Source organism: Phocoena phocoena, chromosome 18, assembly GCF_963924675.1.
Source record: "Phocoena phocoena chromosome 18, mPhoPho1.1, whole genome shotgun sequence".
Taxonomy (NCBI): Eukaryota; Metazoa; Chordata; class Mammalia; order Artiodactyla; family Phocoenidae; genus Phocoena; species Phocoena phocoena.
In genome coordinates this window covers 8,878,219-9,022,397 of record NC_089236.1, presented here as the reverse complement: position 1 = coordinate 9,022,397, position 144,179 = coordinate 8,878,219, and the positions used below count along the sequence as shown (strand labels likewise).

The 144,179-nt window shown below is 37.6% G+C and overlaps 1 protein-coding gene and 1 pseudogene across 6 annotated transcripts; both read left to right on the top strand.

Moving 5' to 3' along the window:
- The first annotated feature begins 15,707 nt into the window (after positions 1 to 15,707).
- Positions 15,708 to 16,454, top strand: LOC136137641 (small ribosomal subunit protein eS6-like; annotated as a pseudogene).
- A 64,208-nt stretch (positions 16,455 to 80,662) lies between these two features.
- N4BP2L2 (NEDD4 binding protein 2 like 2) lies at positions 80,663 to 141,428 on the top strand. Of its 6 annotated transcripts, XM_065895974.1 has the most exons (9): positions 80,663 to 80,780; positions 82,431 to 83,686; positions 89,537 to 89,661; positions 94,742 to 94,830; positions 95,216 to 95,292; positions 97,910 to 98,053; positions 135,529 to 137,288; positions 139,977 to 140,062; positions 141,405 to 141,428. In XM_065895974.1, the coding sequence occupies exons 2-9, from the start codon at positions 82,431 to 82,433 to the stop codon at positions 141,426 to 141,428; spliced, it is 3,561 nt and encodes a 1,186-aa protein (XP_065752046.1). In that variant the 5' UTR covers positions 80,663 to 80,780. The 6 variants fall into 6 exon arrangements, with proteins under 6 accessions (XP_065752046.1, XP_065752047.1, XP_065752050.1 ...); XM_065895975.1 differs by lacking the exons at positions 80,663 to 80,780; positions 82,431 to 83,686 and adding an exon at positions 81,610 to 81,629; XM_065895976.1 differs by lacking the exons at positions 80,663 to 80,780; positions 82,431 to 83,686 and having other exon boundaries at positions 89,545 to 89,611.
- Positions 141,429 to 144,179: the final 2,751 nt, after the last annotated feature.

Genomic DNA, 144,179 nt, shown 5'->3' with positions numbered 1-144,179 from the left:
CAAAGTTAATATAAATACACAACAGAAATACATTTTAAATTTTTAATTAGTACTGTCAATGAAACGTGGATATGTATGTATAATAAACGAAGTAAGCTTGTATGAAAAGTAGCAACAGTAAAACAAGAGAATTCTAGTGACTTGAGAGCATGATAGTCCAAACTGGAAGGGATGAGGGGAGAGAGAACTAAATATCACCAGAAGCAGTGAAGAGCCCAACAAGCAAAACTGAAAAAATTGAACATCCGTATCAATATAGTCTATATATTATGAAGGACCCAACTGATCCAGTAGAAAACTGTTATCATATTGCTGAACTCATACAAAGAAAAATATACAAGGACATTTCCACGCTCCAGCACTTCCATGCTCCCCACCTCTCCATCCCCATAAAAATAGAATGAGTTGAAACTTGGGCAGTAGGCAGTACACACATGGAGATGCAAGAGGGTAAATGTCCATATCAGCACTGTGCCAGTTATAAGGAGGAAAGCTGAACCTGAGAGTCATCCTTTAAGCATGAACCCTATAAAGTTCCCAGAATATAACAAATCCTGTATCTTAGCAGATACAAAAGCAAATCCTCTGTGGGCTTAAAAAAAACCTTCTCAATGTAGTCTCCCAAATTTCCCAAGTATTAAATAAGCTCAACAAAACTTGAGCCCTACTCAAGGATCACCAAACACATAAGCAAATGAACACCACATGTGAGATGCATGCACCACTGAATTCAGATATTAAAATTTAATCACCAGAAGGTAAGACATGGATGAAATATTGAAAAAGTTTTTTAAAATGAAATTACAAAATATGCTAGCAGGAAGAGGCTGCTGAGAATAACCAGAAAGACCGGGGGCGGTGGGGGGGGGGGGCGGAAAAACCAAAAAACTGTAATGAAAAGTAATGGCTGATTTCAAAATCTCACTGGACCACTTAAACAGATTAAAGATGGACAGTCATAAAAATTAGCAATTTGAAGAAACTACCTAAAATGCAGGGCTAAGAGACAAAGAGAAAACAAATTTAAAAGGAAATTAAGAGATACTGAAAGATACAAAGAGAACTGTGAAATCCTGGTAGGAGAAATTTTTTTTAAAAAAAGAAACTGTAGGGGAATTCCCTGGCAGTCCAGTGGTTAGGACTCTGAGCTTCCAATGCAGGGGGCACAGGTTCAATCCCTGGCTGGGGAACTAAGATTCCACAAGCCGTGCGGCACAGCCTAAATAAATAAACAGAAGCTTAAAATCACCTTTAACGAAAAAGAAAAAGAAAGAAGAAACTATAAACATGAAAGCAGAATACAAACAAGCACTGTACACAGTAACAAGTCTCATTTGACTAAAATGCTGGGCAACATTATCATGAAAGTTGGGGGGGTTATTGATCAAAGAGACTTCTTGTGTCATCTTTGAAAAAGGCTAAGGTATTCATCTTAAAATTAACTTTAAGTATGCAGAACAGAATTTCCAGGGTACCAATTTTTTATAAAAAGTGACTTCCATACGAATAAGAAATGGAGGGTGACATCAGCATCGTGGTGGCATGAGTCATTCCTCGTATCACTCCCCTTCTATTTACAACTAATCAGAACATCCATAACCCAAAAAAGCACCTCTGCACAGCACAGCAGGACACCCAAGAGATCCAAACATCTGTTCACCCAACAGTGAGTGGACCTTGCAGGAGGCTGGGAAGCAAGGGCAGTGGTGGCAGGTCCAGCAGAAGGTCAGCAAGACCTTTCTGGCAGAGAAAGTAAAGGTCTGCCCAGCCTCTGCAGCTGGAGGAACCCATTGTTCTGAGGGGAGACCATAGTGACTGGGGTAGGGACACAAAAGGGAAGGTGGCAAAGAAAACTGAGGGAAAGTGTATCCTGCTATCTGCCCTGAAATTCTCGCAAGATATTTGGACCCATGGACCTCTGAGCAACCCCCAACCCCTGCTACCCCAACTCCAGGATCACCCTACTGGGCTGTGGGCACCCTCAAAGCCCCAAGTGCTGAGCACACACCTCTTCCCACTCTGCTGCCACTCCTTTTCCTCCGCCAGCTTTTTTTATGCACAGGCTCCCAACCTTAGCCAAGAGTCAGTGATGAGAAAAAACAAAAACTTGTGCTATATAGTGCCACCTAGAAAACAAAAGACTGCTAATTACCAACCTACTGAACTGTTAGACTAAAAATAAACAAAGCCTTGCCTAAATAAGGTGTTCACTACTTCAAATGCAACAACAGAAACACTTGTCATCAAACACTATGAAAAAAACAAAGGAACACTGTATCACAAAAAGAGTGACAATCTTCCAGCAACAAATACAAATAGATGGAATAGAGTGATCTGACTGATAAAGAATTCAAAACAGCTATTATGGAGAAATTTGACAAGCTGTAAGAAAACGCAAAAAAATAAGCAATATAACAACTTGATGAATAAAACTGATGAACAGGAGTACATTACCAAAAAAGACTGAAATTCTAAAAAAAGAACCAAACAAGTTCTGGAGCTCAATAAATGAGATGAAGAATGCATTAGAAAGCAATGGAAATAAAGCAGATCAGATGAAGAGAGAATAAGTGACATTGAGGATAGGAACAGAGAATTCAGGTGAAGAGGAGAAGGAACTAAGATTTTTAAAAACTGAAGAAACCGTATGAGAACTATCAAACTCGATTAGGAGAAGCAATGTAAGATTAACGGGTATACCAGAAAAACAGAAGGAGAAGGTAATAGAAATTATGTTTGGAGAAATAATAGCTGAGAACTTCCCAAGCCTGGGGAAAGAACCGGATAAAAGAAGTCCATGAAACTAATACAACACCTTATTATCTCAATGCAAAAAGACCTTCTCCAGACACATTATGTTAAAATTCTCAAGTCAATGATAAAAAACTTTAAGGGCAGCCAGGGGAAAAAAAAAGACGGGAACCCCCTCTCTGACCCCAATTAAACAAACAGCAGATTTTTCAACAGAAACTACACAGGCCAGGAGAGAATGGAATGATAAAGTATTGAAACATTAAAACTGCCAGCTAAGAATAGTCTATCCAGCAAAATTACCTTTCAGATATGAAGAAGACATAAAAGCTTTCCCAGACAAACAAAAGTGAGTTCACCACCACCAGACCTGCCTTACGAGAAATGTTGGGATGAGCAATTTAAACTGAAACAAAAAGACAAAAGTACAGAAAACTCTAAGGTGATAAATAGAATTAGAAAATTTTTTTTACAAAAATATATAAAACTCTTGATTATAGCATCAAGGTTAAAGGAAAAGAACACGGAAAATAACTATAGCTACTACAACTTGGTAATGAAATCACAGTATGAAAAGATAATTTGTGACATCAAAATTATAAAGAAGGAAGAGTAAAAGGCTGAAACCTTTATAGGTGAGTGAAAATAAGTTGCTATCCACAGAAAAAGGACTATTTACTTATGAAGTGGGTTACGTAAACCTTATGGTAACCACCAAGCAAAAATCTAGAGCAGAGACACAAAACATAAAAGAAAGGGGGGGGGGGGTGACTGAGCAAATCGCCATGGAAAACCACTACATACAGGGGTAGACAAAAACAAAAAGTTAATGGAAGGACAAAATTACCAGAAGGCAAAACATAAAATGGAGATAGTAAATCTTTACATATCAATAATCACCCTAAACGTAAATGAACTGACCTCACCAACCAAAAGACACATAATAGCTGGATGGATAAAAAAACAAGACCCAGGGCTTCCCTGGTGGCGCAATGGTTGAGAGTCCGCCTGCCGATGCAGGGGACACGGGTTCATGCCCCGGTCCAGGAAGATCCCACATTCCGTGGAGCGGCTGGGCCCGTGAGCCATGGCCGCTGAGCCTGCGCATCCGGAGCCTGTGCTTCGCAACAGGAGAGGCCACGACAGTGAGAGGCCCGCGTACCGCAAAAAAAAAAAAAAAAAAATCTCCCGATACAGAAAACTCCAGAACCAGACATCTTCACTGAAGAATTAACACCAATCCTCCTCAAACTCTTCCAAAGTATTGAGGAGGGAAAATGTCCTAACTCATTCTATGAAGCCAGCATTACCTTGATACCAAAACCAGATAAGGATACCACAGGAAAAAAATATATAGACCAATATTCCTGATCAATATAGAGATGCAAAAATTCTCAACAATATATTAGCAACCAAATTCAAGAATACATGCAAAGGCGTGTTACACCATAAGCAAGTGGGATTTATCCCTGGTATGCAAAGAATGATTTAATGTATTTACATCAATAAGTGTAATACATCACATCAATAAAATAAAGGGCAAAAATCACATGATCATCTCAATATTTGCAGAAAAATTACTGACAAAATGCAAAATTCTTTCATGAGGAAAACCCCCAACATACTGGGTATGGAAGGACTATACCTCAACATAAAGGCCATATAATCAATGGAGAGAAATTGAAAGTGTTTCCCCTAAGATCCAGAACAAGACAAGGATGTCCACTCTCACCACTCCTAATCAGTGTATTACCAGAAGTACTAGCTAAAACAGTTGCACAAGACCAACAAATAAAAGGCATCCAAATTAGAAACAAAGTAAAACTGCTGCTATTTGCTGATATGATCTTACACATGGAATCCCAAAAAAACAAAAAAAAACATAAAAAAACTGTTGGAATTAGTCAACAATTTCAGTAAAGTGCAGAATACAAAATCAACATACAGAAATCAGTTGCAGTCCTTTACACTAATGATGGAGCATTTGAAAAAGAAAGGAAACTATCTAGGTTACCATAGCATCAAAAATAATAAAATATTTACAAATTAATTAAACCAAGGAAGTGAAAGGTCTGTATAATGAAAACCGCAAGACTGCTAAAAGAAATTAAAGACATAGATAAATCGAAAGATATCTCACACTCATGAAACAAAAGAACATCGTTAAAATGGCCACACTAACCAAAGCTATCTACAGTTTCAACACAATCCCCATCAAATAAAAGGTCATTCTTCATAGGAATAGAGGAAATAATCCTAAAATTTATGGGACCCACAAAAGATCCCAAACAGCCAAAGCAATTCTGAGAAAAAAAGAACAAAGCCAGAGATATCACACTTCCAGATTTCAAACTATACCACAAGCCATAGTAATAAAGACAGTATGATACAAGCACAAAAATAGACACATCAGCCAATGAATAAGGAGCCCAGAATTAAATCCCAGCACATAAGGTCAACAGATATTCACCAAGGGAGCTGAAAATACCCAATAGGGAAAGAACAGTCTCTTCAACAAATGATGGTGGGAAAACTGGAGAAATACATGAAGAACAAAGAAACTGGACCTCAATCTAACACCACTCACAAAAATTAACTCAAAGTGGATCAAAGACAAACACAAGACCTGATACCATTAAACTTCTAGAAGAAAATGTAGGGATGAAGCTCACCTGGTTTTGGCAATGAATTTTTAGACTTCACCAAAAACACAAACAGCAAAAGCAAAAATCAACAAATGGGACTACATCAAACTCAAAAGCTTCTGCACAGCAGAAGAAACAGCAAAATCAAAAAACGTACAGAGAGAAAATTTACCCAAACCGTATATTGGATAATGAGTTAATATACAAAATATAAAGAACTTAACAACAACAAAAAATCCAATTAAAAAATGGGCAGAAGAAATAGACATTTTCCCAAAAAGAACATCAAAATGGCCAACAGGCATATGAAGAGATGCTTGACATCACACTAATCACCAGGGAAATACAAATCAATACCACAATGAGATATCCCCTCACACATGTTAGAATGGCCATCACCAAGAAGACATGAGACAACAAGTGCTGGCGAAGATGTGGTGAAAATGGAACTCATAAATTGTTGGTGGGAATGTAAATTGGTCCAAGCACTATGGAAAACAACATGGTTGTTCAATAAAAACAACATGGCTGTTCCTCAAAAAAAAATAAAAATAGATCTACCATACAATCCAGCAATTACACTTCTCAGTATATACTCAAAGGAAATGAAAATAGGATTTTGATGAAATTCATGCACTTTCATGTTTATCACAGTATTATTCACAATAACCAGGATATTAAAAAACCCCAAAGGCCATCAATGGATAAAGGGATAAAATAGAGGTGGTATATATACACAAAGGAATATTATTCAACCATGAGAAAGGAGGTTATCCCGCCATTGCGACAACATGGATGGATATTGAGCACATTACGCTAAGTGAGGTAAATCAGGGAAAGACATGTTATCACTTATAAGTGGAATCCAAAAAGTTAAACATATAAAAAACACAGTAACATGGTGGTTGCCAGGGGATGCATGGGGTAGAAAGAATGGGGGATAAGACTAATGGTGTTCAGGGGTACAAACTTGTAACAAGTAGTAAATAAGCCATATAGATCTATGCACAGAATAATATAGACAATAACGTTGTACTATAATTATGCAATGTGATTAGTACCACTACTTCAGCAATCATATTACAGTATATGAATGTATCCAAGTAATATGCTATACACCTCAGACTTACACAATGTTACATATCAAGTTTATTCAATTAAAAGAAACTTTAATAAAAAAGAAAGAAAAAGAAATGGATTGTGGTAAAATGAAAATAAATCTTTAAAAAGAAATAAAAGCAAGCAAAGAAAAGGGAAAGGTTGGGCAAACAGAAAATGGAAACTACAAGAAAAAGAAAAGTGGGTACCTACATTATTATCAGACCAAACAGATTTTAAAACACAAAGAGTTATAAGACATCATCATAAAGAAGTCATCACAAAATAATTAAAATCGTGAAATCACCAGGAAGGTAATTTTAAATTTATATGAACTATCAAATGACATTAAAATACAGCAAAAATTGATAAAACCACAGGGATAAACGTATATATATCCATGAACAGAGTACAAAGAGTTTTAACACCTTTTCCACTACTGACATACACTAGAAAAATTAACAAAGATATAGAAAACTTAAGATAATTAACAAGCTTGACTTGTTGGTCATTTATAGAACCCTGCACCCTTACACATTCTTCTCAAGCGCAATACATAACACTTAGAAAAATTAAGCACGATCTGGCATACAACAAATTCAAAAGAATCCAAATCTCACCGACCACATCATTCTCACTAAAATGTCATCAATCAGTAGAAAACAAAAAGATAAATATGTCCATGTGTTAGGAAATGTAAAAACACACAAATAATAATTATAACAGAGATGTAAGAAAAAATAGATACAAAACTTGTAGTAATTAGGGAAAGTAGTATAGAAAGGAAAATTGAGAGCCTTTTATGTTTATACTGAAAAGAAAAAAACGGTTAAAATAAAGAAGTTAAGCATGAAACCTAAGGAGCCAGGAAAAGAAAATAAGAATAAAACAAAAATGAACCCAAAGCATAGAGGAAAAAAATAATAAAGAGCAGAAGTTAATTAGGAGAATACATCTAAACAGCCAAAAATTGGCATATTTCTGATAAGGCTGATCAAGAATAGAAACTTTTAAAATTAACATTAGGAATAAAAAAAGAATGTAACTACAGACATTAGTATGGGTATTAAAAGCATGATAAAGAATACTTTAAGCCAAGGATTGGCAAACTTTTTCTTAAAAGACTAGACAATAAATGCTTTTGGCTTATGGCTCATACCTTATTTCCTAACTGCACTTACATCACTAAAGCAATCACAGACAATGTGAATGGGTGTGGCTGTATTCCAATAAAACTTTATTTACAAAAAGAGGCAGGCAGCCCATGGGCAATAGTTTGCTGACCGCTGCTTTATGCCAATAAATCTGGCAACTCAGGTGATATAATTTCCTAGAAAAACAACATAAATAACAAAACCTTATTCTAGAAGAAATTTAAAAATCTAAATATACCAGTAATCATTAAAGAAACTGAAAACTGAAATCTTCCCACAAACGAAACATCAGGCTTAATGAGCTGTTACAAATTTTCAAAGAACAGAATGGTTCCATCTTATACAAAAGCTTCCAGAAAACAGACACAAAGAGAATATTTTCCATCTTTCTGTGAAACTAATAAAACTCTGACATGAAAATCAAAAAATACTACAAAGACTCATAAGCAAACATACATACATGGATTAACCACATAACTCCAGCAACGTATCTTAAAAGACAGCTATATCACAGCACTGCTCAACAGAACTTCCTGCAATGGAAACACTCTATAATTTGCACTGTCCAATATCATAGCCGCTAGCTACAATTAACACTTGAAATGCGGTTGGTACGCCTAAGAAACTGGATTTTAATTTTGCTTAATTCTCATTAAAATTAAACTGCCACATGGGGCTAGTGGCTTCTATATTGGACAGTGTAGCTATCTTATGACCAACTTGGGTTTATCCTAATAATGCAAGGTTGGTTTATAACCAGAAAAATCCATCAACATCATCTACCACATCAACACACTGAAGGAAGAAAGAAAACGATCTCAACACATGCAGAAATCAATGCCCATTTGCTAAATATACAAGAAAAGAAAATACGCTTACCTAAATAAAGGTTATCTACCAAAAACCAACAACGAACATCATTCTTAATGGTGAAACGTATCAAGTATTCCCTCTAAAGCCAAAAAATAATAATAATTCCACTACCACTACTGCTCTTTAATATTTACCAGAAGATTCTAGCTAGTACACTAAGAAAAGGAAATCAGTGTATAAGGATTAGAAAGAAACTACAGTCTCATTATTTGCAGGTGATATAATTTGCTATGTAGAAACTCATAAACAGCAAAATATTGGGAAACAAAAAGCTTAATAAGGTAGGCAGATTAGTATGCAAAAATCTACTGCATTTCCATACACCAGCCAAAGCAACTGAAAATGTAAAATAAAAAAAAAATTTCAAGGTACATTTTAAAGATCTAACCAAACATGGTTAAGACCTATATGATGAAAAACTGTAACACCTTACTAAAAAACATTATATAAAATCTAAATGCTTCTTACAAAGATATACTATGTTCATATCATAAAGATAGCAATTCTCCCCCAAAGTATCTTATAGATAAATAAGTCAACAGAGCACCTGAAAGACCTTAGCACCAGATTTTAAAATTATTCAGATGTGCAAAAAGCTAAAACACACATGAAAAATGAAGTGGGGAGGAATTTGCCCTAACAGAAAGCATAAGTTATTACAGTGAGGACAGACATATAGATCATGGAATAGAAATGAGTCTAAAAATAGACCTACACACATATGGTAACTTGATTGTGATAGAGTTAGTTTTGCAGATCAATGCAGAAAAGATGGACTCTTTAACAAAGGAATCTGAATATTCATAAAGGAAAAAATGGATTTCAATCCCTACCCCACTACTGATGAAAAAAACAAAAGCATCCCCAGTGAAATGAAATGAAAGACAAAGGTTTAAAACAAGAGACATTTTTTATTACCCAAGTATGGAAAGATTTCTTAAACCAAACTAAATATAAATAAAAAAATAAACAATGAAATAAAAGATTAATAACCTTTACTACATTAAACTTAATATCTCAATATGGGAGAAGGTATTTACAACTCAACTTTTTTTTAAAGTTAGTAATCAGAATATACACATGTACAAATAGGGAAGAAACACACAACCAAACAGAAAAAAAGTGTCACTATCAGGTGCATTACAAAAGACAAATAAATATCCATTAAACGTTTGACAAGTTGTCCCCTCTCTCCTTTGTAATGAGAAAAATAAAAATTAAGACCACAATAAGGAAGGATTTTCACACAATGAACTAGCAAAAATTGAAACAGGTAATAACACCATTATTAAACCAGATGCTAGCAAGGGAAATGAAACTGCCACAGTTGGTTTAAACTACTCTTATTTAACCCTTGTGGTTCACTAGGGACCAGCCTCCTCCCAAGCACATTTAACAAACCTGAGCTCCATTTGCAAGAAAGAAGCTAACCACACTGTTTGCCACATTGGTCCCTTCCTTTCAGATATTTATATCTCTTACTTATCTCATATTTTCACACTGTCAAGATACCCAAAACAATGTAGGTATGTGCCTGCCTCCCCTACAACCATTACACCCCTCTTTGATAATGGAGCTGCAATGAATTTAGGGTAGCAGTAATATCTAACTCCATTAAATAGGCCCTAACTGCCCTAGATAATCAGAATAACTCCATCTCCCTAAAGAGTAAATAAATACATGGTTTACAGTAAAACAGATTTAAGCTGATGGGGATATGCCAATTCTCCAAGCCAGAGGTACTGATACACAGGTGGTTCAACCATAGATCAGGAATTTGTTTTAGCTGAGACAAATAATAAATATGCACATGAGGGATTCCCTGGTGGCGCAGTGGTTGAGAGTCCGCCTGCCGATGCAGGCAACATGGGTTCGTGCCCCAGTCCGGGAAGATCCCACATGCTGCGGAGCGGCTAGGCCCATAAGCCATGGCCGCTGAGCCTGCGCGTCCGGAGCCTGTGCTCCCCAACGGGAGAGGCCACAGCAGTGGGAGGTTCGCGTACCGCGAAAAAAAAAAAATTCACATGATTTCACTTCTCACTAATGTATAATCTCTCTCTTGCAAATGAGTTCTCTCTGCAAAGACTCTCAACATCAGAGAATCTATTAATGAATGAATTATATTGACAGGCAAAAGAAAAAAAAAAGCACAAGATCATCTAAATTAAACTACTCCCTATTCCTGATTTATATAAATCTCTCTTAGAGCAAATCAGGAAAAGAGGAGAGATTCTTTAATATAATGAACAGTACCTTTCAGAAGTAAAGAGCAAATAATTAAACTTAGTTACAAAACACGAGAGCATTTCCACTTAGACAAGTGCAAAATAAGAGTGCTCACAGGGACTTCCCTAGTGGTGCAGTGGTTAAGAATCCGTCTGCCAATGCCCTGGTCTGGGAAGATCCCACATGCTGCAGAGCAACTAAGCCCTTGGGCGCCACTACTAATGAGCCCTCGCGCCACAACCACTGAAGCCTGTGTGCCTAGAGCCCGTGCTCCGCAACAAGAGAAGCCACCACAATGAGAAGCCCGTACACCTCAACGAAGAGTAGCCCCCGCTCGCCGCAACTAGAGAAAGCCTGCACGAAGCAACAAAGACCCAAGGCAGCCAAAAATTAATTAATTAATTAATTTTTTTAAAAAAAAGAGTACTCACAGTATCCATTTGGATTCGTGAAGTGTCAAGGAACAAAATTTCCTAGTCCAACTACATTCAACAACAAAAAAGAGTTTATTGTCTTGGGGAAATAAACAGTAATCCCAAAGTAGAGAAGGCTTTTGGTATGGTTCCATTACTGCTCTTGACTCTAATTCTACCCCAGGTCCTTGACTCTGTCTTCTCCACATGCCAGTTTGAACTCCAAGATACCAGGCAATGGCAACATGGGCTATATTTTTTTTTAATATATTTACATGCAGAGACGAGTGTGACAGAAAAGTATGTAAAATTACATGTCCTACAACAGTAAAGTTAAGCAATTTTTGGTATAAACATACAAAACTAAACGTGATGATGCAATTTATGTGCTGACCCATATCAAAGTCCAAAATACATCATTAAATTGAAAAGGCAAAACAATATATATAGCATGACCTCCATTTGTATTTTTCAAATATAAATTTTAAATAAAAAAAGTAATTGCCAGTTCTAGCTTAGCACTTTGAAATATTTCTAGAACTCAAGATGTAACTACTAAGGAAGTCTTTGGCTGCAGGCAAGTACATTATGAAAATAGTATTTTGAAAACAAAAGGCTACTTCTAGATTGCCAAATTATTGTATTTACTACATAGTAAATGAAAGAATAAAACTAACATTCATTGAGCATCCATCTATTTGCCAGGAACTACATAAATTACTTTTACGTATTCAATACTTCGTGTTACTCATCTTTCTAGCAACCCTGAAATACATGAGGTTCATGCTTATAAAGGATTAATAGAAGCAACATGTCCATAGCCCACAGGTCATAACTCTTGTAATTGACAAAGCTGGAATTCAATTCCAAATTTAATTCCAACAGAATATTATTCAGCCATTAAATGAAAGAAGGAAATCCTGCCATTTGCAACAACACAGATGGAACTGGAGGGCATTATGCTAAGTGAAATAAGTCAGAGAGAGAAAGACAAATACTATATGATCTCACTTATATGTGGAATCTAAACAAAACAAAAAACTGAATTCACAGATAGAGGGAACAAATTATATTGGTGGCTGCCAGAGCTGGAGGGTGAGGTGGGCAAAATGGGTGAACGTGGTCAAAAAGTACAAACTTCCAGTTATAAAATAAGTCATGGGGATGTAAGTGCAGCATGGTGACTGTAATTAATAATACTGCATTGTATATTTGAAATTTACTAAGAGAGTAAATCTTAAAATGTTCTTTCCAGGGCTTCCCTGGTGGCGCAGTGGTTGAGAGTCCGCCTGCCGATGCAGGGAACACGGGCTCATGCCCTGGTCCAGGAAGATCCCACATGCCGCGAGCAGCTGGGCCCGTGAGCCATGGCGGCTGAGCCTGTGTGTCCGGAGCCTGTGCTCTGCAACAGGAGAGGCCACAACAGTGAGAGGCCCGCGTACCACAAAAAAAAAAAAGTTATTTCCATAAAAAAAAAAAATGTGTAGGTGTGGTGATAGATGTTAACTATAACTAGACTTATTGTGGTGATCATTTCACAATATATACAAATACCAAATCATTATGTTGTACACCGGAAACTAATATGGTATATATCAATCATATCTCAATTTTTTAAACATTTTTTTAAAGATTTTTTTGATGTGGACCATTTTTAAAGTCTTTATTGAATTTGTTACAATATTGCTTCTGTTTTATGTTTTGTTCTTTTGGCTACAAGGTATGTGGGATCCTAGCTCCCTGACCAGGGATTGGACCTGCACCCCCTGCACTGTAAGGCGAAGTCCCAACCACTGGACCGCCAGGGAAGTCTCAATTTTTTAAACATTTTAACTTTACTAAGTAGCCCTTATCTTCCATTAATTCCCCATATATTTAACTTTCCACAGTTTGCCACCCTTAGAAACTCAATGTCCTTTTCCTTCGCCTTGTCAGTTCTCTAAAAATGCATTGATTGCTCTTTTGTCAGTCTAATTTGTAGGGTCCCAGCCAATGAATTTAGGATGGAAAGAGGAAACAGATTTTTTCCTCCTATACAAGAAATTAGCAAAAGACAGAGTTTTATTCATGTAGGTATGTAGAGGAGTTCACAGAAAAATGTGACTCAAGGAGACATTTAAAATCTGAGGCTTATATGGCATCTTAATAGGAGATGGGCATTGATAGGAAAACAAATGACTTTTTGAAAAGATAAACGGGCCCTGACAAGAACAAATGGGAGACAGGGAAGTTTTGTGACAATGTCTGTTTAGGTGTGGTGTGGAGACTTCTCATCTCCAGTGATAAGAGTCAGTCTTCCATGGCTGCTCCAGGAAGGGTATTTATGACAATTGAGTTCTTTGGGGAAGCTATGCTTTTAGGCAGATAAGAGATTTCAGGAACTCAAATGCCTTCTTCTCAAAATAATTTTTATGCCATGACAGCTTATTCTGGACCCCTTTAAGTGTCAAGACTATAGCAACAGAGGAGAGAGACTGGGCTCAACTCTGAATACAACAAGGATAAGTGGGGATTTATAACAAAAACAAAAAACGTTCACGCTTCAAAGGGTAACATCAAGACAGTGTAACAGCTACCAACAGAATGGGAGAAAATTTATATAAATCATATACGTATCTGCTAAGGGGCTTGTATCTAGAGTATACAAAGAACTATCACAACTCAATTTTAAAATGGACAAAGGATCTGAATAGTTTTCCAAAGATACACAATGGTTAATACATACATGAAAAGTTGCTCAACATCATTAACCATCAGGAAATGCAAATAAAAACCACAATGAGATACCAGCTCACACCCACTAGGATGGCTATAATCAAAAAGACAGACAGTAACAAGTGTGGGCAAGGATGTAGAGAAATTAAAACCTTCATACACTGATGGCAGGAATGTAAAATGGTGCTGTAGCTTTGGCTTTTCCTCAAACAGTTAAACCAAGTTAACATATGATCCAGCAGAAATAAAAACACGTCTGCACATAAACTTTTACACGAATGCTCATTATAGTATTACTCATTAATAGCTAAAGTGAAAACAACCCAAATACCCATCAACTAATGAATGGATAAAATATAGTCTAGCCATATAATGGAATATTTGGCAATAACAAGAAATGAAGTACTGACATATACCGCAACACAGATAAACTTTGACAACATTAAGTTAAAGACACCAATTACAAGGGACCAAATATTAAATGATTCCACTAATATGAAATGTACAGAATAGGCAGATCTATAGAGACAGAAAGCAGATTAGTGGTTGCAGAGGGGAAGGGAGATGAGACGTTAGGGGGTGTTGGCTAAAAGGTGTGGGTTTCTTTGCGGGATAATGAAATGTTCTAAAATTGACTGTGGTAACAGATGCACGACTCTAAATATACTAAACCACTGAGCTGTACACTAAAGTAGTGAACTGTATTGTATGTGAATTATATCCAAAAAAGGATGTTTAAAAACACCAATGGGGGGCTTCCCTGGTGGCGCAGGGGTTGAGAGTCCGCCTGCCTATGCAGGGGACATGGGTTCGTGCCCCGGTCTGGGAAGATCCCACATGTCGCGGAGCGGCTGGGCCCGTGAACCATGGCCGCTGAGCCTGCGCGTCCGGAGCCTGTGCTCCGCAACGGGAGAGGCCACAGCAGTGAGAGGCCCCCGTACCGCAAAAAAAAAAAAAAAAAAAAACAAAAACACCAATGGGATAAAAGCTATAATAAATCATATACCAATCCAGGGAAGAATCAGGAGTCTGAGGGTATGTAGTAGGGATAAGGAAACCTTCCCTGAAAAATCACACGAACTAAATCTTTAAAAAGATGTGCACTGGTTAAGAATCCGCCTGCCAATGCGGGGGACGCGGGTTCGGGCCCTGGTCCGGGAGGATCCCGCATGCCGCGGAGCGGCTGGGCCCGTGCGCCACAACTACTGAGCCTGTGCTCTAGAGCCTGTGTGCCACAACTACTGAGCCAGCATGCCACAACTACTGAAACCCATGTGCCTAGAGCCCATGCTCTGCAACAAGAGAAGCCACCGCAATGAGAAGCCCGCGCACTGCAGTGAAGACCCAACACAGCTAAAAATAAATAAATAAATTTATTTAAAAAAAAAAAAAAAAAAAAAAAGATGTGCAAAGTGTGCCAACAGAACAAACATACGCAGAGGATTTCACGTGAAATTAAAAGCACACGCAGATGCACAGACATGCAAGAGAATATAACAGTCCTAGATGGTTTCACACAGCAGAAGTCAGAAATTCTGTTGCAAAGTAACTAAAGATTCTGCTGGAGAGGGAAGCAGAGACAGATTCATCAAGAGCCCTGAACGCTCAAAACTTTATTTTTTCTTGCAAGCAATGTGAAGTTAACATTTTAACCAAACGAATAAAATGATCAAATGTTTTTTACATAAACTATCTTGACAGTCCTTGGAGAATGGATTGGGAAAAGGTAAGAACGGAGTTAAGAGACTGATTAGGAGGCTTCTAAACCAATTTAAGAAAAAAATGATGAGCTCTTTTTTTGCAGAACCTCAGAGCTGGTCAGCTGCTTCAGGATGAAACTGAACATCTCTTTCCTAGCCACTAGATGCCAGAAACTCACTGAAGTGGACGATGAATGCAAACTTTGTACCTTTTATGAGAAGCGTATGGCCACAGAAGTTGCTGCTAATGCTCTGGGTAAAGAATGGAAGTGTTATGCGGTCAGAATCATTGGTGGGAATGACAAACAAGGTTTCCCATGAATCAGGGTGTCTTCACCCATGGCTGTGTCCATCTGCTACTAAGGGGCAGTCCAGTTACAGACCAAGGAAGACTGGAGAAAGAAAGTGCAAATCTGTTCAGGGTTGCATTGTGGACACCAGTCTAAGTGCTTTCAACTTGGTCATTATTTAAAAAAAAAAAAAAAAAAAAGGGAGAGAAGGATATTCCTGAAGTCACTGATACTACTGCGCCTCGCTGACTTGGGACCAAAATCGCTAAAATTCACAAACTTTTCAATCTCTCTAGAGAAGATCATGTCCACCAGTGTGTTGTGAGAAAGCCCCTAAACAAAGAGGGTAAGTAACCTAAGACCAAGGCACACAAGATTCAGTGTTTGTTATTCCACGTGTCCTGCAACACAAACATCAGCATATTGCTCTGAAGGAACAGTGTACCAAGAAAAATAAAAGGCTGCAGAATATGCTAAACCTTTAGCCAAGAGAATGAAGGAGGCCAAAGAAAAATGCCAGGAAGAGACTACCAAGAAAGGGAGGCTGTCCTCTCTGAAAGCTTCTACCTCTGAGTCCAGTCAAAAATAAGATGTTCTAAGAGTAACAAATAAATAAGGTCAGATATAAAAAAAAAAAAAATGAGAAGAATTTGCACTAAACCAAAAGCAATAAGCATAAAGGAAAAGAGTGTGAGAGATAACAGAAATAGTAAATTTAATAACTAACTGGAGAATGAAAAACCAATTAAGGAATGAAACTCAGGAGTGAGGTCAAACTTCAGATGTTGATTTGAGAGTAACCAACATTAAACAGAAGCCACAGAAATGAATGACATCGTGCAAGAAAAGCTCAGAAAGGAGATGGAGAAAAAAACCAAAGTACCATGGAATAGCTTTTCCTCAAATTGAAGTGTCCCCATATAACCAATTCACATCAGTAAAATCCATAATTACTATATTAAGAAACTAACCATAAAGATTAATACTACTTCATGAAAAAATTAGATGGCTCTAAAAAGAAAAGGGTGATAACTTCAGCCTCATTTAATATTTTCAATAAGAAAGGCTTTTAAAGGTTTGGACTAAAGGCAGCATAGTGTAATAATAAGAAGAAAAGGAATAACATATAGAGTACCTACCTAGCCTGTGCTTGTAGTTCTAAACAATGTATATTAATTCATTTAATCCTCACCAACAATGGTGGGACGTAAGCAATCTCCTTTCCTAAAAAGTGAGGCACAAAGAGGTTAAGTAATGTGTCCAAGGCTGAAAGCCTAGTAAAGGTCTGGGACAAGGACTCAAACAGTTCCAGAGCCCCCATGTTTTACCACTGTACTGGCTCTCAAAGGCCAGTATTAGGTTTTCAAAGCAAAAACAAAGAACCTTGGCTCAACGTTGGGTCTACCACCAACCTTGGCATACTGGTAACTTAAGCAATTCAGTCTGTCTCCTCAGCTATAAGAAGGAAATAATGACAGCATCACAGGATTATTATGAGTATTTTAGTCATGAATATAGAACACCTAATCATTACAAGTAATAATAATAAACATTTACTGAGCACATATTGGCATATATTAAGGCACTACCAGAGACACTTTACACAGTTTATTTTACCTAATCTTCAAAATTGTCTCAAAAAGAATCGTCACTCTCCTAGCCATTTTTACAGGTTAGGAAACAGATTCAAAGGGATGAAGAGACTTGTGCATCATCATGTTGTATGGTAAAATGCTTATACAATGGCCCCAATTCTCCACCCCTCCTAGTATGCACACCCCTAGCAATGTGACACTGCAGCTCCTCCCATCAAGAGGTAGAGCTCATTTCCCCACATCTTGAATCTTGTCTGGCCTCATGACTTGCCTTGTACCAACAGAATGTGGCAGAAGTGATGTTGTGCCAGTTCCAAATGTAGACCTCAAGAGACCTTGCTTGTTTCTACTACCTCTCTAAGAATCCTGCCACCACCATGTGAAGAAGTCCAGACTTGCCTGATAAATGATGAGAGCCTCGGTCACCCTCCATCATCCAGCAGAGAGTCAGCCAACAGCCAGAAATGTGAGAAGCCACCATAGACTAGCCAGCTTCCCAACAATCTGCCAGGTGACCACCGATGTTATGAGCTATCCTAGATGAAATCTGCCAAATCTAGCCCAGGTGATCAGAACCATCCACGTGATCTACAGATTCATGAGTAATAACACACACTCATTTTAAGCCACTGAAATTGCGGGGGCGGTGGGGGAGGGGCTGTTGTTACAAAGACATAGTTAACAGAAATTCATGGTAAGCAGAAGAGCTGGAATTTAAAGCCAGGTGGTCTGACTCCAGGCTCACCCTCCTCCTAGTTTCAGAGTAGATATGACAAGCAATGTTACTGTAGTATTTTCATTTGTGAAAATGAAGTCATTTATGTTCACTCTTCTATATTCTTTAAAATTAACTTATAAAAACTCAAAATAGTAAATGTAATTCTTATTTCCTCCTTTAGGTAAATAAAAAATCCAAGAAGTATATCAGATCTAAATTCAAAACTTGGGACTTTACTGGCGGTCCAGTGGTTAAGACTCCACGCTTCCAATGCAGGGGGCGTAGGTTTGATCCCTGGTCGGGGAACTAAGATCCCACATGACGTGTGGCCAAAAAAACAAACAAAAAAACACACAGATTCAAACTCAACTGCTACCAACCACCTGCCCATTATTAAATATGGGATAATAAAAACGAAAAAACTATATGCACGTTCTGAATATATTTACACTTCTTTCAAAGTAAATATTTCATATAGGGTATCCTACTAACTCCACAAGTATCGTGAAGTGTACTATATTAATTTGTATTAACTCATTCTCACTCTAAACAGATTTACTTTGCTTCCCAATTCACTGACACATACAACACACCACATCACTTACCCACCTATATCCATCTATGCCCATATAGTCCCTTTGGAAGATCTTAGTTTCCACCAAGGGATGCAGAAACGATTCCATTAAGACTGCCACCCAGCCACTTTGGGTTATTCATGCCAATGAATCAACAGACAAAGAAGGGGGTTACAGAATCGACTAGGGTTCTCATCTCACAATCAAGGGGAAGTCAGGTTGCTACCACACAAGAGGGGCTAACAGAAACTATGTCTGGAATGCAGGATTTCCCCTAGGAGGCCACTTAGTATTTCCATGTACTGTGATTAAAGTCAGTGGAAACAATCCAGGCAGGACTGCTAATGACCCAGACCCTTAAGGAATGAAGATTTAGGTCACCCCATCAGGCAAGAAACCACAACCAGCTGAGGTATTGCCAAGAACAGAGGGACTGTGGAATGACAGCAGAAGATAATTATAGACAGCAACTACAACCACATGACTAGTTGCAGAAATAAAAATTCTAATGAGTACTTTTTCCTTTTATGATATAAAAAATTTGTATATATATTAACCAACTTATTTCTTATCTCCCTTTCTACAACCATCTGATAGTAGCTAATCTCATATCTCCATATTTAAGTTACAGGATATTAAGTAGAAAATGTGACATAGGTAGAAAAAAAATTGGTACCTAGACACAGGTAGAAAAAAAATTAACCCACCTATGGATAAAGGGATTTTGTATCCTCTCTTAAGGAGGGCATTTGTATGTTATCAGGTGAACAAAGGATAGCTGCATTATGTTCACCAAAAGTATACTTTTGTAATTGTCTTTATTTATAAGGTAAATATGATAAAAAAAGAGGTGTGCACTGGTGCCGTGGTGACAAGTGATGGTCTGTGATGGCTTTTTACCTTAGCCGGGTTGCAACTACACTTCCCCAAACACGATTCATTCCCTGCATGGTTGTGGGTTAGGGTTGATCTCAAAAAGAAAAAAAAAAAAAAATTCCCATGAGATTAGAAGACAAAAGTGAAGCAGCCACAAGGTTCAGAATGTAAACCTAAAGTCAGGTGTTACTGCAGTAATCACACAGTGTCATGGAACTTTGGGCTCATTGGCATGGGGCAGCAATTGAGCCTATAGCTCATTCAGCTCCTGTCAGATCTCCACCTTTGCTTTTCCAAATAATACTGGAGCAGGTTTGTGTGCAGCTCCACGGTGAGGTGCGCCACACCTACTGCAGATTACCTACATCATCAAGGTTGAAGGTTACCTACATCATCAAGGTTGCAGGTGTGGAAGCAGTGAGAGCCATGAAAGTTCAAGTTTGGGCTCATAGGTTCTAACTTATTGCTAAAAGTTCCAAAAGTTCTTTGCAGGTTCCAGTCTAACCTTCCTCCCCCTGCTTCACGTCCATGTTCCCTTTCCAACTACTAGCTCTGCTAACTTCAAGCCTAGCAGCAGATTCAGGTGTGTATAACTAGTTCCTACAATTGGTAAAAACCAATCACAACAATAATCTTACTTCTCTAATCAAACGCTAACTGACAAAGACATAAATGTTATTTAGAGTTAGACTACTGTAGAAAGGGCTAAAGGTATCCACATGCCTCTTATCTACTTCTTATAACACTAAAGATAAAAACTCAGGGGTTTCCCTGGTGGCGCAGCGGTTAAGAATCCGCCTGCCAATGCAGCAAACATGGGTTTGAGCCCTGGTCCAGGAAGATCCCACATGCTGCGGAGCAACTAAGGCCATATGCCACAACTACTGAGCTTGCGTTCTAGAGGCTTCGAGCCACAGCTACTGAAGCCCACGTACCTAGAGCCTGGGTTCCGCAACAAGAGAAGCCACTGCAATGAGAAGTCTGCGCACTGCAATGAAAAGTAGCCCCCACTCGCCGCAACTAGAGAAAGCCTGCACACAGCAACGAAGATCCAATGCAGCCAAAAATAAATAAGTTTATACAAGAAAAAAAAAGTCAAATAGCACATATTCGGGTTATAATATACCTCATTTACCTTCCATCAGCAAAAATATTTAAGGATTTACCTGAAGTATGTTAGGTTTGAACACACTTACTTTCTAAATTTATTTATTTTTATTGATTTGTTTTCTGCTGCGTTGGGTCTTCGTTGCTGTGCCCGGGCTTTCTCCGGTTGCTGTGAGTGGGGGCTATGTTGCAGTGTGCAGGCTTCTCATTGCAGTGGCTTCTCTTGTTGCAGAGCAGGGGCTCTAGGCGCAAAGACTTCAGTACTTGTGGCATGTGGGCTAAGTAGTTGTGGCTCGCAGGCTCTAGAGCACAGGCTCAGTAGTGTGGCACATGGGCTTAGTTGCTCCACAGCATGTGGGATCTTTCCGGACCAGGGCTCAAACCTGTGTCCCCTGCATTGGCAGGCGGATTCTGAACCACTGCACCCCCAGGGAAGCCCTGCACTTACTTTCTACAGAAGCCAGTACAAATTTTAAAATCTGTCTCTTACTAAATTATATTTACATTAAAACAACAAAATAACCTTGTTCAATTTCAAGAGAACAATTAAAAATCAACACATCTTAAAATATAGACTATATTAGACTATATTAATGTTAACCTTAGACTTATGCTAAGCGCACAAGACAATCAATTTATTAGATGTATGTGCCATCTTTACAATCAACGCATCCAGTTCCCTCTTGGACACACTTTCTTTTTAAATATATTTTGCTTAAAAGTCAGAGCCATAAAGTCAAATTTTTGTAGAATGATTCTCAAAGGTCCCCCGGATCAGAGCTCATCCTAGAGGACCACAGCTCGTCCTAGATAACCATTTAAACATAAACAGATGTCCAACAGGCCTATCATGAAAATGAATTTTGAGCCAGAAGCAGCTGAGACAAACATTTACATTTTACTACTTTTTTCCATAGAGTAGAAATACCAAGAAAAGTAAAAGTCAAAGACAGGTGAAAAACAACATTTTCTTCCAGTATTATCTGGTTGCATGTGTCTCACTGCTATCAGAGGCTGGCGCTAATAAAGGAGAAAAGAAATGGCAGTAGAAATATGGCTATCCCTTTCACCAATCTTTATAAGCATTCTTTAACTCTAGGCTTTTCACTAAATAATTACCTACTTAAATCAAATATATGTAATTGAATTAACAGGGAGTTTCTGGGGCCCTGAACAAAGATGGCGGAGTAGAAGGACATGCTCTCACTCCCTCTTGTGAGAACACCAGAATCACAACTAGCTGCTGGACAATCATCAACAGGAAGACACTGGAACTCATCAGAAAAGATATCTCACAACCAAAGACAAAGGAGAAGCCACAATGAGATGGCAGGGAGGGGCGCAATCACAGCAAAATCAAATCCCATAACTGCTGGGTGGGTGACTTACAGACTGGAGAACACTTATACCACAGAAGTCCACCCACTGGACTGAAGGTTCTGAGCCCCACGTCAGGCTTCCCAACCTGGAGGTCCAGCAACGGGAGGAGGAATTCCTAGTGAATCAGACTTTGAAGACTAGAGGGATGTGATTGCAGGACTTCGACAGAACTGGGGAAAACAGAGACTCCACTCTTGGAGGGCACACACAAAGTAGTGTGCACATCGGGACCCAGGGGAAGGAGCAGTGACCCCAGGGGAGACTGAACCAGACGTACCTGCATCTCCTGCAGAGGCGGGTGGTGGCTGTGGCTCACCATGGGGACAAGGACACTGGCAGCAGAAGTTCTGGGAAGTACTCCTTGGTGTGAGCCCTCCCAGAGTCTGCCATTAGCCCCACCAAACAGCCCAGCCCAGTGTTGGGCTGCCTCAGGCAAAACAACTGACAGGGAGGGAACCCAGCCCCACCCATCATCAGTCAATCAGATTAAAGTTTACTGAGCTCTGCCCACAAGAGCAACAGTCAGCTCTACCTACCAGGTCCGATGGAGAAATCAAAAGCTTTACAGACAAGCAAAAGCTAAGAGAATTCAGCACCACCAAACCAGCTCTACAGCAAATGCTAAAGGAACTTCTCTAAGTGGGAAACACAAGACAAGAAAAGGACCTACAAAAACAAATGCAAAACATTTAAGAAAATGGTCACAGGAACATACATATCGATAACTACCTTAAACATGAATGGATTAAATGTTCCAACCAAAAGACACAGGCTTGCTGAATGGATACAAAAACAAGACCCATAGATATGCTGTCTACAACAGACCCACTTCAGACCTAAGGACACATACAGACTGAAAGTGAGGGAATGGAAAAAGATATTCCATGCAAATGGAAATCAAAAGAAAGCTGGAGTAGCAATACAAACATCAGATAAAATAAACTTTAAAACGAAGAATGTTACAAGAGGCAAGGAAGGACACTACATAATGATCAAGGGATCAAATCAAGAAGAAGATATAACAATTATAAATATATATGCAACCAACATAGGAGCACCTCAATACATAAGGCACCTGCTAACAGCTATAAGAGAGGAAATCGAGAGTAACACAGTAATAGTGGGGGACTTTAATACCTCACTTACACCAATGGACAGATCATCCAAAATGAAAATAAATAAGGAAACAGAAGCTTTAAATGACACAATAGACCAAATAGATTTAACTGATATTCATAGGACATTCCACCCAAAAACAGCAGATTACACTTCCTTCTCAAGGGCGCATGGAACGTTCTCCAGGACAGATCACATCTTGGGTCACAAATCAAGCCTCAGTAAATTTAAGAAAATTGAAATCATATCAAGCATCTTTTCTGACCACAATGCTATGAGATTAGAATTGAATTACATGGGAAAAAACACAAAAAACACAAACAGATGGAGGCTAAACAATATGTTACTAAATAGCCAAGAGATCAGTAAAGAAATCAAAGAGGAAATCAAAAAATACCTGGAACAAATGACAATGAAAATATGACGATCCAAAACCTATGGGATGCAGCAAAGCAGTTCTAAAAGGGAAGTTTATAGCTATGCAAGCCCACCTCAAGAAACAAGAAAAATCTCCAATAAATAATCTAACCTTACACCTAAAGGAACTAGAGAAAGAAGAACAAACAAAACCCAAAGTTAGCAGAAGGAAAGAAGTCATAAAGACCAGGGCAGAAATAAATGAAATAGAAACAAAGAAAACAGTAGCAAAGATCAATAAAACTGAAAGCTGGTTCTTTGAAAAGATAAACAAAATTGATAAATCATTAGTCAGACTCATCAAGAAAGAGCGACTACTCAAACCAATAAATTAGAAATGAAAAAGGAGAAGTTACAACAGACACCACAGAAATACAAAGCATCCTAAGAGACTACTACAAGCAACTCTATGCCAATAAAATAGACAACCTGGAAGAAATGGACAAATTCGTAGAAAGGTATAACTTTCCAGGACTGAACCAGGAAGAAATAGAAAATATGAACAGACCAACCACAAGTAATGAAATTGAAACTGTGATTAAAAATCTTCCAACAAACAGAAGTCCAGGACCAGATGGCATCAGAGGTGAATTCTATCAAACATTTAGAGAAGAGCTAACACCCATCCTTCTCAAACTCTTTCAAAAAACTGTGGAGGAAGGAACACTCCCATATTCATTCTAGGAGGCCACCATCACCCTGATACCAAAACCAGACAAAAATACTACAAAAAAAGAAAATTACAGACCAATATCACTGATAAAAATAGATGCAAAAATCCTCAACAAAATACTAGCTAACAGAATCCAGCAACACATTAAAAGGATCATACACCATGATCAAGTAGGATTTATCCCAGGGATGCAAGGATTCTTCAATATGTGCAAATAAATCAACGTGACACACCATATTAACAAACTGAAGAATAAAAACCATATGACCTCAACAGATGCAGAAAAAGCTTTTGACAAAATTCAACACCCATTTATCATAAAAACTCTACAGAAAGTGGGCATAGAGGGAACCTACCTCAACATAATAAAGGCCATATACAACAAACCCACAGGAAACATCATTCTCAATGGTGAAAAACTGAAAGCATTTCCTCTAATATCAGGAGCAAGACAAGGATGTCCACTCTCACCACTATTATTCAACATAGTTTTGGAAGTCCTAGCCATGGCAATCAGAGAAGAAAAAGAAATAAAAGTAATACAAATTGGAAGAAGTGAAACTGTCACTGTTTGCAGATGACACGATACTACACATAGAGAATCCTAAAGAAGCCATCAGAAAACTACTAGAGTTAATCAATGAATTTGGTAAAGTTGCAGGATACAAAACTAATGCACAGAAATCTCTTGCATTCCTATACACTAATGATGAAAACTCTGAAAGAGAAACTAAGGAAACACTCCCATTTACCACTGCAAGAAGAATAAAATACCTAGGAATAAACCTAACCAAGGAGACAAAAGACCTGTATGCAGAAAACTATAAGACACTGATGAAAGAAATTAAAGATGATACCAACATCCATGTTCTTGGATCGGAAAAATCAATACTGTGAAAATGACTATACTACCCAAAGCAATCTACAGATTCAATGCAATCCCTATCAAATTACCAATGGCATTTTTTACAGAACTAGAACAAAAAATCTCAAAATTTGTATGGAGACACAGAAGACCCTGAATAGCCCAAGCAGTCTTGAGGGAAAAAAACGGAGCTGGAGGAATCAGACTCCCTGACTTCAGATTATACTACAAAGCTACAGAAATCAAGACAATATGGTACTGGCACAAAAACAGAAACACAGATCAATGGAACAAGATAGAAATCCCAGAGGTAAACCCACAAACCTAAGGTCAACTAATCTATTACAAAGAAGGCAAGGATATACAATGAAGAAAAGACAGTCTCTTCAATAAGTGGTGCTGGGAAAACTGTACAGCTACATGTAAAAGAATGAAATTAGAACACTCCCTAACACCATACACAGAAATAAACTCAATATGGATTCAAGACATAAACGTAAGACTGGACACTATAAAACTCTTAGAGGAAAACATAGGAAGAACACTCTTTGACATACATCACAGCAAGATCTTTTTAGATCCACCTCCTAGAGTAATGGAAATTAAAACAAAAATAAACAAATGGGACCTAATAAAACTTCAAAGCTTTTGCACAGCAAAGGAAACAATAATCAAGACGAAAAGACAACCCTCAGAATGGGAGAAAATATTTGCAAATGAATCAACAAAGGATTAATCTCCAAAATATATAAACAGCTCATGCAGCTCAATATTAAAAAATAAACAACCCAATCCAAAAATGGGCAGAAGATCTAAATAGACATTTCTCCAAAGAAGACATACAGATGGCCAAGAAGCACATGAAAAGTTGCTCAACATCACTAATTATTAGAGAAATGCAAATCAAAACTACAATGAGGTATCACTGCACACCAGTTAGAATGGCCATCATCAGAAAATCTACAAACAACAAATGCTGGAGAGAGTGTGGAGAAAAGGGAACCCTCTTGCACTGTTGGTGGGAATGTAAACTGATACAACCACTATGGAGAACAGTATGGAAATCCCTTAAAAAACTAAAAATAGAATTACCATATGATCCAGCAATCTTATTACTGGGCATATAACCAGAGAAAACCGTAACTCAAAAAGACACATGCACCCCAATGTTCACTGCAGCACTATTTACAATAGCCAGATCATGGAAGCAACCTAAACGCACATCGACAGATGAATGGATAAAGAAGTTGTAGTACATATATACAATGGAATATTACTCAGCCATAAAAAGGAACGGAACTGGGTCATTTGTTGAGAGTGGATGGATTTACAGACTGCCATACAGAGTGAAGTCAGAAAGAGAAAAACAAATATCATATATTAACGCATATATGTGAAACCTAGAAAAATGGTACAGATGAACCAGTTTGCAGGGCAGAAATTGAGACACAGATGTAAAGAACAAACGTATGGACACTAAGGGGGGAAAGCCGTGGGGGGGGGCCGGGGTGGTGGTGTTGTGAAGAATTGGGAGATTGGGATTGACCTGTATACATTGATGTGTACAAAATTGATGTCTAGGGCTTCCCTGGTGGCGCAGTGGTTGAGAGTCCGCCTGCCGATGCAGGGGACACGGGTTCGTGCCCCGGTCCGGGAAGATTCCACATGCCGCGGAGCAGCTGGGCCCATGAGCCATGGCCGCTGAGCCTCCACGTCCGGAACCTGTGCTCCTCAACGGGAGAGGCCACAACAGTGAGAGGCCCGCATACCGCAAAACTGATAGCTAACGAAACTGCTGTATAAAAACATAAATAAAATTCAAAAAATTTTAAAAAGAAAATACAGAGTTCTGTCTTATTCTAAAAATGTGTAAGCCTGACACAAGGTGTGTGTTAAGTTAGCAACTGTACTTAAAGGGCCAGTTTGAAATGAATGAAAATCAGCCTGAAGAGTTCTAATAATGGTGGAGTAGTTTTTGTCAACTCATTAAATTAATGCTTCCAGATAGCAATTATAAAAAACAAATAAAAGCTGTGGATAAAACACTTTTAAGAATGACTTGAAGGCAGAACAAACCATCAACAGCAGGAAGAAATTGGAAATTTGACCAGTGAAAGAAGGGAAGTACACTGGAAAAGGTTCAAATTTACACAGCTTTTCCCGAGGGCATTCCTAGTCTGCAATAGCATGGGCTACTAGAATTCAAGCAGAAAGTTGCAGTTTTATTAAGTTCGTGGCCACAAAGTGGCTAGAAATAGAGGACAAATTCAGGAAAGGAGTGAGTCACAGCAGCAGAAGCCTCTTTCAAAAACTAATATAAACTCCTTCAGATTCTTCACTGAGCCCTGAGGTGCATATGCTCAGGGAAGATTTCAAGGAGCTCAATGGAAAGCAACAACTGGAAATCTACAAGAACTCATCAGCAATCTCAGCTGCAGCCCACTGGAGAGGAGACAGGAGCCTGTCCAAGTTACAAGGGCTTAAAAAAACACCTCAGGCTTTCTACAGACCCATCTTAAAGACCAAGTCTCCACAAGTTCAAGGTGATCAACCAGTTATTTAACTATACTCATCAGAAGAAGATAAAGAGAATTTAGAGATATATCACCCATAATGTCCACTCTACAATTAAAATTTTCTAGACATGAAAAGCAGCAGGGAAGTGTGACCTACTGTCAAGGATGAAAATAAAACAGTAAATGGAAAAAAACAATGAAATACTTCAAAGGAAGAAATTAACAAGCAAAGACTTTAAAGAAGCTACTATAAATTTGTTCAAGGACTTAATGGGAAACATGGTCACAATGGGGAATCTCAGCAGATAAATGGAAATAGTTAAAAAATGAAATACTAGAACTGAAGAGTATGTTATTTCAAAGTGGGCTTAGAGATATCTGCACCACCATGTTTACTGCAACATTACTCACAACAGCCAAGACATGGAAACAACCTAAATATCCATCAATGGATGAATGAATAAACAAGATATAATATTCAAGAGAATATTCGCCACGATAAAGGAGATACTGTCATTTGCAACAACATGGATGAACCCTGAGGACATTATGCTAAGTGAAATAAATCAGAGAAAGATAAATGCTGTATGATCTCACTTATATATGGAATCTAAAAAGTTGAACTCATATAAACAGAGAGTGGACAAGGGCTGAGGGGGGTGGGGGAGAATGGGGAGATTTTTGTTAAAGAGCATAAACTTTCAGTTATAAGATAAATTAAGTTCTGGGACTCTAGTGTACAGCATGGTAACTATAGTTAACAATACTGTATTGTGTACTTAAAAGCTGCTAAGAGAGTAAATCTTAAATATTCTCACCACACACACAAAGTAATGTTAACTGTGTGAGATGACAGATGTGTTAACCCACCTTATTGCAGTAATCATTTAACAGTACATACATGTATCAGATCATCACACTATACACCTTAAACTTATACAATGTTGCTTATCAATTATATCTCAATGAAACTGGAAAATAAGTAAATAAATAAATGGGGGGGTGGGGAATGGGCTTGACAGCATATTAGAAGCAAAATAAAAAAGAATCAGTGACCTTGAAGACAAATCAGTAGAAATTATTCAATCTGAAGAACTGAGGGCAAAAGATTGAGAAAAAAATTAAAAATAACAAATTCACAGACCTATATTACATTTTTAAGGAAAAGAACAAGAATCTCAGAAGGAGAAGAGAGAATGGAGCAGAAAAAGCATTTTGAAAAATGGCTAAAAATTGGTGAAAAAACCAATCTGCAAATCCAATGAGCTCAACTATAAGCAGAATAACAAAAAAAAAGAAGAAAAAAGAACACATCAAAGTGCTGAAAATTAAAGACACAAAGGAGACCAGAAGACAATTAAGAACCTTTAAGTCAACCAGAATCTATGTCCAACAAAAATATTCTTGAAAAATAAGAGTAAGCATATATATACATAAATATATACACTTACTCTATCTGGGGGTGTGTGTGTGTGTGTGTGTATGTGTGTGTGTGTGTACACGTACACACGTAAGCTGAAGACTTTAATCACTAGACCGGGACATTACGCAATGTTAAAGGAAATTCAAGCTGAAGGGAAATGACATCAGGCGAAACTTATATCTACACAAACAAAGAAAATCCGAAACAACTATGTAGTTATATACAAAACACTCTCTTGTTTCTCTCCTTAAATTCTTTAAAAGGCAACTGACTATTTAAAGCAAAAACAGCATTGTGCTGAAGCAAAAATTAACACACCAATAGCAAAAAGATTAAATGTAATTATGCTTTTTAAGGTTCTTTCATTTTACATCAGGTGGCATAATGTTAATGCTAAATGAACTTTAAAAGTTAATCATGAATACTGTAATCCCCAGAGCAGCCACTTATACAAAGCAGTACAGTTTAAAAAGCCCATTAAAGATCTAAAATATTTTTCAAAATCTGACCAACATAAAAGAAGGCAATAAGAGAAGGAAGAGAGGAGACAAACTGACAAAACACAGAGCAAAATGGGAGAATTAAACTTATCCGTATAAATAACATTAAATGTAAAGTTAACAAATCCTCCACTCAGAGACAGAGTTTATTAGATATATTTACTATTAAAAGAAGGGCGGGAGGAAGGAAGGGAAGAAGGAAGGGAAGAAGGAGAGAAGGAAACCCATTAAATACATGCTGTCTATAAGAGACACACTTTAAAAACAAAGACACAATCACATTAAACATATAATAAAAAATTATACACCATAAATATAAATAGTAAACATAAGGGAACTGGTATAAGTAAACTAAAGTCAGAAAAAATTAACTTCAGTAAGAGAATTATCAAAGGTAAAAAGGTCAGCTCATCCAGAAGGCATAACAATCCTAAATGGGAATGCATCTAATATCAGAGCTTGAGGGGAAAACTACATGGAGGAAATACATGAAGCAAAAGCTGAAAAAGTTACAGGAAGAAATGAACAAATGCACAGGTATATTTGGAAACTTTAATACCCCTCTCTCAGCAACTGAAATGGATAAAAAGCAATCCACAGGCATATAAATCAGGGGTCAGCAAACTGCAGGACCTCTGCCCATCTTTGTAAATGAAGTTTTATTATAACACTGCCATGCCCATTCATTTACATATTGCCACGGCTGCTTTTTGCACTACAAGGGCAAAGTAGTTAAAACAGAAACAGTATAATTCACAAAACCTGAACTATTGTCTACACAGCCCTTTGCAGGACATTTTCTGACCTCAGATATAGGTGATTTAAAGAACACTACTAACCAACTTAATTGTACGAGACTATATACTACACCATACAATATGTCTCACATTTCAAAAGACAGAAATCTTACAGAGTATATTCTGTGACTACAGAAGAATTACATAAAAAATCAATTTCAATAAGCTATCCAGGAAAACCCAAAATATTTGAAAATTAAGCAACACACTTCTAAAATAATCCATGAGTCAAAGAAGAAATCACAAAGGAAATTAGAAAATATTTCGAACTGAAAATGAAAATACAACATATAAAAATGTGGGAGAAATTATAAATTTAAGTGCTTATATTTAAAAACAAAGTCTTAAATATCGAAATTCCCTAATTAAATACCTAAATTTCCAGCTTAAGAAGCCAGGGGATAAAAAGAACAAATTAAACCAACTGAAAATAAGAGTGAAGGAAATTATCAAGATAAGCACAAAAGTCAATTAAATTATTGAAACCAAAAGCTGTGGAAAGAAAACTGCTAAACCTGTAGCAAGAATGACCAAGGAAAGAAGAGTGTAAAGAGGGGTCACTACAGATCCTACAGACATAAAAATGATCACAAGGGAAAATTATACTCTTTCTGCCAAAAGGCTTGATAACTTAAATAGACAGATATACTGCTTGGGGGGAAAAAGACAAAACAGAAAATCCATATAACCATATATTTACCAAAGAAACAAAACCTGTTACGAAAAATCTTCCTGCACGCACAAAAAAACCTCCATGCCTAGATGGTTACCAAACGTTAAAGAAATTATATCAATCATATACAAACTATTTCTGAAAACAGAAGAGGAAACATTTCCTGGTTTCAGAAGGCTAGTCTAACCATGCTATTAGAAGGCATTACAAGAAATGGCAATCATAGACCAATATTCCCCCCGAACACAGACACTTAAATCCTCAACAAAATATTAGCTGACCAAATTCAGAAACAGATAAAAGGACAATACATCATGACCAAATGAGACTAACCCAAGATTGCAAAATTGGTTTAACTTCCAAAAATCAATAAATATAATTCACCATAATAACAGAATAAAGCATAAAATCCATAGTCGTCTCAATAAATACAAAAAGGGGGGGACATCTGGCAAAATTCAACACCCATCCATAATTTAAAAATTAAAATCTCACTAAACTGGGAATAGAAGGGAACACGCTCCATCTGATTTCTTTTAATCTACAAAAAAATCACTGCTGACATTCTACTTAACGTTTAAAGACTATGTTTTCCCCTTAAGATGTGGAATAAAACAAGAATGTCCATTCCCGCCATCTCTTCAACATTAAATTGAAAATGCTAGACAGTGCAATAAAGTAACACAAAGAAATAAAAAGCTTATAAAGATGGGAGAAAAAAGAACAAAACTGTCTTATTCACAGATATGATTGTTTTTGTAGAGAAAATCCTAAATCTACAAAAAAAACTATTGGAACTAAATGAATTTCAGCAAGGTCAAAGAATACACACACAATTTTTAAGACAACTACTGTATCTGGATATATTATCAGAAAAAAATAAAAAAATAAAATTTAGAAAATAGCATCAAAAAGAAAAATCTTTAGGAATAAATTAACTGCAAGATCTCTACGGAGAACATTAAAATGTTACTTTACATTGTATGTATATATGTTATGTTAACAAAATCATATTACATAATTGACATAGTAACATAACATTAATACGGAAAAACCTATTTCATTCAGCTGGCGTAAAGATCTTGCACAGATACATAGATACGTAAATATAAATTTGTTTATAGTACGTATCAAAAAAAAGATGACCTAAATAAAAGGAGAGGTAAACAACTGTACTAATAATCTACTGCTGTGTAATAAACTACTCCAAAACTTCAGCAGTTGAAAATAACATTTATTTTCTCACACAGTTTCTAAGGGTCAGGAATCCAGGAGCAGCTTACCTGGTGTGTCTGGCTCAAGGGTCTCTTATGAGGTTGCAAACTGTAGTTAGGTCTACACTCAACTGAAGGCCTGAGGATCTGCTTCCAAGTTCACTCAAGGCTACTAGCAGAAGGCCTCAATTCTTTGTCATGTGGATGTCTGGAGACAATATTCCACTGGTCTCTTGCATTTCTTTCTGCACATCTTGCAACTGAGGATCTCACTGCCCTTTGTTCCAGACTAACTTCCCAAAGGTGTTTATAAAGTGAACAGTTGTGGAAGATAAAGTCTCCTCCAGAGCAAAGAACAGGTACGCTTACCGCACATTAAAAAAATATCCGGGTTCCCTATGTTCGGAATTCCTCTCTTGTAATGCAAGCACTGCATGCGCAGTTGTCATCTGACCCTCTTCACATCAAGTGTGATTTGGAGCTTGAGGAACTGGTGCAAAAATGCTGAAAGTACCATGGCTACTACTACAGCTGTGACAATAACCTGTCTTTCGATGCAGACCCAAGAGTCTCATGTCTTCTATCAGCATCCATGAAACTGCAGTAGGCTAATTTGTTAGCTTGCAAGTAGGGTAAAATCTCAGCTCCTTCACAGGCTTGACAACGGGCCTCTCTACAACATGGCGGCTGTTTTCTCCTAGAGTGACTGATGAGAGAGAAAGACTAATACACAAGCCACTGTGCCTTTTACAACCTAATTTCAGAAGTGACTTCAACCATATTATATTGGTTACACAGACCAACCCTAATATAATGTGCAAGGTGACTACAAAAGTATACAAATACAACCAGGCAGAGATCAATGGGAAGCATGTTAAAGGCTGACTACCAAATTCCATATTGTTATAGGTCAGTTCTCCCTAAATATTTTATAGAGAAACACAATCCCAATCAAAATCCCAAAAGGTTTTTTTTTTTTTTTGTAGAAATTGACAAACTGATTTTAAAATTTATATGGAAACACAAAGGAACTAGACTGGCCAAACAATATTAGAGGATTCACACTATTTGATTCCAAGACTTAAGGTGACAGAGACAGTATGATACTAGCATAGAAGAAACAATTAGATCAAAGAAACAAGAAAGTCCAGAAACAGATCCATACATATATGTGTTCAAACATTCCTGGACAGGGCTTCCCTGGTGGCGCAGTGGTTGAGAATCTGCCTGCCAATGCAGGGGACACGGGTTCGAGCCCTGGTCTGGGAAGAACCCACATGGCGCGGAGCAACTAAGCCTGTGAGCCACAACTACTGAGCCTGGGTGTCTGGAGCTTGTGCTCCGCAATGAGAGGCCGCAACAGTGAGAGGCCCGCGCGCACCGTGATGAAGAGTGGCCCCCGCTCGCCGCAACTAGAGAAAGCCCACATACAGAAACAAAGACCCAACACAGCCAAAAATAAATAAATAAACAAATAAATAAAAACATTCCTGGACAAAAACACAAAGGCAGTTCAGTGCAGAAAAGAAAACAAAATTTTTCAAACAATGGTGTTGGGATTGGATAAATGCATTTGTAAAAATGAACCTCAATACCTATGAAACTTGTAAAAGAAAACAAGGGAAATTATTTCAAGACTTGGGAGCAAGCAAAAGCTTCTTAAAACTCAAATCTATTAAAGAAAAAAATTGATTAATTGAACTTCGTCAAAATTAAAAACTTTAGCTTATCGAAATACACTGTTAAGGAAAACAAAAACTTACAAACTGGGAGAAAATACTCTCAATGCATTGATGTGACAAAAAACATATCCAGATTATATTAAGAATTCTTACACATCAATAATAAAAAGATAACCAATTTTTTTTAATGTGCAAAAAACAAGGATATTCCACAAAAGAAAATACACTAATTATTGACAATTGTCAATAACCGTATGAAACATCATTAGGTCGCAAGGAAATCCAAAATAACACAAGATACCATTTCACTTCCACTAAATAGCTAAAATTTAACAAATGATTATCCAAATGCTGGCGAGGATGTAGAGCAACTAGAACTAACACAGAGTCACAGTGAGAGTATGTAAGAGAAAACTGAAAAACTACACAGCAGTTTTTTATATAGTAAAACACACATCTGCCTGTGAACCAGCAATTCCAATCCTAGGCATTTACTCAAGAGAAATGAAAACACATGTTTGCAAGAAGATCCCTGCAGGCCTTATTCTTAACAATAAGAAACTGGAAACAATTCAAATATCCATCAACAGAAGAAAAGATAAACTCTGGTATATTCATCTAACAAAATACTACTCAGCAATAAAAAGAACTCTGACACATCCAACCTCATAGATGCATCTGGAAATATATGTTAAGCAGAAGAAGCTAGATGCAAAAAAGCACACACTGTATGATGACCAAACAAAATAATCTACATTGTTAGAAATCACAGTGCTTGGGAGAGAGGAGAACGGAATGGAGAGGGCAACCATTAAACTTTCTGGGGTGATGAGAATGTTCTTTATCATCTTTTGGTTATCAGTTACACGGGTATAACTGTCACAACTAAAAGTGAACAGCTAAAATCTGTACGTTTTATTGTATTTAATTTACATCTCAATATAAATAAATAAAAACAAATTTTAAAAATAAATTTGAGCTCATAGTATTAATTTTCCATTTTTTCTTTGTCTTGGGTTGTCCACATATATATTTAGTGTGTGTATATATATATATATATATATATACACACACTTATGGGTTATCGGTAATTGTTACTCATCTACTATGTGCCAAACATGATGCTTGCTTACAAAATAACTGTTAAGTCCATGCCTCAAGAGGATAACAATCTAAAGCAAGGAAATACACAATAACACAATGTGAGGGTTTACATTATAAAGATATACACAGGGGGGACTTCCCTGGTGGCGCAGTGGTTAAGAATCCTCCTGCCAATGCAGGGGACACAGGTTCGAGCCCTGGTCCGAGAAGATCCCACATGCCACGGAGCAACTAAGCCCTTGAGCCACAACTACTGAACCTGTGCTCTAGAGCCCTCGAGCCACAACTACTGAGCCCGTGCCTAGAGCCCATGCTCCGCAACAAAGAGAAACCACCACAGAGAAGAGAAGCCCGTGCACCCCAACGAAGACCCAACACAGCCAAAAATAAAAATTAATTAATTAAAAAAAAAAGATATACACAGGGACTTGTGAGAAGGAGAAAAGGGCACCATACACTGCCTGAAAGAAGAGTTAGGTAACAGAAAAGCCTTTTCGTTAGGTGAAGGATGAAAAGCAGGACTTCGGACATGCAGACAAGCAGGAATGGATCATTATAAGCAGAGAAATACCACGTGCAAAGACACAGAGGCAAAGAGTCTAAAACAACAGGGAGCTAGGAGCAGTTCAGTGTTTTTGGAGTTTGGAGAACCTATGGAAAAAAAGGAAATGCCAGCAAGGTAGGTAGGTACCATTCTAATGTTAAGGCATTTGCATTATAGAGGCAGTGAAGAGCCACTGAACAGCTTTAAGCAAGGGAAGGACACATACAAATCTGCAACTACAAGTATCACTCTGCTAAGAGTGTGAGAGAAAGCCTAAAAGAGAGTGAAAAATGGAAGCAGAGCTACCTGTAAGAAGGCACCTGCAACAAGCAAGTCATATTTCCTTTTAGTAAACCAACCGCCGCACATGGACTAAAGAGAAATTCAAGAACCCCCAAAATGGACAGGAAAATGAGTGAAAATTAAAATCAGACTGTCCACAGAAAATAAAAAGAATGATCAAAACGGCCCAAACATATGAAAGGATACTCATCTTCACTCATAAGAGAAATGTAATGACATAAATCACAGCAAGATCCTTTTTGACCCACCTCCTAGAGAAATGGAAATAAAAGCAAAAATAAACAAATGGGACCTAATGAAACTTAAAAGCTTTTGCACAGCCAAGGAAACCATAAACAAGACCAAAAGACAACCCACAGAATGGGAGAAAATATTTGCAAATGAAGCAACTGACAAAGGACTAATCTCCAAAATTTACAAGCAGCTCATGCAGCTCAATAACAAAAAAACAAACAACCCAATCCAAAAATGGGCAGAAGACTTAAATAGACATTTCTCCAAAGAAGGTATACAGATTGCCAACAAACACATGAAAGGATGCTCAATATCACTAATCATTAGAGAAATGCAAATCAAAACTACAATGAGGTATCACCGCACACCGGTCAGAATGGCCATCATCAAAATGTCTACAAACAGTAAATGCTAGAGAGGGTGTGGAGAAAAGGAAACCCTCTAGCACTGTTGATGGGAATGTAAATTGATACAGCCACTATGGAGAACAGTATGGAGGTTCCTTAAAAAACTAAAAATAAAACTACCATATGATCCAGCAATCCCACTCCTGGGCATATACCCTGAGAAAACCATAATTCAAAAAGAGTCATGTACCACCATGTTCACTGAAGCACTATTTACAATAGCCAGGACATGGAAGCAACCTAAGTGTCCACTGACAGACGAATGGATAAAGAAGCTGTGGCCCATATATACAATGGAATACTACTCAACCATAAAAAGAAATGAAATTGAGTTATTTGTATTGAGGTGGATGGACCTAGAGTCTGTCCTGTCATACAGAGTGAAGTAAGTCAGAAAGAGAAAAACAAATAGCATATGCTAACATATATATGGAATCTAAAAAAAAAAATGGTTATGAAGAACCTAGGGACAGGACAGGAATAACGACGCAGATGTAGAGAATGGACTTTAGGACACGGGGAGGGGGAAGGGTAAGCTGGGAAGAAGTGAGAGAGTGGCACTGACATATATACACAACCAAATGTAAAATAGCTAGTGGGAAGCAGTCGCACAGGGAGATCAGCTCGGTGCTCTGTGACCACCTAGAAGGGTGGGATAGGGAGGGTGGGAGGGAGACGCAAGAGGGAGGGGATATGGGGATATATGTATATGTATAACTGATTCACTTTGCTAAACAGCAAAAACTAACACACCATTGTAAAGCAATTATACTCCAATAAAGATGTTTTTTAAAAAAAGAGAAATGTAAATTAAAACTACACTGAGGTACCATTTTTCACCTATCATATTGGCAAAAATCCAAAAAGTATCATTGTATACTGTTGCAGCAAGGCTATAGGAAAACAACTACTCTCGTGTATACATTACTGTGACAACCCTCACGAAGGACAACGGAACTATATCTATCAAAATTATATCCTACAACCTTCATGAAGGACAACTTAACAGTATCTATCAAAATTGTATCCGCTTTATTCTTTGACCCAACAATTCCACTTCTAGGAAGTTAATCTAGACACACTTGCATGTGTACAAGATGATATACTACAAGGTTGTTCATGCAGTATTTTTATAATAGCAAGAACTGGAAACAATTTAACTGTCCATCAGTGGGCTAGTTAAATTACGGTCCATAAATGAACACTCTGCAGCTGTTGAGAAAGAGAGCACACATACTAGCACTTTATATACTAATACAGAAAGATCTCCAGGGTATACTGTTAAGTGACATAAATAAATAAATAAAAGGCAAAGCAGTTAAAGTTTCCAACATTAGTGTAAAACATGTGTTGGGGTGAGGGGAGGCGTGGGGTGGGATACATATACTTGTACAGGGTTGTATTTTTTAAACCCCAGAAGGATATATAAAAAACCCAATAATACTAGTAAGCTATTGTAGAGGAGTCTGGGAATTTTACAGATGAGGAAGGGTATGGAAAAGAGACTTTTTTCTCTTTTTGGTTTTTTACTTTTGAAGTATTACTGTGCAGATAGTGTTAAAAAAAAAAAAACAACTTTGAACTACTGTATCAGAATCAACAGGATTTGTTAACTCATTTGATTTGAGAAGTAAAGGAGACAAGAGAGATCAAGATGACACCCAAGTTGTTGACTTGATGACAAACCTAGCCATTCAACTTAAAAAAAAAATTGTATTAACCAATGCAGATGTTAAAGGATAAAGGAAGGCAGCTCAGTTTTGGACATGTACTGGAAGTGTTGTGTCTGATGGCATATGAGAAAAAGATAGGAAATTGAGAAGAAACGTTAGGGATATGGCTGTTAGCAGAAGCCTTGGAGGAAAAAAAGGGAAAACATTTTATATGAGCCTAATTTACCTAGGAATTATTTATGCTGTAAACCCAATTAACCCAGAGAATAAAACTAAAAAGGCAACTAACTCAAAGTGACAGCATAAGGCCACATAATCATACCCTTTTCTCACAGACACCAGGCTCTCACTAAAAGCTTATTTATTTGTTACATTTAGATAACTTCCCAAGTTCACAACAGATTAGAAACATCAAAAAAGGATGCGGGTGAGAATTCCCCAGCGGTCCAGTGGTTAGGACTTGGTGCTTTCACTGCCGAGGGCCCGGGTTGGATCCCTGGTCCAGGAACTAAGGTCCCTCAAGCCTTGAGGTGTGGCAAAAAGTAAATAAATAATTTTTTTTTAAAAAGGGTGCAGGTGTAGCTACCAGAGGCAACCATTTGGCAGCAGCATGAGGCAGCAAAAAAAAAAAAAAAAAAAAAAGATGGGAATACCACCAATACCTCAAAAAAGCACAGCATTCTTCAAGGGCTCTTCACAGAGCCAGAGTACCATATTTTATCATCTAAGACTTGGCCAAAATGGTCCCTCCTTTAAGAAGTTTTTCATGGTTCCTACACTCTTAACCTAAGTAATTAATCTCCCTTTAACAAATTTCCAATTTCAAGTATGTTGTTTACACCTTCCCAAAAGCACTTTATTCTGCCTCGTTTTATAATTATTTTACAATTATAACTGGTATTTTGTGATACCAGTCTCCTTCTTCCCACTTGAATATAGATCTCTTAAATAAAGGTGTATCTTTCATCTTTATATCTCTGAGCACAATTTCCTTACATAGTATAGCACGCAAATATCCATTCAACAAATATCCATCTTTGCCTTCTCTAAAGTGTTGTGAATGGACCTGCCACAAAGAGAGTCTCCCTGCCCCAAGTTATAGTTTTCTATTAAGGACTTACGTACTTGTCACCAAAGGAAGCATCTGGCCTGCCTTATATCAAAAACTAATTTAAGGGGTGACTGGAAGTGACCGCTAATGGGTTTAGGGTTTCTTTTATAAGAGACAAAAATATTCTAAGAGCAGACTGTGGTGATGGTTGCACACACCTGCGAAGGTACTAGAAGTTGATGAGCTGCACAGTTTCAACAGGTGAACTGTATGGAATGTGAATTATATCTCAATAAAGCTGATTTTAAAAATGAGATACCTGCTATTATTCCCCACTTCACAGATTTAAGAAACTGAGGCTTGGCAATTAGGTAATTTATCCACGGTGACACAACTAGCTAGTGATGGAGGGAGGATAAAAACCCAAGCAGTCTTGACTCTATGTCTATACGCTTAACCGCCATGCTCTTCTGCTTTCCTCAGCAAAGGACTTCACTTATCAAGCATCATATTAAATGCCTAAATATGTTCCTACTGCTGTTCAAGTCTTCAATGCTAGTGACCTTCCAAACTCCACGTAGGACTGCAAAGCCTTGACCTAATTATGTTACACCATGAAGGGAGAGGAGAAGGAAAGCAAAACGCTGAAAAGAAAGGGACCAAAGAGACAGAGGAGGGGAAATATGTACTCAAGATCTATATTTCAAAGCTTTCCATTCTGAGCATAAGACTACATGAAACATTACTACTGCTTGACTGCTATCATCAAAGTTGGTGGGCAGGCCTAATTCACCTGAGCTGGGAGCTTCCTGGACTAGGTCTGCTGAATCCAGGGTTTCTTGGCAAAAGAGACATTTTAGGCCAGATAATTTTTTGTTGTGGAGGGCTGCCCCACACATTGTAGGATGTTTAGCAGCATCCCTGCCTCTACTCACTAGATACCAGTAGCACCACTCTTCCTGCCCCCCTCCCCCACCCCCAGTTGTGACAACCAAAATGTCTCCAGGCATTGCCAAAGGTCCTTGGGCGAGGAGCTGGGGAAGGAAGCGGTGTTCAAAATCACCCCCATTTGAGAGCCACTGGCCTAGACTAAAGGTAAAGTTGAAAAAGGGCCAGCCATTTGATATTAACTTGTGTATATAACTGGAGACAAAAACTTTTTTTTAACCAGCTTTACTGAGACATCTTTGACACATAAAAATGTAGATATTTAAGGTATACAGCTTGTCTTTTGATATATGTATGCACTGTGAAAAGATCACCACAATCAAGCTAATTAACACATCTCTACATACTTACCATTTGGGGGGGGGGGGGTTGGGATAGGTGGTAACAGACAAGAGCCTTTTAAATCAATTGCCTCCCAAGCCTACTAAGAAAAAAAACTTATTTCATAAAAAAAAAAATGTGAAGCTGGGGTGGGGGCAGCATGTAGGGATTAAATAGGAACAAAGCTCATGTAGTCATGCCAACTTCTGCACAGGTCAGCATGTAAGGCCCCTGAAACTAGCAGAATATCAACTATAAAGAGGGACTACTAAAGATCAGAAAATAGATCTAAAGAACATTAGAAATGAGAACTGCTCCCTTTGGTTTGAAGAAAAATCAGTTTCCCTTATAATAAAAACTAAGTGTTCCTCATCTCTGGAAGAACTGAAATATCAAAGTCAAGGTTGCCACCCCACCAGGGAAGAGGAGCAAGTCAAATAACAGTATAAATAAAAATGAAATGACAGTTGGGGCACAAGGGGGGAGTGGTGAGACAGGACAAGCAGACAGTAGGAGATAGAGCTTACCCTATATGAAATTACTTGCCCTGACTCTCAAATCTCCCTTCCTGCCTTTATATAATCTTCCATTAAGACCAAGTTAAGGGCTTTCAATACTTAACCTCTGGTTATTGTTCAAAGTCTAGCACTGCAGCCTCTCCATTCAGAGCACTGCTCCCCCTCAACGTGCCACGGGCTCTGAAACCTTATTTCTCTCTAAAAGTTCCATCTCCCTCAAACCATTTTAGATGGGGGGGGGAGGGGTGCACAGATAACTTAATCTACTCAATCTAAAGTGTGCGCTGCAAGTAACCTCTGCCCAATAAGCATACAAAAATGTTTTCCCCTCCTCATAATCAACAAAATGCAAACCCAAAACAAGATACAAACTTCACATATCAGATCAGCAAAAGGCATAAAGTTTAATAAAGCCCAATGTTGGCAAACATGTAACAGTCACAGTCATATACTGTCCGTTTGTGTAAGTAGTTACAACCTACATACCACTCAAAAGGAGTCAGAATAAATTGTGGTGACACATGCATATAATACTCTAATCATTGTTTAAATTATGTTGATCTATATGTGCCAATATGAGAAGAGCTACATGACATCAACTACAGAAAAAAGTAAATTTCAGGAAAAAAGTAAACAATATAGCTTTTAATAACAACAAAAAAAATGCAGTAAGTATAATACTATTTGCATAAATTTTTTGAAAAGTAAATTTTCTGAAAACTGTTAACAGTGGATTACCTTTTAGGGGGAAGAGATAAAGTAGCTTTTATTTTTATTTTCTGTACCACAAGAATTTCCTTATCATATACATGTATAACTTTTAACTTAAAATATACAATTCTTTAAAGTACTCTGTTCCCGCCAACCTTAACAACAACTCTCACTACCAACTCTCCATACACCCCCCAACCCCCATCCCAATATCTGAAGGTTAACTGAAATTGCCTGGCAGAATTTCAACTACTTAGGGATGCATTCTGTAAATACACTTTGGATATATATCTGGGACTTTTCTTTAAAAATCTCTTCCCTTACTTCTCTAAAACCACCTCTGAGATGAAAGGGAAAAAGAATCCCTACACTGCCCAGGGAACCACAAACTCTTGTTTCCTTTTGGGCCCCCTAACCATTCTCTCCAAGAGAGAGACAATGCTTCTGGTCATAATGTCCCCTCCTTCACTCTCCCACATAAAGAGCAACCTCAACTGTCACTGAAGAGGGAGGAAGGCCTGGCCCTGGTAGAATCTCTTAACAGCAGGGATCCTACTCTGGTTATTCTCAGCTCTCTTCACCTTGGTGCAAGTGGCAAAACCACCACTCGAAACTTCTATAGGGCAGAGAGTCTCTGTCCTGTTTATTACATCATCCATGGTACAGTATATATGTGAAGCTTAGTATTTGTTCATTTTAACTGAATCAGGTCAGAGCAATCTCTGTCAAAGGGAAGCAAGTTAGTGGAGTACTTCTAGATCATGGTCCTTTAAAGATGCCTCAAATTAGCTTCCCGCTTATCAGTCTTTCCTCCACTCCCCTTAGCTGACTTATAAGTTTTACACAGTTAAACCAAGTATTTCTAATCACTGCTTATTACTGATGTCTAATCATTAGAGCACAATAACTATCATGGATATTTTTAAACATCTCAGAGTAATGGCTTTAAGATTTAAACAACTAAATTTAACTAATCTGAGTTTAATCTTCACGATTTTCTCACTGAGCATGATCACCCCTATCAACTGAAACAATTACAGCAAACTTATCCTTAATTTTGAACTAATCAGTGAGAAAGAGTTATAAAACCTTTTTAAGTATTGGGGAAAATGGTTATAATCAGGTGGTTCATGACAGTACAGTGTGAGGAAGAGCTGACCTCTACACTCCAAGGAAGCACAATTTTGAACCATTTGGCAACTTCTTAAATGAACTTAAAAAGTAAATATGTTCTCAGAGAAATTACTGGGTTTATTGTTAGACTAAGTATTTTTGGAATTTTTAACATTTCCAAACAGGAATACTCAAACCAAATACAATTTTCTCCAAACACCTACTGTAACTAGAAGCAAATGACTTGTGTAGCAAATTGAGTTTAAAAGTAAAAAAAAAAGAAAGTAAAAACTAAAAAAATAACACATTCATGCACACATGCATCTTATAACAAAATAAAGTTCAACACTAACTTCCAAATTACCCTGGCTTACAAGTTTAACAAAGAATAAATAAATGCCTTGTCAAGTATTGTTACACAATGAAAGATCAAGCAACTCCAGGAGACAGAGACATGCAAGAGGTTATCTTCTGAGACAATTTAAGTGGACCGAATCCTGGATAGAAATTATTAAAACCAGACTCTGAAACAAATGGTTAACCTCGAAACTTTCTTGGTTGAATGAAAAAAAAGGGGGGAAAGGAGAAAGAGAATAATATGCTACCTGGCAATAATTTTAAATATTGCTTAAATCCTGAATAAAACAATACAGACCACGTGGATACTTCTAAGCCTCCAGGAGATGTAAGGGCTGCCTCAATTCCACAAGAATATGACTGTGACTTTGAATAAATCAATCAAGTTACAATCTGAACCTAATTTCTCATGCATATAATGAGTTGGAGATCATCTAAATTTCCTTACAGCTCTCTAACACTAATAAAGGAAATACAAATTTATCCTTTTCTAACATAGATTATATACAGTACTTGTCATCCAACCGAAATCAGTGAGCTCTCCTGTTAGTTCTAGGCACACACGATCAAAAGAAGTAGCACTGAAGAAGCCACAGGACAATCCTAATCTCCAAGAGGGAGAAGCAGAAAGAACACAATCTCCCAAAATACTCCCCTCTACACAAAGTTCTGGGTACCATTCAGTCTTTACCAGGGTAAGCCCTGTCTAATACAGCGTATCACTTTATTTTAGGCTTAACAAATTATTGACAAAGCCTGGTCCTCAAAACATGACTCTTTGTATCCATTAAAGTTGCAAACCATTTTAAAATAAATTTAGAAATTAAAACTTTTATCCAACAGCCAACTCAGTAGAACTACTTGTCAAATACGCTTAGTACAAAACATTCCACGACAGCAAGGATCACTATCTTCACCACGTTACCTCCTCTAATTCTTGGGAAAAGTGAGGAAAAAGGCATAACCAGACAAGAATGAAAGTGACAGGAAGAGTACAAAAGCCACTGTAAAAAAACAAAGTTAATACAAGGAGAATCAACCTCAACAAAAAAGGAGAAAATAAGAAAGAGCACAAAAGTTCTTTAAGAAAAAATAAAGGCCAATACAAACACTACCTTGTCATTTAAAATACTCACACATTCAAGTAAAACCCAGAGTATAATTTTTTAAACCATCAAAAAAGCACACACAAAAAATTACTATTTCAGTAATCAAAGAATATCTAATGTGCACGTTTTCTATATACATTCGTACATTTATTTTGAAAGAATAATGTTCTCATTTAAGGTTTTCTTTTAAAGAATAATGTTCTCAATTTTTTTTTTTACAGTTAAGGTTTTCAAAATAAATCTACCTTTCTATAAGAAGTTCCATGTTGAAACTGTCACCTACATATTCATCACTATAAATTTTAATTAGGTTTTCTGCTATCACCAGACGATAGCAGATTAATCGTTCCACAAACTGACCTGCACACACCAGAGGAATGCTCATCTTATTGTCTAAAATTGCTAACATCTCCGACATATGTACTGCATAAATCAGTGTCCTTTCTAGCCCATATTTTGCTTAATACCATTTTTGTGCTTTTAACTATGTTACTTGACTACTGCTTACGTAAGTATAGAAAATGCTCTATCTTGGAACTTCATCTACATGTGTTGAGAACAATGATTATACTGCCATTCAAGTTTTAAATAATTATGACTTACAGCTCGCCTCATATATAAACATACTTGAACTTTTATAAGTTATTAGGAAGACAGTAGAAGACCTCCAAAACTCACTCAAGACCGCAGACCAACCTTCGAACGTAAAGGCTACATCCAGTCTCCCAAACGGTTTAACAAACAGGGTTGGGTAGGGTCGTTCAGGACAGTACTGCCCATCCATCATTTCATAACAGAAGTGTGAGAAGAGCGTTCAAAGCACGTCCTTCAAAATCAAATAAAGGGTTCCCTTTCCCTTTCGGGGGTTGGTTAGGATGCCTAAACGTGTCAAGTAGGCAGGGACCTGCTCTTTCAAACCCTACCCCGAGTTTACACCGGCCGCGAAGGAACGCAGGAACAGGCAACTCTGAAGCCGACGAGGTGCAGCGTTTCAGGGTTCAGACTCATTCCCTCGAATAACTGTACCGCGGCTTAGCGTAGCTTTAACGTATATACCAAAAGGCAACAGCAGCAAGAAACCACAAACAAGCGTTTCCTCTCGACCAGAAACTTTTCAGGTGTCACTAAGATAAGAGACTGCAAAAATGTCAACTGTACAGCTGCACACCGTTTGCATGGTCGCTCCGACTCCGAGGCTTCCGAAAGGAAAGCTAGAACTCAGTGGTGGCCCGGGAGAAGCCACTCCAGCCCGTGCTGGACTCTTCCTCAACTAGGTCCTCGGGTGCCTCCAACACCAGCTCCAAGAGGCGCGGTAGGCGCGCTTTATCTCCCGCGACTGGCAAGTAACAGGATAAATATGTCACTCGGTCGGCCCGTTGTCGTCGCCCGGAGCGGAGGCTGCGCGGCGTGGGCGACCCAGCGGCGGGGGCTAGGGCGCCGAGGCCCGCACACCGCCCCGAGGTCAGCCCCGACCCGCGCTCCCCGCCCCTCGCCCGGAAAGGGGAAAACCCGCCCGCGGGAGGATTCAACAGGAGCGCCGCGCCGCCCGCCTGCCGCCCGGGAAACAGCCGCCGGGCTGCCGGGCGCTGGGGGAGGGGCGGCGGGGCGCGCGCGGCGGGGCGGCGGGGCGGCGGGCAGCCGGCGCGGACCCCCGGCCGCGCGCAAGGTCACCGCCCGCCGCCCGCCGCCCTCGTCGCCGCGGGCGCCCCAGCCCTGCCAGGGCGGCAAGTTTAATTTCCAGAGGCTGCGGCTGAGCCCGCGGCGTGGAGGGAGCGCGCCGGCCGTGGGGCCCTCCCCACCCCCACCGCGGAACCCGGCCCACGCCCCCGGCCCGCGCCCTACTCCTCCCGGCCCCGCCGCCGCCAGGCAGCCAGCGGCTGCAGCCCCCGATGCCGGGAGGCGAGTCTCGGCTGGCAGGCGGGCGGCGCTTGAGCCCCGCCACAGACTCAGCCGCGGTGGCGGGCGCTGAAAAATGGAGCGCGGCGACCAGAGGGAAGAGACATTTTCTTCCCGTTAACTGAATTGCTTCCTACCTCCGGGTGGCCGACTCGCTACTCCTCTCACTCCGCTGCTCTCCGGGATCCGCCGCCGCCGCCGCCGCATCCAATCGCCTCCTCCCCCCCCTCCCCTTCCGCAGCCAGCCCGGCCGTTCCTCCTCCTCTCCGCTTCAAAATGGCGCCAAGCGCTATTCGGCGGCTGCTCCAATCGAACCGCCGCGGACAGCACCCGGGGGCAGGCAGAGCGCCGCGTGGGTGCGCAGCGCCCCCTGCCGACCGGACAGCCTCGCGCGCGCGCGCGCGCGCGCTCGCCGGCCCCTCCGCCCAACTCCCTTCCGCCCCGCCCCGTGCGCGCGCGCGTGCCCGCCTCCGCTCCGCCCCGCCCCGCCCGTCGCGCGCGCACGCAGCCACACGGGCACGCCGCCGCTGTAGCTGCGGTGGCGGCGAGACCGGCAGCTGTCAATGCTTTCTCGCTTCCTTGACTTTTGCCGAAAACCACATAAATTGTTATATATCTCTAGCCTTACAGATAAAAGTTGGGAATTTTTTAAAACAGTGAAATTGAGTACTAATGTTGTGCGAAGTAAATAAAATTGGTGTTTACTTTGCTCCTTACTTGGGAACTCTGACCTAGTCACCTCAAAATGCCATAAAATAGCTTTTTTCTGCACTGTGTGTGTAATGTCTTTACTTAATCCCACAGCTTTCCCGTTTTCAGGTATTGTTTAGGTAGCGGGTGGAGGGACGTAGTAATTCCATCTGTAACAAAGCATTCCATTCATTCGTTTTATCACAGCTGTCCTTATCGGAGGAGAAACAATCTAAAGACCACAAGGACGCTTACCAGAAGGTGGGTTTTCTAACCCCCTTCACCTCCAGGAGTTGCCACTCCTCCCTGCTGCAGCTGTGACGGAATATGTTAAAAGTTATCTGGTGATTACTATTAGGATGGAGAGAGGCAAAAATCTTTAAGGCCTCAGTGAAGTATAGCTGCTAACCAAAGAAACTATGCTTCATGCAACAGCAAATGGATTTACAGAAATTAGTAATCTAAACCTTCATTTAAAGCAACAGTTTAGGAAAACTGGAATCTGAAGTTGGTAATAAAAGAAAAATAAATTTCTGTGTTTAGGGCTTTAAAAAACAACCAAATGTGGGGGCAGGGTGTACATGGGAAATCTCTGTACCCCTCTCTCAATTTTGCTGTAAACATAAAGCTGATCTAATAAAAGTAAAGTCCAAAAAATAACCAAGTTGTAATTCATCAGGAGCAGTATGTGGCACCCATCAGCCCACACTTCTACTGGCTTTACACTAACAAAAGATTATTTTCCTTTCCGTTGAGAGAGGCAGATGAAAGAGACAGGGATGAGAAAGGCACTAGGATTTCCAAACAGGGAGAATAGCAAGAAGGGAAAGGATGCCACAAAGGGAAATTAGGGTAAGGGTTCTGAGATGACCTTTGCCTACAACACAGCTCAATGCCAGAGCCAGCAAAGGCAGTTTCCTGCTGACTTTCTTTCTTTTTAAACATTGTTTTAGAGGTCTCATCTTGTTAAGCACATTTAGTTCCTTAAAGAGTTTTTGGACCATCTTCTTACCTACCTAATAACTAATGGTACTCCCGATCTTCTATGCAGACACTAGACTGAAATTCTTAACTTTTTTTATTCTGAAGAACTCTCTGGGATCTTTGGGGATATTGTGTGTATGTGTGTTATCGAAGATCATTTGGGTAAATATACAGACTTGTTAAAGTCTTCTTGGTTTCCTTGGAGTTATAACAAATAGCATAGGTCACCATTGTGACTGAGGTTCTGAGCTGCTGGCTGAGAATTCCTGAATGCACTGGGCAGAACAGCCAAAGCAAAGACTGTTCACTCTTATCCATGGTCAGCACTCAGCAGTGTGTGCAGTCCATGGGCCTGATCTTGGTTAACGGGAGGAAATTGCATTTAGTTACACTGTAAATCCACACTGTCCGAAAGAAATATGATGTGAACCAGGTATGCAACATAAAATCTTCCAATTTTAAAAAGTGAAAAGAAACCAGTGAAATTAATTTTAATAACATTTTATGTTATTAAACAGTATATCCAAAATATTGTCCTTTGCACATATCAATATAAAATTTTATTAATGACATAATTTACATTCTTTTGTTCATCTTGTGAATTTTATACTTAAAGCACATTTCAATTCCCATTAGTCACGTTTCAAGTGCTCAATAAGTACATGTGGCTAGGGGCTTCCTACAGTGAACAGCACAGCCAGTAGACTCTGGAATCAAAATGCTATTTTTTAACAACTTATAATAAATATCCAACATTGTTTCATAGTGTCTTCTTTGCAACTGTTGAAGTTTGTTAAGAATTATGCCAGTACCAGTTGAAGTGCATGTATTTAAATATATATGAAAAGAAATTAGGACAATTTGAGACCCCTGGGACAACATCAAGTGTACTACTACTCTCATTATATGGGTCCCAGAAGGAGAAGAGAAAGAGAAAGGGCCTGAGAATATATTTGAAGAATAATAGCTGAAAAATTCCCTAACCTGTGAAAGGAAACAGTCACCCAAGTCCAGGAAGCACAGAGTCCCATACAGAATTAACCCAAGGAGGAACACACCAACACATATTGTAATTAAAATGACAAAAATCAAATATATATACATATACTCACATAGCATTTTATATATATATATAGTATAGTATATATATTGTTATTTTATGCTCATGTTTTTATTTTGACATAGAACAATGACTTATTCTAAATTTCATATTTATATCAAGTATATCATTGGCTCAGATATGTAAGAAAGCAAATGAGAACTGATTTAAAGAGCATTATGGGGACTTCCCTGGTGGTCCAGTGGTTGGGATTCCACACTCCCAATCTGTGTTCGATCCCTGGTCAGGGAACTTGATCCCACATGCGTGCCTCAACTAAGAGTTCGCACACCGCAACTAGAAGCCCGCATATCGCAACTAAGGATCCCACATGCTGCAACTAAGGATCCCGCACACCGCAGCTAGGACCTGATTCAGCCAAATAAGTAAATATTTTAAAATAAATAAATAAATATTTTAAAATAAATAGCATTATGATTAGCCATTAGAATGAGCCATAATTCTCAGCAAGCAGTTTAACTTAATACCAGAAGCATATTTATAGTAATACATGAGCTTCTTTAAACACAGTTTCATCTAGAATAAAATTTCTTTATATGGTGTTAGAAGTCATGAGTAATAGAACAATCTGGCCAGATGACTGAATGGAATAAAAGTGAGGACTCTCTCCCTGACAGCCTATTTATATTTTGATTTTAATGAACTGTCTGGTATCCAGGGCAGATGCTGCTACTGTTGATTAGGTAGGTCTGAGGCTATGCAGCGGCCTACCCCTACTTATTCAACCAGACTCATTTACTTAACTTAGCCACTTTAATTTACTTCTCATTACTCCATAATTCTCCACTTCCCACAACCATGCTGCTTTGGCCCATGACTTCCTTTGCCTGTAGACTTACCCTTCATCTTAATTTTCTTTTCCTCTCCATAGTCTTACCGCCTATTTACAACTGTAGAAAATGTTTGCCTCACTATTTTTTTTTTTTTTTTTTTGCCTCACTATTTTTTAAAAGGGCAAAAAAGGAAACACTCTATATTCTTTTTTTTTTTTTTTTTTTTTTCTTGCACAGGCTCCGGACATGCAGGCTCAGCGGCCATGGCTCATGGGCCCAGCCGCTCCGCGGCATGTGGGATCATCCCGGACCGGGGCACGAACCCGTGTCCCATGCATCGGAAGGCAGACTCTCAACCACTGCGTCACCAGGGAAGCCCCACTCTATATTCTTTTCCAAAGATTTCAAATTTCTCCCCAAGCAGGGTATGGATACTATATTAATTCCATATGTATATGCATATTTTAAAAGTCTGCTCTTTATAAGTTCATATCACATCTATCCATTGTAGCGGGGAGAATTACTTTATATAGGTCAAACTAGGTGTGATTTCTTATACAAAATATACCTAAGAGTCCTTTAACTACTTGATAGTTGCTTTTTAAATTTTATTATCTGTTTCCTTATATATATATTATTGCATCAGAGCTGGTTAGGAAAGGGTGTCAGAAAGATGCCATGAAAATATTTTGAGAATTTTAGGGTTCATAGAGCATAGAAATGATCACCTCTTTCAATTCATTTTACATAAAAAAAACTGAGACAAATAGCTAAGTAATTTGTCCAGGGATCCATAGTCAGGGGAAATTTTTTAGTGAATCTCATCATCTTCCAATTAATTTAGAAAGTATGTAATTTTAAAATCCCATTTCATCTTACAATCATGTTTGAATCTCTTTTTAAATTAAGTCCCATGTAAATCACAAATAAATATGATAAATTTGTAGAAATACTAATTGACTTATGAGGAGACCAGAAAAATGGATCAGCTCGATGCTTTGTGATGACCTAGAGGGGTGGGATAGGGAGTGTGGGAGGGAAGCTCAAGAGGGACGGGATATGGGGATATATGTATACATACAGCTGATTCACTTTGCTGTACAGCAGAAACTAACACAACATTGTAAAGCAATGATACTCCAATAAAGATATTTTTTTAAAAGTATAGTGCATGCTTCAATATGTTCTCTCAAACTTGTTATACATATAAATATATAAAATATATATAAATATCACACATACAATATATATTTTTTAGACTTTACTTTTTTATCGTGGTAAAAAAAATCATAAATTTACCATTCTAACATTTTTAGGTGCCCAGTTCAGTAGTGTTAAGCATGTTTACATTGTTGTGAAACAGATCTCCAGAACTTCTTCATCTTGCAAAACTGAGACTCTATACCCATTAAGCAACAACTCCTTTTCTCCCCAGCCCATGGTAACTCCCATTCTACTTTCAGCTTCTATGAATCTGACTACTTTAGACACCTCATATAAGTGGGATCGTACAGTACTTGTCTTTTCATGAATGACTTATTTCACTCAGCGTAATGACAGATTTTACTTTTTAAGAGTTCCAAAGCTAGATGACTGAGAGACTTTTAAACAAAATATAATACCTCCTGTTACCATAAAAAGAGAAATTCATGTTAAGGAAAGCATTTATCATCAATTCAACTTCAGGAAATAATAAAGAGATATGGAAACAAGAGCAATTTCACTTCAAAATAATGAGAATGACATAGGACAGTTTAGACTGCAGCTCTGAATATGAATGCAAAAGTATATGAATTCCTACAATATGATATATTTAATACATATCAATATTCAACCACTAATCAATGTTTTTATTTTACACAATCAACAAAATCAGCATGCCATTGTAAGATAGCCAAAAATACCAAATCAATTTTTCAATGTAATGCTTCTGTTCTAGGCAAACAGTCTATTTTTGTGTATGGGGTAATAGCCTACTCTGTATCCAACCAAATGTGTATCAGGTGAATTAACTTGACTGCAGATACTTCTCTTCATAGATATATAAGAAGCATCCTTTGTTTTAATAGAGGAATTCTATTTCTTGTCCTGGCTACAGTAAAAACAAATACAGTAATATTTGAAAATTAACTTTATTCAGCAGCCAGCAGATGGAGCTATTGAAAAATATTGCCGTTACTGAAAAAAAAAAAAATTTACTGAAATAAAACCAGTTTAAGTATATTTTTTTTTTTTTTTTTTTTTTATGCGTTACGCGGGCCTCTCACTGTTGTGGCCTCTCCCGTTGCGGAGGACAGGCTCCGGACGCGCAGGCTCAGCGGCCATGGCTCACGGGCCCAGCCGCTCCGCGGCACGTGGGATCCTCCCAGACCGGGGCACGAACCCGCGCCCCCTGCATCGGCAGGCGGACTCTCAACCACTGCGCCACCAGGGAAGCCCTATATTTTTTTTAAGTGTAAATAATGTGTTTATTGTAGAGAAATCTGGAAATGCAGTTAAGATTAAAAGGGAAAATAAACCATTTATAATCATGCCACCAGAGAAAATTACCTTTAATGCTTTAGTATATATCAGTCCAGAATATATTCTATTCATATATTTACACTTAAATATTATAAAAATGTAATTTTATATGTATTTTAATATAAATTTAATATATTAAATATATATTTATAATGTTTTATAATCTGCCTTCTCTCCTTGAAAACATCAGATGTATTTGCTTATATAGAAATCTCCACAAGCCTCTTAGATAGCCTCATCCACCACAGGGCAGACAGCAAAAGCAAGAAGAACTACAATCCTGCAGACTGTGGAACAAAAACCACATTCACAGAAAGGTAGACAAGATGAAAAGGCAGAGGGCTATGTACCAGATGAAGGAACAAGATAAAACCCCAGAAAAACAACTAAATGAAGTGGAGATAGGCAACCTTCCAGAAAAAGAATTCAGAATAATGATAGTGAAGATGATCCAGGACCTCAGAGAAAGAATGGAGGCAAAGATCGAGAAGATGCAAGTAATGTTTAACAAAGACCTAGAAGAATTAAAGAACAAACAAATAGAGATGAACAATACAATAACTGAAATGAAAACTACACTAGAAGGAATCAATAGCACAATAACTGAGGCAGAAGAACAGATAACTGACCTGGAAGACAGAATGGTGGAATTCACAGCTGTGGATCAGAATAAAGAAAAAAGAACGAAAAGAAATGAAGACAGCCTAAGAGACCACTGGGACAACATTAAACGCAACAACATTCGCATTATAGGGGTCCCAGAAGGAGAAGAGAGAGAGAAAGGACCAGAGAAAATATTTGAAGAGATTATAGCCAAAAACTTCCCTAACATGGGAAAGGAAATAGCCACCCAAGTCCAGGAAGAGCAGCGAGTCTCAAACAGGATAAACCCAAGGAGAAACACACCAAGACACATAGTAATCAAATTGGAAAAAAATTAAAGACAAAGAAAAATTATTGAAAGCAGCAAGGGAAAAACGACAAATAACATACAAGGGAACTCCCATAAGGTTAACAGCTGATTTCTCATCAGAAACTCTACAAGCCAGGAGGGAGTGGCATGATATACTTAAACTGATGTAAGGGAAGAACCAATAACCAAGATTACTCTACCCAGCAAGGATCTCATTCAGATTCGATGGAGAAATCAAAAGCTTTGCAGACAAGCAAAAGCTAAGAAAATTCAGCACCACCAAACCAGCTCTACAACAAATGCTAAAGGAACTTCTCTAAGTGGGAAACACAGGAGAAGAAAAGGACCTACAAAAACTAATGCAGAACATTTAAGAAAATGGTCATAGGAACATACATATCAATAATTACCTTAAACATGAATGGATTAAATGTTCCAAGCAAAAGACACAGGCTTGCTGAATGAATACAAAAACAAGACCCATAGATATGCTGTCCACAACAGACCCACTTCAGACCTAAGGACACATACAGACTGAAAGTGAGGGGATGGAAAAAGATATTCCATGCAAATGGAAATCAAAAGAAAGCTGGAGTAGCAATACTCATATCAGATGAAATAGACTTTAAAATAAAGAATGTTACAAGAGACAAGGAAGGGCACTACATAATGATCAAGGTAGCAATCCAAGAAGAGGATATAACAATTATACATATATATGCACCCAGCAATACATAAGGCAACTGCTAACAGCTATAAAAGAGGAAATCGACAGTAACACAGTAATAGTGGGGGACTTTAATACCTCACTTACACCAATGGACAGATCATCCAAAATGAAAATAAGTAAGGAAATACAAGCTTTAAATGACACAATAGACCAGATAGATTTAATTGATATTCATAGGACATTCCACCCAAAAACAGCAGATTACACTTCCTTCTCAAGGGCGCATGGAACATTCTCCAGGATAAATCACATCTTGGGTCACAAATCAAGCCTCAGTAAATTTAAGAAAACTGAAACCATATCAAGCATCTCTTCTGACCACAACTCTATGAGACTACAAATCCATTACAGGGAAAAAACTGTAAAAAAAACCCACAAACACATGGAGGCTAAACAATATGTTACCAAAAAACCAAGAGATCACTGAAGAAATCAAAGAGGAAATCAAAATATATCTAGAGACAAATAACAATGAAAACACGACGATCCAAAACCTATGGCATGCAGCAAAAGCAGTTCTAAGAGGGAAGTTTATAGCTATACAAGCCTACCTCAAGAAACAAGAAAAATCTCCAATAAACAATCTAACCTTTTGCCTAAAGGAACTAGAGAAAGAAGAACAAATAAAACCCAAAGTTAGCAGAAGGAAAGAAATCATAAAGATCAGAGCATAAATAATGAAATAGAAACAAAGAAAACAATAGCAAAGATCAATAAAACTAAAAGCTGGTTCTTTGAGAAGATAAACAAAATTGATAAACCATTAGCCACACTCATCAAGGAAAAGAGGGAGAGTACTCAAACCAATAAAATTAGAAATGAAAAAGGAGAAGTTACAACAGACCGCAGAAATACAAAGCATCCTAAGAGACTACTACAAGCAACTCTATGCCAATAAATTGGACAACCTGGAAGAAATGGACAAATTCTTAGAAAGGTATAACCTTCCAGGACTGAACCAGGAAGAAATAGAAAATATGAACAGACCAATCACAAGTAATGAAATTGAAACTGTGATTAAAAATCTTCCAACAAACAGAAGTCCAGGACCAGAGGGCTTCACAGATGAATTCAATCAAACATTTAGAGAAGAGCTAACACCCATCCTTCTCAAACTCTTCCAAAAAATTGCAGAGGAAGAAACACTCCCAAACTCATTCTATGAGGCCACCATCACCCTGATACCAAAACCAGACAAAGATACTACAAAAAAAGAAAATTACAGACCAATATAACTGATGAATATAGATGTAAAAATCCTCAACAAAATACTAGCAAACAGAATCCAACAACACATTAAAAGGATCATACACCATGATCAAGTGGGATTTATCCCAGGGATGCCAAGATTCTTCAATATATGCAAATCAATCAATGTGATACACCATATTAAAAAATTGAATAAAAAACATGATCATCTCAATAGATGCAGAAAAAGCTTTTGACAAAATTCAACACCCATTTATCATAAAAACTCTACAGAAAGTGGGCATAGGGTGAACCTACCTCAACATAATAAAGGCCATATATGACAAACCCACAGCAAGCATCATTCTCAATGGTGAAAAACTGAAAGCATTTCCTCTAAGATCAGGAACAAGACAAGGATGTCCACTCTCACCACTATTATTCAACAGAGTTTTGGAAGTTCTAGCCATGGCAATCAGAGAAGAAAAAGAAATAAAAGGAATACAAATTGGAAAAGAAGAAGTAAAATTGTCACTGTTTGCAGATGACATGATACTATACATAGAGAATCCTAAAAATACCACCAGAAAACTACTAGAGCTAATCAATGAATTTGGTAAAGTTGCAGGATACAAAATTAATGCACAGAAATCTCTTGCATTCCTATACACTAATGATGAAAAATCTGAAAGAGAAATTATGGAAACACTCCCATTTACCACTGCAACAAGAAGAATAAAATACCTAGGGAGACAAAAGACCTCTATGCAGAAAACTATAAGACACTGACGAAAGAAATTAAAGATGATACCAACAGATGGAGAGACATACCATGTTCTTGGATTGGAAGAATCAATATTGTGAAAATGACTATAGTACCCAAAGCAATCTACAGATTCAATGAAATCCCTATCAAATTACCGATGGCATTTTTTACGGAACTAGAACAAAAAATCTTAAAATTTGTATGGAGACACAAAAGACCGCGAATAGCCAAAGCAGTCTTGAGGGAAAAGAATGGAGCTGGAGGAATCAGCCTCCCTGACTTCACACTATACTACAAAGTTACAGTAATCAAGACAATATGGTACTGGCACAAAAACGGAAACATAGATGAATGGCACAAGATAGAAAGCCCAGAGATAAACCCACGCATCTATGGTCAAGTAATCTATGACAAAGGAGGCTAGGATATACATTGGAAAAAAGGAAGTCTCTTCAATAAGTGGTGCTGGGAAAAGTGGGCAAGGTCTGCAGGGTGACAGGGAGGGGCTGGAGTGCCCAAGAAGGAAGGAGAGTACTCAGGGGGTCAGGAAAGTGACCATGTAACACCTTACAGAAGTATTTTATTATTTTAATAACTGATACAGCCACAGCAATGCACAGCAGCTGAACTATCAGCTCTAAAATATTTGGAAGAATATACAGACAGTCCCTGACTTAAGATAGTTCAACTTATGACTTTGAGTTTGCATCTTTTCCCAGGCTAGTGATATAAGGTACAACACTCTAGGGATGCTGGGCAGTGGAAGCAAGCCAGAGCCATACGATCATGTGGGTAAATAACGAATATACTTACAGCAATTCTTGACCCGTACAACCATTCTGTTTTTCACTTTCAGTACAGTATTCAATAAATTACATGAGATATTCAACACTTTGTTATCAAATAAGCCTTGTGTTACATTATTTTGCTCAACTGTAGGCTAACGTTAGGTGTTCTGAGCACATTTAAGGTAGACTAAGCTAAGCTGTGATGTTGGGTAGGTTAGGTGTATTAAATGCATTTTCGACTTACGATTTTTTCAACTTATGATGGGTTTATCAGGATGTAACCCCACTGTAAGTCGAGGAAGATCTGTACAAGGATACGCAAACTTAGGGGACCTCTAGGAGGGAATCTGAGTGGCTTGGGAACCATGGTGGAAGAGAAATATTTCACTGTGTTCCCTTTGGTACCATGATTATGTATTTAACATTAAAAATGACTTAAATATCATGAATAACTTTCAGGTGAATAAATACACATATATCATTATTTTTAGGACTATATACTACTATTTCCTGTGTAGCTATACCATAATTTTATTTATTTATTTATTTATTTAATTTATTTATTTTTGGCTGCGTTGGGTCTTTGTTGCTGTGCACAGGCTTTCTCTAGTTGTGGTGAGCGGGGGCTACTCTTCCTTGCAGTGTGCAGGCTTCTCATTACAGTGGCTTCTCTTGTTGCAGAGCACGGGCTCTAGAGCGCAGGCTCACTAGTTGTGGCACATGGGCTTAGTTGCTCTGCAGCATGTGGGATCTTCCCGGACCAGGGCTCGAACTCGTGTCCCCTGCATTGGCAGGTGGATTCTTAAACACTGCGCAACCAGGGAAGCCCCCATAATTTATTTAATGAACCTCTATTGTTGAACAGTTCAATATGAATCGTAACATAAAATATGTTTAAATCCATGCGTTCATATATTTTTTTAAATTTATTTTTTAAATTAATTTTTATTGGAGTATAGTTGCTTTACAGTGTTGTTTTAATGATATATTTTAAAAATAAAAACAGTCACTGTTGAAGAGATCTATTTTGAGATCTGGCAAATAAAGAGAAAGAATCCATCCCTGTTCTACACAAACTATAGCAGTAAATAATCAAATAGTTTTCTATGAACAGAAGTAGTCCAGCTAATAAATGAAGAAGGAATGATAGAATTAGAATATCATCCTTTTTCTTAAACCCGAATGAAAATAATAGATCCAGACATTGAACATAAATACCTGCTAATATTACACAGAAAGACAACTGAACATTAGATGCTCCCTGATGGAAGAACAAAGCAGCACCTATGCAGTAATATTTCCATAATAATCCAACCTGAATTTGATCAAGTCTCTAGATGCAAGTACCAATTTACAAGAAATATGGAGGGACATGACATGGCTTCTTAAATAAATTCCAAGGGTCACAACAAAACCAAAGGAAACAAAAGCAAAAATAAACAAATGAGACTACAACAAACCAAAAAGTTTCTGCACAGCAAAGAAAACCATTAACAAAATGAAAAGGCAACCTACTGAATGGGAGAAAATATTTGCAAATCATATATCTGATAAGGGATTAATATCCAAAATATGTAAAGAACTCAGACATCTCAATAGTAAAAAATTTTTAAATCTGATTTTAAAATGGGCAGAAATTCTGAATAGACATTTTTCCAAAGAAGACATACAGATGGGCAATGCGTACATGAAAAGATGCCTAACATCCCAAATGATCAAGGAACTGTAAATCAAAAACACAATGAGAGGGCTTCCCTGGTGGTGCAGTGTTTGAGAATCTGCCTGCCAATGCAGAGGTCACGGGTTCGAGCCCTGGTCTGGGAAGATCCCACATGCCATGGAGCAACTTGGCCCGTGAGCCACAACTACTGAGCCTGCGCGTCTGGAGCTTGTGCTCCACAAGAGAGGCCGCGACAGTGAAAGGCCCGCGCACCACGATGGAGAGTGGCCCCCACTTGCTGCAACTAGAGAAAGCCCTCGCACAGAAACGAAGACCCAACACAGCCAAAAATAAATAAATAAATAAAATTTAAAAAAACAGACACAATGAGATATCATCTCACACTTGTTAGAATGGATATAAGAAATATTAAAAATAACATGTTGGCAGGGATGTGGAGAAAAGGGAATCCTTTTGCACTGTTGGTGGGAATGTAAATTGGTACAGCTGCTATGGAAAAAAGTGTGGAGCTTCCTCAAAAATTAAAAGCAGAACTACCATATGATCCACCAATTCCATTCCTGAGTATTTATCCAAAGAAAACAAAACCACTAACTTGAAAGAATATCTGCACCCCAATGTTCACAGCAGCACTATTTACAATAGCCAAGATATGGAAGCAACCTCAGTGCCCATCGACAGAGGAATGGGTAAACAAGATGTGGTTCACATATATACAATGGAATATTATTCTTCCATAAAAATAATGAAATCTTGCCACTTGCAACAACATAGATGGACCTTGAGAGCATTATGCTAAGTGAAATAAGTCAGAGAGAAAAAGACAAATACCATATGGTCTCACTTTTACATGGAATCTAAAAAACAAAACAAAACAGACAAACAAAAAACCAAGCTCCTAAACACAGAGAACAGATTGGTGGCTGCCAGTGGTAGGGGTTGAGGGGGTGGGTGAAATGGTAAAGGGGCTAAAGGGTACAAACTCCCAGTTGTAAAATAAGTCATGCATATGTAATGTATAGTTGGTAATACTGTATTGCATATTTGAAAATTGCTGAGAGTAAAGCTTTTTTTTTTTTTTTTTTTTTTGCGGTACGCGGGCCTCTCACTGTTATGGCCTCTCCCCTTGCGGAGCACAGGCTCCAGACGCACAGGCTCAGCGGCCATGGCTCACGGGCCTAGCTGCTCCACGGCATGTGGGATCTTCCCACACCGGGGCACAAACCCGTCTCCCCTGCTTCGGCATGTGGACTCTCAACCACTGTGCCATCAGGAAAGCCCTGAGAGTAAATTTTAAAAGTTCTCATCACAAGAAAAAAAAAATTCTGTGACTATTCATGGTGACAGATGTTAACTGAATTTATCATGGTGGTCATCTTGCAATATATATAATATAGAATCATTATGTTGTACACCTGAAACTAATATAATGATGTATGACAATTACACCTCAATAAAAATAAAAAAATAAATTCCGGACATCCCTGGTGGTGCAGTGGTTAAGAATCCACCTGCCGTCTACTGTATTTCTGGCCCTATGTAGGGACTGAATAAACAGAAATGACTAAGACATGGTCCCTGTGCTCAAAGAAGATAACCTAATGGTGTACTTTCTTCTGAAATATGCTGATATTGTTACCATACCAGAATCATGATTATGGTTGGTTAAACACATTGGTTAAATGTAGTCATTCTTTTGGTTGAAGCAACAAAAGTTGAGCCTCTTTAGTCAGAGGATAATTTTTAGATGAGGTGGGACCTTAAGGAAGGATCTGAATACATCAAAGGGAGAAAGAGCATTCCACATGCATAGAAATATGGAAGCGAGAAAGAATCTAGTTTTTAGAAGACAGCATGGCATCTGCCTGACCTGACAAGGAGTCAACGTCATTCACTGAAATCAAGTGGGAGAAAAGGGGATATCTGCAATGATTAAAGTGTAAATAAAGTCTTTGGAAAGGGCTTCCCTGTTGGCGCAGTGGTTGAGAGTCCGCCTGCCGATGCCAGGGGACACGGGTTCGTGCCCTGGTGTGGGAAGATCCCACATGCCGCGGAGCTGCTGGGCCCGTGAGCCATGGCTGCTGAGCCTGCGCGTCCGGAGCCTGTGCTCCGCAATGGGAGAGGTCGCGACAGTGAGAGGCCCGCGTACCGCAAAAAAGAAAAAAAAAAAAAAAAAGTCTTTGGAAAGAGATTTGGCCAGGAAGTCAGGAGATCTGGATTTACTTTTGTAATGCTGAGCCAATCAGCCTTAATCTAGCAAGTATTAATTCTCCTATTCATAGAATGAGGGCAAAAATACATATTTGTTTATCATGTAATGCATATCTTCGTCACAGAAGGGTTTCTAGACTGAATAAGAACATAAAGCAAATTGCTTTAAGCTCCTGGAAGAAAGATGCTCTTCAAATCTAGGGAATTATATTAAGATTTTATATTCATTAACTTTTATATGTGGTTTTGCTAAAAGAGAAAGATTAGTTTGAAGTTTATCCTGCTGTTTGGGTAAAATGGTAAAAATGGCTTCCTGATTATTTTCTGAGCATAAAGTAAAACTTATTGTCCTCGGCTAAGTAGATTACCAGCCATTTTCTTTGAACATCCAGAGCTCAAAAGTAGCATCTGTCTTATTCATATATAACCTAAAAAATAACACGTAAACTTTTAAATTTAAAGATAAGTTAAATGCATGAAACAGTTTTCAGTTCCAAATTTGTTTTTTCCTTTCTGTGTAATATAAACTAAATCTTTCTTAATGTTAATTTTAGCAGTTTCCAAAAAGGTTAATACAAACAAGTTTCTTTCAAGTATAAAAAAAGAATCCACCTGCCAATGCAGGGGACACGGGTTCGAGCCCTGGTCCGGAAAGATCCCACATGGCACAGAGCAACTAAGCCCGTATGCCACAACTACTGAGCCTCTGCTCTAGAGCCCGTGAGCCACAACTACTGAAGCCTATGTGCCACAACTTCTGAAGCCTGCGCACCTAGAGCCCGTGCTCTGCAACAAGAGAGGCCACCACAATGAGAAGCCCGTACACCACAACGAAGAGTAGCCCCTGCTCACTGCAACTAGAGAAAGCCCATGCGCAGCAACAAAGACCCAACACAGCCATAAATAAATAAATAAATAAATAAAAACTCCAAGAGGGAATAAATGAGAGATGGAAAGGGAACCTAAACACTAAAAGAGGTTAACCAATGAAACAATTGCAATATGTGGACCAACTTGCATTCTGATTCAAGAAAATAAACTATAAAAAAAATTATGACATTTATGAGACATTTGGAAATTAGAACACTGGATATTTAATATTATTGCTCAATTTTTAGGTATAATGGTTATGTTAAAATTTTTAACTGATATGAAGTATTCTGTTTCTTGATCTATGTATTAATTACCCAGTATGTTTAATTTGTGAAAATTTGGTGAGCAGCACCTGACTAAAAAATGAGCCAAAGAATTTAACAGACACCCCACCAAATAAGGTATACAGATGGCAAATAAGCATATGAAAAGATACTCTACATCACATGTCATTAAGGAAGTGCAAATTAAAACAATGAGCTACCACTACACACTTATTACAAAAGCCAAAATCCAAAATACTGACAATACCAAATGCTGACGAGGTTGCAGAGCAATAGGAACTCTCATTCATTGCTGGTAGGAATGCAAAAATGGTATGGCTACTTTGGAAGACAGTTTGGAGGTCCCTTACAAGATTAAACATATTCTTGCCATATGATCTAGCAATCACACTCCTTGGATTTACCCAAGGGAGCTGAAAACTTAGGCCCACGTGAAAACCTGAACACAAACATTTATAGCAGTTTTATTCATAATTGCCAAAACTAGGAAGCAATCGAGATGTCCATCAGTAGCTAAATGGATAAATGAACTGTGGTACATCCAGATGATGGATTATTATCCAATGCTAAAAAGAAACCATCTACCAACTCATGAAAAGATACTGTGGAACCTTAAGTGCATATTACTAAGTGAAAGAAGCCATTCTGAAAATGCTACATACTATATGATTCCAACTATATGACATTCTGGAAAAGGCAGAACTATGGTGACAGTGAAAAGATCAGTGGTTACCAGTGGTTGGGGTGAGTAGGGAGGAGGAACAGGTGGAGCACAGAGGATTTTTAGGGCAGTAAAAATACTCTTACAATACTGTAAGAATGGATATATGTCAACATTCACTTGTCCAAATCCAGAGTGTACAACACCATGAGTGAACCCTAATGTAAACTACAGACTTTGGGTGATTATCAAGTGTCAATGTAAGCTCATCAATTGTAATCAATGCACCACTCTGGTGGGGGATGCTGATAATTGGGGAAGCTATGCATGTGTAAGGGTATATGGGAAATCTCTATAACTTCTCTCAATTTTGCTGTGAAGCTAAAACTTCTCTAAAAATAATCTTTATTAAAAAATTTGATGAGCGACCGTGTGTATGTACATTACACTTCAATATAAAAAATATAACTACAAATAAATGACAATGACATCAAATGATTTTCTTTAGAAAAAAGAAATAATATGATATCTAGAATTTGCTTCAACATAATTCAGACACGGGGAAAGTGGATGGAGTATATATGTAACAAGATTGACCCCAAGTTGATAATTGTTGAAGTTGGATGATGAACACGATACTTCATTATGCTCTTCTGTCCACTTTTGTATATATTTAAAATAGTCTAGAAAAATATGTTTTTAAATGTATAGATTTAAATTTTTTGATACATATTGCCAAACTGCCCTCCAGAAAGATTGTTCCAATTTTTACTTTACTAGTCATGTAAATCAACACGCACACATACCAGTATTAAAGCAATTTTATAAAAACAAAATTAGAGATAATGACATCACTGGGTATCTTAATTCATACACCAGTTAGTTTGGGTTTTTGCTTGGTACAATGTTATAAAGTACCACAAGTATTTTAAATGATCATATTATTTCTTTTCATTAAAGAGTGGCTAGTGAATTAAGTCTAATGTCTAGAGATAGCCTGAAATAAATTAGAAAGAAGCCTAATTAAAAAGATGAGTTAGGGCTTCCCTGGTGGCGCAGTGGTTGAGAGTCCGCCTGCCGATGCAGGGGACACGGGTTCGTGCCCCAGTCCGGGAAGATCCCACATGCTGCGGAGTGGCTGGGCCCGTGAGCCATGGCCGCTGAGCCTGCACGTCCGGAGCCTGTGCTCCGCAACGGGAGAGGCCACAACAGTGAGAGGCCCACGTACCGCAAAAAAAAAAAAAAAAAAAAAAAAAAAAAGAGATGAGTTAGCACATCAAAGTGAAAAGACCTACTTAAAGTATATGAGGACATACACATCTACATACAAAGGCATGATAGTGTTGTGTAAAGAGAGTGGATTTTGATATCCCATGAACCTAAGTTAGATCTCAACCCCACATTGTGAACTTTGGGCAAGTTACTTAACCGTTCAAATACTCGATTTAATCATCTGTAAAATCTAAATAATATTATCAGCCATCTTTCAGAGATGTTGTGATAATACAAAACATTATATGTGAAGCCCCAGATACTATTTTTGGGGTGTTGTAGTCACCTAATAAATTGAAAATATTATTAAATTCTATAGGTAAGTAATTTTATGTTCTATAAGAAACCTCTTAAAATAAGCTAAGATTGACATATTGTTATCACTATTTACAATATTTTGTAAATATGGCAAAGAACAGGAGTTGGTAACCTTTCAAAGATGGTATGGAAAGTCTTCATTCATTCAACTCCTTGGCAAAGACGCTGCAGTTCTTTTTTATGACTTGGGAGCATCACCAGGCTGCTGAAGGCACTGCTAGCACTGCAAAGGCATTTCCTTTGAAAATGCAGAGCTTGAAGTAGAGGGGAGGCTGGGGATGCGGAGACTAAGTTTAAGTCAGCAAACAGCTTATCAGTTGCTGAAAAAAGAGAGATAAACTGATTGCCAGTGGAAAGGAGACAAGAGTGAGTCAGAGGCTAGGCACCAGGGGGAGAGTCAAATATATAAATTATTTTCCCCAAGATCCGCGTTTCTATGTCTTTACTTCCTACCATCATCAATGCAACAGCCTCCCCTTTCCAGCCCCATCTCCTTTACAACCAAATCCTCACAAAGTTCAAAAAAGCAATTCTAATCTTGCCCATTTCCCTGCTTCCTTCCCCTACCAGTCAAAGCCCAAACTCCTCTGTATGTTTTTTGTTTGTTTGTTTGTTTTTGCTGTACGTGGGCCTCGAGGGCCTCTCACTGTTGTGGCCTCTCCCATTGCGGAGCACAGGCTCCGGACGCGCAGGCTCAGCGGCCGTGGCTCACGGGCCCAGCCGCTCCATGGCATGTGGGATCTTCCCGGACCGGGGCACGAACCCGTGTACCCTGCATCGGCAGGCGGACTCTCAACTACTGCGCCACCAGGGAAGACCGCCTCTTCATGTTTCATCGAGTTTTCTGTGATTCTTACCCTGGCTTATTGTTCTAATACAATACACGGTCTATGCTATGAGGCTCTGGCCATATAGAATTACATGCAAGGTCCTTTCTCTTGCCTTCACTACTTTGAATGTTTTGTGCTTTTCTCCTCTAGAAAAACTCCCAGACATTCTTTAAGACTCAATTCAACTGCCCCCTTCTCTGAGAAGCCCATCATAATGCCCAGGGAGAGTTAGGTGGTCCTTTAACTATGCTCTCCACAATCCCTGCCTAGTATAACTTTATTCTCACTCTAATTACCCTGTATTTTGTTATTTATTAATTATATATTTATATCCATTACTAGAGCATGAGTTCCTTGAAGATAACCATAATTTATATTCGCATTCTCAACTGTTAACCCAAAGAACATTTCATATATATTACACAAATGAATGAATGTGAATGACTATGGAATATTAAAGATGACTGTGGTAATATTTGTGTACTAGAAAAACAATCATAGGCAGAACAACAGACTAGACAAAGCTGGGTTAGAAACTGGACTCCAGGCTTAGTAGCTATATGATCTTGGGAAATATATTCAATCTTTTTGAGTTTCATGTTTCCTCATTTGTGAAATATTTTATAACTTCCACAACGGAACTTTATCATTTTTCTCTACATTGAGTAAATTCCAAAATGAAAATCTGACTGAATGACTTCCTGGCAATAGTAATATCTGACTGTCTTCAGGATAAAATCCCACTTAGAATCATTACAAGATCCTTAATGATCCAGTGCCTGCTAACCAGATCAGCCTCATATTTTCTCCTAAGCCTTGATGTGGCTTGGAGTCCTTTGAAAGACCAGCACACTAAACAGCCACTACCGACTAATTCCAGTGGTCCCTTGAGATGAAGTCTATTTGACAACCTCGGTTGAGATATTGCCTTCTCCAACCCCTCATGTCTCAGTTAAGTGTCCCATGTACAGGCTTCCATAACACTCTGAACTCCCTCCATCACAGTACATATGTATTTGTCAGGGTTCTCCAAAGAAACAAACTCAATAGGAAATATATATATGTACATATAGTGTCATTAAATTTGAGTAGCAAAACTAGCAAGAGGAATGGGCCCTGTCATGGAGGATAGATCATGGTGAATTCAATTTTGTACATGGCACATACGATTTGCCTGGAAGATCTCCAAATGGTAGTGTTGAATAGATATATTTGGCTGCATTCACAAGAGGGGCAGAGATGAAGATACCGGGGGTTTTCAGTAAGGAAGAAAACTAGGGGAAGCATTAGACTTGGAGGAACTCAGTCAAAGAGAATATGGGGACTAACAGAAAAGTCAAAGGCTGAGGTCAAAATCTTCAAGATCACTGATAATGGACAAGTGGGAAGGAAGAGGAGTCTGCAAAGAAGGAACAGAGAGAGCAGGGGAAAGTATCAAAAATAAGGTCGAGGTCAACGATGTCAAATACCACAGGGAGAGAAAGACAAAACAGAATCCATGGAGCTGGGGATGAAGAGCTTACAGGAGATATTAGAGAAGGTTTTCATGGCACAGTGGGAGGTGGAAGCCAGATCACAGCAGGGTTCAATGTGAGTAAGAAGTGAGGATGTTTTCTTAAAGCATGGCTATGAGATTGTTATGATGCCTGTCATATGGTTTAAAATAGTTCACACAGACACTGTGAAATAAATGTGTTCAAGTAACATTCTAGGTGCAGCTAGCAATCTGATCATTCATATGACAAGGGGGAGGGAGTCAAATAGCCTTACACCAAAAAGGGTGGTTTCGTGCACCACAGCTACTGAGCCCACACACCACAACTACTGAGACAGTGCTCTAGAGCCCGCGAGCCACAACTACTGAGCCCAAGTGCCACAACTACTGAAGCCCGCGTGCCTAGAGCCTGTGCTCCACAACAAGAGAAGCCACCACAGTGAGAAGCCCGCGCACCGCAGGGAAGAGTAGCCCCCGCTCACTGCAACTACAGAAAGCCCACGCACAGCAACAAAGACCCAACACAGCCGAAAATAAATAAATTAATTAATTTAAAAGAAAAAAAGGGTGGTTCCCACCACCCTGCTGGCTCTTCATACCTCCATCAATACTATTTTGCTAACTAATGTGAGAAATGAGTTTTCATAGTTAGTGGCTTGTAAATATCATGAAGGATGTTAGAAATGGATTCTTACTGGTAGGATTAAAAATATTCAAACAAGTATCTTGGAAACACTCCCCACATTTACATGAACTAGCGATGAGAGTAGAGTGAGACCTGGAGTTTGCACCCTCTGGGGTGGTATTCAGTCATAGGTCACGAGGATTTCTTGTTGTCTAATGCCAACTATAAAGAGCAACAGAATTTTGCCTCTGAAACACTGTTGTATCTGCTTCAAAGGAACCTTTCATGCAAGGTGGTGGTCAGAGTACTAAAAGAACAAAGAACAAAATTACAGAAAAAGCTCTATGAATTCTTCTGTGACCACTGTCTAAACAAAAATATTTGTTAGCAAATGTCTGTAAGTGAGACAGAAACTTGCTTTCAAGGTTATGGGGGAGCAGGTAACCCTTTATCGACTGACCATTGAAGACAACTGTTACCTATGAAAAAAGAAGCTAAGAGTTAGGTATTACTAAATTTGCTCAGGTCAGCTCACAATAAAAAGAAGGATGGGGGGCCCAGTAGTAGGGATTTTAGGGCTTTGAGAAGGCTCCATCTCTATGGTACCAGCTGCTTTGCCTCACTTGACTGTCTTGCCCTTACCATTCTCAAAGGCATAACCTGTTCCACATGAGATAGACGATTGATTTTATCATTGTCTGGATGGCAGACTTAATCAAAATTCTGTGACTTATTCCCCCAGAAAGAGATCCCAAGGCTTAAAAAGTGATGGGTTAGCTAACTTGTACTTATAAATGACAAAATGATCAGTATTACCATTTTATTTTACCACAATAAAAAAGTGATAGTGACCGGGAGATCTAGTAACAGAAGAAATAGGTATTTTCAGGTTCTTGGATGGAAAGAAAATTCTTTGAAAGAAATTAGACGAAAAAAAATGGGATTAAACTTGAAAATAATTTCATGTAAAAGTATCAGCAGAGATGATAGACAACATTTTTCTGCTTCTAATTTGTTCTGGTCCTCCATTAACTTTTCTGAATAAGGGAACCAAGGAGGTTGCCCAATCTTGGAAATCTTGGGATTTCACTGTACTCAAATCAATGGCACGATCTCTCGTCTGATGTTTCACCGTACATGATGTTCACAGAGCGTAGTCCCCTCCAACCTCCGGCGATAAGACATAATGCTTCAGAGGGGCCTTTACCTTCATGCATGTGTTATAAATTACACTTAAGAGTAAAAATTTCACATCTTCCCTTCAGTGTCATTAGAATGAGAATTTTAAAAGCAAGAAAAAAATAATCTTTAGTGAAAATGAAAAATAAAATATTATTAATTGACCAAAAGGCAAGCTAATGAAAGTTTCCTTCCTCTCACTGTTGGACCCCATAAACAGGGCTGGCTTCATGGACATGGGGCCTGCACAGCAGCACAGGGACCTGTGCTCAGAATGGCCGGCACTTGATTTAATGCTCTGTTGTCACCACCTTGAAATGCTTAATAATTCTTTAACAAGGGGCCCTGCATTGTCATTTTGTACTGGGCCCCACAAACTATGTAACCAGTCCTACCCATGAGCTTTCTGCTTCTACAGTTAAATCTCTGACTGCTTGGCTGCCACCGGTCTGTCCCAGGCTCCCTTTGGGCCCTGCCAAGGACAGTAGTGGCAGCCAGTGCCAACCGTCCCACTCTATCCCTCAGCATCAGAAAGGGAGACACCCCAGTTCCCCCTTCCTCCCAGACAAATACAAAAGTGCCTTTGGTTTTATGGATTTTCCTATTAATAATTATAAGGGAAACAGAATTACCAAAGGGACCACTCCGGAGGTTTCAGTTACACAGCGCCACAGTGACGTCCCTCGATGTGTGCCATTACAGTGTCCCTTCTGCAATGGCCACAGGATTATCTCAGCCCTGTCCTATTTCCACTCGCAGACCTAGACTGTTAGGTGGGCAGGATTCATTTCTCTCCACAGGTCCTTCTGCCCAACACAGGTATCAGAAGAGGGAATTTCCAGAGAGCAACTGGTACACTACCAAAGTGAAATGTTTCCCACCAAAGGACTGGAAAAAAGCCAGCTGCAAGAGCATGTGTACGGGACGATCCCATTTTGTGAAAAGGAGCAGAAAGAAAAGAAGAAGCAAGGAGGAAATCCCATATATGTGTGTATATATTTGTACAAACACAATGAATGATGTGGTAGGAGACATCTCACGACGTTAACATTGGTTACCTCAGAGGATTCAGGTGGAATGAGGGCTGGTGGGGAATGATTAGCTTTTCCTTTATATACCTCTGTATTTTTGTCGTGTTACAGTGAATGTATATTATGTACATTTTTTGCAAGCTCAAGAACATTTTACAGCATTGTTTTATAGTGATCAAACAAAAATTTTATAATAATTTTTACGTGAACACAGTGAAATCCTCCTAAAGTTAAGTTTACATATTATCTACAAGACATACTTTAAGTTTAGAGCCAACATAGTTATGTGGACCCTGAAGGCAGGTTGCACAGTTTCAAATTCTGGCTCTACCTCTTACTAGCTCTATGACCTTGAGCAAGTTATAGCTACAAAACCCTTCAGAAGCTCAGTTCCTTGGTTTGTAAAAATAATAGCATCTACTTCATAGGACTGGTCAAAAGATTCAATGAATCAATTAAGTAATGTATTTAGAATAGTATCTGGTACAGAGTAAGCACTATGTTGGTTATTTTTAAGCTCTCTGGGTTGAGAACCTATCATTTATGAATGAAGATCACTGTACAAAAGCTGAGGGTTTTGAAATAAAGTATTATTTATTGCCACAGTACTAAAAATCTCCATAGTAATACATCTGGGCAAATGCACATAAGACTGCTAGGCACTATGAATTTTAGGTAATATGCTATCTGTAACAATTTTACTAAAAGCTTGACTATTTACTAGGATGTTTAAATTATTATAAAAGGAAGGTTCTCGGGTTATAGTGTATGAATAATAAACATGGAGTAAAGGAGGCAGCAAGAACACTTTTACATGAAAATCAAATCTGTCACAAGAAAACGTCACTTGGTGTTAAAAGATTATAAAATGGTCCAGCACTATGGGATGGGCTGGGGGAAGACTCTGGTGGATGCAGAGATGTGGATGTGCTGAGGAGGTAACAGTATGTAGGCTTGGTTCTGCTTTCTAGAACACTTCACCAGATTCTTCACAAGCATAAGGGTGGAAACAGGTCCTGACACAACCAGGCAAAAGACATTGTCCGTAGACTGTCATCTGATATCTGGTATCGTTCCCATAAATTCCCTTCTGCTTAATCTAGTCAGAGCTGGTGTCTATGGGTAGCTCCAAGCAATGTAACTTCTCTAACCTTTCTATATTTCCACACTTTTGTGATAAAAATCACTTTAATAAGATGGAAAAACTTTAAATAGGAAAAACACTACTGAAACATCCATCAATCACTCTCCTCTCAGAATCTTAGACAATGATTGAGCTAAAAATAAATTCAGCTTCTGCATTTCTAGGTTCTAAAAAAATCATCTTTATGCAATGAAATGTCATCATTTTTTAAAATAAGTTTTTCTGCATGATAACTACAAACATTTATAATGGAAAAATCAATAGATCATATCACTGATGGGAAATTAGTGAAACCATAAAAGTCACATACGAGGTTTTATTGAAGCTGCATATTTTTTAAAAAGCAAATATATTGACTAGTTCTTCTGAAAGATTGCCTACAAGGTATAATTTCCAATGACTCTGGCACTAAACAGTCAAGAAAGATGTTATTTCTGCAACTCAATTACTAGCGTAAAAGGCTTCATGTAGAGAATCAATAAAAATTGTGGGAATTAATTACATTCCATGAAATAAAACTATAAAGTATTTTACTGCACAAGTTAATTCTTTCACCCAAAACCCTGAAATTTCTTGTTCTAGATATAAAAATTACCAAATGCAGATTTTCTTTATGAATAGGATAAAAACTCATGTGGCTTTGTAGCAAGATAGTTTTATTTTAAGAGAAGCTTCCTTAAGGTTCATTGAAAATAACTGCTTATTTCTTCTTCCAATTTTTAGTATCATTTTATTTGTGTGAAGTCTGGAATGCCATATCCATTGTAGGTTTTGTTTTTTCTGTGAAGACTGACAGAAAGTGGGGATAATAACAACCACTGTCGGAGACCGTACTGGTTAGAAGATGTAATGGTGGGCAGACAAAGGCCTGGCCCAGCTGGAGAAACTAGCTGGCCCCTGCCTTGGTCTCGTTACCTGTGTCCTTACCACCTTCCTTGCTATCACTCCTGCTAGGGAAAAACTTTCTCCCTTGCTTCTCTGTTTAGGATTTACTCATACTGCTACCTTCAGGGACAAGTGCACTAATCACCATAAGAAACAAATATATTATTTTCTTACTTACAAAATGCCTCCTAGTGTCATCATTTTGGGAGCAGGGCAGTACAAGTCAGACAGGCAGGATAAATGAACATGGGGCTTGGCTTGTGACCTGCTGTAAATTATCTATAATTTATTTTCAAATACTTCAGCATAAATAATGTGATATCATTGTGTGTGTGCTAGTTTAAATCTACACCGTAAGGGTGGTCTGTACCCTATTCAGGAATATATATTTTAGAGATGGTTAGCTAAAATTTAATAAAATGGTTACATTCTAGAGATGACTCCTATATCCACTTTAGCTCTATTCACCTCTGATCAATGCCAGAGTTTTGAGAATTAGCATACTTGATGCTAGAAATGGATTTTTGTTGATGAAATTAGTGGTGTTTAAGATGTATATGTAAATATAGAGAGAGAGAGGTGTGTTGAAATATAGAAATAATCCTCACCCTTGCATTAGCAGAGTATCCTTTGAACTGGTATAAAGTTTTATTCTGAAAAAGTTTGTGTTCAGCCACTAATTCGGAGGATTCCTATTATCTTTCATCTATAAAGTAACAATTTACCTCTATCATTGTTGTTTTCAATGAACTCTTCATGCAAGTTGTGTTGGCACATTTAAATGACGAAGTTGGGGCTTCACTGAATTTACAAAATAGGTAAACTGCACCCATATAAGATGGCGAACTTAATCGATAAATGTTGTGCCTGTCCTGACTGCTCCACCGACAGGCTGCTCCTCCATCTGCCCCCTCTCCTAGGGCCGCCCTATTCCCTGAGACACAACAATATTGAAATTAGGCCAGTTAACAACCCTGCATTGGCCTCTAAGAGTTCAAGTGAAAGGAAGAGTCGCACGTCTCTCACTTTAAATCTAAAGCTAGAAATGATTAAGCTTAGCGAGGAAGGCATGTTGAAAGCTGGGAAGGCCAAAAAGAATGTCTCTATGTGTATAACTGAGTCACTCTGCTGTACAGCAGAGAGTGGCACAGCACTGTAAATCAACTATACTTCAATTTTAAAAACACATTTTTAAGTTTTAAAAAATTAAAAAAAGAAAGCCTGGGGACTTCCCTGGCAGTCCAGTGGTAAAGAATCTGCCTTGCAATGCAGGGTACGCGGGTACTGAGCTCACGCGCCTCAACTAGAGAGCCTGCGTGCCACCAACTACAGAGCCCGCGTGCCACCAACTACAGAGCCCACGTGCCCTGGAGCCTGCACACCACAACTAGAGAAGAGAAAGCCTGCACACCACAACTAGAGAAAAGCCTGTGCACCACAACGAAAGATCCCGCATGCCTCAACAAGGATATCACCTGCCACAACTAAGACCCGATGCAACCGAAATTTAAAAAATGAATAAATAAATAATAAATAAATCTTTAAAAAAGAAAGAAAGAAAGCCAGGATAGGCCAAAAGCTAGGCCTCTTGAGACAGTTCGCTAAGTTGTGAACGCACAGGCAAAGTATGGAAGGAAATTAAAAGTGCTACTCCAGTAAACACACAAATGATAAGAAAGTGAAACATCCTTAATTGCTGATACCGAGAAAGTTTTAGTGGTCTGGATAGAAGATCAAACCAGCCACAGCATTCCCTTAAGCCAAAGCCTACTCCAGAGCAAGGCCCTAACTCTTCAATTCTCTGAGGGCTGAGAGAGGTGAGGAAGCTGCAGAAGAAAAGTTTGAAGCGAGCAGAGGTTGGTTCAGGAGGTTTAAGGAAAGAAGCCGTCTCCGTAACAAAAGAGAGCAAGGTGAAGCAGTAAATGCTGATGTGTAAGTTACAGAAAGTTATCTAGACGATCTAGCTAAGATCATTTATCTAAACAACAGATTTTCAATGTAGATGAAACAGCCTTATACTAGAAGATGCCATCCAGGACTTTCACAGCTAGGGAGGAGAAGTTAATGCCTGGCTTCAAAGCTTCAAAGGACAGGCTAACTTTGTTAGGGACTAATGCAGCTTGGTGACTTCAAATTGAAGCCAATGTTCATTTGCCATTCCAAAAATCCTACCCCTTAAGAATTATGCTAAATCGACTCTACCTATGCTCTATAAATGGAACCAAAAAAAAGCCTGAATGACAACACATCTGCTGACAACATGGTTTAATCAATATTTTAAGCCTACTGCTGAGACTTGCTGCTCAGAAAAAAATATTGAAAATATTACTGCTCACTGACAATGCACCTGGTCACCCAAGTGCTCTGATGGAGATGTACACGAGATTGTTTTTGCCTGCTAACACAACATCCATTTCTGCATCCCGTGAATGAAGGAGTGATTTTGACTTTCAAGTCTTATTATTTAAAAAATTCATTTTGTAAGGCTACAGCTGCTGTAGACAGTGATTACTCTGATGGATCCGAGTAAAGTAAATGGAAAACCTTCTGGAAAAGATCCATCATTCTATGTATCATAACATTCACAATTCACTGGAAGAGGTCAAAATAATAACATTAACAGGTGTTTGGAGGAAGATGATTCCATCCCCTCATGGATGATTTCAAGACTTCAGTGGAGGAAGTAACTGCAGATGTGGTGGAAATAGCAAGGGAACTAAAACTAGAAATGGAGCCTGAAGATGTGACTGAATTGCTACAATCTTGATAAAACTTGAAATGATGAGGACTTGCTTCTTATGGATGAGCAAAGAAAGTGACTTCTTGAGATGGAATCTACTCCTGGTGAAGATGTGAAGATTGTTGAAATGACAACAAGAGATTTAGACTATTACATAAATTTAATTGATAAAGCTGCGGTAGGGTTTGTGAAGATTGACTCCAATTTTGTAAAAAGTTCTACTATGGGTAAAATGCTATCAAATGATTACAGAAAAATTGTTTGTGAAAGGAAGGGCCAATCCCTGTGGCAAACTTCATTGTTGTCTTACTTTAAGAAATTGCCACAGCAGCTCCAACCTTCAGCAACTATAAACCTGATCAGTCAGCAGCCATCAACAGTGAGACAAGAACCCACTCCACTGGTAAAAAGATTACTACTCACTAAAGGCTCACATGATGGTTAGCATTTTTTGGAAAAAAACATTTTTTAAAATAAGGTATGTACATTAGTTTTTAAACATATGCTGTTGTGCACAATAGATGGCATTATAGTATAAACATAACTTTTTAAAAATAAATTTATTTATCTTTATTTATTTATTTTTGGCTGTATTGGGTCTTCATTGCCACGCACAGGCTTTCTCTAGTTGCGGCGAGTGGGGTATACTCTTCGTTGCAGTGTGCGGGCTTCTCATTGTGGTGGCTTCTCTTGTTTTGGAGCATGGATTCTATGCATTCGGGCTTCAGTAGTTGTGGCACACAGGCTCAGTAGCTGTGGCTCAGGGGCTTTAGAGCACAGACTCAGTAGTTGTGGCGCACAGGCTTAGTTGCTCCATGGCACACGGGATCTTCCCAGACCAGGGCTCGAACCCGTGTCCCCTGCATTGGCAGGCAGATTCTTTTTTTTTTCTTTTAATTAATTAATTAATTAATTTTTGTCTGTGTTGGGTCTTCGTTGCGTGTGCAGGCATTCTGTAGTTGTGGCGAGCATGGGCTACTCTTCGCTGCGGTGCAGGGGCTTCTTATTGCAGGGGCTTCTCTTTGTTGCGGAGTGTGGGCTCTAGGCACATGGGCTTCAGTAGTTGTGGTGCACAGGCTTAGTTGCTCCACAGCATGTGGGATCTTCCTGGACCAGGGCTTAAACCCGTGTCCCCTGCATTGGCAGGTGGATTCTTAACCACTGCGCCACCAGGGAAGCCCTAAACAGAACTTTTATATGCAGTGGGAAACTAAAAAATTTGTGTGACTTGCTTTATTGTGATATTCACTTTACTGCAGTGGTCTAGAACCATATCCATAATATCTCCAGTGTATGCCTATGTGTGTATATATACTAACATCTAATATGAATATATATATATTTATCTAATATGAATATATGGACATATATTAGACTATATATATATTAGAAAATACATATGAGAATATATATTAATCTAAGATATATATATATTAGGACATATGTGTGTGTGTATGTATATATATATATATATATATATATATATATATATATATATATCTCCTAAAGCCGGAATCTTATTTAATGGAGAAACACTAAGACATTTCCACTAAAGTCAGGAACAAGACAAGGATTATCACTATCTGCATAACTATATTGTGCTGGAAGTACTAGTCAGTGCATTTAGGCAATTAAAGGTATAAGAGTTGAAAAAGAAAAAGAAAAAAATGACCTCTCTTTGCAAATGACATGATAGTACACTTGTTAAATTCCAGACAATCAATGCTAAAACTAAAATAACAAAATAATTCAGTAAGATAGCAGGATACTAAATTTATATGAAAAACAACAGCCTTAACTTATACAAATAATAACCAGTTAGAAGAGCTCATGAAAGAGAAAAATCTCATTGATAATTGTAATAAAAAAGATAAAAGTACTTAGAAATAAATTTAACAATAAATGTTCAAAACCTATGTGAAGGAAACTATAAAATATTCCTGACACAAAACTTGATTTGAACAAATTGAAAGATATCCTTTCTCAGTTATGATGTGTCAACATTACCTATATATCAGTTCTCCTTTAAGTTAATTTATGAATATAGTGCAATCCCAGTTTTAAAAATACCCAAAAGTTTTTTTAGAGCTAGGTAAGTTGATACTAAAGTTTACATGAAAAAACAGACACTTAAGAATATCTAGGATATTACTAAAAAGAGCTATTTGAGAGGGGGTGGATAAGCATAGCAAGATACAATTTAAATAGTGTAGTACTGGTATGTGAATAGACAGAAAGACCAATAGAATAAAATAGAAAACTTAGGCTCATGTGTACATTTAATATACTATAAAAGTGATATTGCAATCCACTGGAGCAAAGATGGACTGTTTAATAAATCATGTTGGAGAAAAAAATGGAAATTAATTTCTTATACCATATATATGTATAAACTCCAAATTGATCAGAGATCTAGCAGAAAGTTTGAATGAATTCCTCTTTACCCTGTGTTATGTTTTGTGGCTATGACTTAAAGCCATGTGCAATAAAGGAATGATGAGTTTTACCCCCATAAAAATAAAAAACTTTTACATGGAAAAAAACCCCCAAGCACAGTAAAAAAAAAAAAGACATAAATCAGGAGAAAATATTGCAAGAAATATGCCACATATAGGGCTAATATCCCTAATATATAAAGACATTTTTAACTGAGTAAAAAAAAAGATTTAAAAATTCCAATAGAACAAGGGCCAATGACAGACAATTCACAAAAAAGATACAAAAATTGTCCCCACTCAAATTAAGAGAAGTATACATTAAAACTACACTGACATACCATTTCTCATTCATTACATTGGCAACAGTTCAGGTAAACTGACGCTATCATATATTGCTGGTGGGAACGCAAAATGATACAACCTCTGTGGAAGACAATTTGACAATATGTAGTACATATGGATTTACTCTTTGACCTAGCAATCCTATCTTTAAAGATAAACTTCCTAAAATATAAAAACAGAAGGTTATTTATTGTAGCATTATTTATGATTGCATAATATTGGTTGCTACCTAAACATCCAAGTATCAGATTTTAAGTGAATAAACTGTGGTACATCCACACCATGGAGTACTATTCAGCTGTAAAAAAAGAATGAAGAGGATCTCAATAAGTTGATGCAAAGTGATCTCCAGAAGATATTGTTAACTGAAAAAACCAAAATGCAAAACAGCATATGTGGTATGTTCACTTTGGAGGAAGAAAAGAGGAGTAAGAAAACATATATATCTACTTATTTTTGCAAAAAGAGCCATAGAAAGGATACATCAGAAACAATAAAATTGTATACATAAAAAAAGGTGGCAGGAAAAAGTGTTCAAGAGATAGGGAAGAGAGACTTCCCTGGTGGTGCAGTGTTTGAGAATCCACCTTCTAATGCAGGGAACATGGGTTTGATCCCTGGTCTGGGAAGATCCCACATGCCGCGGAGCAACTAAGCCTGTGGGCCACAGCTACTGGGCCTGCGCTCTAGAGCCTGCGTGCCACGACTACTGAGCCCGCCCGCCTAGAGTCTGTGCTCTGCAACAAACAGCAGCACCCGCTCGCCGCAATTAGAGAAAGCCTGTGCCACAACTAGAGAAAGTCTGCGCTGCAACGAAGACCTACTGCAGCCAAACATAAATAAATAAAAAATTAATCAATTTAAAAAAAAGAGAGGGAGGAGAGTGATATTCCTCTGAATATATCTTTTTGTATGGTTTATACTTTGGCAAGCATATTATTCTACATATTCCAAAAGTAAAATGGAATTATCAATAATGGAAGGAAAAATAAACTAAAACTGGAAATAGATACAAATGAACTCAAGTGTATTTCAAATGACTAACTTAAAACCACTGAAGAGGGATAGGGTAGGGCGAGAGAAGAAATCCAAGTCATTTTTGCACCTAGTACTTCGATTTTCAACTCTCAGTCTGGGGAAGAAAAACTACCTTTTTAGTAGACTTGCTTATGTAATTATGTGAATGTATAAATTCTGAAACTGTTTTATGGGTAATTATGTGAATGTAGCAATTCTGAAACTATTTTATGCAGGATTAGGCAAATAAGTAAATGTGCTGTGAGGAAACAAGGTTCTCACTGTTGAAGAAGGCAGACACAAATATGAAATGGGGAAGGCAACAAAGAACACTGTGGAATTCGATTGGAACTGTAAGTATCAACATTCATGATTTCTTAAATGAAAAAAAAAATCTATTCCCCTCTCCCTCACCTCTGTCTACTGAGATGACCTGAAAGCAATAATACTGCACTATCAATAAGCACTCTTAGTGCCAAGGTCTTAGCTTCTAAATACCATTCTCCAAGAAAAAAAAACAAAAGATACCAAGACTTTTGGAGAAATTGTTGATTCTAGGGTAGGAGTAATGAATGTACAGGACAAGCTTGGAAAATCTTGTTGTGCCACAAGATAAGGAAGTGTTCAATGTGTAGGTCAAAAGGAGCCAACCTGAAGCTAGCCAAATCTCAGATAATTTGAGCATCAAAATAAATAAGGGTGGGAGAGAAGAGGCAAATCTCCCATGCAGAAGAATTCCAAACAAATTATGTAAATACCCTAATGAAGGGAGAGCACTACAGAAATGTGTGCTGGGCACAGCAACTTCCTTCCAAGGAGTACAGAATGGAAGGGGGGCGGGGGGGGGGGAAGAGTAACTTTACCGTGGAAAAACCTGATAAACACGACTTTAATGATCAAGTGCAACATAAACAATCATAAATTATGTTGGTAGTATGTACACTTGTTACAATGTGATGAAAATGACATTTTACCTCTACGGTCTTCCCCTCAAAACCCCATAACCCCAGTCTAATCATGAGAAAAGCATATATAAATTCCAACAGAAGAGCATCCCACGTGGTACCTGACCAGTTTTCCTCAAAATTGCCAAAGTCATCAAAACCAAGTAGAGTCTGAGGAACTATCACAGCCAAGAGGAGCCTAAGGAGAAATGACAACTCCATATAATATTGTATCCTGGATGGAATCCTGGAACAGAAAGGACATTAGGTAAAAAGTAAGGAAATCTGAAAAACTATGGACTGTACATAATATTACTGCATCAATATTGGTTCATTAATTGTAACAATGTACCATAATACTGTAAGAGGTTAATAATAGGGGAAACTGTATGTGGGGTGAGGGGGATACATGGGAACTCTGTACTATCTACTCAATTTTTCTCTGAACCTAAAACTGTCCTAAAAATAGTCTATTAATAAACAAACAAATAAATAAGAACAGCAATGGATTATAACGCCTTGAACAAAAAAGAATTCATAAATTCATACTGATAGTAAATAAGTAAGGAGGGCTTTACTTTATAGTAGCATCAGGACTAATAAATGCGGAGGGCTTGAAGGAGCTAGGGGGAAAAAAAATCAACATTTTGTAACTATCATTGCAAAGATCAATTGCAGTAAGGATCATCAATGGAGGCAAAACCTTAGAGTTTGATTGGGAACAAAACAGCTTGGCCTCAAAGTATCTTTTCACAGATTGCTTATGAGTTGCAAGGGGGAAAACAAACAGCAGAGAAACTGGACAACACCTTGATCCGGTGATAAAAATCAATATCACCTTATAATGGACAGACAGACATCCTGTGCCTCCGGATGTAATATCCCGAGGAAGGACACAATTTCACTTATGTGGTTGTTTCCACCGATGATGCATAATTTGAATCTAATCACAAGGAAAGATCAAATAAAGGTCGATGAGAGAAATTGTATTTGAGGACGAGTCTTTCACTGTAAGGGGATGGATTGCTTTTGGTGAGCCCTCTTGGTCGTAAGGCTGTTAAGTAATCAAATGTAAATATTCCAGACTGTGGTTTTAACTATTATATTTATAAATTAAAACGCTATCGCAACGGGTTTATTTAAATACGTATGAAGAGATTAGCAGTTTCCCTTTCAGGGACAGGAAAGAACGCATGTGAAGGAGCGGGTCTAGAGAGTGGGAAGGTGGTGGGAAGAGGGAAGGGACCCTCAACTGAGGATTGCCAGTTGTTCGGTTTATAGTTATTTGTCATTTAACAAACACTTACAAAGCACTTATTTTTACCAATCGCTGTTCTATAGAAGCGCTTTTCACAAATCGACCTTTTAATGGGAAAGCTCAGTAAACGGTCTTTACTTCCTTAAACAAAACAAAAGACAGCTGTGTCAGGAAGTGATTTTTCTCATAAGTACTCTTCTCTGTTATCAAAGCTCTGCTGCAGCGATTCTCCTCTTCGATAGAAAAACCTGAGCCTGCAATTACTGACTGGCATTTCATAGAAACGTCGGCCACCCTAGTTGACGAGACCAAATGTTAACTGCCCTTTAAAAAGACTTTAAAACATGCACTGAGAGCAGCTTATGTCTCTATTTGCGGAGCCAGGCACTCACAGTCTCTCTTCCTTCAGGGGTGGCCCTAAAGAGCAGGTCGCCACCGTTCTTAGCCGAAGTTGCTATTTCTAAACAACCTCCCGGCGCCAACCTAAGAACTAGTTCCGGTCTACGTTCGTGGTCCTTAGCGCTTGTGTCAAGCAATGGATTCTGGGAGAGGCTGAAGTTACCAGGCCGGGTGTGAACGCCGGACTTCAATTCCCACAATGCCTGGCGAGAATCCGTAATTCCTGCCGGGGCAACCGTGAGGTGGCCGCCATCTTGCGTACGGAGGGCAGGCTTGTAGCTCCGCTCCTGAGGCTCGGGCTTTTAGTCCCTCCCGGTCTCTGCTTTGGGCTGTGTCTCCGTGCTTCTTTCACCTTCTTTATTGAGAGGTAAAGGTCAATGCAGAACTGTGTTATAAGGTGAGTAGACATCCCATTTTCGGCGAGGTGGGGTTGTGGTGTTGACGTTTTCCGGTTTCTTCCTTCTTCCATTAGCGACTTGGGTTCTCCCCTGCGCTTGCCTGAACCTTTTCGTTTAGCCGTAAACGTAGAAGCCGGGAGTAAACCTTTCGGCCTCGGAGCTCTTTGGAATTCCTAGACAGAACCTGAACGTGTCTCCGTTGAGATAGAGAAATTGGGTGACGCGCTTTTGCCCGGTCTACCCTCTTTGGAGATCAGGAGGCCTTAGGGTTCAGGTCGTGTATAGGCCTCTTTCTCTTAATGCAACCTCCTTTCTCTTCCTTGGGACTTTTCTGCCGTTTCTAATGAGGAAATGAGAAGGTGAGAGGCGGCCTGGGAAGGGGCTGTTTCCGGGAGGACGGCGTTCTCTACAGGTGTATCTTCTTTCAGCCTCTCTAGGGCCTACCTGTGTCATTCTGGTTCGTCGCTTTGCCCTTTCCTTTTGCTCTCGTGTTCGAGAAGGGGAGACCAGAGAGCGGGCGGAATGAAGTATTGACTAACAGGCTTTTGAATTGTACTCTTGAGGGTCCCCCCATAAATTTCAAGGGAAGCAGAATTTATCGTCGAGATAGACAAACCATCTGGAAAAGATTAGGGCTTTGGTTTGGGGAGTTGCCAGATTTAGTTTTTAAACATAATATGACATATTTCCGTCATTCGCAGTACAACTGAAGTTATTTTTTTCTTTAAAATTAACGTAATACACCCACTTGGAAACCACTTTTACACTACTCGTAAGAGTAGGGCCCATAAAGACTGACATTTAAGTTAATTTGACATTTGATTGCTAATGAGATGTGGTTGTCTGAGGTTTGCTAAGGACCTAGTGATTTTAAACAGGAAGACGTTTATGATGCAATTTATCACAACCAGTTTGGATATGTGTCACTTTGGTTGGCAGACTTACTCTCCCTTTTATTTTTTGAATTTATTTTTTATTATAAATTATTTATGTTTGGCTGCGTTGGGTCTTTGTTGCTGCGCTAGGGCTTTCTCTAGTTGTGGCGAGTGGGGGCTACTGTTCGTTGCGGTGCGCGGGCTTCTCATTGCGGTGGCTTCTCTTGTTGTGGAGCACGGGCTCTAGGCGCACGGGCTTCAGTAGTTGTGGCGCAGGGGCTTATGGCGCAGGGGCTTCGTTGCTCCGCGGCATGTGGGATCTTCCCGGACCAGGGTTCGAACCCGTGTCCCCTGCATTGGCAGGTGGATTCTTAACCACTGCGCCACCAGGGAAGTCTTTACTTTCCCTTTTAAATACACAGCTGTATGTCTATATCATCAAAATATATATTACTGATTCAGCTTTCCGAGCTTGCTTAAATTCTTGCTTACATCCTCTAAATTCAGAAATACATCATTTAGATTTAAAGATGAGATACATCTTTTTTTAAAAAAGTATGTTTGTTTACTTTCAATGAGACCCTTCCTTTAAATCATAATGTCATACCAATAGTAAGTGGCTATAAAGTTACAATTTTATAATTTTTGCATTTTGGGAAAATGTTATTAAATGCTTATATCAAATTAAGTTTATTTCCTGTTGTTTCTGAGGAAACTTTTGTTTAGATTTTTTTTAATATTAGCTGTTAATTCTGTGATTTATTTGTTCCTCAGATGCCTTATGGTGAAATTGAAGCTAAATCCATGGGACATGGGGAAGAACTAATAAATGAACCACGCTATAAGAAATTGAAGTCTACTGAAGAGGCATATGTTTTCCCCCATCATGGTAATGCTAATTTTCACAGAAAGCAAAAGAAAACTGGAAATGATTGGGTCCCTGTGACCATCACTGATGTCAGAGGACGTAGTTATCCTCAGCAGGACAAAACCAAAACTAGAAGTTTGCTGAAACCTGTGCATGATGAGATGCTTGGTAATAGACGAGATGTTATTAATTCTGTTGATTCACAAGTTTTACAGGATACACGTCCTCCATTGGTATCCACAGATGATGAGATATATAGCACAAGTAAAGCATTTATAGGACCCATTTACAAACCCCCTGAGAAAAAGAAATGTAATGAAAGGAGGAATCGAGCAGACACTATCAGTGGTATAGATGGGAAAGGAGAACGAAAAGAGAAACAGAAATTTAATTATAAAAAATCAGAGATTGACAATGAATTATTCCAGTTTTACAAAGAAATTGAAGAGCTTGAAAATGAAAAAGGTGATTCAGAAAGCAGTTGTAAGGAACGTGAACCCTCTGAGGAACAATTCATTCCGTATTATCAGGGCCATAATAATCTGTTAAAACCTGAAGAAGAAAAGAAAAGAGATCTTACCAGTGCCCTTCAGTCATATTGGGGTTATCAGCAGTGCGTGGGGAATGAGCCAGGTAAATATCCTTATAATCGACAAGTAATACCTACCTTTTGTGACAGTTCATTTGCTTCCTTCAGGCCTGAGTGGCAATCAGTGCATTCTTTTATAGTACCACAAGACCCTCATCTTTCCAGTTTTAACTATCACTTAAATATTCAAAGATTCAACGTTTCACCAAATCCATCACCAAATATTTTCCATGCCCAAGATGGCTTTCAGATGCAAAATGGATATTATGTAAATAGTTGTCATGTTAACTGGAATTGTTTGACTTTTGATCAGAACAATGGATATACTGACTGTAGTGACATTACCAGTAGTGACCATCCCTCTAGAAATGGCTACACTGTGCAAGATGAATATGCGAATAATGGTTTCTGTGAAACCAGTGAAGGATGCTGGAAGGCTCCTTCTGTGGACAAGCATAATCGAACTGACAGGTTTATGAACCAGCATTTTCAAGAGGAAAAGTTAAATAAATTGCAGAAGTTACTTATTCTTTTAAGAGGTTTGCCTGGTTCTGGGAAAACAACATTGTCTCGGTAAGTAAAGGATACCAAGTGAATACTTGGTAATTTATTACTTAAAAATCATAAATGATAGTTGTAATCAGTGGCAAATGCTTTTATGTTTCTAGTAAAAAATCTTTAATTTGTTATACTTGAAAATGGCATCTGATGGTAAATATTTTAAAAGATGTTTTCTGATAGAGGAAAGGAGAATCGGCATATATATTTATGTTAAGATTCTGCTAAGGGCTTTAAATATAGATTCACCATGTAAAAGGACGGTGATGAAAGCAAATGCTATTTGAGAACTGTGCTGGCCTTCCCTTTTTAGTCAGCTATTCAGGAGGAGTTGAATTCATGGGTTGAAGACTTGGGCTTTGACTCAGTTATTTCACTTTGTGACCTTGGACAAGTTTCGCTGTTAATATAATGAGTAATACTTATTTTTCTGGAATTATTGTGAGAAGCAAATGAGATAACCCAAGGAAGGGAATTTTGAGTGTGTTTTAAGAACTGTGCTGTGTTCATACCATTATTGACAAAGAGAACCTTTTTTTGATTTCTTTAAGGAGTTTGAAATGAGCAATATCTGAATTAATGGAATTAGAACTGATGCTGTTTTATCATGTGCCGAAATGTTTAAAATTCCTGTTTTTGTTTACATTTTAAAAACAGAATATTGATGCATTCCAGTACATTTGTGCAGTTGTGAAAAATAGCACAAAGAAAAACAACACAAATTCTTTGTAGTTTATGTAGGATGATTCAAGATTTATGCTAGATAAGGAGAAAAAGGAAATTTATTTGATGTCTTTGGGTGAGGATAAAAAAGTCAAAGGAAAAAGAAAACAAAGTCCAAGGAACCATTTTGTAAATGTTTTATATTTATTTGTAAGACACTCTGAATCACCTGAACAAAACTTCTTCAGAAGCAGGAAATCAGAGAAAGATTAAATTATGTTGCAGACATTTCAAGCTAGATTGTAAGCTGTGATTTTGTAAATGAATTTGAATTTAAGTCTGTGTATTTTGATTCCTTTGCAGTGAAGATTTTGTAGAGAAAATAAAATTTCAGTGCTTCTTTAGAAAGAATAGAAATTAAGAGTGAAATTGTCTTACAAGCATGGGCATTCTTCTAGATTTAGAATATAATATCAGAGAAAAGAAAAGTTGAAATTTGGAAATTGGATGAAGAGATCTCCTAGCGAGGGCTTCTGGTACAGAATAAATGTAAGAAAGAATGATTAGGTTTGGAACAACATATTGGAGTATGTTGAAACTAAAAGTGAATAAAGTGTGGTGGTAATTCAGTAAAATTTCAAGGAGACATAATTGTAGTGCGAAATGACAGAGGTGATTATATATAATATGTATCTTTATTTGAGGAATTAGGTTTAATAAGAATGGAAGTTACAGTCGCAACTACCATTTCTGTTATCATTTACAACTTAGTACTTCCATATGTAACAGTGTTGTGAGATGAATTATAGTCTTTTCATTTTTTAGAAGGAGTACAGGCTAATAAAAAGAATGAGTTCAGGTTAAAGGACTTGGGAGAAGTTACAAAAACTGCTAAGAGATCAAACTGGGGATGTAAATGGTAGTGTGTTTCTTATCTAATCCTTCAGTTTAATATCTATCACATGTGTAGCCGTAGATCTGACTCCTGACTTTGAGTAGCTTGGTTAAAGAAGCAGGAGTCTCTCTTTAGGTCAGTACTTTTTTTGAATGAAGTAGAAATGGTTGTTTGGGAATGGTTAAAAAACCACATATTCTCTAGTGAGGAATGGTTTCATGTAGGATTTAGCTTTCCAAATGAGCTTTGAAAAAAGGAATAAAGATTGGGAGAATCAGAGTTGAACTGATTTGGGGCGTTAAAAGATAACGTTGTTTAGTATTGCTATGTGATAATGAGTTATAGGGGGTTAGATAAATTTCAAATTCTTTTGGGATAGTATTTAAGTCCCTTTCTTCCTTAATTTAGTCCTTACCTATCTTCATATCCTTCTGCGCTTGGACTAGTACCCTGCCGTCCATTGCAGGAGACGTAATACTTGTCTGTTCATTGTTCTCAGGATTCTACTTATTCAGAGGTTCTCTTAAATGCCTCCACTTTTGATGTTTTGGTTTCTCACCCCTCAGTTATCCTCCTTCTGAACTCATGTAGGATTTGCCTTTACCACTCTTTGCATGTAGCATAAGCTACACAAGACAGCATTATTTTTTTATTTATTGATAGCTGGACCAGGGTGGTATGCAAGGCCACTCAGTACGTCAGGAGGTAAAGGGTTCATGAAGTGTCAGTTTTACTCAGAATTATTTGGGAAAATCACTTCTTTTTTTCCCCTTTATTTATTTTTGGCTGCTTTGGGGCTTTTTTGCACGTGGGCTTTTCTCTAGTTGGCGGCGAGTGGGGGCTACTCTTCGTTGTGGTGTGCGGGCTTCTCATTGTCGTGGCTTCTCTGGTTGCAGAGCATGGGCTCTAGGCACGCGGGCTTCAGTAGTTGTGGCACGCAGGCTCAGTAGTTCTGGCTTGCGGGCTCTAGAGCACAGGCTCAGTAGTTGTTGTGCACAGGCTTAGCTGCTCAGTGGCATGTGGGATATTCCCAGACCAGGGCTTGAACCCGTGTTTCCTGCATTGGCAGGCAGATTCTTAACCACTGCACCACCAGGGAAGCCAATCACTTCTATTTTTAAATGTACATGATATATTACAAAAATATATATGGTTCTTAGAAATTAAAAAAAATAAAATATGAAAATTAACTGTAGTAGACCATTTGGGGGAATAGGGTTCTCAAAATGAGGTTTAAAGAATACGATTCACTTGTTCTTACTTAAGTGAAAGTTATAAGCACAGAGTGCATTAGTTTTCTATGGCTGTGTAACAAATTACCCTAAAGCTGAGTTGTTAAAGCAACAGACATTTATTGTCTCACAGTTTCTGAAGGACAGGAATCTGGGTGCCTCTGGTTCAAGGTCTCTAACGATGCTATGATCAAGATGTTGGCTAGGGCTGTGTTTTGGACTGAAAGCTTGTCTTGGGGAGGATCTGCATGGAATATCTCTCACAAGTCTTTTTTTTTTTTTAGATGTTGGGGGTATGAGTTTAATAATTTATTTATTTTTGGCTGTGTTGGGTCTTCATTTCTGTGCGAGGGCTTTCTCTAGTTGTGGCAAGCGGGGGCCACCCTTCATCGCCGTGCGCGGGCCTCTCACTATCGCGGCCTGGCAGCCTCTCTTGTTGCGGAGCGCAGGCTCAGTAATTGTGGCTCACGGGCCTAGTTGCTCCGCAGCATGTGGGACCTTCTCAGACCAGGGCTCGAACCCGTGTCCCCTGCATTGGCAGGCAGATTCTCAATCACTGCGCCACCAGGGAAGCCCTCTCACAAGTCTTGTTGACAAGACTCAGTTCCTTGTGAGCTGTTGGATTGAGGGCCCCAGTTCCTTGCTGTCTGTAGGCTGGAGAGTCCCTTCAGTTCTTTGCTACTTGGACCTCTCCCCATTCACAATGTGAAGAGGGAAAGTGAGCCACTTCCTGCCTCCCCATAATCTAATCTTGGAAATGAAATTCCGTATCCTGTTAGTTGGAAGCTAGTTGCTGACTCAAACCCACACGCAAGGAGAGGGGATTATATAAGGGCGTGAATTCCAGGAGGCGGGGATCTTGTAAGCCATTGGTTTTGGCTCTCCCACCACTATTTATGTGATTCTGGTGGCCTGATTTCTGAAATTATTTTCTTTTCTGGATTTAATACCATATTGGCAAGGTTGTTGTGAGAATTCGATGCAGTCATAGATGTATATATATATATAAGATGCTTGGCACATACTAGGTCCTCAAAAAAGACAGCGATTTTGAAAAAATACAAATCAAGTGGCCAGTGGGACCACATCTGAATTTTTTATTAGATACTTGATTTTTCAAAGTTGTAAATTTTGATGTTCTGAGAATCCATTTTAGTACCTGTCTTAACTTGTGAGGGTTCTTATAGAATCTGACTATAAGAATTTTGAAAATACTAATATTCTTAAATAATTTATTTTTGGTTCAAATGGGTGGTATGACATCAGATATATCTAGATTGATACAGGTATTTTGGAGATAATTCAGGGAATTTTGAAAAGATGTGTGAGCAGTCTGGGAGGAAAAAAATTCTCCAAGCTAAAATTACTTGCTTTAATTATGATTTATATATTTAAGATATTCTTCATTGAGATTTATTCATGTTTGATGTTGACTTGGTTTAATGATGTAAATTGATTTACTGTCCCTTCCCTCCCCACTTTTTTTTTTTATTTGGAAGAGGTTAAACATTTCTTGGATACAGAAGCTCCTGTGCTCTTATAGTATGTTATTATTAACATCTGACAGATCACCTAAAAAAGTAATAGAACGGGAGAAAAAAGAAAAGAAACATAAGGTATTTAGGAAAGATGGTATCAGGTTTCTGGTATTGTTGAGTGTAACTAGGTATCATATGGTTGATGATAATCAAGATCTTTTCAGGTGATTGAGCTTTGGTTTGGAATACTAATATTATGGCATTTTTATATTCTGGGTTATCTCTTATAAGCAAATAAGATGCCAAATGTGTTAGATGGTATATTTTGGGAAAATTGTGGCTGCTTAAAAAAGAAATCCAACTCCAGCCTCCCAAACAAGCAAACAAATAATTTAAATGATTTACTTTAATTTGGTTTGTTTGAAGTAATTTTAACTATAATTCTATGAGTGAAAATATATATTAAATTTTTAAACTTTTATATATGTGTTTTTATTTTTATTATAAAATATATACAATTTTATTATAACCTGAGGAAAGGAGAGATGTTTGTTATCTTAATAGTTGAAATCCTTCCTATTACCTTTTATTAGGAAGTATTCTTGGATCATCCCAGGACAGTATCATCCCTTCTACCACCTTCTACTCCCTTCCCCCTCTCAAAAAGAAATTATATTGGGCTGGCCAAAAAGTTCGTTTGGATTTTTTCCATAACATCTTACAACATCTTATGGAAAAACCCCAACGAACTTTTTGGCCAACCCCAATAGAATGATATCCAATTGCCTAATGGTTGAGGGAGGGGAGATAAATAACAAAATATTTTTGTTATTGTTGGACCTAAATTATTCTTACTGGCTTTTCCCTTTTCTCAGCACACCTCCAGTCTCTTTCATGAGTCACTGGTTATGGGAACACTCTGAACACTTGTCAGTCTCTCTGTGCTTAGAAATTAAAGATGGTATCATATTGTGAGAACAAAGCTTGATTACCACTGACTTGTTCTGAGAGTGTATTCTTTAGCGTTTAGTAATTAATTTCACTTATTAATTTAATCTCTTAAAAATTTTTAATTTGATTTTACTCTGGAGGATCATAGGTTGTTTCACAGCATTAAACCTCAAGTTCCACTTTCAGGTCATAGATGTTTGTGCTTCATAGGAATGAGTTTATCAAAGCTGTCTTCAGTCAAATATAGTTTTCCTCAGGTAAATTGCTTGCTTAGGCTTACTTGTCTTTTAGGTTACCTGTTGCACTAAATTTAGACAATTTTAGACACCAAATACAAATTCACTAAAGTTAAACCATGGATAATAGTTGACATCATTTTGGGATTGAAGAGTGTTTTTAAAAGTTGCAATACAAAAGCCACTTTAAAAAGTTTTTATTACTGGCTATTACTATGTAGATTTAAGTGTGAAGTGATGTTTGAAATCTGAAAGCTTTTTTAAGGTTCAGCTCCTGTGCTAGTCTATCTGCAGTATACTTATAAGTATGTGCCAGAAATTCATTTAATAACCTTTCCTTTGTGGCTTATTTCTGACGGTTATAGATTTTATATTGTAAATGGCACCTTTATGATTTCTTTTATTAACAGAATTCTGCTTGGTCAGAGTCGTGATGGCATTGTGTTCAGCACTGATGACTATTTCCACCATCAAGATGGGTACAGGTATAATGTTAATCAACTTGGTGATGCCCATGACTGGAACCAGAACAGAGGTTTGTTTTGGGCCAAGTCTCCCGGGATAGAATATTTGACTAGGAGTCAGAATACCTGAATTTTTATTCTCAACTTTTTACTTTTACCAGCTGGATGACTTTGACAAGCCATTGAAAGAGCTTTGAGACCCAGTTTTTCATCTATTAGAAGCAGTGATAATTATACTTGCCCTACTTGATTGAGGTTGTGAAAATCAGAGAATGTGGTTAGAATATTTTTTTAACTGTAAATAGTGTATATAAACTGGTACAATAGAGGTATGGGATATTTTGATAGACTTTATTTTATACCTCATGAAAAAATTCAGGAAACTCTTGATACTTTTGTTACGTATTCCCAAAAGTTATTTCCTTGAGTAATGCTAATGTTTTCTAAGGCTTAAATTAATGCCCATGAATATTAAAAGTTTTTTTCATTGATGTCACTTTACTTAATACATTTTTTAGAGGTATATGGATCACTTTATTTTCATTTTGGAATAGTAGTTCTTTCTTAACCTTGGCTGCACATTTGAATCACTTGGGGATCTTTTAAAAAAAGTTATGCCTGAGTCTTAGCCTCAGAGATTCTGGTTTAGTTGATTTGGAGTGGATCTAAACATCGGTATTTTTTTGAAAGTTATCCATATATTCTAATGTTGCAGTCAGGATTGAAAACTATTGATCTAGAACTATGTAAGTACATGCTTATGCTATAATCTATAATTTCTTTTTTAAAAGAAATTAAAAATGCATTGATGATGAAACATTATTTAAACCTAGAGAGATTATATTGAAGCCCACACACGCATCACTCAGAATTATTATCAGTTATCAAGATATTGCTATATTTGTTTCAACCCTTTTGCTTTCACTCCACCCTCCTTTTTTAATTTGCTGAAGTATTTTTTTAAAGCAAATTCTAGACATCATACTTCACACATTTCAAGTAAATCTTCTTACTTAATTGCAGTGCCATTATCACACCTAAAAAACAAAACAAAACCCAATTCCTTGACATCATGTAATATAGTCTGTAATCAGATCTCCCCTATTGTCTTAAATATTTCTTTACAGTTGTTTTAATCAGGATCTAAACAAGGTCTTTGTAGTACATTTGGCTTTATGATTCTTTTAATTAAGTTAATCTATAGCAGTTTTCCCTCTTTTTGCCCTCCTACCATTAACTTATTGCAGAAACTTGGTTGGTGGTTCTGTAGAGTGTCCCATAGCCTATGGTTGTCGGTTTGCTTCCTTGTGGTAATCATTTAACTTGTAGGATTTATTAGGTTCAACCTTTTTTTTTTTTTTTGTAAGTAAATGGTTGTCCCATTTTTAGTGATGGTGAGATCAGTAGCTTCAAAGGGACAGCCTAATCCCTGTTTTATTCAACAATGAATTGTTTCCTTAATCAGTTATTTCATTAAAGTTTGCAAAATGGTGATTTTCTAGGACTTTCATTCTTTCTGTGTTTAGTAGCTAGAATTCTTCTGTAATGAAGAACTTCCTCTTGCCTAGAACTAGCAACTAAGGTTACCCTAAAGTACAGTATATACAGGAAAAACAGGATAAATGCTTTTCTTTTTTTTTTTTTTTTTTTTAACATCTTTATTGGAGTATAATTGCTTTACAATGGTGTGTTAGTTTCTGCTGTATAACAAAGTGAATCAGCTATACATATACATATATCCCCATATCTTCTCCCTCTTGTGTCTCCCTCCCACCCTCCCTATCCCACCCCTCTAGGTGGTCACAAAGCACTGAGCTGATCACCCTGTGCTATGTGGCTGCTTCCCACTAGCTATCTATTTTACATTTGGTAGTATATATAAAGCCATGCCACTCTCTCACTTCGTTCCAGCTTACCCTTCCCCCTCCCCGTGTCCTCAAGTCCACTCCCTATGTCTGCGTCTTTATTCCTGCCCTGCCCCAAGGTTCTTCATAACCATTGTTTTTTCTTAGATTCCATATATATGTGCTAGCATATGGTATTTGCTTTTCTCTTTCTGACTTACTTCACTCTGTATGACAGACTCTAGGTCCATCCACCTCACTACAAGTAGTTCAATTTCATTTCTTCTTATGGCTGAGTAATATTCCATTGTATATATTAGTACCTGTTATTTTAATGTATGCAAAAACTTTGAAATAATATTCAGTTGGCTCCACGTTATAATTCAGGTGCATCAAATCCACTCTAGTTCACAAAACTCATATTTTCTGATCCAAGAAATTACTGTAAGATCCAAATATCATACAGTAAATTTTTAATAAATACAAGATATTTGTTCAAGGATTCAAGTGCCATGAACATAATCAAATTGTGTAGCTTAGGAAATCACCAACACAGAAAACAGGGTCTCCAGTTGCACTAAGGCAAGATGCTTGAGGAAATTGAGTGGAAAAATACTTTCTGTGAATATATCTGCAATTAGAGTAGTGGAAATTTTTGTCTCAGTAAAGAGTAGTTGGTGAAAATAATCACTGTGCCTCCACACTACGCCTGAATTTCTACTTATGTAAAATTTCTCCCCTCAAGGTTTTCTGTACCTTGTTTTCTTCCTTAATAAGGAAGAGCCAAATGCCCAATCATCTCTTTTTTTTGTTTGTTTAAGTTTATTTTGCCCCAGGTGTCCTGCTATAGATGCTTTAAAGCTAAAGATAACACAGATATCACTTTTTCAACTCCCAACATATGCTGGAATTCATTCCACAGCACCCTAGGGAGGGGTTGCATAGCTTTTGCCTGAATATATTTCTGATGGAGAAAATCATCAGGAAAAGAAGTTCATACAAAGTTTTGCTTTCCTTGAATATATACCTCTCTGAAATTTCTGCCCATTTGCCCCAGAGGATTTAAAGACATGCCACCTCAAAATATGCCACTTTGATATATTGATTATTTTGAGCTGAAGGCATTTGAAAAATAACAAATTAAATGCTTTTCTTTTTTAATTGTCAATTTTCAGAGCAAGGAATTTCATTGAGGATGCTTTTGAGTAAAAAGTTTAAACGTCAGATAAGTTTGATTATAAGATTATTTCCTAGTATTGGTTCTAGGATTTCTCCAAATAGAGAGTAGCATAAATTTAGAGAGTAGCATAATATTTTAAAATATTAATTCTTTTTGATTTTTTAAAATGCTGCAGCCTTACTGCCCAAATCCAATAATGATGATGTTACAGTTCCAAAAAGTGCTTGGAGTTATCGGCCCAGAGTTAAGGGGAGTAGAAGTAGGTGATTAAGTGGAATGAGCCAGTATACCTTTGGTGAACTGGGAAGTTGGTTTCTGTGAAACATTTTTTTCTTTTTGCAATACTAGTTTAGAATATTTCATTAAAATGTTCATGCCATGTGAATTCTACTTGCTGAACATATTGGTGTGTAGATAAACTACTGGTTTTATTAGTACAATAAATAGGGGCTTTTTCAAGGTAATCTTTAACCTTTTTCAAAGCAATGATAACTAGCAGTCATTAGGCATTTTGAAAATTATGAGCATTACATTTAATTTAGGGCAAAATTTCTCTTTTCTACAAATATTTATTGAATACTTTTAAGTGCCGGGCATTATTCAGGGAATATGTATCTGACTCATGTTTATTAGAAGAATCTAAATTGATCTTTAACTGCTTATAAGTTAAAAATATCTCCAAGGTGTCATTTTTCTCTTTCTTAAGAGTATGGTGGTTAATTTGTTTAAGAAAATGACTCTCTTTATTTGAGTAGTCAAACATTGTTTACTTAGGCGCTCTATTCTCCTGGAATGCACTGGAATGTGGTATTGGGTGTTGATTATTCATGGAAAGAGAATAATCTCCCCATTCCTGCAAATCAGAGATTTATTTGGTTAATAAGCTCCTCTTGTAGATAAGCTCCTCTTGTAGAACATAACTCCTTGGAGGTGTAAGCCTGTCAGACATTAGGAAAATTAATATTTTTTTAAAAAATAAAAGTTTTGATCATTGTTTGGGGATGGAACAGTGGGAGTTGATAGCATCTTGGTATCCTATTTATGACTTAGATTCTAAATGTAGTATTTAGAGACATCTTCTCCGAAATAGATATTCCACCATAGTCATTACTTCTTAACTAACCTTTAGAATTTTGTCTGCCCTTCGACATCTATGTAAGTGTTTTCATTGTGTAGAACTTAGTGGTTTGAATTCTAAATCCCAGCAAAACTTACATATCATTGCATTTTGCCTCAGCCTTTTAAATTTTATAGTGGGTTCTTAATTATCTTGCCTGTTTACACTTAAGAGGTACACACATTCCTGTCATTATGAGTGGCTCACTGTGACACTAATTCTCACCTTATGTGGGAAGAGATGGCATAGGGAGAGGGAGATATGGTTTGGAACAGTTCCATTGTAGCTCAACTCCCAATTTCAGAATCATAGTCCTAAGAAATATCCAGTCAGTTGAACTGTGGTATTTAGGTACTTGGTATTTAAGTAATGACAAATCCATAGCACTTTTTTTTTTTTTGAAACTTAAGTCTGTCTTACTTCAAAAGCATTATTTGTAATTATAGAACATTGGAAAATAAAGATAAGCATAAAATGCATATATTCCCACCACCTACAGAAGACAACTTTTAGTGTCTTAGTAACTCTTCCCACATCTTTATATTTTGACCAAAATAAGATCAGACTTACATGTTATCTTATAAATTGCCATTTTCTTTTAATAGTCTCCATCTTCCCATGTCAATAAATGTTTTCCTCTTTTCATACTCAGACCATATTCAAATGTAACTTGTTCCTACATTTTCTGTAAATGAAAGCTCTAGACTGAAGTCTTTATTAGCTGTTAAGTTCAACAAAATATTTACCCCAAAATGTCCTTTACAGCTAGTTTGTCAAAACCAGCATCTGGTCTGGAGAATATACATTGTATGTGTTTATGTCTCTTAATTCCATTTAATATAGAAGAGTGCTTTTATTTTCATGGCTCTAACTCAAAAGATTACACGGTTTTGGTTTTAAGTACAGGGATGTAGGAAATATCTTAATGAATGTTTAAATTTTATTTTGTGTATTTTTATCTAATAGTTCCATTTTTTGCTTTTGTTTTTTAAATTTATTTTTTATTTCAGCAAAACAAGCTATCAATCAGGGGAGATCTCCAGTTATAATAGACAACACTAATACACAAGCTTGGGAAATGAAACCATATGTGGAAATGGTAAATATGAGATATGAGAGAGTTTTTATATTATCAATTTTTTCATATTCTGAAATTTTGGTTACATTGATCTTTATTACTAAAACACTTGTCCTTGTTCTCTGAAGAGGTGTGTTCATTTGCTTAGTTTTTTTAAAAATTGGGAATGGTGCTTATTAAGCAATATGTTTATCTTGTTAGTTTTGCCTGGACTTGAGGATAGTAATTGGAATTTGTCCATTAAGTGGTCTTAAAATATTTATAAACTGTATTATTTTAAAAGTAAAACTTTTCTTGGTTGAACAAATTTAGAAGTATTGTCTAAGTGAAATTTATATCTGTCTGCCATCTTTTTACTTTAAGACGTATTCCCTGGGTTTTTGTTTTCTTCCTTTCTTTTGTGTAGGCCATAGGAAAAGGATACAGAGTAGAGTTTCATGAACCTGAAACTTGGTGGAAATTTGATCCTGAAGAATTAGAAAAGTAAGGCACTCAAAAAATTTGTAATCCCTTATCTTTTTTTTCTCCTTTACATGGTCAATTTCTTTACTAGCTTTTGCTTGTTATATCTTTGGTACCTGTGAATAGGGACTACTACTACTCACTTTCTGTTAAGAGGAACATTGACTTAAATGCAAGGTGTTTGAGGATCTTTGCACTGCTAAATTGCATTAAATATTCCTTGTTAAGTGTGTTTGTTATTTTTCTTACGTGAATTTCTGCATTGTTTCCCAATTTGTTGAATGCTAATGGAGATCCGGAAAACTGAGAGAAAAGTTAGGACTTTTCCCTCTGCTTTTTAGCTAGGCCACTTCTCTGCATTGCCTTTCCAACTTCATCTCCTTCCCATTTTAGATCCCATCACCCTTTCACCTGGTGCTTTTATCTCTCCCCTTTTCCCATCTTTACTGCTACGATCCATTATCCCATACCCAAGATTCTGGGAATCAATGTGTTTTGGAATTCAGATTTTTTTTTTTTTTAATTTTAGAAAGGAAGTATATAGTGCATATACCTAATTGTAACACTCCTAGCAGAGTTTGGGGCAGTATGGTATATAATCAGACATCTTAATATTTCTGCAGCAGATCACGAATGGTCAGTCTAAGTAGAAAGTAAAGATTCTACATTGTTTAATGTTAATTCTGAGTAGATCATGCTGCCAAATGAGTACAGGTGTGGTTAGACTTTGCTGCTACATGAGTCAACAGAAAACTGAATTTTTAGAGCATTTTAGATTTCAGGATTTGTGGTGAGAGATTGTAGACTTGTATTACATTCAACCCTGCTCTTCCATTTGTCTTTACCTTCATCCCTTTCCCCTAGTTTTCCTGACTATGACTCGTTTTTCTTTCTTCATTTTCACTCGGACACAACCCCCTTTTGGAAACAACTTTAAGATGTAATTCACATACCTTACAATTTACCCATTAAAAGTGTACAATTCAGTGGTTTTCAGTGTATTCACAGAGTTGTATGACCATCACCTCTCTTTGTAAAACCATTTTTTCCTCCCACCTCAGTTTGCCCTCTTCTAGCTTAAAACTGTTATTCTGTGTATGGTGTTCAACTAATTTAATTCTTCCCCCTTGCCTTTCATTCCTTTTGTACCTTTGAATTTTTATTCCTTTGGTTACCTTTCTTTCCTTTTCTGACTTGCATGCCAGATCAAATTTATGAAGAGTTAAACTGATAAATATTATTAATATCTGGTATTGTTTGCCTGCCTCTGTGTATATTGCACCTCAGGTAGAAGAGAATTTAAAAACTAAAGATATTTGGGTTATGCTGAATAAATGAATTATTGAAATTGTTATACAGTTAGGCTTTATTTACATTTGAGACTGTTGAAATGTATTACAATTCTTAATATAAATTAACTTTACAAAATAAAGTAAGTTTAACTGATATCTAGTATAGTTTGACAGATTTTTTTTTGTAAAGAATTGGTTGAATCATCAATTTTGACTTCTTGTGGGTTTCTATAGCTTGGCCAGTTTCAACCTCGACCTCAGATCTCTCTTTTTCTCTCTCTTTTTTATTTTTCAATCTTCTATTTTTTCTCTCTCTTGCTTTCTCTTCTCATCTTTAACCTAAACATCAGTAGTTTTGAAAACTAAACATTTATGTCTTTTTTCTGGAAAAATGAGTTAGTTTTAGTAAATCTAGAACTATAACATTAAATATAAAATATGTTCTGTGTGTTTTGCCATGTCCAAGTCAAGTTACAGAAAACTACAAGTATAGAATACATTGTAAAAATTTCTTTCAGGGTCAAGAATAATTTTTAAACCACTTTTTGTTATCATAATTAAACTCGCAGAAAAGTACATAAAATATAAATATGTAGCTTAACAAATTTCTTATAAAACAGATATTCATTTAACCATTACCCATGTCATGAGAGCATTACCAGCACTTTAGAAGTTTTTTGAGTTCCTTTTCCCAGTAACAATTCCGTAATTCCCTGGTAATTACTTACTTGCTTTTCCTTAAAGCTTTTTTTTTTTTTTTTAAATATCCTTTGCTTTAGCATCATGGTTTAATTTTTTCTCAAACTTTATATAAATAGAATTACAGTATATATTCATTATATCTAGTTTCTTTCACTCAACATTACATTTGTGAGATATGTACAAATTGTATCTGTAATAATATAGTTTGGTATCAATAATAATTTTTTAGTAACGCAAGTGTGCTAAAATAACTTTTAAAAGTGATATATATTTTATATTGATTTTTGTCAGTCCTGGAAGCCCACTCAATTCTTCTATAATTTTCAAAACAGTATCATAATTTTTTACTCTGTTGTTTAAAAAGAGGGGAAGATTAACTCAGTGGTTCTGTGAATCAGTAGTTAGTTCTGTGTGAAGAAGGTGTAATTAGTTAACATTTTGCTATGATTTATGGGATCTTTAAGCCTTTTTAAGATATTGTTTAAACCTGAGAGAGCCTTTTTTTTTAATGTGAGGTGTATCTTCTGGTATTTATTTGCAAAATGTTATTTGAAATCTGTACTCTATTACTCTAAAACAGTTTAATCTCTAAGCCTACACATTCTAAAAGAAAAAAGAATTAAAATCCTTTTCTTTTTTGGTAGGAGGAATAAACATGGTGTTTCTCGAAAGAAGATTGCTCAGATGTTGGATCGTTATGAATATCAAATGTCCATCTCTATTGTAATGAATTCAGTGGAACCGCCACACAAAAGCACACAAAGACCTCCTTCACAGGGGAGACAGAGGTGGGGAGGCTCTCTAGGCTCACATAATGAAGTCTGTGTTACAAATAATCATTAAGTTGGTTATTTTCAGCTAACACATTTGTTGCGTGCCCTTGAAAAAAAAATTAGAGAGCCTGTCTTGAAGTTTAAGTAGTTTCAAATTTAAAAAAAGACTACTTTGCCTCACAAAAGATGTTCCCAGCAAGTTGTTTAAATTCTAAAGTGTAAATAAAAATTATATAAAATTGTATTTTAAATGTTTTTATAATCTTTTGTTGTAATACCTTTGTTTATTATGAAGATACCTGAGTAGAGTGGGTAGGAACCAGAATGTTTTTCTGTAATTGAATTTTAAACTAATTTTATCTTTTGTAGATAATGTCAGACAGTTTTATAGTTCATACCGAAATTCAACTTTTCATAAAACTTTAGTATTTTTCCTTGACTATCTTAAATATATAAGAAATACTAACTTGTTATAGGCACCTTAGTTGATTCCTCTATTCATTATACAGGTAAAATTATGTTTCTGCAAATTCATCTGTGTGAAAAAGTGTTTCTAAGCTATAACTAGCATATCCCTTATTTAAAACAAAATTCTCTATCAAATACCACACAGTAAGTGTATCAGTCACCTGGGGTGTTTTCTCCGTAATATACGTTTCATCACCCTTCTTCTTAAGCCATCTCCTATCTCCCCAAACCCCTGATTCTGGAATGCATAAACAGGGCAATCACTATATAGTTTGCAAAAGCTCTTCAGGCTGTTTTGATAGTATATCACTTTTCTCTATTTAAATTAAAACAGTGTAATTCTAATATAAAAAATACTTTAGACAGTTCCTTAGCATTAGTTGTAGGAAGATGTGTCCCATAGGATATTTTACTTCTCCAGGTTTTAGTTTTTCTGTAGAGACAACTGTGTATCTCACTGGATAGTTTTTGTTGGATTGTGTTCTATCACTTAAAATTTTTAAATTGAGATGGGATTCATTTCAGAGATCTTGCAATTCATCCTAACTTTGCTTTGATTTATCCATTTTTAGGAAAAAATGGAGCTAATTACAACTACTTTAAAAAATTTTTATGTTTTACATGATAATAGTTTGTCCTTTAAGTTTTCTTTCTCCTAAACCAGCCCATTCCTAATCCCATAATCTTTCTTTTTTTTTCTTTAATTTTTATTTTATGTCAGAGTATAGTTGATTAACAATGATGTGTTAGTTACAGGTGTAGAGCAAAGTGGTGAATCCCATAATCTTTCTTCCAATGTTGTTTTAAAACCTTTGGTGTTTTTTCAGCTGTAAATGTTCTCTCCCATCTTTATATTACTTTTTAACTAATATTAAATTATTAAGTGATATTAAGTTGCAAGACTCAAAGCTAAATATTAGTACTCAGCAAGGTCTTTATTGCATTACCTTTAGTGAGATAAGAATATGATTTCTATTTATTTGTACTAACAGTGCTGTTTACATTTAAATGGGTATTACCATGCTTTATTTTGTGTAACACATATGTATGTTTGTATATATTTGTTCATCCTAACTAAATATGATGTAGTAGGAATATGCTAACTCATGTTTCTGTGTCAATGTATATATATTTATTTATATCAATACATACACACATTTCCATTATTCACTATTTTCATATATTTTTTTGTTTCAGAGTAGTACTTCTTAGTATTTGGGCTTACTTTTCCCAGCATTTTATTATGTAAATTGACATTTTGAAATAGTAAAGGATTTAATTTTGTGACAGGTAGGTATATACTGTGCGTCCCTTTCCCTTTGTCCTTCTAAAACTTTACTCAGAAATAATAGTACTGTAAATCTATAGTATTTGAACAGTAGCCAGTTTATTTCGAGGATGTAGAGAATTGCCTTCGGAAGATACAGATTATGAGGAAACATGTTCATGATAGTAAGTCTAAAATAAATTTCCAGATTTTATTACAGATTCAACTTATCCCCTAGTACTTCTGAATAGTAAATAATCATGCAGAGATTGTTAATCATTGCTGATTATTTTTTAAAATTATAAATGCTTATTGAGGCAGGGAAATTAACATTCTGGAAGACTTTTTTTTTCTTCTTTTTTTGCCGCACTGTGTGGCATGTGGGATCTCAGTTCCCTGATCAGGGATTGAGCCCGCGCCCCTTGCCTTGGAAGCATGGAGTCTTAACCAGTGGATCACCAGGGAAGTCCCTAATGTTTTGTTTTTTTTTTTAAGACAAAGTAAATTAAAAGTTCCCCCAAGTATTGTGGCTAATTTTATTGTATTTTTTGAACAATAACAGAATAGAGGAATTAATATGCAATAAAAGATACCAGAATCACTATTATAAGTCATTGCTTGATGTTAAAAATCTGAAAAAATATAAAATTTACCAAGTCAGGATTTTTCATCAAAATCTTTTCTTCTATTCAGATATATTCTTTTTTTAAATTTAGGTATATTCTTAATGGAATAGTTCCCCCAGCTGCTACCTGCCATTCTGAGTTGGTCTCCATCACAAAGAATAAAATGGGCATTACTCATCATATTCAACTAAGGTGAACATTTTAGTTAAACAGAATATATTGATAGCTTCTAGTTTGGTTCAGAAAGATTAACTTGTTTTTTCATAGGCTTTCATAACTTGTTTTTTCATAGCCTTGTTTTTTCATAGACGTGAAAAATCACTTCTTTTTGATAAGTAAATTTATAGTTTTCTATATGTCATAATACTGCTAATAAAAATATTTGTGTGGTAATTAAGTTGAACTTTTGATACTGCTTTTTACATTGATAATCTTTCAGTATTCACCTTTCTGAAAAAAAATGTTAGCTTTTTAATATTTTAATGTCTGTTTTAAAGTAAGATTGTTTACAAAAGATTAGGTTGTATTTTGTTGGTGGTATGATAGGGTGGATTTAACCATTTGAAGTTTGCTTATCTCTTGCCTAATTAATATAGGTTATGAAATTTTCCAGTTTTATATATTGGTGAGTTTTGAAAGAGTTCATGATTTCAAAGGATATAAAATATTTATTTTGACCATAATTGAGTTTTTGTTATTGTAGAAATGTCTGGTTTTCTGAGCCTGGTTTTCTAAGTATTTATAAAGAAAATTGGTGGTGTTCTCTGAAGAAATGCATTTGTTCATGTATTATATTAGTATTGGGTTGGGCAAAAAGTTCGTTCCGGTTTTTCTGGGATAGCTTACAGAAAAACCGGAACGATCTTTTTGGCCAACCCAGTACCTTAACCAGATAGGTTTACTAGCCTTTATTGAAGTTTTACGTAGTATTGTAACATGAATGCAATAACTGAGAATTCAGTTATTAGGGCTGGAGTGTTTTTGTGTGTGTTTGTCTGCAACCCATATAAATAGAGTAATGCCTCTTAGTCTGGAATCATGACAAAGTATTACTTAGTTTTGTTACAATGAGCATTCAGAATAAACGTTTGGTGGCAGCAGAACAGCAGATCCAGTTAGCTGTTTATAGAGTTAAATTTTGTAGATTACAATTTATAAATAATTTTTTCTCATTACAATTGTTTGCTGTAATTTTTGTGAAAGGAGAGGGATTAATGGGTATATTCTTTGGTGATGGTTGTCTTTCTTTACAATTTAAATAAGATTGGCATACCAATTTTTATTTTATTTTTTGAATTAAGGTATTATTAAAACAATTGGTTTCCCTGTATGTATGCCAGATTTTCTCCTTAAAATATCCTTAGGATTGCAGGAAGTAGTATTAAGTTCATTGAAATAGATTCTGAAAGAGGAGTAACTTGGTGATTGTCTTGTGTGTCTTTTTTATTCCTTTTTTTTTTTACTTTGCTAAGCAGCATTTAAATAATTCAGTTGATTCAAATTGCCAAGGTCTCAAGTCTAAAAAATACTCAATTTTGCATGGTTTGTAAATTTCAGAGCAAACCTTGAAAAGTTTATAATTATGATTTTTGCAACTAAAATCAGAAAACTTGTAATAGAATGGTTATACTTTACATTCAATATCTTTATGTAGACTGCACTGAATGGCATACTTTTTGTCATAGAATATACATGTGTGTAAACTCAATTTTGAATGTATCTCCTATGGAAACTCTTAATACATTGTTGCTGTCAAATTATGCACAGGAACAAGGGGAAAGAGTAGCAAAAAAAACTCTGAAAAGAGAGCCTCAAGAGTAAATAGTTATTTTTGAAGCTAGGACTGTGTTTGGAGAGTTCTGACTTTTTGGTATCTTTAATAGAAGTTTATTTTAGTCATTTAAGTTAGAAATAATCTTTTTCTTTCCTTTCCTCCTAACAAATTTTGTTAAGCCATACTGTGACCCCCTAATCTTAGAACTAGACACAATCACATTAACAAGCAGGTGAATGACTGAAGACTTCATCGGGGAGTGTTGTCTAGTTGTTAATATTCCCATATTGTTTTTTAAATCGAACTGTTTGTAAATTAATGGGAAGATTGAGAGATTTTGAGATGACCTATTGGCTTTTTGCCTCTCAACTTTATTGGTAACTAAGGGGAAAAAAGTTAAAATAGTTAAAATTATGTTCAAGTTCAGTACAGTCCATTAAAATACACTTTATTTGGATTTTTTTTTTTTTTTTTGCAGTTTCAACTGTATTCTCAGATAAGACATGTAAAATTAAAGTTGTACCCTACAACTAGTAATTACAATAATTGCACAGCTTTGTTAGTGTCTCTTCAGTTGTAATTCTGGACTCTTCAGTTTTTTTAGTATATCAAAATGAAAGAAAATTTGATTTGGGGGAGGTTTGTGGGTTCTTTCTCTTCTTTTATTCTTCTTTCTTTTTTATTCTTTCTTAATAGTATTAGAAATCATGTTGCTTTCTTGTTTCTATCACTCTTTTCCTGTACATGTTTTCTTTTTCTTATGTGCATTTTCTGTTCAGCTATCCTCATGTTAACTTCATAACATTTTTAACGAAGATGATGGGATGGTAAGTTACTGTCAAAAATGGTGATAACTTTTTTCCCTCCTGTGTTCCACTGAACTCATGTTTCCTTATGAACCTTATTTAATCATGTTAAACTTATAGGTCACAGCTTTGCAGTTTCCTGACCCTATGATATAGGTAGAACTTTGATATGAAAATACTTGGAAAGATTTATATAGATTTTTAGTCTATCAGTGTTACTCATTGCTTAGGAATCCCATAAACATGGCGTAGTACTTGGATGTATGTTTTTGAGAAAAAATTCTTTTACAATACTCAAGCCTCATGCTGATAGACTAGTTGATAAATAGTAGTTGGAAATTCACTGTTATGGAATTCACTGTTATGTCATGATTCTCTAATCTGCCATTCTTAAAGAACTGAATGCTTTTGAAGGAAAGCTGATAGCTAATTTGAGTTCAGCTTTTACAAGTGATTCTTCATTTCTCCAGTGCTGCTACAATGAGGAATAGGAATTTAACAGCAACAAGCCTTAATTTAATAATACTTATTTAAGTAGCTGCCATTTAGTTAATGCCTGTCAATGCCAGGCCCTATTCTAAATGTGATATATTATAGTTTCTAATTTTTTTATAACGACTGTACAGTCTCAAATTTTTTATAAAGAGGAAACAAAAACTAACACAGTTTAAGCAATTTATCCTATGAACATAATATCTCTAGGGAGCAATGTTAACTGGGATTCAAATATAGTTCAGACATATTCCTCACCATATCCCATTTTATCTTTTAAACCACATTTTATCTTTGGTTAAGTTATTATTAATTTAGGGTGTTTTTTTTTTTTCAAGGTAGGAAAGAAATTCCACTGGAGAGTTGAGTGCATCTTTATGGTACCTTTGAATTTATAGGGTTAGAGGTATGTTGACTTACTAGTGAAGCTGAGTGAAGAAATCTGTAAGTGGCCATTTATTTAGAATGTTTAATTGAAGTCAAGATTGAAAGCTAGGATGTCATTTACCGTATAAACGTTTTCTATAAAATATACATTGATAATTGATAATCATATTTCAGCAACATCTTTTCAATTGAAGTTTTACATATGCTGTTGTGCTTTAATGTCTACCTTTTATTTTAATATCTCCTGATTTTAATTAGCACTTGAAATGTGTAGTATTCAGTGAATGGATTGTTAAATAATATAAGCTGTTTGTTTTGATGATTAATTTTGAGGCAGTATTTCCTAAACAGATCAACACTATTTGTAAGTGGTCTTAGTGTATTTTTCTTTTAATGTCCACATATTACTTAAGTGTGCTAGCAGTAGCTGTTATGGAAATTACATCAGTTTTCTGATTTTCTGAAGAATTAAGGATTTTTTCCTTTTGTAATAATTAGCATCCTTTCTCTTTTATGTTGTTTAAATTAATTTTCTAAAATTAAAGAACAGTAAAGGAGCCAGTTACTTAAGTTTGCTGTATAAATAAAATATTGAATTAATTCGATTCTGCAAGGAAAACCTTTAAGTACAGAATGAAGAATTCTTACTGTTGACTATTTGCCTTATTTTGTTTTAGTTAATAGAAAGGCTGGATCTTGTTTGGTTTTTCTTAATTCCTTGAGAAATTAAAATTCCTAGTTTGTGGCTTTTTTCATTATTGTTTCTAAATGTGAAATCAGAGGTGGAATTTTTGTTAGAATGGGGAAGAAATACATTGATTTCATAAGTAGATTAAGATAGATTTTGGTTCACAAAACTGGAAAGCAGTACGTCATGGGATTGAGATTATTGGAATAGTGTATAATGTAACACTGGCAAAGATGTGGTTAAAATATTTCATTTTGAATATAAGTAAATTGAAGTATTTACAGGAAACGTGTTAGGAGGCCTGGGCTAGACATTTTGAATTAATTAAAAAGTAGTGAGAAAAAAAATTTTTTTTTAATTCTGGGGAATGATAGGAAAGAAATTGTTAAAGCTAGAAGACTGGTGGTCTCAAAAGTGATATTTCTCCCTCCCCATCTTCCCTTTGCTGTGTAAAGACTAGTAGAGCCCAGGTATTACATTAAGAAAGATTATCTTGTACCCTTAAGGGCCATGAAAGCATGGTCTTCCTTGTCTTGTGTTTGGAGCTTTGTCCTTTAATGAGTCCATAAATATTTGTTGAATATTAGTCCTAGTCTTCTCCTGAGAATAGTCAACAACCTCTTGAAATTAAGGACCCATTCATCTAAATAGAGCAACTTTATAGGGCAGTTTGTAATTTAGGAAACATGGAAATATAGAGTGTGAATTAGTTGTGTTTGATACTTGCTAGGAGAGAGAGTGTCCAGGCAGAGAGGAAGGCTTATCCATTTAACTTGTAGCTAACACCATCGGAGACTTGTTTTGAGGTTTTTGAACCTCACTAGTAGTCCTTAGAATTGTTGTTTATGATCAAAAAATTAAATACTAGAATACAGATAAGTAGAGCAACCTTGAGACTTTTGATTTTCTATTTCTTTTAGGGTCATTTAGAGCTTATTTTCTTATTTTTTGCTTTAATACTTCTATTCTTACTCTTAACTTTCCCCATGAGATTTCATCATTTCTCACTTGGACGTAGTAGTCTCCCCACTTTTATCTTTGCCACCCTATAATTTTATCCACAGAATAACTAGAGAAAACTATAATTAAATAAATTTTTTTTTACCATAAATTATATCCCTCCCAGGGACTTCCCTGGTGGTGCAGTGGTTAAGAATCCGCCTGCCAATGCAGGAGTCACGGGTTCGAGCCCTGGTCCGGGAAGATCCCACATGCTGCGGAGCACCTAAGCCCGTGCGCCACAACTACTGAGCCTGCGCTTTAGAGCCCGCGAGCCACAACTGCTGAGCCTACGTGCCACAACTACTGAAGCCCGTGCGCCTAGAGCCCATGCTCTGCAACAAGAGAAGCCACTGCAATGAGAAGCCCATGCACTGCAACTAAGAGCACACCCCGCTCGCCGCAACTAGAGAAAGCCCGTGCACAGCAACAAAGACCCAACGCAGCCAAAAAATAAATAAATTTATTTAAAAAAAAATTACATCCCTCCCTGCTTAATTAAACTATACGTGATCTGGCCCTTGGCTTCTTCCCTGACCCTGTCTTGTACCCCTCTCCTCTTCATTTACTACATTTCATCTATACTGGTCTTTTTGTCTGTTCTTCAGATATGCTAAGCTTATTCTTGCTTTAAGTGCTAGCTGTTTTTTTTGCTCTGTATTTTTTCTGTTCTTCCTATGCCTAGCATAGTTCTCAACATTCAGGTTTCACCTCACATGTCACCTCCACAGAGAACCTTCCCTGACTATTCCAATCTAAAATAAAGTAACCCCATCCCTGTCACTCTGTTACATTGTCCTGTTTTGTTTTCATCATAGTAGCTAAAGTTATCTTTTTTAATACTGATTTGTTGGGAGTCTTTTGAAGTAGAATATAAGTTCCATGAGAACCTGTTTATTTTGTTCTTAGCTCTATCCACAGAACCTAAAGCAGTGCCTGTAATACTGTAGGAGCTAAAAAATATGGACTGAATGATTTTATACCCATTGCTTCTATTAATAGTATTACTCCCCAAATGTGTTTTCTTCTTAAAGCTGTCCTCTGCTCTCCAGCCTATATACTTAACTGCCTACCTGACTTTTCTACTTTTAAGCCTGAAAAGTTGAACCTGTGATCTTCTCTCTTGTCTATGGAACTCCAGGATTTTTTTTTGCATAGCAAATGCATCTACCATCTATCTATTTTTGCATACCAGATACTTGAGAGTCTTCTTTGATCCCTTCTTTCCCCCTTCATATTATCCATCAACTGGGGTCTTTGAATTTTGCCACTTAATTACCTCTTGAATCTCTCCATTTTTGACTGCCATCTTTCTAGTTTGAATTATCATCTCTTCCTGAGACTGGGGTCCTCACATCAGTACTTGCTCTGTTCTAGACCTTTTTCTCCACAATCTAACAAGACTGAAGTATAATGTACATATTAAAGAGTGCTTAAATTATAAGTGTATATAGCTCAACAAATATTCATGAAGTGAACATATCCATGTAACCAGAATCCTGCTCAAGAAGTAGAACTTTACCAGCAAATTAGAAACCCTCAGTGCCCCCTCCTTTCCAAAGTGATCTTTGTAAAAGGAAAATATGATCATGCATAAAACCTTTCAGGTGCTTCCCATTGCTGTTAGAATAAAGACCAAAAACCATAATGTGGTTGATGTGGCCCCTGCTTTCCTATCCAACCTCATGTTTTGTTACTCTTCCTACTTTCTGTTTTCCAGCCTTACTGGCCACCTCTCAGTTCCTTGAATGTGCTGTTTGTTCCTTCTTCCTGGAAAGTTCTGTGTGCACACACCCCTTCCATACTCATCCTTCAGATTTGAGCTCTTCAAGGAAACCCAAATTTTTGGACATAGCAGCCTTGGTGAGGTCCAAAATATATATTATATGCTCTCATGTACTTTTTCTTTATTAATTTGTATGAGTGTATGATTATTTCCCCCCCATTTTTAAGCACCATGTGTCAGAGGTTGTTCCCATTGTATGGTCATCAGCACAATGAAAAAGCAGTATTCAGTATTCATACAACAAGTGAATATGGGTAGTCTCAGCTTATTCTGGGCTGAATTGTGTTCCCTCAAAATTTCATGTGTTGAAATCCTAACCCCCAGTATTTATGATGTGACTATTGTTAGGATATAGGACCTTTAAAGAGGTAATTAAGGTAAAATGAGGTCATGTGATTGAACCCTAACCCAGTATGATGGTGTCCTTACAAGAAGAGGTGATTAGGACACACACAAAAAGGGAAGACCTTGTGACAACACTGGATGAAGACAGCCATCTACAAGCCAGAGAGAGAGGCTTTTGAAGAAACCTACCCTGCTGACATCTTGATCTTGGACTTCTAACCTCCAGAATTGTGAGAAAGTTAATTTCTGTTGTTTAAGCCACCCAGAATGTGATACTTTGTACCTTTGGCAAACACAGATTTTGGTACTGGGAAGTGGGATGCTACTCTAACAAATACCTAAAAATGAAAAAGTGGCTTTAGAACTGGGTGTGGTAGAGGCTGGAAGAGATTTGAGCTTCATGTTAGAAAAAGCCAAGGTTGCCTTCAGTGATTGTAGGTAGAAATATGGACGTTAAAGGTGATTCTGGTGAGGGTTCTGGGACGGTCAGTAAGGCTTCTGTCACTTTAGAGATAGACCTATATGATCATGAACAGAGTTTGGTAGAAATATGAAAAGGGTGCTTCTGGTAAGGTCTCAGATGGAAATGAGCATGTTATTGGAAACTGGAGGAAAGGCAGTCATGTTATAAAGTGGCAAAAAACTTGGCTAAATCGTGTTTCAGAGGTTTGTGGAAAATAGAACTGGTAAGTGATAAATTTGGATATTTAACTGAGATTTCTAGGCAAAGTGTTAAAGGCATGGCCTGGTTTCTCCTTGCTACTTATAGTAAAATGCAAGAGGACGGAGATAATTGAAGAAAGAATCGTTAAGCAAAATGGAACCAGAAACTTGAAGACTTGGCAGTTCTCAGCCTATGCATGTTGCAAAAAATTAGTATGTTCTGGAGACAACATCAAGGCAGTTGCTAGACAACCATTTGCTAAAGGGCGTATGGGCATGTGACTTACGGATTCATTAAACTAACTCAGCAAGACCAGAGATGGGGATATGGCAGCAGAAACACTGCCAGCTTGCACTGAAAGAGACAGGACAGGATGATGAAGGAAGGCTGTCAGACTTCTGAGATTCTACAAGACAAGTCACTAGAGCTATCTGTGGTGATCTGGCGTAAGCATATGTTGTCCTCCAAGAAAAGAATAGAATGACCCTGAAGGCAATTCAGAGGTTGGCAGGGTTGCCATTGCCACCATGGGATCAGAGCCCCAAGCCTGAGGGAGTGAGGCTACCACCTTGGTCAGCCTGGAAGGCAGGGCCTCTAGCCCAGTGGGCCCAGAGAACACAGCATGGAGCCAAAGATTATTATTTATTATTAAAGATTATTCTTCAGCCTTAAAATATAATGGAATTTGCCTTTTTGTAAACTTGCTTGGGACCCATCATCCCTTCTTTCTGATTTTTCCCTTTTGGAATGGGAATGCCTATCCCACCATTATATTTTGAAAGCAGGTAAGTTGTCTAGAGTCACAGGTTCACAGCTGGAGAGGAATTTTGCCTCAGGATGAATCATATCTCAAGTTCACCCATACCTGGTTTAAATGGTATTTAGATAAGATTTTTGGACTTGATGCTAGAATGGGTGAAGACTTTGCAGGCTGTTGGAATGGGGTGAATGTATTTTGCATGTAAGAAGGACATTAATTGGGGGGCGCAGGAGAGTGGAGTGTTAATGGGCTGAATTATGTCTCCTCAAAATTTGTATGTTGAGGTCCTAACCCTCAGTACCTCAGAATGTAACTGTATTTGAAGATAGCACCTTTAACGAGGTAATTAAGATCTTATGGATGGACTCTAATCCAATATGACTGGTGTCCTTATAAGAAGAGAAGATTAGGACACAGACATACACAAAGGGAAGACCTATGAAGACACTGGCGGGAGAAGACCATCTACCAGCCAAGGAGAGATACCTTAGAAGAAACCAACGCTGCAGACACCTTGACCTCAGACTTCTAGAATTGTGAGAAAATAAACTTGTTTAAGCCACCCCGTCTGTACTTTGTCACAGCCCTAGGAAACTAATACGCAGCTATGATACTAGCTAGTTGAGAGGGACTTGTGAGCCATTTCCTTCTCTCTTCTGCAGTTCCTTTATGTGTAAAATGAGGGCATTTGACTGGATCAGTGGTTCTTAATTTTTAATTTAATTCAAAGCCTTCTGAAAATGGAATGTGTTTCATTAAGAAATGTATAGTGGGTCGCCTGACACTGTGAGTTGTTCACAGCGCAACCGAGTTCCGTGTTTCAGACTATACCTTTGAGGTACCTCAGATTGTCATGAAGAGCAGAAACCACTTTTAGTAGAGCACAGAGTGTTATTTTATTTTTATTATTATTATTTTTTGGTTGCGCCGGGTCTTGGTTCCAGGAGGTGGGCTCCTTAGTTGTGGCACACGAACTCTTAGTTACGGCATGCATGTGGGATCTAGTTCCCTGACCAGGGATCAAACCCTGGCCCCCTGCATTGGAGTGCAGAGTCTTATCCACTGCGCCACCAGGGAAGTCCCTAGAGCACAGAATTTTAAATTCCAGAATTTGAAGAAAAGTTGTAGTTCTTGCAACTTGGGCAAGTCACTTAATTTTCTGAAACTTTTCCCTGTAATTAAATGCGAATACCTTCTCAACCGATAACAGGGTTATTGGATGGATTAAGTGAGCTGAGTAGGTTAGAATTTCAGCTGAAGTAACTCATGTGCTGGCCTTGAAATTCTGTTATTTTGTCTGCCTTTTGATGATTTCACCTCTTTATACACTAGGGATGGGCAGAGAAGGAAACACCAACTGGTTGATTTTTATACTAGTTAGAAATGCTAGGAGAGATCTAGAAGGATAAAGCTTGATTTTTTGGTTATTAAATTTATCAAAGATACTCATATTCCTTATTAGCATAAGCAGTCAGGAGTTAAGCTGTGTAATACCTCAAAACAATTTGTGATAATGCATGTGCCCTTTTGTCATGAATACTGACACTGTTTTTTCACCTGAGTGGTATGGGCTGTTGGTATGATCAAGTCAATTTGATATTCTCATTTTTACTGACAAATTTGGTATGATTAGTTTCACAGAGCAGACCACACGAACCCATTTCTTTAAAAGAAAAAACTTTTTTTTTTGTTTTAACGTCAGGTGTAATAAAAGTAAGGAGCCTTCCCCCACCACTCTTGGTTTTCACAAAAATATTTTTCCTCTTGTTTTTCATCATGACTTCTGTGTAATGTTCACGTGACAGTATGATATCAGCTTACCTGTAGTTATGTGACACTGTTAGTTAATTGCACCTTAGGCTTCTATGAAATGAGTCATTCAAGATGGGAACATCAGTTTAAGTGGATGTCAGCTTTCTATTTTTGTAGTAGTTAGGGAAGTGACAGAGTTATCACAAGATTCAGTAGAAAAAGGGGAAGAAGGCGTATGGTGGAGGGTCAGAGAAGTAGTTTGTAATATTTTAAAGTATAATTACTAGTGTCTCATCAGTTTATTTTATTTTAATAAATTTATTTAATTTTGGCTGTGTTGGGTCTTCGTTGCTGCGCACAGGCTTTCTCTAGTTGCGGCGAGCAGGGGCTACTGTTCGTTGCGGTGCGCGGGCTCCTCATTGCGGTGGCTTCTCGTTGCGGAGCACAGGCTCTAGGTGAACAGGCTTCAGTAGTTGTGGCTCGCGGGCTCTAGAACGCAGGCTCAGTAGTTGTGGCGCACGGGCTTATTTGCTCTGGGGCATGTGGGATCTTCCTGGACCAGGGCCCGAACCCATGTACCCTGCATTGACAGGCAGACTCATAACCACTGCGCCACCAGGGAAGCCCTGTTTATTATTTTAAGTGATAGTATTCTAAATTTTTAATAACATTCTTCTTGAATCACTTTTTAGATTATTTTTTACTCTTACAGTGACGTAGAAGAAATTATTATATTTAAAAACAACTTAACTATAGAAGAATGAGGTTCTCTGGAGGCACTATAGATAGTAGTCAATGGAGAAAGGAAATAAGAAGAAAAAGCAGCTAATCAGGTTTTAATTGGTTAAATAATTGGCTGTTGAGACTTTCTAAGTAAGGTGTTGATAAACTGCTGTGGTGTGGAAGTAATGTGGAAGGTTCAAGAAATGGTGTTTGGTCATATGAATTCTCCCCTTACAGGAGCTGCATTAGACCTGCTGAAGGCACAGAGCCCATAGTAGGTCTCCAGGACAGAAATTCAGGTGAGCATCTTGCCCAGGGCGGTTAAAAAGAGCCATAGTAGGTCTTAACTAAAAGTCTCAGAAAACACCAGAGATTCTGCTGAGGACACAATATATTCAGTCCACAAATATAAAAGAAAAACATAGTAAACTGGGAGACAAAAAGAGTCAGGGGCCAGGATCTGAAATGGAACTGAGTAAATAAGGTTAGGTACATACAGGGATGTTACTAGGCCATTGCCATGAGTGGTATGGAAATACTAGAGGCTTGCTTTACTGGTTGTTACACTGTATCATTTCTTGGTGGGGGATGGACTGATTTTAAGGTACAATATTGTACTAAAAGGTTCCTGTTTGCCTTTCCTACCTTGAACAAAAGTTTTATCTTGATTGTTCTTGAAAGGTGTAGAGATGGAGGCGGGAGGTCGGGATTGGGAGGGGAGAGAGTAGGCTTGGGAAAATTCCCACAATTTACTATGGCTCTTTATCTTAGGTTGTCAGGGCTTGGCCAAAGTATAAAGTAGAGGACTGGAGTTCTTGGAGGCCAAGAATAGTGTGAAATACCTGATGGGTATAAATTGGAATTGAGGCTTGATAGTATTGATTTGAATAGGCCCATGAAGAAGTCTTCTAGCATTTGGCAGTCATGAGAACATGGAAAGCATGGAAAATAAATAGGGCTTTCTCTCTGAATTGTCTTGCCTAGTGTATATCAGAATGATTTATGTTCTTCCTAAGGACATCAGATGTATCTTGACTCTTAGGACAATCTACACAGATATATAGTAGAAGTACTCAGTGCAGTGAGAAAATAGCAGGTGTAAGCTGTAGTTACTAGGAATGGAATGGTGTTTTCTGATTGGAGGAATGTGGTTGAGAAATGTGAACCAGTAGTGAGAAGGGGCAGTAAACTTTTCTGCATGAATGTGTAGCAGTGGCGTTACTTTTCCACTGTTCATTTACTAGATTGGTAGTCAGTAAGTGAAATGTGGAGGACGAGGTTCAGGGAAGAGTGGGATTTAGTAGGGGAGAAATAGTATGGGGAAAAGGCCTGTAGGCAGTAGTAACTGAATGGTCAAAGTCCCAGAGGAAGGAAACAGTAATGGATTTATTCATGCATGTATATATTCATTCAGCAGTGTTTCATGAGTGCTTACTATGTGCCAGACATTGTTTTAGGTGATAGAGATAGATCAGTGTGTAAAACAAAAAACCTCTGCCCTCCTGGCATCAGGGTAGGGAAGCAGACTAAATCAATAAACAGGTATCTAGTCAGTCAGATGATAAGTGCTATGGACAAATTTAAGCAGCATAAATGGGACAGGGAGGGTGGGGCTTAGTGGAATGGGTACCACTTTACCTGAAGTGATCAATAAAGGCCTAACTGATAAGGTAACATTTGAGCAGAGACTTGAAGAAAGTGAGAGAGTGAATTAGCAAAGAGAGAAGTGAGGATGGAGCATTCAAGACCAAGGATCCTGTGCTTGGTGTGATTAAGGAATAGTAGGATGTCCATTTGCCTGGAGCTAAGTGAGCAAAGGGCAGAGAGAAGAGAGAGTCAAAGAGAAAGAAGGAACCAGATAATATGGGCCTTGTAAACTATTGAAGGAATATAGGCCTTTACTCTGCTTGAGATGGGAAGCTGTTGGAGAGTTTTGAGCAAGGGATGACATGATCTGACTTGGGTTTTAAGATGCACAGTCAGTTCTGACTGCTGTCTTGAGAATCACTTTAGAGGACAAGAATGGAAGCAGGGACTAATTAGATGGCTCTTGGAATAATCCAAGTGAGAGGTGATTGTGACCTCAACCAGAGGATAAAGGTAGAGGTAGTGAGAATTGGTTGAAGCTAGAGCTGGCAGGATTTGCTGAATAGATCAAATAATGAGTATGAGAGAGAAAGATGGAGTTACAGTTTACTAAGATATAATGTAGGAGGAGCACATTTAGAAGGGAAAACAGGTGTTTAGTTTTGGACATGTTAAGTTAAAGGTGCATTCTGGATATCTGAATGGAGATGTAGAATATGTAGTGTGTTCAGAGTTCATGGGAGAGGTCTGGGATGGAAATACAAATTTGGATGTGGGTGGGAAAGCAGGCTTTTCATTGTTGGAGGAGCATAAAATTTGGTGTATAGTGTAATGGGAGATAACTCCAGACACCAGCACTTTTCAATCTTGTCCACATTATGACACACACAGAAAACAGAATCTGTAGAATTTGCTGGAGTAAATGGACCAGGCTACTCTTCCCAAGGCTTCTGGTCCTGGGGCTCGGGAACTCCACCTGCCACAGGCTCCATTTAGTAGTCTTAATCTGTCACCTGTTCGAGGCGTTGCCAAGCACACTAGTTAGAAAGCTCTACTCTAGAGAAGGGCCCAGGAGACTCTGAAAACACAATGTTAATGAACTAAGCTTTATCTTGCAGAGAATGGGGATCCCCGAAGAGATTTTAGCAGAAGTATGACTGGTGGAACAGTCTTGACAATGAGAGTAGTAATAGAAGGAAACATCTTTGGACATCTTATCAGTTAGTTGGAAGGCCATCAAACATTTTGTGGTGTTTGTTGAATAGTGACCTAAGGTTGCCTAACTGGACAACAGTTAGGCAGAGGCATGAAGCTTACTGGTGGGGCTTACTCTACTGATAAGTGCCCCTGTCCACTCTAGTGTAGTCTCCTCCGTTTCTCCCCCCAGCATTCTGCTCTTTGGGAGTCAGTCTGGAGTGACCCTGGTGTTGGTCAAGTGTAGCTTATGTTTAACCATCTCTTAATTTATAGAATTTGATTATTTGTTTTAGTTTCAGTGGTGACCAGAAGGTTACAAAGATTAGGTGGAACATCTCTCAGGGTAGAGTGAGCTTTGTTATTGCTTGGTTTTCCAGATCATGTGACAGAATCGGCTGGGTCATTTTAGCTGTCCGATATATAGGTTGTAAGAAACTAAAAACTTTGGAGCAAGGGAGCCTCTCTGAATTGACTAAAATGAAAGATGAGTGGAATGGTTAGCCCTTCTGCACTGTTAGTGCATGAAGCTACCCTTGTTCTGATAGAGCCAGTTTTCCTTGTTTTGCTGTTTTTCTTTTTGTTCCCCTACTAAAAGCACCAGCATTTATCAGGGAAAAATAGGGGTTCTCCTAAACTCATGTTGCATTTTTCTTTCTGTATTGTGGAAGACCTGACCTGCACTCTGGAAGTGAATACACCTATCCGACAGGGATGTAAGATCACCAAGTATGTTATTTAGTCAAGCTTTTTTTTTTTTTCTTGATTAAAAAAGGGCTTGTTTGTCTGTAATAAGCACAAGTCCACTTCAATTTGTATGGACTCCTCACCACACCCTTACTTAACCCTGCCTCCTTTAAGTTGGGCTGGCCTGTCCAAGTCTTGGGCAAGAAGAGTGAGAAGTCACTATCAGGTTAGAACCCATATTCTTAAGGTAGCTGATAAATTCAAGAGTTGTTGTCCTTGGAATACACTCTGAGATGAGAGGTCACTGCAGAACGGCTCTTGAATGTGCAGTCAGAATTTGAGGAATTTAGTGGCATGTCAGACCCACCCCTTGGCACAGTCAACAAGTGTCTTTGTCTTCCTCACCAGGGCTGAGTCTTAGATATGTCAGAAGGGTGGGCAAAAAGCAGAGGTAGCCTGGTTGCATAGGCCTTTTTGCAGGGGTAATGTGCAAATTATGTAATAGTTGTTGTGGTGGGCCAGTCAGCTAGCTGGCACATTTGCTGTCTTCCTAGCTGTCTCAGTCAAAACCCTGCAGAAGCTGCAGTTCCCACAAGTAACCAGATGAGGGCAACTCTGGGGAATCGATGGTGAGTGGTCACAGCCTTTTGGTCAAGGGCTCAGAAGAGCTCCACCAGATGTTTGCTTGCTGGGGTGTCATTGCCACTACTACTGATAGCTCATCTGCCACTGTGTTCCAAGCCAGCTCTGGCAGAGGGGACATGAAGGAACAGGAGCTGGCTGGCTGATTGCTGAGGTGGCTAATGGCAGGTCTGTTCCTTGTCAAGACCCATTTGAGTTTCCCAGGGGTAGGAAAGGCAGGCAAAGCACAGGCTAGCCCTTGGGAGACCCTGAAGAGAGCCAATGGCAGTGTTCAAAAGGCACGATTTGGGGGGAGTTAATTACATATGCACCAACCAGTCATAATTGAGACCGGTTACTATGCTAGAGAGGAAACCTATGGGTCCTTTTGGGTGCCAAGTCCTTAACCTGTTACTTGGTGGTCAGTGGGAGGTGGCAGGGAGGGTCTGGAGAAGGGGTTGGACTATGAATTAGGAGGGAGCTCAGGATACTATATGCTAAATGTCGCAGAAGAATTTAAGTATTTTAACAAACTGTGTGTGGCCACAGAAGCACACTGACTGATTACTTCAGCCCTTTGAGGTCTGAGACTCATGGCAATTTTTACAAGTATAAGAAAATTGTACGGTTTCTCCAGTTTTCCTTTAATTCTCCTCTGGGATAGGTAAAGTCTCAGACTGAAACAAGAGTGCCAAGTATTAGGTCAGTAGCACTTTTCTCAGCTCTGCTATTTGCTGGCATTGGTTGGAGACTAGAATTTGCACCCCTACTTTCCTGGATACAAGGAGTAGAGTGTGGCGTCTCACTTGTACACGTTGAATTAGTGGTAGATGTGTCTCTGTGGCTGCCCATTTTAGGGACAAGTCTGAAAATTTGTGTGGGGAGGTGAGAGCAAATAGATTTGGTTGAGGTTCTGGTCAGACAGGTTAGTGATAGACCACAGCTAAGGCAGGATATTCTTCTCAAGGAAGCCAGGAGTGGAAAAATGCAGAAGGAGTGTTCAAGCCAACGTCTTTGGAGAACTTGGAAGACCAATTTCATTCATTGTTTCCAAGGCTGAAGAGCTTGGGAGTCCTAGAAGGGAATGTGAGAAAAGCCACAGAGAGAGGAAAATTCCAAAACCATCATAGCACACAGTACATAGAATCTCTGGCATCCTTTTCAACTACTTAATACTTTGAAGTGTTGGGTATGTATATGTATAAAGGTACAAGCTCCAAGCCTTTATATTGATGAATGTAGAGATGGTGTGACACATCTTTCTGTATGTAGTTGACATTTATATAGAAAATTAATAGAAATTATGCAGAAAATGAGACAAATACTGTACCTGGAAATCTAAGATATGTATGTAGGAAACAGATGAGAAAGTATCACTGATAATTATTCTGATAAGATTAAAGGAGAAGGAGAATGCTGTGGAGACTTCAAGCAGTAAGAAATTGGGCAGGGTAGGTTTGAGTACATTAGAGATGGCTGATTGGGTGTGAGAAGGGTTAAAACACATTGCTTCTAAGTATAACAAAACAGCTACAAAGATAGCGTAGTGAATAGAATACTACAGTCACTATCAAGAAATTAGAATCATTGTTTTCATACTACAGTTTTGTTTTGTTTTGGCTGAACCCCAAGGCATGTGGGATCTCAGTTCCCCGACCAAGGATCGAACCCCCCTCGCACCCTCCAGTGGAAGCACAGAGTCTTAACCACTGGACTGCCAGGGAAGTTCCTCATACTACAGTTTTGTGACCCTTTACAAGTTGCTGTCCCAGTTCATGACTCAAATATTACATATAAAGATAAATGTCTCTTTGTTTTCTCATAAATACTGTGAATATTAGTGAGATGCTATTTATGGCATACTGTGGATTCTGCAAAAAATAACAAACATTATACATATTTTTGGCAGAATATTTAACATGTTTTAAAAAACGGGTTGTTAGGGCTAAAAGGGATTTATAGGACATCTAGCTCAAATCTCACATTTTATGAAAGAGGAAATTAAGGTCCTAGGAGGTGAAATAACTTACCACCTAAATTCAGTGGAAAAACTAGAACTAGCATCCAGCACTCCTGGCTTTCAGTCATTTCTTTCCTTTACCAAAAATCATCCCAGTAAGTATTTATGGTGACTAATATTAGCTTGTAATGTTTCAGTTTATCAGTAAGTGAATCCTTGGCAGTTGCAAATTGGCTACCCAGAAAAATTCACAGAGATTCTAAGGCGGTTATATGAAAGTTGGTTTCCTACTGAATTTATATATCAAAAACGGCATAAAGCATCATTGAAGATAGGCTCAGTTTTAGGACTTGCTTGACTACATTTAACATTTTAATAAGAAACCTTGACAAGAGACTTTGCTGTAATTTGGGGGTAGGGATTGGGCACTTACCGAACTCAGCAATGCTTGGCATCTGAGTTCTTTGTAAACTATTTTGTTGAATGATCGTAGGGATATTGGCTGATAATAAAAGCCTAAGTAAGACCCAGGTCATGTACCAATTTAAAACATGAATGTACTGTACATAGGTAAGGTTTTCCTCACTTTTACGCACCCTAAAGTTAACCCAGTTCTACATGCGCAACACAGTGATGCACAGGATAGAGAAGTGAAAACTGAATCAAAGAAGTCAAGCTGTATGCTGCCTGGAAGTCAATCATCTCTTTAAAAAAATCCAGAAGTCTACAGAAGAGTGGCATTGTCTGACCTTTATGGCCGTAGACTTGAACCCACTTACAGATTCAACTTCTTAGACAGTTTCTCCTTTGGAACATAATACTAAATGGAAAAAATAAAGTCATTGGTGAGGTACAGGAATGCAGCCAACCAATCACAAAGGTTGTACAGTCTGCAACACCACTGGCGCCATATATGCCACGGTCCTCTTAAGCGATAGTATGTCATGAAACAAGGGACAATTGCAGGCAGGAAAGTAAAAGATTTATCGGTGTACTCTGAAGCATGACTTGAAACCATGCTACTGAGCTATTGACATGAAGGAGGAAAATTCGGTGGTTAGTATGCTGTACAGCTTTCACAGGTGGGAGCTGCTCCTTCTGAGCTATTCAGTAAGATAGAACTCAGTCACATGTGACTGACAGGTATGCAGTGAGGACAGTCATCCAAAGTACACTGTGGAAATGATCTGTTGTGCTTGCACTGTTTTTTTGGATACACAAACTTGGATATAAATTATACATTAAATAATTCAAGCCTGACCTAAAATTCATACAGGAGGTGAAACAACAGTCACAGTCCTTTTTATTCCTAATGCCCTTCGTAATCTACTTAGCTTTGTATGCATCCTTCAGGCCCCTTTTGTGTCTGTGAAACACACATGCACACATGCATACACATGATACATATTTACATTAATTGAGGCTCTACTGTGTTCCAGATTTTGTGCCAGATGCTTTTTCACTCCAAACACAAATACAGGAACAGTTCACTCATTCAGTAGTCATTTCTTCGTGAATGTTGGAACATGGCTAAAATCTCAAAAGATTTAAGAAAGGGTTTCCTGATTGCTAACATAGATGTCACATGCTCTCTACACACACCAAGTCCTTATGCAGTACCTTTCAAAAGTTCTGTTTCTGAGGCAATTTACATTTTTTTTTTTTGCACAAAACCCAAATGAGGCTATTTTAATTGTTTCCCTACCACAGATATTTTAGCAGTAGCAGGTGGAAGTAAAGTTGGGGCAGTCCTAGAGAGAGTAATATAGATCTGATAGCCTGAAGACATTTGAGGATACAGAAATACTATAAAGTGCAGGTAAAAGAACTTGAAAAGCTTTACTACAGTGGGGTAGTCTAAAAGAGTAGCTCCTACACATTTGAAGTCATTTAAGGTGTAACTATAGATCAGTATAGTAATGGTAACTTATTTACAGTGACAACATGTGGAAGGCAGAAGTTTGTTAAAAACATCTAGGGGCATCAACCATTTTCCAGTGAATGGAATTATTGATGTCTGTCAAATGGCTAAGTTGTGTATGGTTTTTGCTAGAAAATTAGGGCTACAAAAATGCACACATTTTGTTGCTTTCTGTCAGTGCTTTCTATTTGCATAAATGATGGGCTTAAAAATAAATCCACAATTTTAAATGTATGAAATTTTAAATTTGTACTTATGAGACCAACCCATTTTGGAAAGTTTTTTAATTCTTAGAGGGCATGATACTTTTTTCTTAATTTCATGTTTGAAAAGATTTTTGAATGTAGTTACTGTATTCGTTTTAAAACAACAGCTGTGACTTTTTAATTTATTTTTTATTTTTTAAAGTATTTTATTGTGGTAAGAACATTTAACAGGAGATCTACCCTCTTAACAGATTTTCAAGTGTACAATACAGTATTATATATAGGCATGACGTTGTACAGCAGATCTCTAGAGCCTGTTCAACTTTTTTTTTCCTTTAAAATATTTTTTATTTAGTTTTTAATTACCTAAGTGGTGCATATTCCAGATGATACAGAAATGTACACAGTTAGGATGGAAACTCTCCCATCAGCTGTGACTTTTAAATGTGTTAAGCATGTTAACTTGGAAAGTTGTAGCAGATCAGGGCTCTCTCTTTTTTTTTTTTAAGAAGATGTTGGGGGTAGGAGTTTATTAATTAATTAATTTATGGCTGTGTTGGGTCTTCGTTTCTGTGCGAGAGCTTTCTCTAGTTGTGGAAAGCGGGGGCCACTCTTCATCGCCGTGCGCGGGCCTCTCACTATCGCGGCCTCTCTTGTTGCGGAGCACAGGCTCCAGACGCGCAGGCTCAGTAGTTGTGGCTCACGGGCCTAGTTGCTCCGCGGCATGTGGGATCCTCCCAGACCAGGGCTCGAACCCGTGTCCCCTGAATTAGCAGGCAGATTCTCAACCACTGTGCCACCAGGGAAGCCCCTGGGCTCTCTTAATAGTGCCTGCTACTAATGGAATTCACTAAGTAGGTGTAAGTTTGTGATTTAAAAAAAAAATTTATTTTTGGCTGCATTGGGTCTTCAGTGCTACGCTCGGGCTTTCTCTAATTTCGGCAAGCAGGGGCTACAGTTCGTTGCGGTGCCTGCGGGCTTCTCGTTGCAGAGCATGGGCTCTAGGCACATGGTCTTCAGTAGTTGTGGCACGTGGGTCCAGTAGTTGTGGCTCACGGGCTCTAGAGCACAGGGTCAGTAGTTGTGGCACGTGGGCTTAGTTGCTCTGCGGCATGTGGGATCTTCCTGGACCAGGGCTCGAACCCTTGTCCCCTGCATTGGCAGGCGGATTCTTAACCACTGTGCCACCAGGGAAGCCCCCTAAGTTTGTGATTTGAAAGGGTGTTAGCTTCCTTTTCGAGCATAGTATACTAATGAGTTCTTACTTTAATCATATTAATTTCTGATAAGAAAACAGACATGTTGAGCTTAAACAATTATAGAATACATGTAGGAAAAATAATGCTTGAAAATTTATCTTTGTGTTTTGGGAGTTTAAAGTAACGTCTTTTGAAAGTGCTAAATAAGGCAGTAGGCATAATGTACATATGAGATTGTGCCTTGATATCACAAATCTCATTTCAGGCTTAGGACAAGAAGTAAAATTAAACACGCTTCATAATACATTGCTCTTTTCCTGTAGTTTTCAGAAAGTCATTTCGTTTTAGTATTTAATTCATTGCTTTTCAGATCTGTCAGAGGTAGGCCTTTTGGGAGGATATGTGAAAAGACTTCTTTTACAAAGTAATATTTCTTTTTTCTATGTATGCAAATTCCATAATGAATGAACGTTTCAATTAGGAAGGACTTCTAGTAGGTTAATGACACTTTATGCAGTTTTTTTGTTGTTATTGTTGTTAACTTCTGGGGGTTTTGTTTGTTAGTTTTACTTTTTCCCTGTTGATTATTGGCTTAGCTGCTTTGTAGCCTGAAATTACTTTGACATGACTAGTCAGTCAAGATAAATTGTGAAAAATTTCAAATTACTAGAAATTATTCCATATCCACAGAAATTGTCTCCCCTTTTTATATTTGGTCTGTGCTTAGGATAACATGAGCAGGATTAGTCAGGTAATAATAGTGATGTTGGGATCTATGAATTCTTGTAATTCATGACCATGTAATTTGTCATGATGAGTGGGGGGAGCAGTATTGCATAGTGTTTAAGAATGCAAACTTTAAATGCTAGAGACCTCTGCCACCCACCAGATGTTTGGGGAAAATACTTAAATCTCAGTGTCTCTATCTGTAAATTGGGGTTGTTAATAGTATCTATCTCATAGGGTTGTTATGAAGATTAAATAAGGTAATACATGTAAAGCATGTATAGTAAACACAATGAGGAAGAATGTTGTTATGATTAATAACTGAGTAAGAAGAGTCATTTGAGACTCAATATCAAAAAGAAAAAGCAGCACCCTGACCCTTTTCCCTGCAAAATTCCAGACCTATAATTCTCTCTTCCTGGGTTTGTTTTGTATTTTCAGGTTCTGAGCCACTGTCTTAGGGACACAGGCTTCTCTTCAACCATGGAAGCATTAATATGTCTCAGTTGAGGCCACTGGAGAAAGTATTTTCCTGCTCTAAGCAGGGTGAAAAATGAGGATTTACTCTAGTTACAAAATTAAACATTGCATTTCCCACAAATTGTCTAAGTCACGAATATGTGACTCAGAGAAAAGCAACAGCTTCCACCGTTAACCTAGTGGTAAAATTATTCACTCAACAGCACCTCTAAGTCACAGGCACTGTTCTAGGTACTGGGGGATAAGTTGGGAGCAAAATGGACAAAACTTCACAAGAAGTCAAAGACGAGTCAATCGTGTGGTATGTTAGCTGGTGACAAGTACTAAGGAGAGAAAGAGAATAAGTAGTGCCTGGCTCAGGGTAAGGGTGCATGTGTTGGGGGTGCAGAGGGAGGCATGGTTGCAATTTTAAATATAGGAGGCAGGATAGGCCTTACCTGAGAAGTGCCATCTAAGTGCCTTAGTTTTCCTAATTTTGGTTTAAACAGCTATTAAGAGAATTTTGGAACAACATAAAATCCAAGCCAAAGTATTTTAGTGTTAATTATATGACCACAGAACAAATAAATTATATTTAGCCAAATATTTTTCTTAGTGAATAGTGGGTATTTGTGAAGTAATGCTGTTAGTGTAAATTATTGTTTCTTAGCAGTGAAAATGAACTGCAAGTATTTTTTAAAAAGAATTAGAATTGAAAAAGAATTAAAGTTGTCCAAATCTCAGAAATTAAATTAGACTTGTAATAGAGAGAAGAAATGTAATTGATAGAATTGGAGTTAATGTGTTAGAATATTGAACTCATTTGCCTTTTTAATCATGGATTTTATGCACGCAGTAGTGTGATCTTGTCAAGGGAAAATAAAAAGGCATTTCTGTATTTGAAGCAATCTCTTTGCAGTAATGAGAATTTACTTGAAAAGGTGTTAGAAGATTTGGAAATGAACTACTTCCCTTGGGGAAGTTAACTTTCAGGAAAAGGGTGATTTTTATCTAATATATCTTAAAATATATGCTGCTTTATCCCTTTATACATTTTTTTAAAATTTGACTAAGGGTGGGCATAATGAAATCAATATACTTAAGAATAAACTAGATTTTAATAACTTGCAGTTATTATTGGCAGTAATAAATTTAAAGCGTTATTATTTCAAAGTGCAATCTTGAGAGCTCACATGATAGAAATAGGAAAATTAATGCAATACGCTATACTGTAGTTTGAATTGGAATTATTCTTGTTCATGACTGTTGAAAATGTAGAGAAGTCACCAGATAATACAAAAGCTTTTTTTAGAAAGTGGGTGTTAACAATAATTGCTGAGTCTCACTAGCTAGAACTGAATTTGCACACAGGCTTTTTTTTGTGTGTGTGGGGGTTAAATATATGTTCATTAATCAAAGCTAATGTTCAATAAATCCATAAGTGTATTTATTATTCTAGAGTGAAGCTTAAATGTTGGGAAAACACATTTATATGTATTTTTTCTTTGTTTTGCCTAATTTGTTTACTGAAGAAAGCCTTTATTTATTTATTTTTCTATTACAGAAATAGTACACCTTCAGTGTAGGAAATTCTGGACACACAGAAAATCACAAAGGAATCAACCCCCATACTTCACCACCATTAATATTTTGCATATTCCTGTGTTCTTAAGTCTATATATGTGCATATTTTAAAACATGTAAATATACAAATACATCAGATCTCTATTATTCTGAGATTTATAATTTTGACAGCTGTATAGCATAATGGTTGAAAACATAAGCTTTGGAATCCGAGAAACTTGAGTTTAAGTCTAACTTCACATATTTTTAATTATGAGAATTGGGCAAGTTTCTAAGCCTCAGTTTATTTATTTGTTAAATGGGGACAATTTAACAGATCGTAAGTTGTTTTTAGTAAGGATTAAATGAGATTTTATATATGTATGACTTAACAAATATCTGCCCCCATAGCAAGTGTATAGGAAATATGAGCCATTATTGCTGTTTTCTATTTCAGGTTTGTTTTTTTTTTTCACTTCAATATGTTGTGAGCATTTTTACAACCTCGATCTTATTTTCCTGAATGATATTTCCTACTGTATTAATTCAAATTTATTATCTGAATATTTTATCTTTTACTTTTAAATTTTTAATTAAAATAATGACTTACATTAACTTTAGTTGTAACTATAATTACTGATTGGATATAAAAAAGGTTTATATTCAAATTTTTAAATAAATTTATTTATTTTTGGCTGTGTTGGGTCTTCGTTGCTGTGTGCAGGCTTTCTCTAGTTGTGGCGAGCGGGGGCTACTTTTGTTGTGGTGCATGGGCTTCTTACTGCAGTGGCTTCTCTTTGTTGCAGAGCATGGGCTCTAGGTGCACAAGTTTCAGTAGTTGTGGTGCATGGGGTTAGTTGCTCTGTGGTTATGTGGGATCTTCCCAGACCAGGGCTCGAACCTGTGTCCCCTGCATTGGCAGGTGGATGCTTAACTGCTGCGCCACCGGGGAAGTCCTTAAAACATACTTTTGTCACTGCAGATGGGGTACATAATTTAGACATTTTCTTGAGTTCCAATTTCTCCATGTTATTACCCACACCTGTTATTGTCCCTTTTTTGTATTATAGACCTCCTACTGGGTGTAAAATGGTATTTCACTGTGGTTTTGATTTTGCATTTCCTTGATGTCTAATGAGATTGAGCATCTTTTCATGTGCTTATTGGTCATTTTCATATCTTTTTTGGAGAAAGGTCTATTCTGATCCTGTGCCCATTTTAAAATTTGGATTTGTCTTTATATTATTGAGTTGTAAGAGTTATTTATGTATTCTGGGTACAAATTTCTTATCAGATATATAATTTGCAAATATTTTCTCCCATTCTGTGGATTGTCTTTTTTTCACTTTCTTGATGATATCATTTGAAGCACAAAACTTTTTAATTTTAATTAAGTTCAGTTTGTATACTCTTCTATTTGGTTGCTTGTGATTTTGGTGTTCTCTAAAAATTCACTGCTTAGTTCAAGATAATGAAGATTTACACCTATATTTTCTAATAGAATTTTTATGGTTTTAGCTCTTATATTTAGGTCTTTGATTTGAGTTAAATTTTGTTTATGGTGTGAGGTAAGGTGCAACTTGATCCTTTTGTGTATGGATATCCAATTGTCCACCATTTGTTGAAAAGACTCCTCTTTCCCCATTGGACTATTTATCAAAAATAAATTGGCCATAGATACAAGGGTTTATTTCTGAACCCTCAATTCTGTTCCATTGACCTCTGTGTTTATCTTTATGCCAGCACTACACAGCCTTGATTGCTATAGCTTTATATCAGATTTTGAAATTAGGGCGTATGAGTCCTCCGGTTTTGTTCTTTTTCAAGATTGTTAAGGCTATCCTGGGTCCCTGGAATTTCTATATTAATTTTAGGATCAGTTTTCCAATTTCTGCAAAAAAGGCTGGTGAGACTTTGACAAGGACTGCATTGAATCTGTAGATCAGTTTGGGGAGTATTGCCATCTTAACAATACTGTATTTTCTGATCCATGAACATAGGATGTATTTCTATTTATTTAGTCTTCTTTAATTTCTTTCAGTAATGTTTTGTAGTCTTCAGAGTACAAGTCTTGTGCTGCTTTTGTTAAATTTATTCCTAAATATTTAATTCTTTTTGATGATATTGTAAATGGAATTTTGTTAATTTTCAGAGTGTACACTGCTAATGTATAGAAATACAATTGATTTTTGTATATTGACCTCATACGTTGAAACATTGCTGAGGTAGTTTATTAGTTTTTTAGGATTTTCCTTAAATTCTTTAGGATTTTCTATATATACAATCATATCTGCAAATAGAGATAGTTTTACTTCTTTCTTTCCAATCTGTGTCCTCTTTATTTCATTTTCTTGCCAGATTGTGCTGGCTAGTGCCTCTAGTACAATGTTAAATAGGTATGGTGAGAACAGACATCCTGTCTTTTTTCTGATTTTAGGGTGAAACATTCAATCTTTCACCAGTAAGTATGGTGTTACCTGTGGTTTTTCATAGATATCCAATATCAAGTTCAGGATGTTTCCTTCTGTTCCTGATTGTTAAGTGTTTCTGTTACAAAAGAATGTTGGATTTTGTCAAATGCTTTATCTGTATCAATTGAGATGATCCTGTGGTCTTTGTACTTTATTCTATTGATATGGTGTATTACACTAGTTGATTTTTGGATGTTAAACCAACCTTGCATTCCTGGGATACATCCCACTTCATCATGATGTATAATCCTTTTTATATGTTGCTGGATTCAGTTTGTTAGTTTATGTTTTGTTTTTAGTTTTTAGTTTTTTGCATCTATACCCATAAGTGGTATTGGTCGGTAGTTTTCTTATCTTGTGATGTCTTCATTTGCTTTCAGCATCAGAGTGGTGCCAGCCTTATAGAATGAGTTGGGTTGTGTTCTTTCTTCTTCTGTTTTTTTGAAGAGTTTGTGAAGAATTGGTGTTTTTTCTTCCTTATGTAGTTGATAGAATATTTAAAGAAGCCCATTGAAGCCATTTGGGCCTGGTCTTTTCTTTGTGAGAAGTTCTGAACATCTTTTAAAATCTAGTTTGCTTTCCTTTCCAGCAGTTGTTCCTTTACTTTGAGAACTTTTCTTCATCTTTTCTTTTGTGGATGAAAAAAAATGACCTTAATCTTACTTGACAAGAATAGTAATTGTGTTTACCACTTTCAAAAGCAAACAAGCAAAATAAAAACAGTATAAAAGTAGGAACAAAGGAAGCAAAGAAAGCAAGCCATATATTTTCTTTTTTCTTTTTTTTTTTTTTTTTTGCGGTACGCGGGCCTCTCACTGTTGTGGCCTCTCCCGTTGCGGAGCACAGGCTCCGGACGCGCAGGCTCAGTGGCCATGGCTCGCTCATGCGCCCAGCCGCTCCGCGGCATGTAGGATCCTCCCGGACCGGGGCACGAACCCGTGTCCCCTGCGTCGGCAGGCGGACTCTCAACCACTGCGCCACCAGGGAAGCCCTATTTTCTTTTTAAAATACAATTTAATTTTTTTTTTTGGCCACATTGTGGCATGCTGGATGTGGGATCTTAGTTCCCCAACCAGGGATTGAACCCGTGCCCCATGCAGTAGAAGCATGGAGTCTTAACCATTGGACCACCAGGGGAGTCCCAAGCCATATATTTTCATTAAATGTTTTAGTGGTTAACCTGTGAATAAAATAATGTCATTTTATTGCCTTGAATCAATAGGTCATTTTGCTTTAAAGTCAAAAATCTCACAGCCAGGGGCTTCGCTGGTAAGGCAGTGGTTGGGGATCCGCCTGCCGATGCAGGGGATGCGGGTTCATGCCCCTGTCCGGGAGGATCCCGCATGCCATGGAGCGGCTAGGCCTGTGATCCATGGCCGCTGAGCCTGTGCGTCCAGAGCCTGTGCTCCGCAACGGGAGAGGCTACAGCAGTGAGAGGCCTGTGTACCACAAAAAAAATAAAAAAAGATATTGAATATAGTTCCCTGTGTTATACAGTAGGTTCTTGTTGTTTACCTATTTTGTATACAGTGGTATGTATCTGTTAATCCCAAATTCCTAATTTATCCCCGCCCTTTCCATTTGGTAACCATAAGTTTGTTTTCTATGTCTGTGAGTCAATTTCTGTCTTGTAAATAAGTTCATTTGTATGATATTTTTAGATTCCACTTATAAGTGATATCATATGATGTCTTTCTCTGACTGACTTGACTCAATAATGATAATCTCTACGTCCATCCATATTGCTCCAAATGACACTATTTCACTCTTTTATGACTAATATTCCATTGTGTGTATACACACACACACACACACACACACACACACACACACACACCCACATCTTCTTTATTCATTCATCTGTTGATGGACATTTTGGTTGCTTCCATGTCTTGGATATTTTAAATAGCGCCTTTGCTCTTTTTTTAAATCAAGTTGTTTTTTGTTTCTTTGTTGTTGAGCTTTAGGAATTCTCTGTATATTCTGGATATTAATCTTTTATCAGTTATATGATTTGCAAGTATTTTCTCTTCTGTTGGTTGCCTTTTTACTAAGTTAATATTGTCTTTTTTATTTTTGTTTGTTTGGTTTTTTGCAGTATGCGGCCTCTCACTATTGTGGCCTCTCCCGTTGCGGAGCACAGGCTCTGGATGTGCAGGCTCAGCGGCCATGGCTCACGGGCCTAGCCGCTCCACGGCATGTGGGATCTTCCCGCACCAGGGCACGAACCCGTGTCCCCTGCATCGGCAGGTGGACTCTCAACCACTCCCCCTTCCCTCTCCCTACTGGTAACCTTTAGTCGGTTCTCTGTATCTTGAGTCTGCTTCTTTTTGTTATATTCACTAGTTTGTTTTATTTTTTAGATTCCACATATAAGTGATATCATACAGTTTTGTCTTTCTCTGTCTTATTTCACTTAGCATAATACCCTCCAAATCTATCCATGTTGCTACAAATGGCAAAATTTCATTTTTTTTATGGCTGAGTAGTATTCCATTGTGTGTGTGTGTGTGTGTGTGTGTGTGTGTGTGTATGGCACATTTTCTTTATCCATTCGTCTGTTGATGGACATTTAGATTGCTTCCATATCTTGGCAATTGTAAATAATGCTGCCACAAACATTGGGGTGCATGTATCTTTTCAAATCAGAGTTTATTTTTTTTGGATATATACCCAGGAGTGGAATTGCTGGATAATGTGGTAGTTCTAGTTTTAGTTTTTTGAGAAACCTTCATACTGTTTTCCATGGTGGCTGTACCGATTTACATTCCCACCAACAGTGTACCGGAGTTCCCTTTTTTCCACATCCTTTCCATCGTTGGTTATTTGTGTTCTTTTTGATGGTAGCCATTCTGACAGGTGTGAGGTGATACATCATTGTGGTTTTGACTTGCATTTCCCTGATGATTAGCAATGTTGAGCCTCTTTTCAGGTGCCTGTTGGCCATCTGCACGTTCTCTTTGAAAAAATGTCTATTCAATTCTTCTGCCCTTTTTTTTTTTTTTTTTTTTTGCGGTTCGCGGGCCTCTCACTGTTGTGGCCTCTCCCATTGCGGAGCACAGGCTCCAGACGCGCAGGCTCAGCAGCCATGGCTCACGGGCCCAGCCACTCCGCGGCATGTGGGATCCTCCTGGACCAGGGCACAAACCCGCGTCCCCTGCATTGGTAGGCGGACTCTGAACCACTGCGCCACCAGGGAAGCACTCTTCTGCCCATTTTTAAATCGAGTTGTTTGGTTTTTTTTTTTTTTCTTGATATTGAGTTGTATGAGCTGCTTATATAAGTTGGATATTAACCGCTTATCAGTCACATCATTTGCAAATATTTTCTCCCATTGAGTAGGTTATCTTTTGGCTTTGTCGACAGTTTCCTTTGCTGAGCAAAAGCTTTTAAGTTTAATTAGGTCCCATTTGTTTCTTTTTGCTTTTATTTCCTTTGCTTTAGGAGACAGATCCAAAAACATATTGCTACAATTTATGTCAAAGAGTGTTCTGCCTATGTTTTCCTTTAGGAATTTTATGGTTTCCAGTCTTACATTTAGGTCTTTAATCCATTTGGAATTTATTTTTGTATGTGGTGTTAGAGAGTGTTCTAATTTCATTCTTTTACATGTGGCTGTCTGGTTTTCCCAGCACCACTTATTGTAGAGACTCCATTGTATATCCTTGCCTCTTTTGTTGTAGATTAATTGACCATACTGTGTAGGTTTAAGGAATTTCTAGTTTCTGTTGTTGAAAATTGGAGAGAGAACCCAAAGAAATCTTATAGGTTTTTATGACTTTTAAGTAAACTTTATGGTTATCCTGACTAAACCTAATTTGATAACAGTCTCTTAGTAGTTTGTCTTTATTGAGTCACTTACTTCAATTTAATTTTTATAGAAACTTTCTTTCTTGTACTCATATTCTACTGATTGACATAATGTTTAATCAAACTATAAAATTATAGTACCATTATGATAAGTATAAACAGACTTGGGAAAAACTCACCTGACTGCTTGTAAATATGCAGCCCTAAATAATGGGAGCAGAAATGTGTAGTTGTACTAGAGAACAGCCATCTAGCTGCAAGCATTTTGTATGTCATTGGCATTAGTTATTCTATTCTACAGAGGCGATGGAAAGAATTTGTCATTGGTTAGGTAGAGGTCATTTAAGGGCATCTATATTAATCTTTACAACTGTGCAAGAAGGTAATGTTATCTCCATTTCAGAAGGGAGACCTGATTTGCCCAAGATCCCACTACTAGCTTATTACTGAACCAAGAGGACCTAGGCCTGGATTATTTCAACCACAGTCATTCCATAAAGCTGTGAGACCTCTCTTATAATCTGTGTATTTTAATTGAGTTTTACTTCATGTATTGCCCATGCTTCATGAATTAGTGTATAGGCCTCTGCAATAAGAAATAATGTTTCTGGCTCCCTTAATTATTTTCCTGATGAAGAACATTAAGCAATAACTATATATATATATATATATATATATTTTTTTTTTTTTTTTTTTTTTTTTTTTTCTCCAAAGCAGTCAATTTTGGCTTTATCTGGATGTTCTCTCACCTTTGTCTTCAGGTCACAGTTCACTTGGTCAGGTTAGCTTGTCTCTTAGCAACACTACCTTTCTAATTCTTAAAAAGTGCACTCCATCTGAACCCAGGAGCTTGGATTCTAAACCATTATCTAAAAAGCAAAATCTTATTAATTAGAGATATGTTACCATTCGTTCTTTCCTTATTTCTTCCTCTCTTTTCTAAAGCTACAGCCCATGCATCCATCTCTTCTGATTTCTTCTCCATGACTAACTTATATTTAGTGATGCTTCTTCTCTTTTAATGGTGCCATTCATCCCTAAGTGAATCAGCATGAGTGAGACATAGGTTTGATGAGCCTTTCACACTTTATAAATACATAAATACATCTATTGATTAGGCACATCCAATGTATACATTCTCACAGAAGTTATCACCACCATCACTTCTCTTATCTCCCAAGTGCTTCACAAGTCCCTGTTATTGCTTTGTTTTTTCTTTCCAGAAGTCCTGTTCCAAGTACTAGAACAAGTGTGGTCACTATATAGAGCTTCCATGGTGCAGAACTAGAAAAAGTCTCTGACACACTTCCTTATAAAGTTAGTCTTTGGATTTTCATACTTCTTGGCATTGTATTGTATTTTTAATTGAAATTCCAAGCCTTAAGACTTCTTTGATTAACTCTTTTAGCAAACTGCCTTAATAAATTGCGTGATCTCCTAGATTCTAATAGTTTATTTTTTAAGCCACCTTGTTCTTTCATGATCCATGTTAAATTCTCTGCAGGCATCATGAGTTTTCATCACTGGCAGGTCCTTTCTCAAAGTAGCTATCAGATTGTAATCCATTTAAAAAACATAGGAACCCTTGAGGAGTATTAGAGAAACCCTCATCTTTTCTACTTTCTAAAATCTGCTGTAGGGACAGATTAATTTACTGGTTAAGACTCTGAGCTGAACTTTGAGGCAATTGATTTAGCAGCGCTCTCTCCAAACCCCTACCTTGTACAGGCTTCTGTGTATCAGCAAATGGCTACTTCATCCCTCTGATTGTTCAGGCCAAAATCTTTGCACTCATGCTTTATTATTATCTTTTTCTCATACTCTAACCAATTTGTTTTCAATTCCTGCTTGTCTTTCCTTCAAAGTATATCCAGAATGTGATCACTCTTCACTACCTCTACCCCTTGACAAATGAGTTAACTTCAGGAGGAGGCCCTTGTGTCCGTTGGCCTAAGTTAATAGGCCACCTACCCTGGCCTTCCCGTTGGTCATATAAAACCTTGACATAAAGTTCAATTAGGGAGATGAGTCCTGTTCCACACTACCTTCTCTCACTTTCTGGTGTTATTCCTTGTTTGCTTTCATACAGAGGGAGAGAGAGAAAAAGAAAAAAGTCTCAAGACACTATTAGGGTAGTGATAGCAGGAGTCAGGGTCCAAGAGTTGCTTCCCTCAAAAGGACTCAGCTCTTGCCAGCATAAACATCTCTGTGTTTGTGCACATGTGAGAATTTGAAGATGAGAGGAGGAAGAGGAATTTGAAGATGAGAGGAGGAAGAGAAAGAAGGGAAGTGTAAAATTCTCCTTTTTAGTTGAGAGGCAATTTTATATAATGGTTAAAGAGTATAGAATCTAAAGCCAGTCAGCCTTGGTCTGAATTGTGCCAGTAGCCATGTGACCCTGGGCAAATTCTTCTTTTTACTTTTTTTTTTTCTAGTTTTATTGAGAAATAATCGACACATATCACTGTAAATTTAAGCTATACACTATGATGGTTTCATTTACATACATTGTGAAATGATTACCACAATAGGTTTAGTTAACATCCATCAATTCATATAGATACAATAAAAATAAAAGAAAAACATTTTTCTCCAGTGGTATGAACTCCTAGGATCTACTCTCTTGACAACTTTCCTAAATACCATACAACAGTGTTAACTATAGTCATTGTGTCATACGTTAAATCCCTAATACTTATTTATCTAATAACTGTAAGTTTGTACCTTTTGACCACATTCCTCCAATTCCCCCTTACCCCAACCCCCACCTCTGGTAACCACAAATATAGTGTCTTTTTCTATGAGTTTTTTTGTTCATTTTGTTTTAGATGCCAAATATAAGTGAGATCATACAGTATTTGGCTTTCTCTGTCTGACTGATTTCACTTACCATAATGCCTTAAAGTTTCATCCATGTTGTCACAAATGGTAGAATTTCCTCATTTTATATGGCTGAATAATAGTCCATTGTATATATATACCACAACTTCTTTATCCATTCATCCATTGATGGGCACTTGTTTCCATGTTTTGGCTATTGCACATAATGCTTCTGTGAACATGGGGTACAGATACCTTTTTGAGTTAGTGTTTTTATTTCCTTTGCATATATCCCCAGAAGTGGAATTGCAAGATCATATGGTGGTTCTATTTTTAATTTTTTGAAGAACCTCCATGCTGCTTTATATTGTGGCTGTAGTTGGGAAGATTCTTCAGCTTCTCTTTGTTTCAGTTGCCTTTTTAAGTTGGGGGTAAAACTAGCATTTGCCTTACCACGTATGGTTATTATGAAGATTAGGTAAGTTAGTACATGTAAAGCAATTAAATAATCTTAACATATAGTGAGTGTACACTAAATAGTTTTTTTTTTTAAAGCCAATTTTCAAAGTAGCATTGTGAACCTTGTAATTCCTGGTGGCATAAGGAGCTATAAACACTTATATGATGAACCATATCTAGGAACCCCATTTCCATAGATTAGAGTTCTCCTTCCTTGTGCGCTAGAGAGCTGTTTAAAGGGACAGTGGCTGCACATTAAGTGCATTCAAGTCCACAGAGTCACCAGTCCTGGAGTGAGTCTTAAGTCCTTAGTATTTTACCATTTATGCCAACAAATAAAGCAACAACAAATTCAGCTCATTCTTTTCCTCCTTTCCCTGCAACAGGATGGTTCATGTTTGGGTGAAGACAGTGGAGTTTGTTTTTAGGATGACAGACTAGTCTGCAGTATGCATTTTATAACTGTGACTGCATTTTAGACTTCAACTAGACCTTTCATTGGAGTCAGATAGAACTGACCATGAAGGAGAGTTACTGCCAAAGTTGACATTCTTTACTCAATATCCTTTTTATAGATACCATCTTAACTGCTTTTCAGTAATTGACTGTTTCTTAATGTTCTTCTTTTTAAAAAAATTTTTAAATTTAATTTTTAATTGAACTGTAGTTGATTTACAACCTTAATGTTCTTTCTAAACCAACATCCAGGAATATATAAACAAGGGCAGCAGCAATTAGTTGACAAAGAACAATGTATTCAGGGATCCTGACTATTGAAAATTGCCCAGCAGCATGGGATGGAATAAACCAGGCCAGAGGCTGGGGCAATTTTCTTTTTTTTTTTTTTTTTTTTTTAAAGAAGATGTTGGGGGTAGGAGTTTAATTATTTATTTATTTATTTTTGCTGTGTTGGGTCTTTGTTTCTGTGTGAGGGCTTTCTCTAGTTGTGGCAAGTGGGGGCCACTCTTCATCACAGTGCGCAGGCCTCTCACTATTGTGGCCTCTCTTGTTGCGGAGCACAGGCTGCAGACACGCAGGCTCAGTAGTTGTGGCTCACGGGCCTAGTTGCTCCACGGCATATGGGATCTACCCAGACCAGGGCTCAAACCCGTGTCCCCTGCATTAGCAGGCAGATTCTCAACCACTGCGCCACCAGGGAAGCCCTGGGGCAGTTTTAATAAGTTCTTTTGTCCAATGCCCAGCCAATTGACCAACTTCTCTTTTCCTTGTTATCTCTTTCTGCTTCGGTGTTTGTTTAAGTGTTTATTTTCCTATTCCTCTACCCTGGATTTTTTTCCTCAGCTGTATCTATTGTCCTTCCTCTACTACATTTTACTATGTTTCCATCTGTACATTGTGGAAGAGAAGATAATTAAACCTTTATATCCTAAATTAGAAAATTTCCTAAATCCTCCTTTTTCTCTCAGGATCAAAGATTGCCTTCAATTAAGGGGCACCATGAACTTTTAGTGTGCTTGATGAGAGCATTATTGCTCGTTTGGGTGGGATAACTTTTCACTGTGGAATTGTCCCTGGCATTGCAGGATGGTTAACACCCCTGGCCTCAGTACCAAGTGCCAGTAACACATTTCCAGTCATTGAGACCACCAGAAATGCCTTCACACATTTACACACATCCCACAAAGTAGTGGTGGAGCCTCTGGTTTAGAACCACTGCTCACTAGGCAGTTGGAAGCATATCATCCCAATACTGAACTTGGCTGCTCATCATCAACTGTTCTTTACAGTTTGATGGAGCAACTTAATTGCCAAAGTTTTTACGTCTAGAGAAAATCTAGCTATTTGAGCCATTAAAGTGGTGCCATTTACACTATACCCGTCACTTTTCACTTTTCAAAATTCAAGATGTTGGGATAACCAAGTTGTTTATTGTTTATATATATATATATAAGTATCTTAGGGAAAATATTAGGCTTTCATAAAGTTATTGGTTTATGAAATGAGTATGTGAAAATGAGTTGTAAGTTTCTCAAAGTGTATTCACTTTTATTGGGTTGGCCAAAAAGTTCGTTTGGGTTTTTCTATGTTATGGAAAACCTGAAAACAAACTTTTTGGCCAACCCAGTCATTTAGAGGATTAAAGCATATCTCTTTCAAAGGTGATTTTTAAAATATAGTTCAAAGTGGACACACACTTTAGAATCTCTTATACTAATGATTTGTATATCTGCACATTGAGTATAATATTTTAGTTTATAATGTTATATAAGTAATTAAGTTATGAATTTCTTAATTCTTTTATGTTTCAGAGAAAGAGATTTGAAGAAAACTGGGCGCAGGTTCAGCAAAGCCAAGAAGAGAAACAGAAAAAGAAACAAAAAGCAGAACAGTCATAGTAAAATCATGGAGGAAAACTCATTTGAAACCTTAAGTTATCTTACACCAGAAGATCAGGACCCATCTCAGAATGAAGAGGAAGACTTAGAAGAGACCAAAAGAGAATCAGAGTGTTCCTTAACAGGTGGTCTGAGAAATGAAGTAGGAGATTTTATGAATGTCCATAAAGATGAGAGACAGGAAAACATAAATTTTGAAAACAGTTTGCCACATGTTATGTCTGTAGTTGAGTTGGACAATACACCAAAGAATTTCCTCCCCAAGGAAGATGATGACTTGTTTCTAAATTTGTCATTGATGCCAAATGAAAGCTCTGTTGCTTATTCAACAGTGACTCAAAATCTCCCCTATGTAGCAAATGCTGACTGCCCTGGCACAAAGATAGAAAAGCATATAGAAAGTAGGGATATCATGGCATTACACATCCAAGACCGATTTGTTGAAACCCCGTGCTCATTTATGCAGAAGAAAGAGATGGGAGATAAGAGTCTCCTGAATGAAACAAGTCTGTACCATCAATATGGATCCAGAACTTCAGATAAAGTTTTAAGAAAGGAACAAGGAGTAAATACATCTAAAAACAATTACTGGGCTTTTTTCTCAAATGATTTCTCTGATGAAGAATTACAGTTGGGCTCTGATAGACAACCCTATTTTGGTAGCTGGCCTGAGGGACCTAATAAGTTTATATGTGAACAGAGACCAAAGAGAGATAGATGGCAAAAACTGGCTCATCCTGACAACAGGAGACAATTGATTAAATTGACCTCTCCTTCTGAAGGAGCATCAGGACCAGGAAACAGTCCTGACACATTGATAGAAGAGAAGCTATCGATAGAAAATGAAGATTTGTCACCTCCAACTGAGAATATAGATTCAATCATAGAAACAGAGACAAATATCTTTGGAAGCCACTTCCTTAAGCTGGATAGCCTAAAGAATGCCTTACACTCAACAAAGAATAAAAAAAGGAGGCAGAAAAGGATTTTCAGTTTGGCACCAAACTTTAACTTACTGGGACAGAGTCATATCAATGTAAAAGAAATGGGGGAATGTGAATTGTTAACAGAAAGCCATGGAATAAAAATTATTTTGGAAGGAAAAAAAGATGTAATTTCAGAAATAAATAATGAAGAAGAGAATAAGCAAAACATTATGACCTTCAATCATCATCCATCATGGTTTTACTTTGACATTGTCAAAGATTCTCTTCTAAATGTTGGTGGACAATTTTATTCTCATTACCTGCTGTTTAATAGACTAAGGCACTCTGTGTATTTTTACAAAAGCCCCATTCCTTCTCTTATGCTACAATATACATCTAGCTTTTGGAAGATATCTTTTACAAGCAAGAAACCGTTTTTGACTTCCAACTCTCAGAGGAGAGTAGATGATAAACTAAATGATGTAAGGTTCACTTCTTCAGAAATTTTAAGTAGCCCACCTGATACTTTGTACTCTTTTAGGGTCACTTCTGATCTTCACTTTTTAAATGAAAGTTTTGGTGAAAAGCTAGAGACATGGGAAGAACCTAAACCATTACAGTTCTCAGAAACAGAGGATAACCAAGATGTAACAAGCACTGACTACTTTGATTCCCTTGAGCTACCATTATCACAAGAGTTTGCCTTTCAACTAGTAAAGCTTTTTGGATCTCCTGGAGTTCCAGTGGGTAAATTGAGTTTATTTGCTACAAATAAAAAGTCCAATTTAACATATGTGAGTAATTTTTGCAGTGTTTCTACCTCATGTTAGTGATTTCATGCAGTTAATTGATGTTGTGATACTTTTCGGCTGTGGAAGTGGAGGACACGTAGCAAATGGTGCTCGGTGGAGTCATGCCCCACCCCCCCCACCTCCACAGCCAGTCGTCTGAAATGTCTTTGAGCATGTTGAATACTTGGACTCTCAGTTTCAACAGACAGTGGGAAGAATGAAGAATGAGACAGGCAAACAGTGATTATGTGACAAATAGAGATGTACTGCTTTCTTTAAGAAAAACCTTTCTGCTTTCTACATTTCCCTTGTTTGGCGCATGGCCCTTTCCTTTCTCATTCACATTATAGCTCATAGATATGAGAATAGTAAAAGGGGGACAATGAAGATTAAGTGATGAAAAAAATATCTGAAATCAGTTGAATTTAATTTTTAAGAACTGAGAAGGGTACTGAAAAGAAGGTTAGGAAGGAGTCTGACTGGTTGACTTGAAAAGTTCCTTTGGGCTCTTAAGATTGTTGTTTTTGGAAGTGAAAAAATCTACCTGTGGATTAAAAATGAAAATATGATTTTTTAATATTGTAAGTAAAATTCTAAGTAAATTTCTGCTAAATAGTATGCCTGTGCAAGATGCTAAATATCTTAAAGAGGAAATGAGGCACATATCCCAACTTTTCCTTATCTGTAAATCAATTGCACATGTTAATGACTTCATTCAATTGCATGTGTCCCCTTCCTTGGGGACAGAAGCTGTAAGAGCCAAGAAGTAAAGCTCCAGTCCCTGCATCCTGTATCTTCCTGATATTCTTTTTCTTCTGTACTTACCAGGGAGCCTGGGGTTCTCTAACAGCTTGATTTCCAGTGTTTTTTACTTTGCTCCTAAACTTCTGCTGTTCTGGACAAGCTTGGTCCACTCAGCTCAGACCCAAGATTACCTAAGTCTCAGAGTCAGAGGAGTCACAACTATCAACCTGTTCTGGCATCATGTTTATCATTTTTGCAAACTTTGTGAATAATCACATCGTAACTGTTTGCTGCAATTTTCTGTCCTCCTAGATGCACCAAAGAAACATACCAATTTTAAAAATTAAACTGTATTTGCTTTGGAGAATTTAAAAAGATAATGGAAGTCATTTTTAGTCGGGAATATTAGTCCAAAGTCCATATTCTGAAGTCATATGCAAAATTCTTTGTGGCATTTTTTTTTTTTTTTTTTTTTGCGGTACGCGGGCCTCTCACCGCTGTGGCCTCTCCCGCTGCGCAGCACAGGCTCCGGACGCGCAGGCCCAGCGGCCATGGCCCACGGACCCAGCCGCTCCGCGGCATGTGGGATCCTCCCGCACCGGGGCACGAACCCATGTCCCCTGCATCGGTAGGCGGACTCTCAACCACTGCGCCACCAGGGAAGCCCTCTTTGTGGCATTTTGTGCCATTTTTCTGGGAGAAAGTCCCTAGATTTTAACAGCTTCTCAGGGACGTCCATGACCCCAAAATATTAACAATCACTGCCTTAGATTGGCACCAGAAAGCATGAAGGCACTAGTGGGAAAAGATTCTAAACCTCCTCCTTTGAATGCACAATACTATCATAATCAACAATAATGATCTAGCATCCATTAATTAAGCTTTGGAAAGCTTTTTAGAGGAAATAGACCTCATTCATCAAGTATCTTACCTTCTAAATGGGGAGACAAGACTAACACAAAACAAAATTATTGCACATAGAAAATATAAATGAGAGGCTTATGAATATTTTATGAGTGAGGTTAGCTGTGCTAAAGGGATTGTTGAAGAGAATATGGGGTTATGGTTTTGTCTGGGATGGCTCCAAATGGAAGTGAATTATAAGCAGTGCTTATACAAATATGACTTAAAAGAAAAACAGGGAAAGAATTTTACGTTTGGAAATGGTGTATGCTTAAAAAAGGAAATGAGAAAACTGGAAGTGGAGGCTGTAAACTAATTCGTTTACCTAGGTTCGACATGCAAAGCTCTGGTGTATCTATGACCTTGTAAATAAAACAGGGAACTCAAATGAATTCTATTATTAGGAGCTCTGCAGACACAGTGGGATTATATAGTAGAGTCATACATAGGCCAGAAGAAACCAAACTACCCATGTTGCTGGGGATATGCGAGTATAGGAAAAATATTTTCTGTGGTTTGGTATGGCTGATAGGTATAAATCAATGTTTGGACTTGCTTATGAGCATCATAATTGTAAGGATTTTTTCTCCCAGACACTCTTATGTGGAAGGAGCAATTTGCAAGAAAACTAAACTTGCTGTACTTGCAGTGTTTTATACATGTCACAGGAAAGGATGTCTACCTAAATTTTATGCCCTGTGACAGTACCACTTGAAGCTACTGATGTGTATATATTTGTACTTACATGAGAGTATGAACTATGATACATATCACTTTACATATGTACATAAGCATTTTTATTGAGTCTGGATAGTGTTTACTAACAGAGATCTGAGACAGACTAACTCCTGCTTTAGCTATCACTGAAATATCTTCAAAACCAGGCTTTTATCATTATGGTGGTCTAGATACCATGTTTGCATGTCTTCATATTTAGGGTAAAAATATGTGTGACATTAGAGATGAAATTTGTTCTTTTTTTTTTTTTTTTGCACAGAATCTTTGTTGCCCGACGACTGTGTGGTTCCTCTTGACTGGAAGACACTGAAGATGATCTGTTTGCAGTGGAAGACGTCAGTAGAGGTATATTTTTATGGCTTTCAAAGCAGACCTTCTCTAACTGGTTTCTTTTTTTTATTGATTTTAAAATTTTTAATACAATTTTTAAAGGTTACTTTCCATTTACAGTTATTATAAAATATTGGTTATATTCCCTGTGTTGTACAATACATTCTTAAGCCTAGCTTATACCCAATAGTTTGTACCTCCCACTTACCCACCCCTATATTGCCCCCGCCTCCCATAATCACTAGTTTGTTCCCTATATCTGAGTCTGCTTCTTTTTTGTTTTATTCACTAGTTTGTTATATTTTTAGATTTCACATATGCAATATCATATGTTTGTCTTTCTCTGTCTGACTTATTTCACTTAGCATAATGCCCTCTAACTAGTTTCTTAAAAAAAACAAAAGAAAAAAGAAAACCTGTTCCATCAAATGTAACATGAAGAGCTACATCCATTGTATTAAATTAGAGAAAGAATGTATGTGGATGGGTGGATAATCTATGCATGTTTCTTTCAGTTAGTCCCAAACAGAAAGTTGCATTTAATTCCCTAACTTTGTTGTAGTGTAGGCTGGTATAAGGGCCAACTGTGGGTGACTGAGGTCCCCGTTTTAGGAGAGTCATTTATTCTTCTTTACATCTTTTTCTCCTGTCCAGCCCTCAATCTTATCTTGTTATAATAAAGTAACAGCTACAAATTAGATTCATATTTACGTGACTTGGAAGCACCTCATTATTGGTATGTTCTGGTGGTCCATGATGGTTCTGACAGGCTGTTAATTTTCCAGGTAGCTGGAGGAGGACTGGTTGGGAAGGTTAGAAAGGTAACAGAAACTCTGGAAAATCCAGTACTCTGTGTAATGTAATGAGGAGAGGGTGGCTGGTATTCTGTTTACATTAGTTGATAGTGACTTAAATGTGCCCAAAGGCAATGCCAGAGGTACATTTTGAAATAAATAGTAAAATCAAGGTTTAGTGAAACATAGAATTATATAGTTCAGGATAGTAGGTATTTCTTAACTGTTCATATAAACACAGCTGTGGGAAAAGTAGATTTGTTTGTGTGCTCAGGTAGTAAAACCAAATACATTTTTCTACATATTTCTCCTCATTCCCATGGAGACCTTTTTCCTACCTAAACATACACACACACACACACACACACACACACATGCACACACACATGCACACGCATACACACACGCACACAGCAATAATTTAAATGTTTAAACTGACATTTATGTTTATTATGTTTTTTCTCATTTGGAGAGTGTCCCTATGTGAGTTAAATGATGGTGCAAACCTAATCCCAATGGCAAATATTAATCATTATTATATGTATTTTAATTATGATTTCCAGAAAAGACAGAAGAAGATTGGTTAAAAAAATGAGGATTCTTTGAACTGTAAGTACAACTTATTCCAGAGACCTCTATATGATTAGGAGGAAATGGATGTTGACATTATTTGGTTGTAATAGTTCATATGTACTACAATTGAAGAGTAAATATAAAAAATGTAGTCTGTTACCATAGCAACTCTGTGTGCTTTTGCACATGTGATGTTTTTATTTCCTTTAAATGTAGATCTTCTAATGAAATACAACAAAGCTTAGACTGTTGCTGCCAAATTTATTTTCCAACTTTATTAGTTAGAATATATTTTAGAGCATTCTGTCAACACACAGTTTATGAGGGATTTCCACCCCCTCACCCCTCACCTCCACCCAGATTGATAATGTGATGATGTCTGGGAATTAGGGATATAGGTTATATTTAAATATTAAAAGATTCTCTAGGAAAAGAGGTAAAACATGTAGACAAACTCATGTTTTAAACTTGACATCAAGTGACATTAAAATAAACACATGGCACTTTTTTTCAAATGCCTAAATTATGAAATAAACACAGCTGCTACAATTTCAGTATGTATCTGTCTGCATTTGATAAGAATTGAATGTACTCTGCATTTACCATATGTTTTCTCTTTTCATTGTTTCCATTTCTCAGCTAACTAGAAATACACATATACCCAGTAAAAATGTTTTTGTTTGTTTTAAACAAGGCTCTGCTGAAAGAAGAAGGGGAAGGACTAAAGATCTGGGAGAAGAGTTTAGAGATTTGGAAAATGTGGGATAAATATAGGAGGGGAAGAGATAAGGGGCTATGAGGAATTCCAGAGAAAGGAGGTGAAGAAATTCATTCATTTGTTCAACAAATGTTTATCGAGTTGCCTCAGTTCAGACATTGTTCTACACACTGAGGATATAGCAGTGAAAACATTCCCGGCCTCATGGAGTTTATGTGAGGCTTCCCCTCAGTGTGACACCAGTATAAGCAGCATGCAACAAGCATGGGTATACTTGGCAGTAGCTAATTTCAGAGTGTTTTCTATCTGCTAATTTTGTGTCAAGGACACTTTATGGACCATACTTTTTTGATTTTTATGTTCATCTTCTACATTCATGCTAAACGAAATGCCCTCTGTGAACCTCACAGAGCAGTCATCCCTAATTATTTGTCCTCTCTTTTTGGGGAATTTTATGAGTGCTGTAGCCATGTACAGGTTTTTTATAATTGTAATGAGAATGGGCCTCTTAGTTTTGTGTTTGGCATAATTAATAATCAGTGGGCGTCAAGGGGTAAACAGAAATTTAGAAAGAAAGAAATAGCAGGAGAATGTGGTTGGCTCTGGGAGCCTCAAATCCCTGCCTATTTCAAAATCCTCTTCTTGCTGGTGGCCAGGGTGTTTATGTTGCCTCACTTCTTTAAGGACGTAGGGCAGAGTGCTGGAAAGAGGATGGGTTCGCATCTTGAAGCTACTGCTGACTGGCTATGTCAGTCAGATTACCCTCTCAGAGCCTCAATTTCTTCACCTGTAAAAAAATTACATTCATAATACCAACCTGTCATGGGGATAATAAATGAGGATTAAATGAAATAACTTGTGCAAAGTTCTTAGCATAGTGCCTGAAAAATACTAGGCTCTTAGTTAGGGTTAATTCCCTTCTCCTGAGTACCTTCGTTGGTTACAGCTTTGTCTTTGAAATGCCCCTGGCAGAATAGAAATTGTGTTATCTAGGACAGGGGTCCCCAACCCCTGGGCCTTGGACTGGTTCAGGTCCGAGGCCTGTTAGAAACTGGGCCGCACAGCAGGAGGTGAGTGGCAGACGAGTGAGTGAAGCTTCTTCTGCACTCCCCATCACTCACATTACCGCCTGAACCATCATATATCTCCCCCACCCCGCCACCATCTGTGTAAAAATTGTCTTCCACGAAACTGGTCCCTGGTGCCAGAAAGGTTGGGGACCACTAATCTAGGAGAGCAACATATTGACTCAATAAACTTGTTAACACATTTGCATGAATTAAATGTATTTATTATTGACTTTATAATGTAAATAGCTGGGTCATCAGGAAATGGGACATAGACCAGGTTTTGATTTAGGGACAGAAAGTTGGGCATAATCAGGAGGACAGGCTCTTGAATGAGGCAGGACCAGGCAGGGTGCGGGGCTGTGGGGACAGTGTGAAGTTCTAGATATGAGGGGGTGGCATAAATAGGTCAGGAGTTTGGGAAACTGACAGCAAACTCCATTCATGTCACCATTTTGTCTGGACTTGTCTGGGCTTGTGTTTGTTTGTAGTTGAAGTCTCCATCTTCCTGGTACTGTTGAAGATCCTCATCATCAAGAAAGAGTGCTAAGTGCCAAACTGAAGGATAATTTAGAGTGATACACTCAGTGGATACCGAAATTGGTTTGAATAATCTGTTCAACTATTCTTAATCAGTTTCCTGATTACTAATAAAAAACTCAACGAAAGAGGTAACAACTTGAACATTTTATTATCTAATTTTGAAGATACTCACCCTACTTTATTTCATGAAGAAAATAAGGCACAGAAAACTTGAGTAGCTTATTTTTAAAATTGCATCAGAATAGAAGGATAGGCCCTATATCCAAGTATGGGTCCATGATTCCATTTCTAGAATTCTGAAATCCAAAAACCTCTGAAAACCAAAAGTTGTTTTTATTTTGTTTTGTTTCTTAAATGTTTGGCATGAAAACTAAGTTGGCAGCAAGACTTGACCCAAACAGACAGGTTAATTTTACTCCTTATTTATCCCACTTAGC

Coding starts and splice junctions, on each gene's coding strand:
- N4BP2L2 (XM_065895974.1), top strand. CDS start 82,431: ATGCCTTATGGTGAAATTGAAGCTAAATCCATGGGACATGGGGAAGAA. Junction 83,687..89,536: donor GGGAAAACAACATTGTCTCG/GTAAGTAAAGGA, acceptor TTTTATTAACAG/AATTCTGCTTGGTCAGAGTC. Junction 98,054..135,528: donor CCTTCACAGGGGAGACAGAG/GTGGGGAGGCTC, acceptor TTTATGTTTCAG/AGAAAGAGATTTGAAGAAAA.